The sequence below is a fragment of the Schistocerca gregaria genome, chromosome 1 (genome assembly GCF_023897955.1).
Source record: "Schistocerca gregaria isolate iqSchGreg1 chromosome 1, iqSchGreg1.2, whole genome shotgun sequence".
In the NCBI taxonomy this organism is placed as follows: Eukaryota; Metazoa; Arthropoda; class Insecta; order Orthoptera; family Acrididae; genus Schistocerca; species Schistocerca gregaria.
Window position 1 is genome coordinate 217,590,652 of NC_064920.1, and position 144,179 is coordinate 217,734,830.

At 37.8% G+C, this 144,179-nt stretch overlaps 1 protein-coding gene across 1 annotated transcript; it reads right to left on the bottom strand.

Moving 5' to 3' along the window:
- Nucleotides 1-26,992: 26,992 nt before the first annotated feature.
- LOC126339334 (uncharacterized) lies at nt 26,993-108,119 on the bottom strand. Its single transcript, XM_050001626.1, has 8 exons — nt 107,995-108,119; nt 86,556-86,800; nt 62,449-62,592; nt 56,656-56,772; nt 56,165-56,569; nt 37,399-37,721; nt 33,815-33,979; nt 26,993-27,508 (listed from the first exon to the last, which is right to left on the bottom strand). Exons 2-8 carry the CDS (start codon nt 86,775-86,777, stop codon nt 27,478-27,480), a joined length of 1,407 nt encoding a protein of 468 aa, XP_049857583.1. The 5' UTR covers nt 86,778-86,800; nt 107,995-108,119; the 3' UTR covers nt 26,993-27,477.
- Nucleotides 108,120-144,179: the final 36,060 nt, after the last annotated feature.

Sequence of the window (144,179 nt, forward strand, 5' to 3'; positions counted from 1 at the left end):
TTTTTTATGTCTAATTATTTTTTCTCGTGTAATTTTTCTTATTATTTGTATTATCAACTTTTCGTTTCTCCACATAACTATTTTCATCTTTAATTGTTTTTCTCATGTAATTTTGTTAATTATTACATAAGGTAGTCTCACTTCCATGCTTAATTAGCAACCCACCATCATACTTTAGTTGTAAACCTCATAAGTGAAATTAATATCACACTCTATCGCAACGTGCAGATTACTCCTGTTGTGTTTAGCGAAATTCCTTCCCCGCCAGCCCACGGCTGCTTTCAGAACCGTTGCAGACCTTGCTGACCTTGGCCGCAGATCCTGTTGCCTGCCCGGGGACATACCCCCTCCCCTTCCCTACCGCTTTCACTGCACAGAACTGGGAGGACACTCCCTCACCCCCTTCCTTCACACGCCTTCTGCATTCCTCATGTCAGACCCTCTAGTCACCGCCAACCACAACCCGCAAACATTGGTCGGCAGCCTCCTCGGGCAATCAACACCTGAACGCACCAAGCTGCATATTGTACATGCAAATGTCCAGTCTCTGCCAGCTCACTTCGACGAGTTCAAATATATATTTCAAACTGCTGATATACACGTAATACTTGTGTCACAGACTTGGCTCAAACGAAGTATTCCTACAACTTCCATAAACCTAGATGGCTATGTCTTTCTCAGGCACGACAGATGCAACAGACGAGGGGGCGGAGAAGGGGTGTACATACGCTCTGATTTGTCACCTACAGTACTACACACATGTGACAACAATGTAGATAAACAAGTGGAATATATGTTCATAGAGATCAAATCACTAAACAGAAAGTGCTTAATATGTGTCCTTTACAAACCTCCTAAAGTAGGTGGGTTCGCCTGCTTCGAAACTGCCCTCTCTAGTCTTGAATTGTCATATGAACATGTAATTATAGCAGGTGACACTAACATTAATTTTCTGTGCAATAGTCCTTCCACTGGGAAATTTAAGAGGATGCTTTCTTCCTCAAATATGACGCTACTTCAGCTGGCACCTACTCATCACACAACTACCAGTGACACTTTCATTGATATATTCGCACGAAACCTCCGAACAGAATAATATCTGCGCCTGACATGTCTGCCCATGACATCATTTCCATGACGTATTCACTAGAATGTCCTAGAAAGAAACAAAAACTGTCTACATACCGAGACCTCAAACGCATAAATTTGCCTGAACTCGAAACTGAGGCACAAGAAATAGTTTGGGGGATGACTTCTCTTCCCCTCATGGACATAAACGACAAACTCCAGGATTTCACTAACAAAATTACTCAACTATATGACAAATATACTCCAATAAAGACCAGAAAAGTAAAAAAGGCAACCTGCACCCTGGCTGACTGATAAACTAAAACAGCTCATGAATCTCATAGATGCTGCACATTGAGCATACAAGATACACCCTACACCTGAAAATCATGCTGTATACAAGCAGAAACGAAACAAAGTCAGTCAAGCGGTGAGAAACGCTTAGCTCAGACATGTCCGTACATTAGCTGACAATAGATGTAGACCAGCTATCCTGTGGAAAAATCTTCATAGTCTCGGTTTAGGCAAAATAAAAGTTGCAGAAAATCACATGGTCCCAGTTGAAGAACGAAATCGATTCTTCACGTTACCTACAACCAAAATTGGACCGCAAAAAAAAAAAAACAGAGAATCATTGATTACTTCATGGGGTTGAACGACTGTAGCAAAGAAAAATTCTATCTACAGCACGTCACTTGCAGTACTGTCAAGAAAGCCATAATGCGGATTAGATCAGCATCTACTGGACAGGATGGTATCGTTATCCAGATGGTGAAACTTATTATTGACCAAGTACTGCCCTCTATAACAGACATTTTCAACGATTCATTAATCACAAGTCTTTTCCCTGAGGCCTGGAAACTGGGACAAATTAAGCCACTGCCTAAAAAGGACATCGCCACAGCACCCTCTGACTACCGTCCCATCTGCCTTCTTTCTGCACTATCAAAGGCCTTAGAATATATAGTTCATGACCAGCTCACCATCTACCTAACTACTAACAACCTACTACACGAATACCAATCAGGTTGCTGTAAACATCGAAGCACATCTGCTCTGATAAAGGTGACAGATGACCTGAAACTTGCCATGGACAGACAAGAAGCAACTATCATTTGCTTCTTAGTTTTCAGCAAAGCATTTGATACTGTCGACTTTGACATCTTACTGGCCAAACTTAGCGGTCTAAATTTCTCACCAAGTGCAGTGCAATGGTTTCACTCATACATGACGTCTCGTCAGCAACGCGTCCTATCTGGGAATATAAAATCACAATGGCAGCAGGTAGTGTCAGGTGTTCCCCAAGGCTCAGCATTAGGTCCTATACTCTTCTCTCTGTATGTCAACGATGTGTCATCGGTTCTGATCTATTGCAAATACCTTATGTATGCTGATGACCTTCAGTTGTATCTAAGTGCGAAACCAAGCAATCTCAAGAAAGCTATTGAAAATTTCAATACTGACCTCAATGCACTGTCAAAATGGGCACAGGACATAGGTCTAAAGCTAAACCCATCTAAAACCCAAGCGGTACTTGTTGGTCCCTCTAAGCTCATTAGCCCAAAACATCGGGAATCCGTACCACCTCTTATCCTAAATGTAACAAATATTAACTTCTCTCCCTCAGCAAAGAGTTTGGGAGTAATAATAGATGAAAATCTAAATTGGACAGAGCACGTAACTGCAGTGTGCAAAAAAGCATCAGCATCCCTTAATGTCCTACAAAAATATAAAAAACTTCCCTCACCTCATTACTTTCCCCCTCCTTAAATCTCCATTCCCCAAAACACGCTAAACTAATAAACATCTACTTTACACACCAAGATATTATGTACATCTGCACAAACCTTCATTACTATTGCCAATCTTCCTCATCGTTGTCATTATTATTTGATTTTTTTTACTGTTATTATTATTGCTTATTATTGCTTTTATCATAATCTGTATGTATAGCACCAGTTGTAAAAATACTGCCAGCATTTAATTTATTATGTCTTAGTCATGTTTATCATTACATTTTTTTTTACTTTTATTATTATTGCTTTTATCATAATCTGTATGTATAGCACCTGTTGTAAAAATACTGCCGCATTTACTTTATTAGGTCTTAGTCACTATTCTTTATTCATATTGTCACTAGAGTAAGCTAATATTCTCATTTAAACTATGGTCATGATGTAACTCTGATGTGTGAAATGCTGCATGTGTGGAACACTGGTCCGATGTAAGAGAGGGCCTGATGGCCCTAATCTGATCAGGTTAAATAAATAAATATATTAATTTATTTAAAATACAAAGGAATTGATTAACAGTAATTTACAAGAAAATGTAGAGAGACATCTAAAACAGCAAACACAATGTTGAGCACAAGTACATAATTTTAGTGCAAGTGCCCTAAATTGACATGGTTGAGGTAAGAGCTTTTCATCCCATTTCATAATTACAGAAATAAATGAACAAGTTTTACCATTGTTATGAAGGTCCTTACAAAATTATAGTGATTTCACATGTTAAGGCTGTATTATGAATAGACCCTTCAAGTTGTAAGGAAAAAGGCCTGTATAACACAGATATGATCAAATTATATGTGTCTTAGGAAACATTCCCAAGATAAATTCACGTCTTGTGAGAGTTTAGTGGACTAATGGCCACTGGGTATCAAACTGTCTGTTACATTTCTTGAGCTTTAGATTTCTATATATCAGTCTGTTGCCCTTACATTGGAGGGCAGCGTGGAAGGTAAAAATCGTAGAGGGAGACCAAGAGATGAATACACTAAGCAGATTCAGAAGGATGTAAGTTGCAGTAGGTACTGGGAGATGAAGAAGCTAGCAGAGGACAGAGTAGCATGGAGAGCTGCATCAAACCAGTCTCAGGACTGAAGACAACAACAACAACAACAACAACAACCCTTTTCCCTGTATTCGTTAACATTACTGACTGGGATATTGCAGTGGTTAATGCACCGGACTCACAGTTGGGAGAATGACCATTCAAACATGCGTCCGGCCATCCTGATTTAGGTTTTCTATGATTTCCCTAAATTGCTTCACGAAAGTTCCAGGATGATGCATATAAGATGGTGTAATGGGTCATTCTCCTCTAACATTACCTTTTTTATATACAGAAATAACTGATACCATACATACTATTGATTGTTATATAGATGAACATTATATCAGCTGTGTAACTGAATGAACTTCATATTATTTTGTATAGAATATGTTATGTTTCAGGCTAAAACACGCAAAAAAAGTTAATTTGTTAGTATCCTGTATGTTTAGTTAAAATTACTCTTCTTTTAAAAATATTTGCAATTACAAAATTTCTGGTACACTTAAAATTCCTTTTATTAATTGCACAGTCTGATGATAATTACTACATTTATTTCTGGACATGTTTATAAAATAATGATATAATTTGGTGATGATTCTTCCTCTGCTGAGAAAGCTCGTAAACTGTTTTGTTTTGTAAACTCTTTTGCTTTGTAAACTCTTTGGAATATGGTGAATACCACAGAATGTTAAGTAGTAGTGGGCATGCCTCTAATACAAATGCACGTATTTTGCTAATCTTGTCAACAACAATGTGAATTCATGCTCTGAAGTGGAATTGTAAAGTTGGCGTGATATAAAAGAAAGGGATAAAATAAAAAGATATTAATAGCAACAGGCAAATCTTCATCAGTTATTCAGTTCAACAAGAAGCTACAACATTATAAAAATTACAGCCTCAAGAATGTACCCTAGACCCAATACTTGGAGCCCACAACAAGAAGAGCAAATGAAGATAAGTAAAAAGTTTTTCTTTTGTATACCTTATGTCTCTTGAAGCTTTTGAAAATAAGGAACAGACTAAGAGGAAATTAATGGTGATGTGCGGGAGGATAAGTATACAAGTGGGGACATCATCCATGATCTTTTGACTGATAATGAAGTCTTGTCTGTTTCAGAAGAAGAAAGGATACTTATTTGTGTATTTTACATAAAATGTAAATTAACTTCAATTACTCATTAAAAGAAGACTTGAGAACTGCCCAACAAAGTCAAATCAACAGGGATGAGATTATATCAACAATGACAGACCGTGTGCAGTTACTGATCAGTTAACGGAAATATGAACTAAAAACAATGTTTCAGAGCCAAAAATTGGGTTGTCAGATGGATTAAAAAGTACGAATTAAAAAGTAGATGTATTAGAATATAAATGTATTGTTTTGGAAAGTGGGACACTATCACTGTGAAGAGTTAAATGATAGTTAGAGGTAGTCTTTCTGTGGAAAGAGGTATATCTTGACAGCTGCTATAGAAGACATACTTTTATTTTCAAGGTTCCTCCAAAGTAGCAAAGTAGATGAACTTACCTGAGTTGATAAATCTATGCTATATGCTAACTTAAAGATGAAATAATAAAGATGAATGCATATGAATTTTAGGATCAGAACAACAGGTAATTGATTATAGAATGCCTGACAACAAAGAGTTGCTAATTGTTCAACCCAAGTGATTCCTCTGGTTTGATGGCAGTCTCATAAATCCTGAAAGTATTACTTGCCTCTACATACTCCAATGCTTCTCATAAGTGTCTGATGAGAAAACCAGCCTCATAACAGTGAATGTCATATTTCCTGTAACAACTTACATAGGGCAATATGCCACTAGAACTTAGTAAACTTCATATATTCTTCCCAGAGGAAGCAGGACTCTGGTTTATTAAAAGTTTGTATTAGAGGACTTTCTATCTTTTTTATTAGATATGATAAGTGACATGACTGGATTTATGGGATTTTTTATGGAAGTTTGATTAATTGAGTTCATGGAATTAATATAATTTGACTATTGGGTATACTGATGAAAAGGTGATTACTGTGTCATGTTTCTATCCCCTGTAACAAGACTCAATAGTAAGGTCCAAAATCATTTTTGGGGCTTGATGACAAGAAGCAGATAGAATTGATTCTGTAGAAACGGTGAAGATCTGAACCACTGGTGAAGAACCTCCCAGAAAGAGGACCTTGTGGTACAGGGTGGGATAAGCATCATTCTTTGGGGTCTACCTTCTTTCTATCAAAGGTTCTAATATCCTTAGCTTTCATTTCCATTCTTTTCTTTTCCATCTGGGACACCATGGATATTCTCCCTCTTTTGCATAATCAATAATCTGTATCTCATATCCATTTATCAAAAGATGAAGGAATGGGCTTGCCAAAGGTGTAGCACACGTCCATTAATTTCAAAAGGTGTAATGAGTATGGCTAGTAAAGCACAAGTTCTGCAAGAAATATAGTTGGTTAAATGAAATAGGAACAATTAGGCTGAAAGAGCCACTGGGCTACAAGTCATAGTAATGGATAGTCTCTGTGTATAATATAGAAATACTATAAAACTGTTTAATGATCCATATTGGTAAGAAATATTTGTTATCTAGGGATTCATATTTGTAGTAAGAGAATAATAATCTTGTATAGGTGTCAAGAGACTTAATCAAAGTGCTGTTAGAGACATACATGCAATGATTAATGGCTTATAATTCATTGTCAAGAATTTCACATGTAATAAACATGAGTAAGTATATTTATTACAAATAAGGTGTAATTATAGTTGTGGTGGAGCATAGTAAAGAATGGAACAAAAAGAAAGGAATATCCATAAGTGTTGATAATTGTAGTCAAAAAGTTTAAATTAGTTTTGGACTGCAAACATTCATTGTTTACTTGTGTTATACAGTAATGATGACATCATTTGCCTAAGGGGAGGAATCTGTAGTGCAACATGTCACTTTGGTGATATGATGTTTTGCACAAGCAGTGAATGATGATTCCACTATAAATAGTTTATTGAAGTTATGAATTGGTATTTCCAGCTGTTCATAAGTTTGTTTTCTTTGTATACATGTATTCTGGAGTGGACAGCCACAGCTTATTTGCAAACTGGGGTGATGATAGTAATCATACTACATTCACAGTGCCTGCTGCTTGGTCATTTTATTCCTTGTCATCAGTTCCTGCCTTGAAGATATGATGCATGCCATGGAAGAAGAATGGCTGTGACAATCACAATGACATCACAGAAATATGAGAGAAACTGTTACTGTAATATTCAATTGGAATGGTTAGCCAGAATAGGCAGTTTCAGGCAAAGTCCATATTAATGTTTTTGTGATGTTCCGGATAATGAGAAAACTTTGTTGCCTGGTCATTTCAAATGAAAGTACAATATACAACATATTTCCAGAATGAGATTTTCACTCTGCAGTGGGGTGTGCGCTGATGTGAAACTTCCTGGCAGATTAAAACTGTATGCCCGACCGAGACTCGAACTCGGGAGCTTTGCCTTTCGCGGGCAAGTGCACTACCAAGAGTAGAGCACTTGCCCATGAAAGGCAATGGTCCCGAGTTTGAGTTTCAGTCGGGCACACAGTTTTAATCTGCCAGGAAGTTTCATATCAGTGCACACTCCTCTGCAGTGTGAAAATCTCATTCTGGAAACATAAACCAGGCTGTGGCTAAGACATGTCTCCGCAGTATCCTTTCTTTCAGGAGTGCTAGTTCTGCGAGGTTCGCAGGAGAGCGTCTGTAAAGTTTGGAAGGTAGGAGACGAGGTACTGGCAGAAGTAAAGCTGTGAGGACTGGGCGTGAGTCGTGCTTCGGTAGCTCAGTTGGTAGAGCACTTGCCCCCGATAGGCAAAGGTCCCGAGTTCGAGTCTCAGTTGGGGACACAGTTTTAATCTGCCAGGAAGTTTCATACAACATATTGTTTCTCAGAAGCATCATTTATATTTTGACAGTTTGGATACTGAATTGTACATTTAACTTCCAACAATAAGTGTAGCATCTAGAGAAATGAAATCCAACAAAGAAATTATTAGCAAGTGTGAAGAAATAACAAGGTGTGCAAAAGAATAGGAAATCATAACTCCTGAGCAAATTTTACCTTGCCTCTTAATGTCACAATAACCAGTTGGAACACAACATGATGAAAAACTGCATCCCTATCGTACCTCATTTTGAATAAATACACTCCTTTCTTCATCTTCCATTCTTATTGTCGCCTCTTGATTCTTGCACATAGTGTCATTAGTTAACTCGGAAATGGTTCACAATTGCTAAAAATGTTTGGTAAATGGATATATGTCCTGATCTCCTCCTCTCCCATCCTCCCCCTCCCCCCCCTCCACTGTCCATCTTCACTGCTATCTATCTCTGTCCACCTCCACCTCCCCACTCTCTCTGTCCGTCTCCTCCTTCCCCCTATCTATATTGATTCCACCCACAACTCCCACCCCATCCGTTTTCTCCCCTTCCCCCTCTTGCTGACCTTGGACCTTGTTTATTGTCACATCCAATGGAACCTTGACTGGGAATTGCAGTCGCTTAAAATAAATGGGTAAATTGGCTGAGATCATTGGTATAGAGTATGACAGTCATCTCCCACTACTGGACCTGTGACAATAGTAGCTTCATTGATAGTATTTCACATATTTTTAATCTGAGAATGGGTAGAATTATTAAGTTTCAGATTCCATAGTAGTATTTTAATCATATGCTCATAAACCACAGAAACATCGTTCCTGTTAAAACCAACTGAAAGAAAGAAAACAAAACAGAAACACAGTTGTACATATAATTTTTGTTTGAAACTATATGTAAGGAGAAAGAATATACAAGAGAGACACAATTTGTCTAATAGTTTAAATGGGCTGCCGTCATAATTGACTGCGAGGAAGAAAACAAAAGTGCACATTTTCACAACAAAGCATGTCACGGCATACTCTTTCTTGCAGTTGGTTTTAACAGAAAAGCTTTGGATTGTTGTTTGAAAAATGTATAGCCTATGTCTGTCTGAACGTTTATTAGAGTATTGTGTAAAAAAGTGAAATGAAATAGACAAAAACTTTTGAGATTTTTGTAATGATGTTAAACAAGAATTTGTCTTCATTAAACATCAACTTGTTTTTATACAGTAGTGTAGATTACACTCTTTCCTTATGACTGCACCTAATTTCTTGAGAATTTTTAACATTTTTCACTATATTAAATTCTCAAATGCATTTTCTAAGTCAACAAATCCTATGAAATTTTTTCTTAACTTAAGCCTTGCCTTCACTGTTGTTGTTGTGGTCTTCAGTCCTGAGACTGGTTTGATGCAGCTCTCCATGCTACTCTATCCTGTGCAAGCTTCTTCATCTCCCAGTACCTACTGCAACCTACATCCTTCTGAATCTGTTTAGTGTATTCATTTCTTGGTCTCCCTCTACGATTTTTATCCTTCACACTGCCCTCCAATACCAAATTGGTGATCCCTTGATGCCTCAGAACATGTCCTACCAACCGATCCCTTCTTCTAGTCCAGGCTGTTCCAGCTCGTCAGCTTCATTGTGAACCGCAGAGCGCTCCCTGTTCCAGGGAGCCGTTTCGTTTCCTGTGACCATTCAAGTGGGCTGGCACGCTGGTATGTGGCACGGCTGGCTGAGGCAGGCGGCAAGGCAAGCGTTTTGATGTGCCAGCTGTGTCTTACAAGATCGACAACCTCATACTCTTAGCTGCTAAGGCATGGTGACATGCTACACCAGGAAGCACGATGTTCAGGAAATAAATAAGAAACAACTGTTTTACAAGAAAGTGCATACTACATTTATTGGGCATCTGTAGCTTGACATTTTCTTTTCATTACAAGATCGGAAATACCAGGCGTCAAAGTGTTCACAGCATTAATGTGGAGGATGGTCTTCATTGTTGCATCCTGAAGAAACGATTGTTCCTTACTTTTTACTCTTTTCATTACTGAGAAAAGCTGCTCACAACAATACCTAGATCCAAACTTACACATGATCTGAGCGGCATTCTTGTGAAGCTTGGGAAATGTTTTTTGCTGTAATGAACGATACCATAATGACAAATCCAACAGTACCTCTCTTTCAACAAAGTTGAATTTTGAAATCAATAATCTCCAATTGAAGTGACATGACAGGTCATCGGGGGGAAACTGAAAAAGAGTGCTGAACACCTTAAGTTCCATTTCCAAACTAGTGAGGTCTCAGAATCATGTTTCAAACAACGTGATGAGCTGCTTTAACTTTGCCTGGTAATCACCGAAAGTAGTACCTTCAGGTAGTTTTAAAGAAGCAAGACGATTGAAGAACGTTAAATATCCATTACTCATCTACCTATCAAATAAATGTAAATTTTCCATGAACGCTTTGACCTGGTCGTGCATGTCAATGATTAGCTGCCCTTTGCCCTGCAATGATAGATTTAAATTATTCAGATCCATAGTTGTGTCAGCTAGGAATGCCAGGTCTGATATCCATTTTATATCTTTCAGACAACGCATTTCTTCCCCTTTCATTTTGAGAAAAAGAAATATTTCTTCATGAATGGTAAAGAAAACATCAAGAACTTTTCCCTGATTCAGCCAATGAACTGTACTGTGGTAACGTGTATCCCCATACTCCGCTTCCATATCTTTCAGGAATCCTTTGAATTGGTGATGATTCATACTGTGATGCCGCACAAAATTCACACACCTCACGACATCTTTCATTACGCCACCTAGCTCTACTGTTTCAGAACACAGTGCCTCTTGGTGAATAAAACAATGAAGAGTCAAAATGTCTTTCCCGAATTTGTCCCTGTGTTTATTTTTCAAATGAGAAGCAAAACCTTGGTGACACCCGATCATTCGTGGTGCACCGTCTGTCAATACAGAATGGAGCTTATCCCACAGTAAATTCATATTGTCCACTGATTCACAAACAGCTTCAAAAATGTCATGTCCTGTTGCGGTGTAATTGAGTTGTACCACATCCAAGAGTTCTTCATTTACTTGCAGCTCCATGTCAACACCACACACAAAGACTGAAAGCTGAGCACAGTCTGATATGTTGCTATTTTCAAGTCCTGGCGAAAATGCAACAAAGCTCTCCACCTTTTTCCTGAGCTGTGTCTCTAAATCCATTGCCATGTCTAGGATTCAATGAGACATTGTTTGCTTCGACAGACAAACCGCTTCAATTGCCTGCACCTCCCTTGGAAGCAAACATTCTGCAACTGCTACCATGCACGAAAACTCGCAGGGGAACTCATCGCAATGAAGTGATCGACCCTGTAGCTTGTTCAAATTGATTATTCAGTAGTATTTTCTCCTCTCTCATTCACTTGAAAATTATAAACGCACTACAGAACATGAACTATGTTGCATGTTTTGATACCCTCCAAATTACGAAACCGTTTTTAAACTTACTTCTCCTGGCATGTCATTTTTATGCCTGGCTACCAGTTCTCTGTGTGCAATGCCTTCTACCTGATCATGGTGCGCTGCATGAAGGCGTGTATTATGTTGTTGTATACTATACCTCTTTGCAGAATTAAATACTTCATGACATACAAGAAACTGTAGATGACCATCCATGAATAGAAAGGCATCCTCCAATAGAGGTACGGGGCTCACACAGCTAGTCATAGCTGTCATTGAATGCAGATTATTGTGTCGGTTGCTGCTGCATGAGACCAGAGGGCAGTGAGTTCACATTCCCCCTCCACGCCGGCTCCGAGCTTCCACAGTGAGTGCTCCATAGTGCTCAGGCTCCCTTAAGCTTGATTGGAACAGCCTGTTCTAGTCAAGTTGTGCCACAAACTTCTCTTCTCCCCAACCCTATTCAATACCTCCTCATTAGTTAAATGATCTACGCATCTAATCTTCAGTATTCTTCTGTAGCACCACTTTTCAAAAACTTCTATTCTCTTCTTGTCCAAACTAGTTACCGTCCATGTTTCACTTCCATACATGGCTATGCTCCACACAAATATTCTCAGAAACGACTTCCTGACACTTAAATCTATACTAGATGTTAACAAATTTCTCTTCTTCAGAAACGCTTTCCTTGCCATTGCCAATCTACATTTTATATCCTCTCTACTTCAACCATCATCAGTTATTTTGCTCCCCAAATAGCAAAATTCCTTTACTACTTTAAGTGTCTCATTTCCTAATCTAATTCCCTCAGCATCACCCGATTTAATTTGACTGCGTTCCATTATCCTCGTTTTGCTTTTGTTGATGTTCATCTTATATCCTCCTTTCAAGATACTGTCCATTCCATTCAACTGCTCTTCCACGTCCTTTGCAGTCTCTGACAGAATTACAATGTCATCAGCGAACCTCAAAGTTTTTATTTCTTCTCCATGGATTTTAATACCTACTCCGAACTTTTCTTTTGTTTCCTTCACTGCTTGCTCAATATACAGATTGAATAACATCGGGGAAACGCTACAACCCTGTCTCACTCTCCCAACCACTGCTTCCCTTTCATGTCCCTCAACTCTTATAACTGCCATCTGGTTTCTGTACAATTTGTAAATAGCCTTTCGCTCCCTGTATTTTACCCCTGCCACCTTCAGAATTTGAAAGAGAGTAATCCAGTCAACATTGTCAAAAGCTTTCTCTAAGTCTACAAATGCTAGAAATGAAGGTTTGCCTTTGCTTAATCTTTCTTCTAAGATAAGTCATAGGGTCAGTACTGCCTCATGTGTTCCAACATTTCTACGGAATCCAAACAGATCTTCCCCGAGGTCGGCTTCTACCAGTTTTTCCATCCATCTGTAAAAATTCATATTAGTATTTTGCAGCTGTGACTTATTAAACTGATAGTTTGGTAATTTTCACATCTGACAACACCTGCTTTCTTTGTGATTGGAATTATTAAATTCTTCTTGAAGTCTGAGGGTATTTCACCTGTCTCATACATCTTGCTCACCAGATGGTAGAGTTTTGTCAGGACTAGCTCTCCCAAGGCCGTCAGTAGTTCCAATGGAATGCTGTCTACTCCAGGGGCCTTGTTTGGACTCAGGTCTTTCAGTGCTCTGTCAAACTCTTCAGGCAGTATTGTATCTCCCATTTCATCTTCATCTAGATCCTCTTCCATTTCCATAATATTGTCCTCAAGTACATTGCCCTTGTATAGACCCTCTATATACTCCTTCCACCTTTCTGCTTTCCCTTCTTTGCTTAGAACTGGGTTTCCATCTGAGCTCTTGATGTTCATACAAGTGGTTCTCTTATCTCCAAACGTCTCTTTAATTTTCCTGTAGGCAGTATCTATCTTACCCCTAGTGAGATAAGCCTCTACATCCTTACATTTGTCCTCTAGCCATCCTTGCTTAGCCATTTTGCACTTCCTGTTGATCTCATTTTTGAGACGTCTGTATTCCTTTTTGCCTGCTTCATTTACTGCATTTTTATATTTTCTCCTTTCATCAATTAAATGCAATATTTCTTCTGTTACCCAAGGATTTCTACTAGCCCTTGTCTTTTTACTTACTTGATCCTCTGCTGCCTTCACTACTTCATCCCTCAAAGCTACCCATTCTTCTTCTACTGTATGTCTTTCCCCCATTTTTGTCAATTGCTCCCTTATGCTCTCCATGAAACTCTGTACAACCTCTGGTACTTTTAGTTTATCCAGGTCCCATCTCCTTAAATTCCCACCTTTTTGCAGTTTCTTCAGTTTTAATCTACAGGTCATAACCAATAGATTGTGGTCAGAGTCCACATCTGCCCCTGGAAATGTCTTACAATTTAACACTTGGTTCCTAAATCTCTGTCGTACCATTATATAATCTATCTGAAACCTGTCAGTATCTCCAGGCTTCTTCCATGTATACAGCCTTCTTTTATGATTCTTGAACCAAGTGTTAGCTATGATTAAGTTGTGCTCTGTGCAGAATTCTACCAGGCGGCTTCCTCTTTCATTTCTTTGCCCCAGTCCATATTCACCTACTATGTTTCCTTCTCTCTCTTTTCCTACTACCGAATTCCAGACACCCATGACTATTAAATTTTCATCTCCCTTCACTATCTGAATAATTTCTTTGATTTGATCATACATTTCATCAATTTCTTCATCATCTGCAGAGCTAGTTGGCATATAAACTTGTACTACTGTAGTAGGTGTGGGCTTCACATATATCTTGGCCACAATAATGCATTCACTATGCTGTTTGTAGTAGCTTACCTGCATTCCTATTTTCCTATTCATTATTAAACCTACTCTTGCATTACCCCTATTTGATTTTGTGTTTATAACCCTGTAGTCACCTGACCAGAAGTCTTGTTCCTCCTGCCACCGAACTTCACTAATTCCCACTATATCTAACTGTAACCTATCCATTTCCCTTTTTAAATTTTCTAACCTACCTGCCCGATTAAGGGATCTGACATTCCACGCTCCGATCCGTAGAACACCAGTTTTCTTTCTCCTGATAACGACATCCTCTTGAGTAGTCCTCGCCTGGAGATCCGAATGAGGGACTATTTTACCTCTGGAATATTTTACGCAAGAGGACGCCATCATCATTTAATCATACAGTAAAGCTGCATGCCCTCGGGAAAAATTACGGCCGTAGTTTCCCCTTGCTTTCAGCCGTCTGCAGTACCAGCACAGCAAGGCCGTTTTGGTTATTGTTACAAGGCCAGATCAGTCAATCATCCAGACTGTTGCCCCTGCAACTACTGAAAAGGCTGCTGCCCCTCTTTAGGAACCACATGTTTGTCTGGCCTCTCAACAGATACCCCTCCGTTGTGGTTGAACCTACGGTACGGCTATCTGTATCACTGAGGCACGCAAGCCTCCCCACCAACGGCAAGGTCCATGGTTCATGGGGGGAAGTAACAATCATGCATAAAAATTTCAGTGTAGTTCAGGTGTTTGACGCTTACTTGGGTAGTCGTTGCTCACAGTAGTTAGGTTTCAACCCCTTGATTATTTGGTAGTACTCAACATTAGTTCAGCATCATTATATGTGATGTACTGCAATTGTTTTCTTCTTCACATACTTTCACACTATCATATTCACACGAATCACATACTTATAACTATATTTATCTTGTGGTGCAGACCTTTCTTATGTTTATATGCTAGCTACTACCCTACAAGCATTTATCTTTCTTAACTTTAAGAGGCATCATCCCCTGGGAGAAAAACATTTAAAACTGTATCTTCATAGATAAGTGTATAGTGGCTCAATGGCTACTAATACCTTTTTCTTATATTCAACACTGTATTCATTCAATTCAGTGTGCTGCCATGCTATCACAAAAGTTATTTAATGTCATCTGTGCATCTCTGCTTACCTTAGAAAACTGAAAGATAGTGTGTATTATAGGTGTGGTGCAATCTCTTATTCAGCTTGCCACTTATACTGTATGCACTTGTTTACCTACAGCAAGACTTTTCGGGAATATGGACGTGTCCGATTCCACCTGCCTGCTTTGACCCATGATGTCATCAATATGGTGGAAATGGCTATTCTAAGTGTCTCCAATATGGTGCCTATGATATCACTATGTATATATGGCAACAAACACAAAAGTATGCAAAAATAAGTCAATAACATCTCCCTCCAAAAATACAATCAAACTAAGGGGACAACTGCGGGAAATTGGTGGGTTTTGGGGAGGGACAAACTAGGAAAAAAAAACAACAAAAAAACAAAAAAACACAAGCCCAAAACACATAAGATGACGGACAAAAAAGAATTACAAAAATCTACAGGAATCGGACACTTCCCTTGACCTATATGGGTAAACGGCAGCTGACGATACCAAAGCTGATGGTACCAAAACACCTACACGTACATAAAAAAATACGAAAATTGGAATTGGTAATTTTCCTTAATCTATATAGGTCAACTATAACTAGTGATACAAAAAAACCAATACCTAAAGCTACGAAAAACAAAAACAAAACCACAACACCTCAAAAATTAAAAACTCCTTGTTACAACAACTCGTCTTATCATTTACACATTTGACTATTAATAGCTGAAATTTATTGCTGAATTCTTTCTCCCACATTCTCAAATGACTCTGTCTTCTGTTCCTTCCTGCATAGCAATACTATGTTTTCCACTTCCAGTTCAGACTTGTCTGTCTATTGTTATCTCCCCCTTCATATAACCACTCAATTGATCAAATATTTACAAATGTGCCCTTGCAATATTCAACACAAACCCACAATACAGGTTTTGGGGACCACACAGCCCAAGAAATCAGTATAAGATTGGGAAAACAGTTTGGTTCAAATGAATGTCTGACAACTACATCTAGGAAGTATAATGACCAGAATGTACGATTTTTTTTAACTACCTGAGTGAAGAAACTTGGGAAGACATCTATGAATGTAAAAGTGCAAATGATAAGTTCAACAAACTCCTAAATAGTTTTAGCTATTATTTTGAACTTTGCTTTCCAATCCAAAAAAAGACAGTCACAAAAAAGTATCTGAAAATAAAATGAGTAACAAAAGGGATACAAATATCTGCAAAGAAAAATAGATTATTTCATGAAATATCTAGACAGCACACCACATCTCCAGAATTTGATTCCTATTTTTAGAATTACAAAAAGATTTTAACTGAAGTCATAAAAGAAGCAAAAAGAATGGCAAATAGTTCCTTCATAGCAAATGCACCAAATAAAATGAAAGCCACATGGGATACTTCACATGTATCAGAATGGTTTGCAATGAAAAACTCAATAATAAATGCACATAAAACAAACACTGTGCATTTCCACACAGTGCAGAATAAAGAGCCCTGAACTGCAATCATAGAACTGTTAGGCAAGCAACCATAGAACTGTCAGGCAAAAGACTTGAAATTCTGAGAGTTTGGATCCAAAATGACCTAAGAATGCAGAAACAAACACAACACCTATGTCAGGGCTGGCCAAATGCTGCACAGTGTGCAGACGTGCGGGAGTGCTGCACATGTGCGCACGTGTGCGACAGCAACATCTGTTATTAGACAAGTGTTCTAAATGAACGGCGGCGGCTCCACTTCCATGTGGTGCAAGCAAGAGCGCAACATATCCAGTCTCGTTTACCCCTGGTGACCATAACCTTAACAGAGAAGTACTGAGAAATGGCAAGCACTGTGAAAAATCAAAGGATGGGAATCTATGTTCTCAGTCGTTTAAAAATGACTGGGAACTGCAATTCTTTTTTGTAGCTGTTGGTGAAAACTCACAGTGTCTGCTGTGCCGCCAAATAATATGTGGCCAGTGTAAGTTTTCAATTGAAAGAGATTACAATACATATCACAGAGATGAGTGTAGTGTACTCAACAGTGAAGAATGGCAAGCAAAGTTAAATGTCCTTAAGAAAATGGCTGAGACACATCAACTCAATTTTACTGTACATCAAAGTAACTGATACTTCTTGAACTCTTAGTTTCTTGTGTTGCATTTATGTCTGTTTTACTGTACGCTGTACAATGTACTGTTTTCAATTTTCCAGAATGACAACTACATTAAATCTTCACTGCGAACAAGTTTTAAAATCGCATTAAGAATTGCACATTCTGGGAAACCCTTTTCCGAAGAGGAGTTTGTGAAAGGGTGTCTGACTGATGCTGCAGAACTTGTGTGTCCCACGAACATTAGCAGGTTTCAAGAAATCAGTCTATCCAAACAAACAGTGACAAGACGTTTCAGTGCTATGGCCGGCGATCTGCACAGGCAGCTAATAAATAAGGCTAAATACTTTGTTGCTTTCTCTGTTGTGCTCGATGAAGCAACAGATCATGCAGATACAGCCAAGGTTGTGATATACATATGAGGTGTTGATAACGCACTTTGTGTAACAGATGAGCGACATCTGTGCATAGAAACATGCACTACATGAACGCTGATGACTGCGGCATGCACGCTGTGACCCAGAAGTTGCACATGTGCAGGAGCACCCCACGTGTGCAGAATTTCTGGCCGGCCCTGACCTATGTAGTAAATTAAATACCATTTTTTATAGTATAAAAATTCTTCCTGAGTGCACATCAATGTAAGTCATAAAAAATGTGTACTATATCCAAGTAGGATCACTACTAAGATATGGTTTAATTTGCTGGGGAAATTAAACCACCCAGCAAAAGCTATTTTATTGCACAAAAAAGAAATATTATAGCCATGGAAGGCACAGCATCTCGATCTTCATGCAAACTTTTGTTTAAAAAGCTTCATATTCTGCCATTACTATGCCTATATATCCTAGCAATAATAAAGTTTATAATAAAATAGAAAGAAACTTCCACATGGGAAAAAGGTATTAAAAACAAAGATTCCAAGACTTACCAAGCGGGAAAGCGCCGGCAGACAGGCACATGAACAAAACACACAAACACACACACAGAATTACTAGCTTTCGCAACCGATGGTTGCTTCTTCAGGAAAGAGGGAAGGAAAAGGAAAGATGAAAGGATGTGGGTTTTAAGGGAATATGTCTGCTTGTGTCTGTGTATGTGCGGATGGATATGTGTGTGTGTGTGTGTGTATGCGAGTGTACACCTGTCCTTTTTTTTCCCCTAAGGGAAGTCTTTCCGCTCCCGGGATTGGAATGACTCCTTACCCTCTCCCTTAAAACCCACATCCTTTCGTCTTTCCCTCTCCTTCCTGAAGAAGCAACCATCGGTTGCGAAAGCTAGTAATTCTGTGTGTGTGTTTGTGTGTTTTGTTCATGTGCCTGTCTGCCGGCGCTTTCCCGCTTGGTAAGTCTTGAAAGTTTATAATAAAGTTTATAAGGAAAGTTGTAAATGAAAATAGCAAGATTTCTCCAAAAAACCAAAATATCCATCTATACAACATAAGGAACACTCAAGATTTACATATGCATTTTTCACGTACAACACTAAAACAAAAAGGCAATTAAGGCAACAACTGGTGCATAAATTCAAAACTGCAGTGAGTGACTACTTGCTACAGAATTGCTACTACAGCGTTGATGAATTTTTATCTATAATGTAAATACGTGAAAAATTAAAATAGTTTCTACAATTAAGGTCAAAATAAGAGATGTGTACATGTAGATTTATCTGTGTATTATACGTGGTCTATTACATATATGTGTGTATCTGATAATCAAGCCCAAAAGTAAGAAATGTATATGTGTAAAATTTATTTGTGTTTTTGTGAAATGTTATTCCCATAGATTAGACTTATATTGCTATATACTGGAAACCATACAACAGTTTTCTGTTAAACTTTATTGCAATTATTTGACTTGCCCTATATCATTATGTACCCCTGTACAATGTATGATTCACAGGAGCAATAAATATACAATACAATACAACACTTTATTCTTACCACCTCTTCGTTATTTCACATGGATTGTTTATAGTTCTAGTGTCCTCCATCTCTATCTCTATCCCTCCATCTCATACATAAATCTCATCACTTTTTTATACATTTAGTCATGCCTGCTATCTCTCTCTAATTGTTCAGCATTAAATAATTTTCCCCTATCCACACCAAGTGAGGTGGTGCAGTGGTTTGGTATACATTAGTTTCTCTGACCAAGAGAATGTGTGTGTGTGTGTGTGTGTGTGTGTGTGTGTGTGTGTGTGTGTATTTTCCGAGTAAGGATGCTCATACGTATGTTTACTGCAACAAGGTTCAAGTTCTTGTTTTCATTTTATCTTACTGTTCAACACTTCCACCATATAATGTGTGGTTATCTCTCTCTTATTCACTTGTTAACATTTTACCCAAAAATTTTAAATATTGTTTTAGTTTTAATTACACTGGTTTCTGCCCTGTTAACTTTCTCAGATGTTTTCTACAGCTTTTCTTCATCCTCCTTTCTGTTTACAATTTGCATTGCCATTCCCGACCACTACAGTCGCAGGTTCGAATCCTGCCTCGGGCATGGATGTGTGTGATGTCCTTAGGTTAGTTAGGTTTAATTAGTTCTAAGTGACTGATGACCTCAGAAGTTAAGTCGCATAGTGCTCAGAGCCATTTGATCCATTTTGCATTGCCATTCTATCTCTCCATCAGTATCCCAGTTTATGTTTTATCCATCAAAGTGATTTTTCACTTTGTTTCTGCCCTCATCTAACTACTGTTTCATTTTATGCATTGTGATTTATTTTGAGCTTACCTATCACCACTGTACTCCTTTCCCACATATGTATTTTCAGGAATGCGTTCGGCCCTGACTTCATTTTTATGGATGACAATGAGTAACCACATTGAACTACACTATATGATCAAAAGTATTCGGACACCCCCAAAACATACATTTATCATATTAAGTGCATTGTGCTGCCACCTACAGCAAGGTGCTCCACATCAGCAATCTCAATAGTCATTAGACATTGTGAGAGATCAGAATTGGGTGTGCCATGGAACTCACGGACTTCAAACATAGGCAGGTGATTGGATGTCACTTGTGTCGTACGTCTGTATGCGATATTTTCACACTCCTAAACACCCCTATGTCCACTGTTTCTGATGTGATAGTGAAGTGAAAACATGAAGGGGCATGTACAGCACAAAAATGTAAAGGGTGCCCTCATGTGGACTGACAGAGACTGCTGACAGTTGAAGAGGGTCGTAATGTGTAATAGGCAGACATCTATCCAGACCCTCACACACGAATTCCAAACTGTATTGGGGTCCACTGCAAATACTATGATAGTTAGGCAGGAGGTGAGAAAACTTGTATTTCATTGTTGAGCAGCTACTCACAATCCACACATCATGCTGCTGTTAAATGCCAGTGACGAATCACATGACACAATTTGGTGAACTGATGGCAGGATGTGGGTATGGCGAATGACCAGTGAACATTATCCGTCAGTGTATGTTGTGCCAACAGTAAAATTTGGAGATGTTGGTGTTACGGTGCAGTCATGTTTTTCATGGAGAGGGTTTGCATCCCTCATTGATTTGTGTGGCACTATCACAGTATACGTCTACATGTTTTAGGCACCTTGTTGCTTCCCACTGTTGAAGAGCAATTTGAGGATGGTGATTGCATCTTTCAACACAATAGAGCACCTTTTCGTAATGCACGGCCTGTGGCAATGTGATTACACGACAATAACATCCTGGTAATGGACTGGCCTGTACAGAGTCCTGACTTGAATCCCACAGAACACCCTTGCGGTGTTTCGGAAGGCTGACTTCATGCGAGGCCTCTCCGACCGATATCGATACCTCTTCTCAGTGCAGCACTGAATGAAGAATGAGCTGCCATTCCTCAAGAAACCTTCCAGGTTAACATATGCCTGGAAGCTGTCATCAAGGCTAATGGTCGGCTAGCACCATATTGAAATCCAGCATTACCGATGGTAGGCACTATGAACTTGGTAGTCATTTTCAGCCAGGTGCCCGGATACTTTTGATTGCATAGTGTACATACATAGGTGAAGGAGCCCTTGGAATGAGAAGATATTTGGTGAAAAGGCTGGCCTGCCCACTTCCCTGATTCATATTATATTGTGCATGTGTGGAATGTGTCGGGGAGATGCACTGCAGCATGTGCACATACACCAGTGACCTTTGAGCAGTTGTCAACTACGCTGATGGAGAAATTGAAGGCCCTACAACAAGATCTCTTTACAAACCTTGTGGCCACCATGGGAGCAGGTTGTAAAGCAGGCATTGACATCTCTGTTGATTGCACATGCTATTAAGCACCTGTCCCATCTTTTGTAATGTCCAGGGGACTATTACAAATTGCAGTGACTTCAGTGTAATTATTGCCTTCAAATAAAAATATCATTTCTGTTCATTTTATTGTTTGTTACTTTGAGTTACCTTCTGCACTACACTACAGCAGTTATTTTTACAATGGTCCTAGATCCACTGAACTATGTTTGCTGGTAGTTTATTGTTTGTTACTTTGAGTTACCTTCTGCACTATACTACAGCATTTATTTTTAGAATGGTCCTAGCTCCACTGAACTATGTTAGCTGGTAGTGATACATCATGTGAAAGTTACTTTTATCCTTAAGTTTTGCACTCCAGTGTATATGTTGTACTACTCATACCATAACATATTTTGTTAAGAAGATTCACAAAGATTTAGATGCTGACAATGCTACATATTCTTTGCATCCATCATTAACACACACAATATAGTTCACATTACCATTTTGGGTTCATAAATTATGAAAAAATTATGTCTCATACTATTGTATTCAAGTACATGTATATTCTATAATCAGAATAACATAAATTATTTAAACAACTTACTAAAGAAAGAAAATTGATCATAGTTTTGTAAAATTAATGATATAAATGAATGACTTAACACCTTCATTAATATGTTAAATTGAATCATAACTTTCAGACTACATGTCCACAGAAAACTGTGACCATAAGAGGCAATTCAAGAAAAACAATTGGTCCACAAGGGGAACAAGTGTTTCATGTCAGAAGAAGAGAGTAGTTTCTAAAATGTGTAGCCTGAATAATTTCTCACCTGAATTATATATGTATTATAATTTTATAAAGTATTCCAAAATACTAAGAAAAGAAATAAGAGTAACAACAGTAGTGAACAATAATAAATACATTTATAAAGAAACAAATAAAGTGAAAGCCATGTGGAAAATTATTTTTAAAAATTTGCAAAACCAAACCATCTAGTAAAGGTAAAATAAAAAAAAATTAAAAATAATAAGAAACCCCTTAGAAGTAGTCAATACATTTAATAACATTTTCACAGGTGTTGCAGAGAATATGATAAAATCAAATGCAAATAACAATACCTAATCCAATGCAAAAAAAAAGCATAGCAGTAGGTCAATGTATGTTGCCATTGTCACACAATATGCAGGAGCAAAACTCCAACTCTGTAGGCATTGATAGTGCCCTGCAACATCTACAGACTATTGATGTAGTGCCTCTTCCCCATTATCCTCTCTAACCATGGCATTTTCCCAATTCCCATATGAGTTCAAGTGTTGTGAGCATCTGTACTGAAGTGATCACTGGCTGATATTGCCTTGATTATATACGTGGTGTCTGTCCTTTCAGACATCAATTTGGGTCTTATGGGAGGCATGCTAGATGTAGTTCATGTAGTTGCAATAATCACTGCATCCAGATGGTAGACTGGTCAGGGCATCTGCGTAGTTAGCAGGAGACCTGGTTTCAAATCATGGTCTGGCACAAATTTTCAACTTTCCCCATTAATTTTAATCAATGCTTCTGGCAACTAATGTCATTAATTCCCTTGTGTCTTATGATTATGGCTGCAAGGCAATGTAAAATGGAATAAGCATGTAGAATATCTTAACTCAAAGCTGTGCAAGATCTGCTACCTTCTTTGCTCACTAAAAATCATGCTGTGGTGAGAAAACAGTATAGTGCTGTTTATGTCTACTTTCATTCTCATCTTAAATATGAGATTAATCATTCAAATCTAAAAACTCATGTAAAGCTCTGTTAAAGATTTCTGGTACTCCTCCTTTACCATGTGTTGCAGCACAGCTTTGTTAGGTGTAAGGAATGGCATCTGTTTCATTTCATCAGAATGTCATCATAAGGGTGGAAGAATAATTCAGATTGCTAACTAGGTGACATGGTACAAGAGTGCATATCCAGTACACTGACAATGCAGAAGACACCAGTCAGCATCTCTTAAAGTCAAAGTTGTTACACACTACTGCACTGACAGGGCTTCTGGAGGAGCTGGCAGGAAGGGGAAAGTCAGGGGGGAAATGACATCATGATTTCCCAACAATTACACCTGGCAGCTCCAGCATGTTGTGACTTACAGGCCAGGGGTGTTTCTGTTTCAGAAACACCAACCATGCTGGCAATATATATACCATATAATTCAGATTCTCAGGCTCAGTTATGCCTAGTATGCACAATTATGCACTTGACACCAGCCGCCAGACACAAGAAAATGTGCACTCTAGTCTGAGATAAATGATGTAGCCATCAACATCATACTTTATTGGCAGTAGCTCTGCAGGCCACTGCCTGGACTGAGTCTGATGCTGTCAAATTGGTGCCTTTGCACTGTCGAGATACCTACTGGGTGACTACCTTCCACCAATGGCTGCCCAATTAATGGACCATGGTTTCAAGTCTGATCCATCTAGCTGCCTGCCAAACACTACCCAAGCAATTGTTCTGTCACTGTACATTGCTCCATTCAGACATACTTTGTTGCTCTACATTGCCCAGAGCAAGCACATGTCATCACTAACAGTCATGCCAGAGGCTACAATCTGAGCTTACCTACCCAGTGTGCTTTGTATTTTTTGAAGCGAATAGCTGACACTGTCTTGCTGCCAGCTCTGAAGCTGTGCTAACTGTAGTATGACATTGACAGCTGCCATTATACAACATGCCATCTCCTGGCAGACAGCTGCTGACAGTGTGTGGCCACCTAAGTCAAGGGAACCACTGACTGCCCCTCCATCTCTGACTCCACTACAGCATTTGCTACAGAATAAATGTCTTTCTTAACTAGAATGTTTTCCTGATGGATAAGCATCCAACACCACCACCATCACCACTGCAGACACACGCCAGCAGGAGAATTGCACTTCCTCTTGACATACTAGCAGCCCAATTCACATGATTATATTTGTTACAAAAATAGGAGCAGGCAGCAAAATAAATAAATAAATAAATTTATATTCCTTATCACTTTTCCAGACTAAACAAAAACTTGCATATTGATCAAATTAGCTCATCCCTGTGACAAAACTGTACTTTCCATACAGAAGTTTCACTTTGTGAAAACAACAAAAACAAATTCCCAGGCTGAAGCCTTTCTGAAATGTTTAAGTCACATATGCTGCATCACAAATTTTACTCCCCTGTAGACTATTTTACTGTTTGAAGAGTATTAGTAAATATTTAAAAGTATGAAGTGTATTATTTGTAATTTTCAGCATGTATACATATCACGAATTTTCACTTGTTCACTCTATAACTGACTTGTCTGATGTATAAGCACCTTTTGTAAGCTATGTGGCCAGTAAAAATGTAATACATTAAAATACAATCCTTAACTATGATAATATTATATGCTTTGCCTGCTGTAAATTTTCTCACAAATGAATAATGTTTTCTCATCTTGGACTGATGAAGCTTCTAGTTTCATAACTGAAAAGGACCAGAACCACCACCCTGTAGCAGATGGTGTCAGCTGAGACAGGTCCATGTCCAATGCATTGTTTTATTATTAAGTCAATACTGTGGCTGAAGCTACAATTTCTGGCTAGAAGAATAATATGGGAGTGATTCTGTAGTGTCATCACACTTTGTGATCCAGTACTTACTTGTCTCACATGTCCCAGTTATCTCCATTTGACAAAGAGTGATTACCCTGCCACTCTCATACCGCTTTAGATCTTGTATTGTGACATACAAGATGTATGAGAAAAGTAATGAGACAGATTTTTTTATCCACCAAAAGTTTTTTTTTTTCCAAACAACAATTTTGTACCCTGTAAAGTAATTCTCTTTGGCAGCTATACACAGGTGAAGTCATTTTTCCTGGTCTTGGTTGCAGCACTGAAAGGCTTCAAGTGGTAGGGCCTTTAATATGTCAGTCAAAAATTTTTGAATGTCCTCCAGAGTCCCAAAAGGACACCTTTCTAAGACATTTTTCAGTTTTGAGAAAAGAAAAAAGTGACAAGGACTCAGATGAGGGGAATAGGGGAGCTGTAGAACAACAGAAATGCCATTTGAGTTCAAAAATTCTCTGGCTGTGTGACGTGGGGCATTGTCATGATGCACCATTCACTTAGAACACATGTTACACTTTTTGTTGGTTTTTGAAGTTGAATGTCTCCTTGCATGACATTCATCTCCAGCGTGTTCTCAGCCTTCCAAAAATGAGTTCTGCTACCAAATAAATATTGCCCTTATATGGAATGTCCCTATAAGCTGGTTTCAACTTTTCAAAGGTCGTATTCATGGATTTCCCAAGTTTAATACAAAACGTGATGGCATAATGTTGCTCTAAATTCCAATGGTGCATTTTCATCACATACATAAAAAAACACAACTTCACTGATGGTGCTCTCACAAATCATGTGATGGTTGAATGGAGCTGAAACCTGAACTGAGCAGCTGAAAGGGATGAATATACCAGTCTACACAGGTAGAACAACAAGGCATTGCTAGATTGCTCACAGTGTTGTCAGTCTCATTACTTTTCTCAGACACCTTGTATAACACTTACTTTGTTTTATTTCAGTAATCTGAATGTTACATGAATCATACTCACAAAAATTCACTGTAATGTGAAATGTTTCAGCAGGTTTAATACATTTTCTCTGTCAAAATATAACAACATGTTGGTCATTTACATGACCGATTTTTTTGTTTAATGTTAATCTGCAATAAGATTTAACAAAGGCAGTCCAACTACACAGATGCTTTCTATGTGGAAATTCACATGTGGAGCATAAGGGCTGTCAAGAAGAAAGTATTTAAATGTGCCATTGTCTGCCAGCACTTTTATTTCATGAGGGAAATTTTCAAATATTTTTATGTCTGCAGATTTTGCTTCTTGCTGTTTAAGAGTAAGATTACGTTGTGGATAGTAGAAATAAATTATCTTCAAATTGTTATTAGATTTTTCACAACAAACTTCACAAAAGTCGCAAACATGAGATTAAAGGATTGATATTAGATATTGTCCTTATGGTGCATTTCTGTGCAATGCATACTTTCTGTCTAAGCATGGATTTCAAGTCCGTTTTGTTTGGTCTATTCTTTCTGGAAAATGCAGTTTTCACAAATGTTGGTCAATTACAATCAAAATATTTAAATACACTGGCATTAACACATTATCTATTTCCATATTATCATTATAGAATAGTTGTCATGTCCAAAATGGAGCAATACTTCTTATATGAGTAAATGAAAAGCTTATGTCATGGTAACTGAAAAGATATGGAGAGTCTCTTTTTTTCTTTTTTGATGTTTGTCTAGTTTCATTTTTTTCTCTCTTATTATTGTCACACAAACATGGTCACATGGTGTTCAATATTATTTATGACCCACTGAGAATTCAGCTAATATAGAGAAACAAAATGATTTTAATAGTATATGAAGATAGCAACTGTTTATGAAAGAACAGATACCATTGATGACCGTGCAGCTCCTCTAGAATAAATGATAATTAATTGAAACCCTCAGCTGCCGACAGGTGTTGTTGATATACCTTGATGGGGACAGCTGAAAATGTGTGCCCCAACAGGGACTTGAACCAGGGATCTCCTGCTTATATGGCAGATGCTCTAACCATCTGAGCCAGTGAGGACACAGACGAACAGTGCACCTGCAGAGACTTAACCCTTGCACACCTACTGAGAGACCCACATTCCCAAGGTATATCAACAACACCTGTCAGCAGATGAGGGTTTCAATTAATTAAGATTTTAATAGTGTCTGCATAATAAGGAGGTCATGGAAGTGAAGTGACTGATGATTTGATCCAGAACATGTCTGTATGTCTCAGGTGTTCCAGACATGCCAAAACGAAATGTAACCAAAGGACAAAGAAGGACCTAATACATATGTTATTTCTTTCTCAATGTTTCACAAATGCCACTGAGGGTCCATCTGTCATACTTCATTTTTGTACTGTTTTTACATCCATATTCCATGGATCCACTTGTGTCTGTAATGAATCAATACATATTCAGACAAGTAATAATAATCTCAATGTAAAAAATAAAAAATAAAATGAAAAAATACATAATAACAATAATTCCTGACAGACATCACATTTCCCTTTAAATTATAACAGTTACAAAAAACAGATAGTGAAAACGTAAATACTGTGATATTAATAACTACAGAATAATCTTGTTTATAACTGCTATAGACACAAGAAGACCACTTCTTGACTTCATTTGCTTCTACTAAATAGTTCTATCTAAAACGGAGAGACACATATCAATCAGGATCTTCCTTAACTTTAAATAGAGACTTATTATCTGTCATATACAGAGTGGTCAGAAACAGTCTGAAAAGCTTGTGAAGGTGTTGATGGGTAAGTTGTACTGAGAAATAATTGTTATGAAAAAATTCAATATGTTGCACTATTTCTGAGTTAATTAGCTCTGCACTTAGCCTATCAGGCCATTGGTTGCAGAAATTCAAGTGGCCCATCGGATACAATAAATATCCATTGTTCTCACAGAATAAATGATACCACATGAGACTGTTCAGCCTTTAGCTGAGGTTCAGTCCTTACTACCATCCCATCTCCAACTTTTGTATTTAGGAAACCAAACAAAGAACATGTTTAGTGACACTGTCTCTGACAGGCCACTTGAATTTGCATGCACTATGACCTGGCTGGCTGGTTAACTTCAATGCTAATTAACTTGGAAACAGCCCAACGTACCACAGTTTTTTCTTAGTAATTATTTATCAGCACAACATACTCTGCAACACCCATAAAAGCTTTTTAGTCTGTTTCTGATCACCCTGTGTTTAACATTTTTTGACAGAGAATAGAAAATTTTAGTACTAACGTACTTCATCCCCTTTGCGCTATTGACTAGTGCTTTAGCTCACAGTTAAGATCATCCTTTTGTTGATGCAGTGTTATTGCTTTGGTATAAACTATTTCTTTTGCATGGAAAGGATTGTTTACTGCAAAACACACAAACTAATATATATGGTGTGGTGTAGTCATAATTTCAAATCTTTCTGAAGAGTCCACAGCATGATGTTCTTGGACATACACCACCTGTAGGTCTCAGCTCTTTTTTTGTGCTATGAAGATTTTTTTTGAAATTTTGAAATTGTCATGCTCAGCTAAAAAATTAGGCCACAACACATTATGAAGTGGAAATAATGAAGTATGCTAATTTTGAGACAGTGATGTCACCAAGACAGCTGATAATTTCTAAGATAAATCTCTTCACTCTCTAGAAAATGTATTCTTACCAATTCCCGTTACTGTCTGTATGGTCACTAAAAACTCTGGAAGAGTATGTGCTTTATTGGTTGGTTGCTATGGATAATACCAGTTTCTCTGGGTTCTTACAGTTTGTGTGGAACTGAATGAAACTAGTTTTATTTAAGTTTATCAAGAGACAGTAACAGTGAATCACACTGAAGTTTCTTTGGGCATGTTATAACTGTTGGATTCTAAGTTTTTAGAAGACTATCATGCAACACAATACTTGTATCATCAGCAAACATTGTGAGGATGCATTTTTGCTTACTGATGAAGGTATGACATTGAGGAACTCCAGGGAATATTATCCCCCATTCAGAGGCCACTAGATCTTTTAAAGTTCTGTTTGAAACATCTAGAATTGTCTTCTGCTTCTGATTTCTATCTATGAGGTATGCCTTTAGCAAGTTACCTACTGATACAAATATTCTACAATTATGAGCATTCTCTATGAGTACCTGTTGAGCTACACAGTTGATGGCTTGGCCAATTTACAGAAGATGCTAATCAGTGACATTACTTTCCAATGAATCCAAAATAACATATGTGAATAAGTAAATAGCAATGTGTCTAGTTTGCTTTCTAAAACCAAACTGTCTTCTGTTAATGATGTTTAGATTCATGAGATGCTCCACAATGCTCCATAATGATTGAAACTGTGGTGGAGAGAGAAATAGAAAACAGTTTGTGGTGCATGTTTCATCTTCAGATTTGCAAAGTTATCTGACAACTGCAGTGGTTCCCAACCTTTCTGATACCATTAGCCCTGAATGAGATCATATAGAAACCAGCACCCACCAATAGAGTTAAGTATATAACTACAGTTTAGATGGATCAAAAGCTGTTTTTACATGCTATTTTTTTTTTTAATTACAAGAACATACAGAGTATTTCATTAATGTTCAACAAATAATACTCATATGTTTTGTAGGTGTTATATTAAATCAAGAAATAAAGACAGTCAGTAAGATGGCTGGTACTGCTTATTTCTAACAATATTTTTTATATTCAGTTTCGTTTTGGCCAATGCACATCATAAATTGTGTTCTGAGTTCCTAGCTTTTGTTTTCATTACTACACCTATAATTTGTGATGAATGGAATCAGTATCCTTAATGCTTTTTCTGATAATAATGGATATTCATTCATCACCAAACTTTTTCAAAATGTTGCTGGTTCTATTTTAAAGAAATATCATTTTAATGTGTTGTCTCCAAGAAGCCCAGGAATTTGTTGATGTTAAGGATCACTGTCAGTTACGGAAACCTCAAAATGTGTTGAACTACAGTGCTGCATTGGTAATATTCCAGTCTGTGAAGAAAATTGGTAATTTTAGCATGTGCTATGAAAGCAATATTTCATTGCAAGCTGAGGTTATATGCATTTATTTCTACCAAGAAATCTGCAAAATATACCACTTTCAAAATAAATATATTATGTGTAACTTTAGCAATCTGTTCCTACTGGTGTCAGCTACAAAATCTGTGAAGCGAAGAACAGTATGCAAACTTCATTGACAATTGTTTATATAGTTTTTGTGGTGTCACCGCCAGACACCACACTTGCTAGGTGGTAGCCTTTAAATCAGCCGCGGTCCGTTAGTATATGTCGGACCCGCGTGTCGCCACTATCAGTGATTGCAGACTGAGCGCCGCCACACGGCAGGTCTAGAGACTTCCTAGCACTCACCCCAGTTATACAACCGACTTTGCTAGCGATGGTTCACTGACAAAATACGCTCTGATTTGCCGAGACAATAGTGTAGCATAGCCTTCAGCTGCGTCATTTGCTACGACCTAGCAAGGCGCCATTATCAGTTTCTATTGATATTGTGAATCATGTACCGTCAAGACCGATGTTTGTCATTAATGGATTAAAGCTAAGTATTCCACCAGCTATGTCTGTTTTTCTAACTTCTAATTTCCTTGTCCTGTTCAAGACCTCACACCAGCCTGTGTGAGCTAAAACGCGTGCCTTTCGGCCTCCTCTAGTTACACGGTGTTGGCTCTCCTGCCAACCACAACACTTTTGATATCTTGAATAGAAACACCAAGCTCATAAAGGACTTCAGATGCCAGAAAGCACAAAGTCATTACCAGACTCTTTTTTTTTTTTGAGACATTATGTTTCTATTATCGATGGTTCAGATAGAACAAATATTTTAAGTCTGTGACAGAGATTCAATAAAATTTTTGAACCGTCCATTCTTGCTGGCAAGTGGTTCACTGAAAGGAAAATTTCCACTACAAATTGCACTATTTTTTAACACATGGCTTTTTGCTCTTTTTTAAATGATGGTACAGCACAATAAACATGGCACTTGCAATCTATATTCACTCCAGCTGTGAGTCTGCTTGAGCTCTGTTTGGAACAACTGTGTGCAACGCAGTTAGGTACAGTTCTGTGCTGTGTAATGCAGCCCCTGTCAAAACTGAGCATGCACGAATGTTCTGCTTCTTTTGCTCAGAGTGTGATCCACATTAACATATTAAGATGTTATTTGTTTGGCCACTTTGAAATTATATAGAATTATATAGAATATAGAAGCTTACCAAATATTTCTAGAGGTGGGCGTGGAATGCATTAAAAAAAAAAAAAAAAAAAAAAAAAAATAGACTGCCGATTTCCGCTTCCGTCATATTAGCAATGGTACTTGGTATTCATAATTGTTCCAACAAGGGCAAATATGACCAATAATAGAATTATAGCCACTAAATCATCTAGCTGTAATGAAGTTAGTGACTATAAGCTGCAAAATAACCAAATACTTTTATTGAGTATTTCCCCTAAAATTGTTTGTGATTGATTGCATTGCAAAAAACAGGTTTTTAATTTTCTATTCAAAGAGTAACATGTCTTCTGAAGAGCAGCAGACAGCTTAGCTTTCTGCTTTCCTTGACGCAAAGGTAAATTACGAGATGATCACCTCTGTAGTAGGGCAGTAAAGTATGCTACAATGCGTGCTACAAAGAATTGCGGTAATAGGCCTGAACAATGAGTTACTGCACACTACGCTTACAAGAGGAATGCTGTCATGGGCTACACATCTGGATCAGATTTGTTCAGGAGAAGGATTGTTGAGCATGAGATTTGTGATAAAATGGGATGTGCAAACAGTGGCATGATGCCAAAGTGTGTTTACTATTTTGAGGCATGATCAGATGTTAAATTTGTTGGAGCCTTAATCACAAACAAAGCCACTAAAGACGCTATGATGATAGTGAATATTTTTTTTCTTTTTTTAATAAAGATAATGTTGTAAAACATACGTCTCATAGATTTCTATAAGGATTTTCCTCACACCAGACTTCCTCAATTTCACAAGACAGTGCTACAAATCAACTGTTTCTTAATCAATAGCTGCCATGTAAATAGAAAAAAATTCACTCACTTGCTTCTATTTCCTATCTATCAGTATGAAATATGTTGAAAACATGGTGAAACTGGTGGCAGCAACAGTATTCACTTCATGTACTGCAAATGTGGTTGGCAAGTGAATGACTAACTACAGAAAGAAGAACAATGAGCAATCCAATAACTTCCCAAGCAAGAGGCTGGGTACCTAGTTGTGATTGCTAACTGTGCGCGAATTTCAAATGAAGTCATTAATACATTTCCTCTAGCCTCCGTCAGGTCATGTCATACATTAATGCTCATATATGAAAATTTTCAAAGTAGTTACCCATCTAAAAGTTATTAATCTGATAGGGTAGTCCCACACACACACACACACACACACACACACACAGGATGTTAGCGGTATTAGATATGTAAGTGCAGATATTTTTATTGTTGGGAGTAGTATGTTTGTAGGTTTGTTAATGCCTACAAGTAAATGAAGCAACAGCAAACCACTAATGTTATTTCCCCCTGGACAAAAGATCAGATGTAAAAGTGTGAAAATTTAGACACAAAATGATTAGCCCATACTGACAGATATATTCCACTTAATCATGCAGTTAAGACTGTGCAGAAGACTTTAGGTTGTAAGGTTTGTGATGTGTTTGCAGGAACATTCTTGGATGCAGAGAAAAAATAACTAACACACAGAATTGTGAATATATTAAGGCACCAATGTTCACATTATCTGCACATACACCCCTAAAACACACTGTATATGCCTTCTGCCCCCTCGCCCTCCTTCTCCCTCCGTGATTGAACCGTTATTGAACCCTACCTGTTTTTACCCTCTTCACCTCCTCCCCAGAAAACTTCATTTATCCTCAGGGCACTTACCCAAGGCTGGGAACCACTGAACCATAGTACACTTCATTTTCTCCAGGAACACACCCTGGTGCAAGCATCCATTGCATATATGAGCTCTGCCTTGCTTATTTCATAATAGCCGGCTTTCAATAGTTTATTGGAGATATTATCTATACCTGCAGAATTTTTACACTGCAAAGAACCAATGATTTTTATTATTCCTTTAATGATTATTGGGATTCCACCTACCTGACTGAAGGGTACTGGGAACCCTGTGTCTTCACCTAAGAAACTGCTGTAACCTATTTGAGAGGTGACAGTTAAAAAGCATATATACTTCAAACAATGGAAAATCCAGGACAGAATGTAACAATATTCTCAATATCGTTATACATTTCAGCTACTTTCTTGCTGTCCACTGTATGTCAATTATTAATGTTGAGAACAATGTTTTTGCCACTGTTAGAGAAAGAGCTCCTGTTTCTCTTTTTACCACTTTTCACTGCTTTGATTTCATTATAGGAGACGTTAATTTCAAACTTTATACATTTTTTTTTAATTTCCTGATTATCTAAGATAGAATTTCAGACTAATCCTTAGCTTGTCAGAATAATTTGAAATGTTGAATGCTATGTATAGCTCTCTTCCTCTGACAGTATATTTTGATTCCATTTGTGAGCTGTGGATTTTTATAGGTGTATAAACTGTATTTTGAATTAATACCATCTGCATGATAGACATGCCTTAGTGAAGGGACAGCATCAAAATACCTGAAAATTATTACTGGGACATAACACCAGCAACTAACCTGTTGCGAAAGACATTTGGTCGAGAATTACGCTGTAAACTTTGTACATGCATTAGATTATGGTGATCACTTAGTTCTTCAGAAGTAGAAAATCCTCGGCCACAAAGATCACAAAGCCATAGTGTTGCATGACAAGTTTCCTTGTGTTCGCGCAGACGTTCAGAGCTGGAATTATCATAAGATATCATTTGTCCATATGCTTAGACATCTCACATTAAATTAGCTTTAAGAAATACTTTAACTTTGCACAGGCTATTTGAATTATAAGTAATGAAATGAGAGGTTTTTCAATATTAAAAGTTTATCATAAATTAAGTAGTGAACTAGAAACTACACTCCTGGAAATTGAAATAAGAACACCGTGAATTCATTGTCCCAGGAAGGGGAAACTTTATTGACACATTCCTGGGGTCAGATACATCACATGATCACACTGACAGAACCACAGGCACATAGACACAGGCAACAGAGTATGCACAATGTCGGCACTAGTACAGTGTATATCCACCTTTCGCAGCAATGCAGGCTGCTATTCTCCCATGGAGACGATCGTAGAGATGCTGGATGTAGTCCTGTGGAACGGCTTGCCATGCCATTTCCACCTGGCGCCTCAGCTGGACCAGCGTTCGTGCTGGACGTGCAGACCGCGTGAGACGACGCTTCATCCAGTCCCAAACATGCTCAATGGGGGACGGATCCGGAGATCTTGTTGGCCAGGGTAGTTGACTTACACCTTCTAGAGCATGTTGGGTGGCACGGGATACATGCGGACGTGCAATGTCCTGTTGGAACAGCAAGTTCCCTTGTCGGTCTAGGAATGGTAGAACGATGGGTTTGATGACGGTTTGGATGTACCGTGCACTATTCAGTGTCCCCTCGACGATCACCAGAGGTGTAAGGCCAGTGTAGGAGATCGCTCCCCACACCATGATGCCGGGTGTTGGCCCTGTGTGCCTCGGTCGTATGCAGTCCTGATTGTGGCGCTCACCTGCACAGTGGCAAACACGCATACGACCATCATTGACACCAAGGCAGAAGCGACTCTCATCGCTGAAGATGACACGTCTCCATTCGTCCCTCCATTCACGCCTGTCGTGACACCACTGGAGGCGGGCTGCACGATATTGGGGCGTGAGCGGAAGACGGCCTAACGGTGTGCGGGACCATAGCCCAGCTTCATGGAGACGGTTGTGAATGGTCCTCGCCGATACCCCAGGAGCAACAGTGTCCCTAATTTGCTGGGAAGTGGCGGTGCGGTCCCCTACGGCACTGCGTAGGATCCTACGGTCTTGGCGTGCATCCGTGTGTCGCTGCGGTCCGGTCCCAGGTCGACGGGCACGTGCACCTTCCGCCGACCACTGAAGACAACATCGATGTACTGTGGAGACCTCACGCCCCACGTGTTGAGCAATTTGGCGGTACGTCCACCCGACCTCCCGCATGCCCACTATACGCCCTCGCTCAAAGTCCATCAACTGCACATACGGTTCACGTCCACGCTGTCGCGGCATGCTACCAGTGTTAAAGACTGCGATGGAGCTCCGTATGCCACGGCAAACTGGCTGACACTGACGGCGGCGGTGCACAAATGCTGCGCAGCTAGCGCCATTCGACGGCCAACACCGCGGTTCCTGGTGTGTCCGCTGTGCCGTGCATGTGATCATTGCTTGTACAGCCCTCTCGCAGTGTCCAGAGCAAGTATGGTGGGTCTGACACACCGGTGTCAATGTGTTCTTTTTTCCATTTCCAGGAGTGTAAATCCATACATATCATAAAAATGTATGTGCATATGTTCCACATCTCTTCCTAAACCCCTGGAGCAATTTCAACCATACTTGGTACATACATTCCTTACTGTCATAACAACTGCTTTGGGAGTAAGAACCACTTACATGTCATAGTTGATGTCATAAATAAATATATCTGTGAAAAACTGCCATATCATGCATGATGTTGAAATTTATTATTTCTGTGCTACTAACTCTATTCACAAAAAATTTCACAGACAGTATCCTCATATGTTGCTAAGTGCACCTACAAAATTATATCATTGCACGACTCATAGGTCAAGAGATATGATTTCATAAACATTGAAATGTATGAAATAGTGCTGCATCAAGCAAAATGTTTTAATTTATTACATCTTTACTATTAACACTATTCACAAAAAACTTCACAGACAGTATCCAAATACACCACTGAACATATCTACAAAATTATATCTTTGTACAAAACATTGTTCAAAATATATGACATCATACAGATTGAGCTGTGTGAAAATAGAACTGCAGAGCAATATTCACTATAGATATAGATGAAATGTATGTACAAATAGGTGTGAAATGTGTTAAATATATGTGAAATATGTATTACATGTGCATACTCTGTCAAAGCCATGGTTAAAGAGCTCCTCCTAAACCACTGGGCCGATTTCAAACAATCTTGGTATCTTACTATCTGGAATGAAATACTGTGGGAGTAAAAACCACCAGCGTGTTATTGGGATGGGGGTGATAAGTTGTAGAAAGAAGGTATGAAGGAAGAGATGGGCAAAGAGACAGAAGGAGGAGATGGACTCAGATAGAGGGAGGAGGAGGTGTACAGAAAGAGAAGAGCAGGAAATGGACAGAGAGAGAAAAGAGGATGAGCTGGACAGAGTGAGGGGGGGGGGGGGGGAGATGGATAGAGGGGGAAGGAAGAAATGGACAAACAGTGTTGGAATACATACCCAGGCAATACTGAATACTCAGCTAGTACTATGATAAATCAGAAGTGGGAAAACTGATATTATGTCTACCAGTAGATGTGTCACAAGCCACACCCTCATATTTGTGTGTGTGTCTGTCTGCTCTGAATCTCATCATGTTCAAGTTGTTGTTCATATGCCTTTCTATTGCTCCATGCTCATTATATGGTAACAGTTCTCGACCGAACTGAACTACAGCATTTTGTCAGCCTCATATGACATATGGCTGTTCAGCAGTTGCTGTTTCATCATCTGTCTAAGCATCTGCAGATGGTGAAGGAGTGTGGGTAGGAGAGGGGAGCACACAGTCAGCAAATTGCACTCTTGGTTACTAATGTAAGTTTTAAATATGGAACTACTGCCTCTTCTTCGTGCAGCTCAGTGGTTGTTGTTCCCAAGTCTGTGAATACACCACATGCACAAAACACTTTTACTAAGATAACTGTTTGGCAATACCAAGGATCAAACCTGAGTTACTTGTACAGCAGTCATGCATGGTTGAAATTCAGATATAGAGTCAGATTTTTCACCATTAATATTTTACTGTGCCCATATTAAATGTGTTATTCACTCTGTCATGTAGTGTACTTGAGTGTGAATATCTCAATTTAACTGCTGTTCATGCTTGAACATTATGACTATGGAATTTTACCAGTGTGTTAGTTGTGTAGCCTTCATTTGCAAGAAACTTTTTCTACTGCGTGTTGTAACACAGACAGAAAAGAAGATAATAATTAAAAAAGATATGTTCTTCACACAAACAGATCTCTGATATGATATTGTGATTTTCTCAGAATACGCTCTAAAAGAGGAAAATAAGATTCTAATTATGCCTCACCTTTGAAAATTCAGGTGACATGAGGTACAACTCCAAGAAACCTCAGGATCAAATCCCTGAGAAATGATGTGGCCAAGTCGATGTACCTGATTTGTGTCAACCTTTGTATATATCTTGTCATGCTCAATAATGTCATGGCCTGGCGTTTCTGACACAGAGCTGCTAATGTTACAGCAGGCTACATGGGAGTCCAGCTCATCTTGTGTCTGAGCTGTGTAGCTGCATATAGGGCAGTTCAGACCTCCACCATGTCTGTCAACTTCACACTGATCTGGTGGTTTCAGGGTGCTGGAATCTTGATGTCTAAATGCAGATTCATTAGTCTGAACCAGGAAAAGAATTACAATATTTTATTAATTCCAGCTTCAACAAAAGTGGAATTTCAATAATTAGTTAACAAAGACTCCTTCAAAACGAAACAAAGAAGAAGGGAAACAGAATGTCCAAAGTCATATTACAATAGACTTGTTATTTTTTAAAAAATCTAAACAGGTAACAGTCATCATACAAGATGATAGCAAAGACATGTAACTATTTTCACCAATGAAGTAACAGTATTTTCGTAAATCAGGCCAAAATAAAACTTTGTAATGAGACAATTATGTTACATGTGTACATTTCCTGCCATTTCTACTATTTTTTCATTATGTGCCATACATTATTATTATTATTATTCACAAGAAGCATACCTTATCCTTATATATTAAAAACAAAGATTCCAAGACTTACCAAGCGGGAAAGCGCCGGTAGACAGGCACAGTAAAATAACACACAAACACACACACAAAATTTCAATCTTTCGCAACTGGTGGTTGCTTCATCAGGAAAGAGAGAAGGAAAAGGAAAGATGAAAGGATACATATACAGACACAAGCAGACATATTGGCCTTTAAATATGTCTGCTTGTGTCTGTATATGTATGGATGGATATATGTGTGTGTGTGTGTGTGTGTGTGTGTGTGTGTGTGTGTGTGCGAGTATACACCTATCCTTTTTTCCCCCTAAGGTAAGTCTTTCCGCTACCGGGATTGGAATGACTCCTTACCCTCTCCCTTAAAACCCACATCCTTTCATCTTTCCTTTTCCTTCCCTCTTTCCTGACGAAGCAACCGCCGGTTGTGAAAGTTCGAAATTTTGTGTGTGTGTTTGTGTGTTATTTTATTGTGCCTGTCTACCGGTGCTTTCCCGCTTGGTAGGTCTTGGAATCTTTGTTTTTAATATATTTTTCCCATGTGGAAGTTTCTTTCTATTTTATTTAGATCATTAATTTATACCTTATCCTTACTTGTACTAGGTATGTTATTGCTTTTTCTTGATTTTCTTTTATACAGCTGTACTTCTAATATCCTATTAGCACTTCTGTGAAGTTACCTTTAACTGGATTAAATCATATCTTTCTGGTAGGCAACAGGTGATAAAATTTGTTATGAAAGTAATAGTTACTTTTAAGGATAGAGAAAGTAAGTTATGGAGTAGCTCAATGCTCTGTGTTAGGCCTTATGTTATTGCTTATTTTTATAAATGATTTATGTACCACTTGTTACCAGCACAGGCATTTTTATTTGCATGTTATACTAGAAATCTTATAAGAAGCAGATTTATTGCAGAATGTCTCTCTGACAACATAAGGAGTAGAAAGATTGTTTAGAAATGATTCTGTGATTGTAAATGAGAAGAAAGGGGTGTGAGTGAACTTAGAGAGAACTAAGAATAAAATCCAGATGCAGTACAAACCTAGAATTTGATGCCTGTGGCTTTGAACTATCATCTTAAACAAAGAAGTTTGGTTATATGAACATTTAAGATGGGAAAATTTGTTGAAATACTGATCAAAAAGTTGAGTAAAAACTATTATGATTTTTTAAACAGTATTATGTGCTTACAATGCACAGTGTGGTGTAACATCCTAGGGATTTGCACAGCCCCCTATCTGTTCCCACCCATACAATTATTTCCATTCCTCATGGCTCTTTCTTGCTGTGTGGCATAATCTGACATGTTTTTGCACAATTTTCTCAAATAAAGTACTTGTTGCAACTGTTTTTTGTCACCAGCAATATTTATTATGAAAATAAAGCATCATTTTCCCTCTGTAAAAAGACTTAACTTTACTGAGTTTTGTCTTCCTCAAAGCAGCTGGTATTTTCTTACTATTAGTCATGACTAGAGACTGGATTATATGCATTTGCATGTTGCTTATGCATTTGCTTATTTAGCTCCTCTTCACTGGTTATTGCATATTTTAACTAATATCTAGTGACAATGCATATTTACGCTCTATGTCTAAAATATTTTAAAAATTTAGACGGGTGGTCTCTAACTCAATCTAGTTTTGATGTCTCACAGATCAACCGCAACCTAGAACTGTGTGCAATCGCTAACCAAGAGGGCACTGCCTAGTGAAATCATTACAGAAGAGGAACAGTAATAGGTAGACAGAGTCAATGTTCCTGCACCTAAGCCACCAGTTAATCACCTCTGCTGTCATACTGCACATGTTTGCAACAATTACATTAAACTATGCAAGCTTTTAGTTGTGTGTCCATTGTTTCAGTTTAGCTCTCTATTTACCTGTACACAGTTGAACATGTTTACGACGTGTAGTGTGTAACATGCTGTGTGCCATGCTGCCCAAAAAAAAGAAACATCGTTTCATTGGCAGGTGACCATCCCGGAACATTTACCTATGATGGAATTGTTTTATATTGTCAAGTTTGCAAGAAAAACATTTCATTCAAAAAAAAGTTTCAAACAGTCCATCATGTCAAGACAAGTCTCCATATCACAAGAATGCAGAAGAAAAGACTATGACAACAACTTCAGACAACAGCAAGTTGCAGTAGCAGGTATTTGTCCAAAGGTAACCAAAAAAGTCGATTTAACATGTATCTACATCAAGTGTTCATTGGAAGCAATATTCCTCTTCACAAACATACAAACCCTACCCTCAAAGGCTTTCTGCACAAATATTGCTTAATTCAAAATATACCAGATTAATCAACATTGCATAAAAATTACATACCAAAAATGTTTTGGAAGAAATACACAATGAACTCAAGGAAGCATTATCTGGTTTTGAGTTGATGAAACTACAGACACTTGTGGCTATTACACTGCAAATTTAATTACCAGTGCTTTAAAAGAGGAGCCTTCTTCTTCCTATTTAATGGCCTGCAAAGAACTTGAAAAAGTAAATCATTCCACAATTGCCAGTTTTGTGTTTATTTTAGCTGCTGCTTCCTATATAATCAAAGCAGGAAAAGCCCTCCAAGAATTTTACCCCAATTTTAGTCATGTGATGTGCTTTGCTCATGGAGTACATCGCCTTGCTGAAGAAGTATGTTCCACGTTTGTGAATGTAAATAAACTGATTTCATTCAACAAAGGCTCCTGCTCACATCAAGACCTACAAAGAAAAAATACCAAATGTGCCTTTATCTCCTGAAACAGTGGTAACTTGTTGGGGTATGTTGGTTGAAGATGTGTTATTTTACAATTAACATTTTGAGGCCATTTGAGGGGTGGTAAATAACTTCAATAATGCAGAGGCTTGGGCACTTTGCCAGTGCAAGGAAATTTTAATTGATTCTAGTATTGAAAAAGACAATGCCTTGATTAGCACTCATTTTTCCCATATACCTGTAAGTATTAAAAAGCTTGAAACTCAAGGTTGGGCCTTGAATGAATCTATGCAGTTTATGAATAAAATTGTTCTACTGAACTCCTCATTGCCAGAAGTACTCCCAAGTAAAATGTAAAGAAAAGGTTGAAAACATTTTAAACAATAACCCAGGCTTTGAAACCTTGTGCCAAAATGATAGTCTTATTAATGGGACAGGTGAACTTTTTCCAGAAACAATAAGTACGAACATAGCACCCAAATTCAGATACTGCCCAGCTACCTCAGTTGATGTAGAACCGTGTTTTTCTACTTATAAAATTTTTTTGAGTGATCAAGACACAATCTTACTATGGAACATTTGAAACACTACTTGGTCAGTTATATTTACAATAGCAGAAAAATTAAAAATAAATTGTAAATGATGCTTTGGTCCTATAGTATTAATTAAAAGATTTATGTTGTTGTTTAAATAAAATATTAGAGAGTTTTTGAGCATGCCCCTCTGCTTATGATGTATCTCGAAGTTGGTCCCATACATATCGATTGTATTGCTGCAACTCATTTGCATCACATCCATTTGTTACCAGCAACAATAGCAAAGGAGGAACAATTCTTCAAACATGGGATGCACACCCATTTTGCACATTTTTAGAAAATAATCCCGGAATGGCCCCCTTCGTAACCTCTACTAGAAAGTATTCAAAAAATGACATCAGTGTTCTAAATGTACCGATTTTTCACATGGATGGTGCTCTCCTTCATAACTGATATGCACAGGTTTGACTTTGAGAATTACTGCATGCATTAACTAGCATGTTTTTTTGTTATTTGATCTTGCATATTTTGGCACATTTCATGCATTTTTAAACATTTTTCATGCATATTTGCGTGCATATTTTAAGGTTTTTATGATGCATATAATCTGGTCTCTAGTCATGGCTGTGCCAATGCTGTCAGTGTTTTTGGAGACAGGAAAATCAAAGAACTATGAACTTCTGTAAAATTTGCCAGCAGAAACATTATAAATCTTGGCAAAATAACCTTCAAGATGAAACAACTTTGGATGCAAGAAAATATTCACTATTTTGTGGCTCAGATGCACTGTACTTTCCTGTGTATATTATAAAGTGACATAAATAGCCATTATTTGCTCTGCACAAGCAGAATGATTTGATCCCAAAATGAGCACATTTCATAGATATATACTGTTTCGTAAAGAGTCACCATTAGATCATTAGAAGGGACTTATAAATAAATTATTCTTGTTTGGGGGTACACAACACTTCAAATCTTTTCCTGCAGATGGTCAATAACAGTTTTCATTTTGTATAATTTAACATGGACACCACATTCTTTCAAATAAAAACTGTTGTCATTAAAGTAGAGATTAATGAAGGTCTAAATCTACTTACTGGCATTACTTTCTGATGCCTCAAAAATTTCATTCCTTGAGTAATACATCTCAGAATCAGATTACTGAACTAGACCTTTTAAAAATAACACCGCAAACAAAGAATACAGTTCTTCATTGGTACCCATCTGTGCTCATTTCAGTTGAAGTGTTGCCATATTTACCCAAGCAAATGTGCCGTCCTTAACTGCGACTCTGTCAAATTTGGCTGAAAATTTATTGTCTCAAGTAGGCAATTTTAAATGATGTGGTCTGCGCCAGGTTTTCAGTCCAAATACTTCAACTGCACTGTTTTGTTAATTAACCGACTGTTAATGGCCAGACTGAGCCTCATTTACTACTATTTATGCACAGTTAATGGGTAAGCCAGATACTACTCTTGATTGATGTCCTGTAACAATGACAGTTGTCCAGGTGCAGTAACCTAACACTGAAGTGACAGAAGTTTACATGTGGCAGACATACAGTTAACACAGTAACTGATTAATTATCTTAAACACTGTCATTTCAAGTAGATAGTCATATCAAAACAAAAATTATGTGCCCAGTAAGCATGAATTGGAAATAACAATTCACAGTTCACTACTATTGTCACACTGCACAGATGCATTATTGAAGATTAACACATTTCTTGAGATTAACTGCAAGTTAACTAAGTTTGCAGTCAATCACTGAAAACAATCACTGAGTTACAGGAAGATCTTGTGGATGTAAAATTTACGTAAAACTCTGCACATTTTATGAACTGTAACTAGTGCTAATTTGTCTGCAGTACATTGCACGATAATTTTGGACACAGGTCTTGTTCATGTTATACACTGCTACAAACTATTTCAAATGGCTCCCAGCAGCCTCCCTTTTATAAGATTGTAGTAATTTGCAGCGCATTCAGCCACTGTTGTTTGCTTTTTACAAATAACAATTAAAGACTTCTATTTCTGAATAACTGAATAATGGAATAAGATTTGTTTGACTAAGGACTTTAAAATAAAACAGTAATTATTGTTGGATTTTGCTCTCTAGTTTGCCAAAATATGGGTTTCTACTTCAGTAACAATTTGATAGATAAGAATGCTAATTACTCTGAAAATAAATGAGTGCAAAAGTTGCTAGCATAATTCCAGCAATAGCTACCTTGAAGCTTCACATATTTATAAAAAATTTTAATACACTTTATCTGAAAGGAATGTTGATAAAAAATTTTAAATTACTGGTATTTGTAATTAGCATGGCTTTTAGGTAAACTAGTCACAAGAATGACTCCTAATTAACTAAATGAAAGTACCAGATAATAAAGTAAAGTTGATTATGTCCTGAGTTAATATTGAAAATTTTTCATACTGTGCACTTTGTCATACAAATGTTAAAATCAAAGATATTTACAAAAAATAAATAAGTAAAACTTGTGGGGGACAAAAACATACTGGGGAAAGGATGGTGTGATGGGGGTGGGAGGGGGGCGTTGTCCACTTGCTTTGTTACACAGTATGTCCATATGTCCATATTTTACTTATTAACTGTCCACTTTACTTGTCTGTCTCCTTAGTCACCATTGTTAACAACCTTAAAAAAAACTGTATTTGAAGGCTCTGCAAAAATTTGAAGGTTCTGCAAAATAAATTTGTATGTTTGCTTTCCCTGTAAATGGAAATTCATTGCCATTTGTACTACAGTTAATAGACAAAATTCTTGTAGAAACATCTTCAGTTATTAGCTCTTCTTCTATGTTTCCGTAGACGCTTGAGATTTTTGTATCACTGTCATTAAAGTTCTCGTTATCACTGCCATTAAAATTCTTATTATAACTGTTTTTTCCACTTCTTGAAAAAAGCTGTCACCAAACTATTCATTACCACATTTATTTAATAATCTTCAAAGTCTTCTACATGAAAGGATGAGGATGATGGACAGTTCAACACACTGAACAATGTGTCTACTACCAGACAAAATAATTGTTTCATGCAACAGAAGCATTAGTGACATCCATTAGTGCAACCCTACAGCTGGTACACAACAGTAAATACATTTTATAGAGCCTCCTAGATGTTACCAACTGCAGGATGAAGTGCCATTTGTAGAGCATGCAGTGTAGCATTGCCAGGCAACATGAACTCAGTTTGGAGAGCAGATACGGTGAGGCAATGGCCCTGCACAAGTCCAGCAGTGCCACAATGGATCCTGAGCCCATCTCATACAGCAAGGTCAAGGGGTTAAATCACATAGGATATTTTCAGCCTAACAGCCAATTATGAAACTAGAAGTAGGAATGATTTTCACAGAGAAGTACACAGAAAGCCTTATAATAGGAAGATAGGCTAATATAAATCTCAAATAACCTTTTATCCATTGCTTGGAGAAATTAAGAATATAAAAACATTAGGCATATTTAAGAATGAGATGAAAAATATGCTAATATATGACAGCTTTATAGAATTGAGGAATAGATAAAATATGCACACTGAGCAGGTCCACCACCTTTTTTCAAGGATACACTGATATGTTTTACTGTAACTTTCATGCAACAAGTGTTTCCATTGTTGCATCTCTGGTTTTATTGTTTCAGGCAGTCAGTTATTGCATACTTGTTTAGAATTGACTAGTACATGTCATCAAAAAGAATATTCAGAGTACAAATAAATCTCATTTTTAGTACATGCCACAAAACTGGGTATCTCAGCACACACAAAATGAAATTCCACAAATTAAGCTAAGAGATTAAATCACACCTCTCTAAGAATACTTACCCACTCAACAAAACTGTACAGTGACGGTGTCAAGTGTTTGGGAATAAAATTATATAATCATCTTCCAACTTTTATACAAGAAATCCGAGAAATAAATAAATTCAAACAGACAGTGAAGTCTCTTTTAATAAAAGATTGCTTTTATACCATCCAGGAATATTTGGAATCAAAATTGTCTTAGTGCATGATAATGTATCAAAGCTGAATGTTGTTAAGTCAATTTTGTCACATCATGTAACAATTCTCTGTAAAGCTGTAACTTTAAGTAACATAATTTTGTAAGTAATGTAAAATAATCATTCTTCTGTGTTCTTGTTTACTGTTTTAGACTCCTGTAAACTGTATATTTGTATTGACTTATCCCATATCAGTTGTACAAGCCATTGTACTGATTTGATCTAAGGGACAAATAATAAATAAATAAATAAATAAATAAATAAGTAAAATAATTACACACTACAGCAGCAGAACGAGAGTCATGGAATACCAGTCCACTCAAAATAGTTTTTCAATAATGCCATGCAGAGTAATGATCCAAACATAAAGTTGAATTATCTTTGAGCCTAGAGAATAAGGTGAAAACTTTTTGAAGTTTGTTTGGGACCAGAATGATAATAACATAGATAAATGTGCATTCTGGAAATAGCTAGGTGTGGTTAGTCAAAATTTATGTCCCAATTGATGGAATGAAGTGAAAGAAGATCTAAGCAGGAAGTGTAATTTTGACAGTAATGTGTTTTGTGGTCCTTCAGCAACAAGTAATTTTAGTTGTGCCATAGAATCCATTCATTGTGTTCAATATTTACCCGAGAACATGGGTAACCAAAGTGATTCTATGATACCCATAAAGTTGATAAAACCCAGCAAAGATAGTAAGGATATAGCATTTAATGAAATTGAAAATGATCTTTTGCATGAAGTGTCTGACAAAAGAGAAGATGATTCACATTTTGGGTGTCCTTACATTAAAATTAATATTGATCCACTGTTTGATACAGGTAGCCCAATTTGTAATATATCTGAACAATTTAGGGACAAGATCAAGTACAGTATGAATTTTGTGGAAATTCCCATTGCACATATAACGGTAAGAGGAGCTACAAGTAAGCAAAGCAAATTGGTAAAATCTCAGGTACTTTTAAGTTTTAATATAGAAGATAAAACCTTCGAACATGTATACTTAGTGATCCCTAGTCTGGAAGAAAATATAATTTCCAGTATGGATTGGAAGTGAAAGTTGAGGCTTGTTTTGGATGGAATGCTAAATAATTTTTTATTTGGAACCTAAAAGTAATACTTAAGTGAAAACTAATTTATGTATTTTAAACTGTGAGAAAAGATGTAACTATCTGCAAAACATTGTCAACCAAGATGAATACTGGATGTTTTATGACAATATAAATTTTGATGAAACTGAGGATCAGGAAGTGTAGTAGATTATAAAGTGGGGAAGCTACAACTCTTAGTGACCGACAAAAGGAACAACTTGGAAATTTGTTATTGTAGTTTAGAAATGTGTTTAGTGTAAGGAAAGTGAAAGGCTATCAATGCATGCTTTACCTCAGAGATCATCAACCTTTCTTTCTCAGGCCATATAATAAACCATTTTCAAAAAGGAATTATGTTGAGAAAGAAATTCAGAAAATGGAAACTTGGAGGGTAATTGACAGAAATAGGAATGCTTACAATAATCCTTTAGTTGTGATAAGTAATATAAATGTTGGAGTGAGAATTGTTTTGGACTCTAGGCATCTTAATAAGTTTCTTATTATAGAGAATGACCATCCTGAGAACATGGACAAGCTCTTACACAAACTGGATAATGTAAAATACATGTGTAGTTTGGACTTGAGCTCTGGATTTCACCAGATCCTACTTGAAATTAATTCTAAAAAGTGTATTGCATTTTTGGATGGAGGTAAGTGATTTCATTACTGAGTGGTGCCATTTGGGCTAAATGTATCTGTAGCTGAATTCATAAGAGCTCCGGATTCTGACTTCAGAAGTGAAGTGAGCTTAAAATTAATTGTGTATGTTGATGATATTTTTGTCACAGAAAAGACTTGAGAACAACATTTGGATTTGTTAAGAGATGTTTTTCAAAACTGGGGTCAGGAGGTATGACTTTGTAAATAGGTAAGTGTAAATTTGGTGTGGAAGAAGTTAAATTTTTAGGGAATCTTATATCTGAGAAAGGAATTGCTCCTGATAAAGAGAAACTAGACGCTATTGCTAATTTTCCTACTCCTCACAACAAAAAACAGCTGAAATCATTTTTTGGGTTAACTAGATTCTATGGAAAATTTTGTAGCAGCCAAGCTTTGAATGCTTCATCCTTGTGTGAACTTTTGAAGAAAACTACCATTTGGGATTGGAAACAGAAATGTCAGGATGCTTTCTATGAGATCAAAGGACAGTTGTGTCAAAGGCAGATATTGTTGAGACCAGATTTGTCTTTTCCCTTTTGTATTATGATGGACAGTAGTGATATAGGTTTGGGTGCTCGTTTATTTCAGGAGGTTGAAGTTGATGGTGTTATTGAACACAGATCTCTTGCATTTGCTAGCAGAGTATTGCAGAGGCATGTAAAGACATCACTGTAATTGAGAAAGAACTTTTGGCTGTACATTGGACTTTCAAAAAGTTTAAAAATTATCTACTAGGTCACAGAGTCATGATCTATACTGATCACAAAGCATTATATTATCTCCAGGTGTGTAAGCTGTACCATAACCGAGTTACTTGTTGGGTCTTGTTTTTACAGTAGTTTAATTATGAAATTAGATACATTAAGGGCACAGACAATGTAGTTGATGATGCTTTGTCTAGCCTATCTTTAGAGCGTGAATCATTTAACAACTTTGGAGAAGGAGTGAAAGAGTTTAAAATATGTACTTGAGAGGTATGAAAGAGGAAAAAAGAGACCTTGGAAATTTGCAAAGACAACTGCAGGTATCAAAATCATGATCAAAATAGGAAATTGGTTGAGAGCATGTTTGGTAAAAAAGAAAAAAAAGAGGAGAAAAAACTAAACAATATTATAAGGTACACAAGGATATTTTATTTAGGAGACATAAGACTGAATTGGGTGATTTGAAACTATGTTGGCTGGAACACAGCACTGATTCTTTAATTACTTATACACAGGAAGTTTTGATCATTGTGGATCACCAAATGTACACAAAAGATTCAGGAAAACATCTATTTTTATAACACAGGAAAGAGAGTGACAGATGTCAAAGAGTGAAGGTAAGTAACCAAACAAGTAAATGCAAAATATACCACACAATAGTATCTTTGATCTCATGTCTGTGGGCATTTATAGACCTTTGCCTAAGACTAAGAAGGAATTTTGTTATGTTTCTGTGGTGGTTAATGTACTTTTGGAGTTCATAAACCTGATTCCTCTTAAGAAAGATACCAGAAAGCGAATCATTTCTAAGTTTGAAACACATATTTTCATCAAGTGGGTATTTCTAAAACAATTTTATCTGACAATGGTTCTCAGTTTCCATCACAAGCTTGGAAAGATTTTGTTGATCACACAAATATAAGGCATATTCTAATCTTGGTATACCATCTGTCGAGTAATCCTGCAGACAGATATATGAGAGAAATTTGAATACTGTTTAGAACATATTGTAGTAAGAATCATACCAGTTGGATAGATTATGTCAACAACTCTGAGGATATTATGAGCAGCTTACAATACTCTTCAACAGGTTCTTCACCATTTCAAATCATGTTTAGTCACAGACCAGCTAACTTTATTTCTGAGAATGTTGAGTTTCCTCCATGTAAAATTCTGTCACTGAAAGAGAGAGAAGAGTGTGTCAGGGAGATGGTAAAAAAGCAGGGGGATAGAAGGAAGCAGAGACATGATGGTAAAGACAGATTTTCCAAGTTTGAGGTAGGAGATCTCGTGTTGGTGGAAGCCAAGGAGAATCTGAGATAAAGAAATTGTTTTGTATGTATATAGGACGATTGAAAATTCTTGAAAATCTCCATCCTAATACATACAGACCTGTGTACCCTAAATCTAAGAAATTGTTCAGTTTATGCAGTAAAACTGAACTGAAAGCTTATAGACATAATCCATAAATATCTAATGTTTTTGTTTCCTTTTCTTTCTCCATTGTCAGGAATGTAGTATGGAAGATGTGATTTCTTAAGTTCTGAGTTTAAATCTACGTCACACTACATTTGCAAATTCATACAAATATATAATTATGTTTTGTAATAGATTTGTGCTTTAGAGTTTGATCCATATATGCCATGATTCTAAATGAGTAGATCCTTTTACAGTTTTGAAAATGAACAATGCCATTAAATATCTAGTAATAAATTTTCATATCTTGTACTGTAAAATTAGTAATAGTATCTTAGTATACCTCTGTACATCACCTTACTAGTTCATTTTTTAATTGTATTTAGCTCTGTTTATTAAAGTTTCATATGTGAACACTTTTTAATCCTTTCTGATGTAAACCCTGTGTACTTGTTTTTTCAATATAAGTAGTCAGAGCATATGCCATGTGATGTTAGGGAGGTATTGACTTGCATACATAGTACACAAAATGATGTTGCAGGATTTGATGTGAAAGCTAGACAGGAAGTTATCTGTTAAGTTGGAAGTTGTTAAAGTTATCTGTTGGAGCATGTGATAAGAAATCTATGGAGGAGACTGAAAGATGTGGGTGAATCCATTCCCACACTCCTATATGGCTGCAACCTTGCTGGTCCAGTCAACTTACACGAAATCATAGGTGCTGGGTAATGTACTCAAGTGTCCGTCAACTTTATCAGTGTTGTGATTGAGATTTGTAAATTGTTAGCCAAGAAATTATCCTTTATGAAGAATTCATGGTACTATTTGTTTAGAAATGTCATCACTGTGATGGACAGTGTTATTCCACATAAATGTGTTTATTCAAGTAGGGGGATTAACTTCCCAATATATTATGTATTTTTCATCAGCTGTAAATGAATCTTCTAGGTCCCTATGTACATTGGTTAGCTAGTATAAACGACTAGCAAATAGTGTGAAAGGCATTTACTAGTATAGACAGTATAATAAGATGTATACATTTCTGATATCACACACTCAATTTGGTCCTTAAGTACTCAATTGTGTCATCATTCAAAGCTATTTATGACTCTGATTACCTGTGCTTATCCTGTGTACTGCAATATTGTATCTCATTGGAACTTGAGTTGTGGGAAAACTCATGTATAACTCTGTTATGGGTACCCCTGGTGACTGTGACAGTGTGCTTGAACTCAAGAGGAGCATGTAACTAGTGATTTGAGGACAGCTGCTTCCTTTAATTATTCTTTACTTATGATTGGACTTATTGATGTATAGTTATGAACTTTATTCATTTTGTTGTGTTGAAACATTTCTTCTGGTCTGTACCCAGTGTGGTTTGGATTCATGGGTTGATCCCCGCATCGTAAGCTTAGGCCTTAATATTTTTTCATTATTTTCTCCTTTCATGAGTTAACATATCCTTTAATACTCTGGTTTATGTGTCTGATTGATTTTGTGCAATGTTCCTAGTCATAACTGAGTATATGTTTCTGGTCTATACCTGACACTGTGAGTTTTTAGAGTTGGTTCACTTGTCGTACACTTAGGTTCTGAATTTTTTTCTTCTCTTTTGAAGATTTTTAAGGTGTGAATTTATTGATGTAAGCTTGCAATTTGTAATTCTAGTCATTTTCATTGTCTCTGCACCTATTTCTCTAGTTTAGTGTTGTAATGTTGTAGTTTTGACTGTGTATAATTTGTCTTGTGAAATAAAGTTCCACAGATCTGAAAATCAGAATGCCATGTCCTGATATATGTATAAATTATGACTTGTGTAGTAGAAATTTTTTCTTATATTTTGTGTAATATCTTATGTATCAGATATTTCTATACATCTGTATTCTGTCTTACAGCATCATTTTGTACATTGTTTGGCAAATCTTATAGTAGGTCACAAAATCTGGTAAACACATTGTTCGAAATTTTGTGCGGGAAATATTGTAAAGGGACATCCTCCTCTAGCATTACTTTTTCTAGACAGAAGTAGTCGACACCAGATTAATTTTTATTTTTTTAACATTCAGTATTATCTCAGCTGTTTTTTAAAAAAAACGTCATATGATTTTGTACACAATGTGTTATATTTCAAGCTAAAATCTATGAAAAGAAATTACTTTATTTTCGTTGTTAAAATCAGTATGTACTAGCTCTGAATGTATAGTTAAAATCTTTTTTTAGAAACATTTGGAATTACAAAATATTTTTCACACTTAAAATTTCTATTATTAATTGCACAATCTAGTACTGTTTATTACATTTATTTCTGGATTCATTTATGAAATAATAATAATAAACTAACACATATTCATTTGTCTAGAAAGATTTAAGACCTTTAGAATATTGTTATTACCTGAGAGTGAAGTAGTAGTGGACATGCCCCTGATGTGATGGGATATGTTATTGTATTTTAGATGAACAGTGTAATTTTGGGTTTGTTAATGTGAAAATTCAAAAGACAGTGTGATATAGTAAAATGTGATGCAGCTAAACATCGAAAATACAAAAATTCTGCATAGATATTCCTCATATTCATTTATATCAATTGGACCATGAAAAGCTAAAATGTGAAAATTTCAACTTCAAGAATCAGGCTCCTAGACATGAAGAACTAGAGCCAACTGCTTGAGGAAAGATGATAAGTAAAAAGTTTCTTGTAAATCTTACTCCTCTCAAATCTTCTGAAATTACTTAACCATAAAGACAGTTGTGACAACAAAGGAGGGAGGAGTAGATTACAAATGCTATATCGAACATAATGTTGTGTTGCACAGTTCGTCAATTTTGAGGTGGCAGAGTTAAACAAGAAATGTGTCTACATTAAATTTTGCATGGAACTCAAGAAAATCTTTACAGACACCCACCAAATGACGCAGGGAGCCTACTCTGATGAGCGATTAAGCCATACAAATGAGTGTCTGCATTAAATTTTGCTTGAAACTCGAGAAAATCTTTACAGACACACACCAAACGATGCAGGAAGCCTACTGTGATGAGTTTTATATAGTTTTAAAAAGGCCAGATGGAAGTTAAAGATGACCCTAGTTCAGGATGAAATTGTGCATGCCAATTGAAAATTGACGGTCTGAGAGATTACAGAAGAATGTAACATTACAGTTGGATCATGCCATAAAACCCTAACACAGCATCTTGGAATGCATCATGTTGTCACCAAGTTCATCCCACAGCACATATGTAAGGACCAGAAAGACCTTTGCATCAGAATCTGTGAAGAGATTTTGGATTGTGCCAGTGAGAACGAGATGTTACTTAAGGGAATCAAAACTAGTGATGAGATGTGGGATGTTGACACTGTGGTTCAGTCTTAATAATGGGTTGGGAAAGGTTCTCCATGACCAGAAAAACTCATCAGGACAAGTCAAATGTTAAAGCCATGCTGATACTACTTTTCTGTGACTTTGAGTGATTAGTTCACCATGAATTCATGCCATAAACTGTTAATCAGTGGTACTCTCAGGACATGTTGTGATGCCTGTGAGAAAATGTGAGAAGGAAACAGCCTGAAATGTGGTTAGGCAATTCCTGGCTCTTGCACCATGATAGCGCACATATGCATTCATCCCTTTTAATGTGTTACTATTACACAAAAAATGAAATCAGTGAGCTGCCTCATCCTCTGTACTCTCCAGAGCTGGCCCCTGAAGACTTTTATTGTTTCAAAAATTGAAAACTCCTTTGAAAGGATGAGGATTTGCAACAACAGATGAGATAAAAGAAAATTCAAAGACTGTGCTTTGTGTGAACCAGCAAGAGGCATACCAAGACTGCTTCTGCAAGTGGAAACAGCACTGGGTACATGTATTAATTGTGGAGGAGAGTATTTTAAAGGTGGCCATGCACAATAAGTAAAAGGTAAGCATAGAAAAATTTTATGGACAAGGTTCTGGAACTTTTTGAACAGACCTTATAAATAAATAAAAAAGATATTTTGGCCACATGATGGATTATTCCATTATTATATAATAAATTATAGAATCATAAGTAGAAAAACACAGAGATATAAAAACTTGAGTGCTTGTCATCAAAACAAATATAATTCTGCTGTCTACAATACAACAGATTCTCAATCTAGCTACCAATCATACACGCTGATCACACATTCAGTATTACAAAGGAAAAGAGGAATCAGCTTCCTCATTCAGCGATTCCATTTATACATGTAGTTTTGTATTTTTTTTCCTTTCGCACTCTAAGTTTCTAAACTATTTTAGCCTTTTCTCACTATCTTCAAAGTTAAACAAAGCCATAACAATGAGCTGAAGGTGCTTACTTAGAAGTACAACACTTATTGTAATTTATGTGGTAGTATAACAAGAAATATAATTTTGCTAAATCAGGTAGCAGCAACATTTAGCATAAATAAATTTTATGCTTACTATTGCTGTATACAGTAAGGTCTACATGAGGAACTGTCAACACAAGTTTTTGGTTCACAATAATTGGCCACTATGGCTGTCAGAATGTGGGTTGAATATCCTCTTATTTTGTGTTTGTCACTGATGCATAGTTTTGGCAGTATAGCCATTTTCACGCGTATTTAATAACAAATGACATATTTGTTTTTAACAGGCTGGCCAACCAGTTTTATTTTAACAATGCATGATCAATATAAATTTTTATGGTAACATAACTATGTCTGTTTGATTATTAGTTACTCCATTCATTTGAAAATAGCTACACAGCCAAAACTGTGCAGTAGTCGGAAAGACAAAATAAAGGATACACTGGTCCCAATTATGACTGCCAGAGCAACGGATTCTTGTCATTCAAGAAATTTAACCACAGAAAAAGGCTCCTAAAGACTCTGACAGAAAAATGAGGAACTAGTTGCTTCAATTCTCATTCTACATACCTCACCAAGAAGTTTGACACACAAACTTATTCACACTGTTTTAACACAAAACATTCTAATTCCTTTCACCTAGTCTGTCTCTGTAGCTAAGTATTTATACTCAGCATTTCACTCTCACTGCTTCTGACTATATATGTCTCTCTCCCACTGTCTCCTTTTTTCTCCCATTGATTTACCGTGCATCCCACTGCTGTTGTCTCCTACCTCACTTACACTTTCTCTGTTTGTATTTCTTTTCCATTGCCACTGCCTCCATCATACCACAGCAGTTCAAAAATTCTTGGTAGTCCTACTTCTTTTTCCCTTATACCTATGTGTTGCTCACAGGCCTAGGTGAGTCCCCCCACAATCACCACCCTTCCCCCAAAGCCTATGTATCTGTATTTTTCATTTAAACAACTGTCCCTTCTCTCTTTTGCTGCTTCTATCTCTATCCATTGCTCTTTTGCTTTTACTGCCACTGTCTTTCACTGACCATCAATGTCTCCTCTCTTTGGTTTCCACAGCTATTGTCTTCCTCCATCTTTCTTTATCTTTCACTGCCACTTTCACTCCCTCACCATCACTGTTTGTCTCTCTTTCTTTCCCACTGACTCTGTCTGCTCTCTGCCAGCATCACTGTCTCTCTGGCACTCTTTTTCAGCACTTAAACAGTGCTAACACATTTGCATGACAAAATTTTAGCTGAAGAAGGCAGCATGAGGATTGAGGCAGCAGATTCTCAATTTTTTTGTCAGTCTTTTAAAGAGGAGCATGTTAACCTTTTTTGTACTCTAACAGGAGCATTTTTCTGTTGGTTCTCTTCATATATAAAATGGGTTCTATAGGTCAGTAAAGTTTTGACAGCTTATTTATGTACTTTAACAAATTTATATAGTTTGACTCATATTAACAACAAATAAATATTCATAATATAAGGTTAACACAAAATTTTTAGCTTTACATTTTTGTTCTGAATACCTTTTTCATCGATTGTAATTGATCAAAAAGTCCAGCTTATGATTTGGATCTCAAAAGAATAAATATCCTAGAGAAAGTACTTTACTGAATTTGTAGTCTTTCCAGTTTTACATAATTTTTGGAATTTTTCCTTTCAAGCACATCAAGATCCATCTTAGTCCATGTTTTGTCACTGCAGTACCACTTTGTGCTTATTTGTATATACAGAGACTGCATGACATCAAATGTCATTGAAGAAAAAGTTCTGACTAAAAACAGTTTGGTGATTTCAGAACCCTTGTGATGACCCTATGACACTTGAGATGTGTTCATTACACCAGTTAAAACTACATTTAGGCCTCAGACTGCATATTATGCACATATTTTATATGCATAAGTATGGTAACTTTGAATCTCTGGATCTCAGTAATGCATAATAATACTGAAAAATGTCTTAACGTACTTTTGACACCAAAAATCGTCAACGTTTAGGTGTTTCTTGAAAATAAATACAGATTATCAAAAACAGGAAAATGGTCTTTCTAATTGAATTTCTAAAAAATGTACATTTAATATTTGAGCCATTTTCCATTGATCAGTTATTAGATAACTGTGGTCCATAGTTCAAAAATTGTGCATACCTAAAAATCACGGTTTTTTCACATTTTCTCAGGAACACTTTTACAAGCTACCTAAGGTCTAACCTACACCACAACTAATTCAAAAGAAAGAAGTGGTTTTCTTGGTATACCCAGGTTGGAGAAAGTGTGTAATGTTTAAATTTTGACCTTCTACTGTAGGATAGCTACAGTATATCTGTGCTTCTGATGGGTATAGAAATGTTCTCTGGACCAAAGGATATCCAAAACACTTGACCCATTATATCTGCCATCAATAGAACCTGAGATATAATCCCTTAAAAAAACTCATTTTCTTGCACAGCTATTTGGAACATATTGCTACCATGCATGGATTGATTTCAGCTGTAGTTGTAACTAAAATACTGTCAACAAAATTGAGATGAAAACCACTGCAGTGGCACCAAAACAAAAAGCATGCAATACAGAAATCCATAAAATTATTTCCATACCTTAGGTAGCTTGGTTTTCGTGAAGTCTTGAAATGATGTAAAATCATCTTCGCAATGCACAAATCCATCTTCATGTAACTTGAGAGACACTACTTTCTCCATTGTGTTTATGTTGGATGACTTACAATCAAAACTTTGCATATCAGAGAACGTGTTATGTAAAGGGACAGGAACAAGGGTTGTCATATTTTCCATTGAATTAAGAACTTCATTGTCAACTTCCTTTATCATATCTGCATTTGAAAACTGAAAGGATGGGAAAGTATCTTCATATGACAACACATATTCTTGTTCTTGATGCATCTCTCCTTGCAAGCTGCCATTTTTATGGATTCCACAAGAACTAATACCCTCTTTTTCTAAAAATTTCAGCATTGACATATCTGTAGTTCTATTCTCTTCTTTCTGAAATGTAATAAAATAGTGCAGTACTACAGTAGCAAATGCAATACATTTGAAACAGATGAATAGACGACAAATTTTGGGCTTACCATATTTACTGAATTGTGTGCTTTCTTTAGGGACTCTTGCTTTTCTTCGACCATACCTTCAGTTTCATATATTTTGTTTTCACTTTCTGCAACATCTCTTCTCACAGAGTTATCAGGCTGTGAAACAGATATAAAATAACTCAAAATTTATGTAATAATAATCAGCCCATATAGAATTAAAATTACACCTTGAAGGAGAGAATTTTTGTATTCAATGGTAACACAGCACAAAATACCAAATTATAAACTAAGTATACTAAAAAAGTTTAGTTATATACAACTCTCTCATATTTGTCATTTGCTTTAGCATCTGCAGTGTCATTAAAGAGCTAAAGAGAAATGAAGTCCACAACTATAATACAATGGAGCAAAAATAATTTCTATAACATAGGTTTTGCATTCTTGTCTAGGGTTCAGAATGGTATTTAATATTATCTTGCAAAAGCCTTTAACAGGTTTCCAGCAGACATTAGGTAAAAACTGCAAATTCCCAGATACTGAAAAATTATATAAAAGAGTATCTTAGTAGATACTGATTCTATAATTTATCAGAATATTTGGACTCAGGAACATAAATCCCATATAACATTACTGCTCATATTAAACAGGTTTTAACTTGGCAGTTCATAGACAGCTGACACACGTGTCTCATAGGCAAATTGCTAGACTGTGGAAGCAGAGGTGTTGGGGGTTAGTTCCCTGGTCAGCCCCAGCATTTTTATCTGTCACTTATCACTTCCTTCACATATTTGGTAATGTTTGTTAATGTTAAAACTGCACAGCTGCACCCTGGTCCTCATGTAACTGTTTGGGTAAGCCAGTTCAGTGGTTGGAGGAAGGCAATGACAAAACACCTCCGATAACACCAAGTACTATTGAGTAATATACTACAGCCCCCTATGTATAGCTCCCGGAGGAACAAAAAGACAAGATTAGATTAATCACAATATGCACTGAAGCATTCTTCCTGAACTCCATACATGACTATAAAGGAATAAACCTCAATACATGCATGTAAGTGGTTTGCAGAGTATAAATGAAGATGTAGACGTAGTAATATAAAATTAACATGATTTTATGATTATCTTTATTTTCAGCTCAGTTAAGGCTTTTGTGTCCTGCAACTGCAATATAAATAAACCACAATATGATTGCCCCTGGGAGTGATAACACTTTGGTCATCTCTTTGTGAGTCAGTGCATAATTGGGGTTGATAGTATTTGCATAACTTACCTTTAAGCACTGATAGTCCAGTACCCTTCTATCAAAATCAAAAAACAAAAAATTGTATCTTTTCTATGAATGAGAACAGAAGTCTCTTTTTGGAACAGTTGTTCTGGTTTTTTGATTTACGACTGTTACATAGCAGAAGCATGGAATTTCTCACTGTCATTAACAATCATAACATTTTTCTGCTCACTGAAAAAACCTTTTTCAATAAAAAAAATGCAATTGTTCCTGTGGTTTTCATATAGCAAACATTGTGCTACACACAGAAAATTTGGGAAAGGTAAATAAATAAAAGAACAAGAAAGTGACACAGATGAGTCCTGAGGGACCCTTCAGATGATTGTAGTTTCATCAAGAGAGCCCTGTTTCCTTACTATGTAGTGCTGTACTCAGCTGTTCCTTTTACTCAGACATTCTCAGCTCAACAAGAAGACAAAGTTGTTTATTTTACCCAAAAACCTTCTTCGATCAGGAAGTATCATGTGAGGGCATGTTAATTACTTAGTGAAAGGGGAAAATGATTGGTACGAGATAAATACCATTTTTGAAAAGTTCCTCCCAGTAGCAGAAAGATAATTGAAGATTCAGTGGCATCACTGACCACAGAATTCAGTGAGGTAGCTAAGAGTATTATTGGATGAAAATACAAACAATAAAATACAGATGTACTAGATTTAGTCAGGATAACAATGTGTCTCTCAGTGATGTAAGTTTCAGTGACTCATCCATTAAACACATACCAAAAATTATTGTTATTTTGCTCAAAAATGGTTCAGAAGAAAGAAAGGTTGGAGTTTAGATGGGGAAAGGAGTCAGCCATGGCCTAATTGAGGGAAAAGTCCCAGATTGCTTGAAGTAATTTAGATAAAGAAGGAATACCAAAAACTGGTTGGCCAGGCACTTTGAACTCTGTTCCTCTCTTAATACAGTTCTGGACTCTTAACAAAATTACTCAATGAAGGAAAGCAGTAATTCTCATCCCTGCATCAAGTGAGCAGTGAAGTATTTAAAACTTATGATTCATTAGTGGGTTGGTCTTACGGTACATGCTGGGCAAACAGTCATGCCAGGAGACATCACATCAGTACCATGTAACACCATTTGTAGCCTAGATAATGGCCACAGTACCATGGGGAAGAGACTCTATCAATTTCTTCAGGTATGCCATACCCAGCTGATAATATACACTCTAAGAAAAGAAAGAAAAATGATGCACAACAAGTGAATTATCCAAATGGGATGGAAATTAGTAGATGTGATGTACATGTACAGACAAACAAATTACTACAACTTCAGCAAAATTGGATGATTTAGTCAAGGGAAAGATCTTCATAAATTTGGCAAGTAAATAATGTATTGGTCCACCTGGCCCATATGCAAGCAGTTATTCAACATGGCATTGATTGGTTAATTAAGATCAAATACCCTTGTTGGACAAGGTAGGGTTTAGCAAACATGATGACAGACAGTACAAACACTCGTTGAGTGTAGGCGGGCATTATCATGCTGAAATGTAAGCTCAGTATGGCTTGCCATGTAGAGCAACAAAATGGGGCATAGAATATTGTTGACATACCACTGGACAGTAATGATGCCACAGATGACAACCAAAGGGGTGCTGTTATAAAAACAGATAGTACTTAAAACCATCACTCCTGGCTGTTTGGCTTATGGCAGTGATAGTCAGGTTGGTGTCCCACCACCATCTGAGGCATCTCAAAACATGTCTTCGACCTGGAATATCATTGACTGGAAAAGAATTATCTTCGGTGATGAGTCCCACTTTGAATTAAGCACCAGTGATAAATAAAGACATATCTAGTCACAACCCAGACAGTGATGGGTTACCAACCAGACCATCACCTTGGACCATTATGGCCAGGGCCCTCCAACCATTTTGGGATTTTGATGATCCAACCTGCCAAGTGGACAGAACTGGGAATGATACCCCTCAGGAGGGAATCCAACAACTTTTATCAGCCAATGCCAAGCTGAATAACTGCTTCCATAACGGCCAGAGGTCGAACAACATGTTACTGACTTTCTCCATTTGTGAAGCTCTTTCTCTTGAATAAATCATACATTTTAATTGGAACTGTGTCATCTGTACCTCTGTACCTATACAATGCACCTACTGATTTGTGTCCTATTAACTCCTTTGTGGTGTGTTGTTTTTCTTGTCTTAAGAGTACATTACATCCCACAGATCTACCCAAGTGCACAGATACTGATTGCTATGTTTCACCTGCTTTTCCAGATAGTCCCCAACATTTTCTATAGGACAGAGCCTGGGTGATTTTGCAAGTCATTCAAGATGCAATCAAGTTCCTGAGTGTTTGTCACATGAAGAAGATACACATGCCACCCTGCAAATGTGGCTGTTGTCATACTGGAATATGGTGGTGCCCACAACATACTCATCATGAAGATTTAGAAGAAATGGCAACAGTCAGTCACCAAGAATGTCAAAATAAACATCCCAGTTCCTGGTCAGTAATCTGGATGAGTTGGCCCAAGCAAAGGTACAAAGATATCCCCAAAACATCACAGAACCACCTCCACCCTGAATTGCACCCTGCACACTCTGTGACTTCAATGTCCCATTGGGCCGTAGAAGAACTTGACACCTCGCATCATTTGAAAAGAGACAAAATTATTACTCACTGGACCACACTACATGCCTTCAGTCATCGACTGCCCAGTTTCTATGTTGCTTGGTCCAATGAAGACATGTAACTTTATTTTCCACAGTGAGTAATGGCCTTTTGCAATGTACCTGCTCTACAATTTCCTCTGCATGCAGTTCCTTACAACTGGCTGAGATGGATCTGCGTTCACTGACAGCAGCAGTTCCAGTCAGGTTCAAAACCAATTGCCACTGACAAGTCATGAAACCTGTCTTTGGTCCCTGTTAGTTAGAATCATTTTATGAGCACTGGTATTACATGACTGAAAGTGGTGCACCATTTGTTGCAGACACACTGGACAGCCCACACTGACACATCCGTAAATTTGATGATTTATTCACTGTGAGGTAAGAGGAACATACAAGGACAGTAACTCCTTTCTGCCATTCTATTATGTCTCCATGCTGAGCCATCTTACTATGCTAAGGTCATGTAACCAACTGCACGTACACAGATCACTTCACTAACAACATTTGTAGCAGTGGAGGATCATATGACTGGATGGTATCAGCTCTACAACATTTAATTTGCTTTAAAGTACCAATGTGCTCCTTTAAGAAGGTGGCTAATATTTCATCCAGTAAACTTAGCTTTGCAACTAGTAAATGACCGAAAGTATTTTACCTGGAAAACTGAAATACTAGCAACATTCATTACTAACTTATCAACCTTGAGCCTCAGGCAAATATCACTCCTAGTATTTTCAAGAATTTTTGAGAAAGCAGCATGAGCTAGAAGGAAGACTAATTTTTTGGAGATTATCTCATTAACTATCTCTTAATCAGACCTCAGTTTATTACATACCCACCTCCACAGGCATGTTGTCTGACACATTCCTGAGCAATGGCACTCAAATTGGGGGTAAGCAGAATCAAATTCTTGTGGAGGATGAAATTTTTGCTGTCAGTATTTGGCAAGAAAGGGGATGTGATGTGGTGGTGTAAAGTTCCGGATCACCAGTCTTTGTGTCAGTGATCTGGATTCAGTCCCAAACCTCCCCACAGTGTCTCATAAAGTGAGGGCATGTGCCACTGTTGACGGTGATCATAGTTATCCATAATATTCAGCTACACAAAGTTTATTGTCTGACACCAGACTTCAAAATGATATTCTCAAAGACTTTGCAGACTTATTTGTATTTTAGTGAGGCATCATTTAGTTGTAACCAAGTCTTCGAGAAGTTCCCCATTGGTAAATGATAATAAAAATTATATGGAACTTTGGAACAGAGGTTCTTATTAAAACTGTAGGGAATAAAGCACACAGGGGATGTTTTCTGTTAATATATATTGAAGTTAATTAAATAGAAATAGAAGATATGCTTTTAAAGCTGCACCTTTTCTCAAAGCAGTACTTTTTAAGCTGTCTCATATATTTTTTGCCTATGGCCTTGTACAGTGATCACACTAATTCCCATCACATCACCTAAATTAAGCACTATCAGGCTTGGCTAGCACTTGGGTGGATGATTGTCTAGATCAGTCAAGCACTGTTGGCAAGTGGGGTATACTCAGCCCTTGTGAGGCCAATTTAGAAACAATTTAATTCAAAAGTTGTGGTTCCAGTCACAAAAACGGACAGTGGCTGGAATAGCAATGAGCTAACCACATGCCCTCCATATCTGCATCCATTGATATCTATGGGCTGAGAATAACACACTGGTCAGTCAGTAATATAACACCTTCAAGACCTGTTCAAATTGAATTTGTATGTTTGTTTACAGTAAGGATGAGTTTATACAAAGAACAGATGAGGCCCTTTATTTAAGGTGCATTTTTCTCAGTTTTGCAAAGTAGTTTTCAAATCTGTTACATATTAGTTCTAAGAAAAAAACTACATATAATGTCTAAATACTATAAAGTGACATGGTTATTACCTTTGTTTTTTCCTCTTTTGATTTTAAGTACTCATTGAACTTGTTGTTAGATTCAATGCACATAACAACAAGCTCATGAGTAGTGTTCAGTTTATCAACACAATCTGAGCAGACAAACACTGGAAAATCATCTTCTGCAGCCACCTGGGAGAAGAATAAATGAGCATTTAAAATAAATAATAAACTAATTTCAATTATGTATGCATGAAATATATGCCCTAAGAGGGAAAAAAAGGAATGTAGTCATTCCAGCTTTCAGAGAGAAATAAAAGGATTACGGACAATCAGGAAACACTGCTTATATGTCACATAAAACTCAGATGGCACTAATAACACAATGGTTTGGTAGGTTAGGCTTATGATACTAAAGCAAATATATGAAATTCTAATCGTTTCTGTTATCGTGTGATGATAAGACCACAGTAATACTGAATAACAAAGAAGGTGTGGCACAAATTCATTTATTTTTCCTCTTAAATTTAGCCTATCCTGATGTGATCAAAGTTAGACCTCAGTATGATGATAAATGAATGAAGAAAATAGAATAGAACAAGTCCATTTTAAACAGTTTTGCATTTAATCAATTTCATCACAAAAAGTTTATCAGAAGATGCTTTACATTATTCCTAGTTACAGTAAAATTATGTTACAATAAGTTATTTTCATGATATATTCTCTTGGGTGTCTGCATAAATTTTTCTAAGGTGAGGCAAATTTCTGAAAACACTTTTTTTATCTAATTGATACCAAGAAATAGAAAATGGATGTGCCTCAGGAACTAAAATTGACAAGAAGTCAACTCATAGTTATGGAATTATTATTTTTAAGATAGACTACTTTGATGCCTTAATGGTAAGAATATTGATAATTGGATTGGTCCCTTTCTGCAGCTCAAAAGCAGCTGGACAAGGAAGAGGCAGACAACAGATTTCTTACATTATTTCAGCACCACTCTGTACAGGTTCGCACCCATGTTAACTCAGAACAGCATCAAGGGATTAGCATAATTTCTTGTGAATGGTGTGAAAACCAAGAAATCTCAATACAGTTAGTTGTTAAACTCACAGTACCTTCTGTCTTGCCAGTCAATGTTAAGCTGCTATTTAGTAGTGTCATAAACAATCGTTGTTAGAAATTCAATAAAATTCTGTAATGAGAAAAATCCTGTACCCAGATTTCAGGAGGGGGACACCCTCCCCCTCACAATCACCTATGTATATTTTGTCATATGCATTGTAGGAATCAGTACTTCTGGCAACAGACTTAATGCTGCATGGAATGTAGTGAAATGAAAGACATGACAACCAGCTACAGAACAAAGTAACAGCACTACTGAACTGAATGGAAGAGCTATAACTGGTGAGTCACAGGTAACAAACATATTTAATAATCATTTATTAAATATAGCAGAAAGCATAGGGAGAAACAGCTCAAGAGAAAAATCACAACAGTATGATGGAAAATTAGCTTTCACAAAATTCAGTCATATGAATGTCTCACCAACTTCTCCTTCTGAAATTAAGGAAATTATAAATTCTTTCAAAAACAAAATCTCAGCTGGTTTTGATAGTGCTACCACTAGAGTGCTAAATATGTGTTCCCATGTAATAAGCCCAGTCTTACCCAAAATATTTAATGAATCAGTAAACCAAGGCATTTCTCCAGGGAGACTGAAATATGACATTATTAAACCCCTCTTTAAGAAAAGTGATAAAAAAGGTGTCAATAACCACTGACCTGTTCCACTGCTATCATTTTCCAAAACTTTTGAGAAGGTGTTATCCACTGTCGTTTCTAATATATGTAAATGAACGTCTGTCTAATATACAATAAGAACAATTAGTTCTTTTTGGAGGTGATAGTTGTATTGTGATCAGTCCAACCATACATACAGAAACAGATGAAATAGTAAACAAAGTTCGTAAGAGTATCATTGGCTAGTTTTCTGTAAATGGTCCCATCCTAAATTTTAAAAAGACACAACATATTCAGTTCTGCACATCTAGAGGTACTGCACCAATGATAAGTGGAACGCAAGGTGAGGAAACAATGAATAGGGCGGAAACTTCACAATTCTAAGGTATCCATATTGACCAGAATTTAAATTGGTAAAAGCACTTTTTGGAACTCCTTAACCAACTTAGTTCAGCCACATTTGCACTTTGAATCATTGCAAATTTTGGGGAGAGACAACTCAGTATCCTGACATACAATGGCATCCAAAATTAAAGCAACAAAAGGAAATTTGCAAGGCTGCACTTATTTTGCCACAAAACAGTGTAAACAGATGATAGTAAAGTATGAACAATGTAAAGAATACAGAATGCAAATGACTGCAACATTCAGAATGGTAGACAAAAATGTTTTTAGTTTTTTCCAACTTAACAGATTTGCACACATTCTATGACAAATGGCTAATGTGCTCAGTATGGGATGTGACCACCTCTGGCAACAGGCTTGACAATGATGGGCACGATGTGAATGATGTCATCATTCTCATATTGAGGCAGTAATGCCCATTCTTCCTGTAGAGCTGCTCACAGTCTTGCAGAGTGGTTGATGAATGCTGACATGATGCAACCCATCTCCCTACTGCATCCCAGACATGCTCTATGCGATTCAAATCAGGAAAGCAAGCAAACCATGGGATGCGTGCAATATCTTCTATTTCCAAGAAAACATCAACCACCCTTGTTCTATGAGATCATGTATTATCAACCATCAATACAATGTCTGCCAACTGTGGTGGCCAAGCAGTTCTAGGCGCTTCAGTCCGGAACCGTGTGACCGCTACGGTTGCAGGTTCGAATCCTGCCTCGGGCATGGATGTGTGTGATGTCCTTAGGTTAGTTAGGTTTAAGTAGTTCTAAGTTCTAGGTGATTGATGACCTCAGACGTTAAGTCCCAAAGTGCTCAGAGCCATTTGAACCATTTTTGAATACAATGTCTGGACCCAAAACACCTTACAACAACCACAGATGGGATCCCTAGATCTCATCACCATACCTGATAGCAGTTAAACATTGCCGATTCACCTGTACAATTTCATGAAGAAGAGTTCGAGTGTTACACATAATCCCTGCACACACCATTAGGTATCCTCCACAATCTCAGTCACTTTCCACAATTTTTTGGTCCCAAAATTATTTTCCAAGCTCCCTCCAGATGGGAATCCATTGAGAACCACTCTCCAGACTAAATCAGGACTCATCTGTGAAAACAACATTGACCCACCATTGGACAATCCAGGTGGCATGTTGATGACTCCACTCTAGACGTTCCTTTATGTGAAGACACATCAGAGGTAGATATACAGCATGTCTCTGATAATAAAGGGCACTATGCCAAACCTTTCTGCATGCCATTTCCCTCAATACGACATGTCCAGTGAATGCTGTGAGCTCACGTGTCAGTTGCCATGCAGCTCTAAGGTGGTAACATCGTGCCCTTACAGCCTAATAATGGTCCTCTATTATGAAGTCACATATGGTTGCCCCTGCCCTGGTCTTTGGGATACAGTTTCAATCTCTATAAACCATTGTCACACCCAAAAAACAACACAATGATTCACATTAAGCTGTTGGGCCAAATCAGTTTGCAACTGTCCTGCTTCCTTTATTTCTATGGCCCTCCACTGCAGAGAATCTGTAGGCATTTTCTCTATGGCATACTACACTGTTTGTGACTGTGTACACAATAATTGTGGTAGTGGGGATACCTGGCAGCACTATCTCATTTCATAGGTGACCTGACATCATCATTGGCACGATTCACTGTTCATTGGAATCCCATCTTCCATGCTGAATACAATCATATGGACATCTGGTTGACCGTTTGTATGATCGAATTAGAAACAGGAAGGAAAAACAGTGGTATGTTGCTTTAATTTTGGAGATCAGTGTAGTTTCCATATTTCGATCCAATAATTTCATTTGGAATAATGTCTGGGGAATATGTGGTGCTCACCAGTGATCATCTTGTAGACATCTGTTTAAGGAATTGGGTATTCTGACTACTGTATCACAATATATTTATTTCCTCATGAAGAGTGTTGTAAATTGATTGAGTGACTGGTTGATTTATTCATCCATAGAACAACATACATTGTATTGATGTTTTCAAATATTTGTGCAGTTCAAAAGGAACAATGATGTATATAATTACAATAACAGAAAGAAAAATTAGACTCATTACCCCATATTAAGGTTGTTTTTAGCACACAAAGGGGTGCAAAATGCTGCAACAAAAATTTTTGATCATTTATGCAGTGACATATAATTTCTGACAGACAGAAAAGTAAAATTTGGTAACAAACTGAGAAAGTTTCTCCTTGACAACTCCCTCCATTCCATAGAAGAATTTCTATTACTGTAATGTGTGAAAGGTAGCAGGTAGATATTAATAATTCACATCTGTATATCTTTTTTCTTTCACACAGAAATGTTCAAAATGTAACCACATGTACAAATTAACTGCCATGTGAATGTAAAATGAGTTGTTCCATTTATTTATGACCTAATGTGCAAAATGATCCATGGAACATGTTAACTAACTAGCTGTAAGATAATTCACATATGAAACAGATGTAGTATGTGTGTGTAGGTTTAACATACCATATTTCAAAATATTGTACAATACAAGATATTTGAAAAACTTTCATACATTCTTGCAAGACTTTACCTGCATGGAAGAAGACAGAAACTTGGGGAATTTTAACTTATATGTAGGACTAAAAATGTTTTAACTATAATGGAAATTCTTGGATGGAGCAACAAGTAAAATGACAGAAAGACAACCACTCACCTACAAGAGATCACTCCACAGAGCACAGAAACACATAAAGAAAAACAGCATTCTCACTAACTTTGGAGATCTAGCTCTATTTATAGCAACAATACACACATTCACACACACAACCACCAAATACCCAAACACACCTATATTTAGTGTGTATGGTGAACTGCCAATTACCTTCAGTTCTTGAAACCTCCTCAATCATTTCCACTGTGGGGTCTCAATAAACATAGCACTGATGACCTAACACAACTTCAAACAGTTCCATGAATGATAGTGTGTTTCCTAGATCGTACCTGATCATGTTGTGCTAAAGGAGAGCATCCCCCAAGATTCTGTTCAAGATGTAAGCAATTTTGCTCTACTTATCACGTACAGCACTAAGTTCTGTTCAATGTTCAGCTTTCGTGAAATAATTCTGATATATTCCACACCTCCTCCAGCCTAATAACCACAAGTTGTCTTCAGCTGACATGGACCAAGTTAGGAAATGAACTGAATGTTGTGGTTTCAAATTCTTTTCAGAATTACATCATTCTCATGGTGTTTTTGGCCAAGCTAAATTGTGCACAAGTGATGCTGCCCTCAGTTTCCAGAATTCACTAACTAAATGGCCTTAATTTTAGGTGAAAAATTAATACAATTTTCGCATCTGCAACACTCTTAAAAGAAATGCCATAAGGTACTTAAACCCTCACCCTTCCTAGTATTGCTTGAGTCAACATAACCACATAAACACATCTGAAATTTATACTTTCCTTGTTTTTAAAACCATTATTTTCAAAATATATGACTTTCTGCTCCTTATTCATTTGTATCAATTGATGTTTTGTTTAGCTTTATATTTACGACACATTAAAATTTATTCATGATTTTTGCACTGAGTGCCACTGGGATCACTGTGACACCAATCTATTTATCTATACTTGAATGTGATACTATGATAATAGAACAATAACTGATGAAAATACATTTCCTAGATGCTTTCGTAATCACTGTTATGGTTTCTTGACTCAGCTGTGTCTTACCTCAATATGTCACAGAATTACCTTGTGAGTAGAAAGTGTTAGAGTAGTCCTGAAATATTAGCAGTTTTGGATGAAAAACAGGTATTAAGTGAAATATCGTGTAATGATAATGGAGAGATTGGTACTACTTTTTCTGAAGGGAGTGAATCAGCTGAAGATTCTGATGATGATGTTTGATATTTGGGTACTATGGTTCCTGGAGATGATACATCACAAATCATAATGTTTTCAAGCAACTACATTTTATCTATTAAGTGTAGAACCATGGACCTTGCCGTTGGTGGGGAGGCTTGTGAGCCTCAACGATACAGATAGCCGTACCGTAGGTGCAACTACAATGGAGAGATATCTGTTGAGAGGCCATAAAAACGTGTGTTTCCTGAAGAGGGGCAGCAGCCTTTTCAGTAGTTGCAGGGGTAACAGTCTGGATGATTGACTGATCTGGCCTTGTAACACTAACTAAAACGACCTTTCTGTGCCGGTACATCAAACGGCTAAAAGCAAGGGGAAACTACAGCCAAAATTTTTCCCGAGGGCATGCAGCTTTACTGTATGGTTAAATGATGATGACGTCCTCTTGGGTAAAATATTCCGGAGGTAAAATAGTCCCCCATTGGATCTCCGCGTGGGGACTACACAGGAGGATGTTGTTATGATAAAGAAAACTGTTGTTCTACAGACTGGAGCGTGGAATGTCAGATCCCTTAATCAGGCAGGTAGGTTAGAAAATTTAAAAATGGAAATGGATAGGTTAAAGTTAGCTATAGTGGGAATAAGTGAAGTTTGGTGGTAGGAGGAAGAAGACTTCTGGTCAGCTGAATACAGGGTTATAAATGCAAAATCGAATAGGGGTAATGTAGGAGTACGTTTAATAATGAATAGGAAAATAGGAATGTGGATAAGTGACTACAAACAGCATAGTGAACGCATTATTGTGGCCAAGATAGATACAAAGCCCATGCCTAAGACAGTAGTACAAGTTTACATGTCAACTACCTCTGCAGATGACGAAGAGATTGATGAAATGTATGATGAGATAAAAGAAATTATTCAGATAGTGAAGGGAGACGAAAATTTAAGTCATTATATAATGGTAAGACAAAGATTCAGGAGCCAGGTTTTAAATTGTAAGACATTTCCAGGGGCAGATGTGGACTCTGACCACAACTATTGGTAATGAACTGTAAATTAAAACTGAAGAAACTGCAAAAAAGTGAGAATTTAAGGAGATGAGACCTGGATAAACTGAAAGAACCAGAGGTTGTAGAGAGCTTAAGGGAGAGCATTAGGGAACGATTGATAAGAATGGGGGAAATAAATACAGTGAAAGAAGAATGGGTAGCTTTGTGAGATGAAATAGTGAAGGTAGCAGATGATCAAGTAGGTAAAAAGACGAGGGCTAATAGAAATCTTTGGGGAACAGAATAAATATTGAATTTAACTGATGAAAGGAGAAAATTTAAAAATTCAGTAAATGAAGCAGGCAAAAAGGAATACAAATGTCTCAAAAATAAGATGGACAGGAAGTGCAAAATGGCTAAGCAGGGATGGCTAGCGGACAAATGAAAGGATGTAGAGACACATATCAATAGGGGTAAGATAGATACTGCCTACAGGAAAATTAAAGAGACCTTTGCAGAAAAGAGAACAACTTGCATGAATATCAACAGCTCAGATGGAAACCCAGTTCTAAGCAAAGAAGGGAAAGCAGAAAGGTGGAAGGAGTATATAGAGGGTCGATACAGGAGCGATGTTCTTGAGGACAATATTGTGGTAGTGGAAGAGGATGTAGATGAAGATGAAATGGGAGATATGATACTGTGTGAAGAGTTTGACAGAGCACTGAAAGATCTAAGTTGAAACAAGGCACAGGGAGTAGACATCATTTCATTAGAACTACTGACAGCCTTGGGAGAGCCAGGCCTAACAAAACTCTACCATCTAGTGAGCAAGATGTATGGGACAGGCGAAATACCCTCAGATTTCGAGGAGAATATAATAATTCCAATCCCAAAGAAAATATGTGTTGACAGATGTGAAAATTACTGAACTATCAGTTTAATAAGCCATGGCTGCAAAATACTAAAACGAATTCTTTACAGGTGAATGGAAAAAGTGGTAGAAGCCGACCTTGGAGAAGATCAGTTCGGATTCTGTAGAAATTTTGGAACACATGAGGCACATGTGGCAACCCTACGACTTATCTTAGAAAATAGGTTGAGAAAAAGCAAACCTACATTTCTAGCATTTGTAGACTTAGAGAAAGCTTTTGACAATGTTGACTGATTCCAGCAGATGGCACTTATAAGAGTTGAGGGGCATGAAAGGGAAGCAGTGGTTGGGAAGGGAGTGAGACAGGGTTGTAGCCTGTCCCCAATGTTCTTCAGTCTGTATATTGAGCAAGCTGGAAACAAAAGAAAAATTCGGAATAGGTATTAAAATCCATGGAGAAGAAATAAAAATTTTAAGGTTCGCCGATGACATTGTAATTCTGTCAAACAGACCAAAGGACCTGGAAGAGCACCTGAATGGAATGGATAGTGTCTTGAAAGGAGGATATAAGATGAACATCAACAAAAGCAAAATGAGGATAATGGAATGTAGTTGAATTAAATTTAGTGATGCTGCAGGAATTATATTAGGAAATGAGACACTTAAAGTAGTAAATGAGTTTGATCTTTGCGAAGCAAAATAACTGATGATGGACAAAGTAGATAGGATGTAAAATGTGACGCAATGGCAAGGAAAGCATTTCTGAAGAAGAGAAATTTGTTAACATCCAGTACAGATTTATATGTTAGGAAGTCATTTCTGAAAGTTTTTGTATGGAGTGTAGACATGTATTGAAGTGAAACGTGGATGATAAATAGTTTAGACAAGAAGAGAATAGAAGCTTTCAAAATGTGGTGCATCAGAAGAATGCTGAAGACTAGATGGATAGATCACATAAATAATGTGGAGGTATTGAACAGAACTGGAGAGAAGAGAAATATGTGGCACAACTTGACAAGAAGAAGGGATCGGTTGGTAGCGTATATTCTGAGGCATCAAGGGATCACCAATTTAGTATTGGAGGGCAGTGTGGAGGGTAAAAATCATAGAGGAGACCAAGAGATGAATACACTAAAGAGATTCAGAAGGATGTAGGTTGCAGTAGGTACTGGGAGATGAAGAAGCTTGCACAGGATAGAGTAGCATGGAGAGTTGCATCAAATCAGTCTCTGAACTGAAGACCACAACAACAACAACAATTAAAAAAACAGTCTTGATCGCAAATTTCTTTTAATCGAAGTGACTGGTTTCAATCCTTAAGGATCATCTTCAGACTCTGAAATAAGTAATGTACAGATAGAGGGATCCTTACGGTAACATATACAGGGTGGTCCGTTGATAGTGACCAGGCCAAATATCTCACGAAATAAGCATCAAACAAAAAAATTACAAAAAACAAAACTTGTCTAACTTGAAGGGGAAACCCAGATGGCACTATGGTTGGCCCGGTAGATGGCACTGGCGAAGGTCAAACAGATATCAACTGCATTTTTTAAAATAGGAACCCCCATTTTTATTACATATTTTTGTAGTAAATAAAGAAATATGAATGTTTTAGTTAGACCACTTTTTTCGCTTTGTGGTACATGGTGCTGTAATAGTCACAAGCACATGGCTCACAATTTTAGATGAACAGTTCGTAACAGGTTGGTTTTTTTAAATTAAAATACAGAACATAGGTACGTTTGAACATTTTATTTCGGTTGTTTCAATGTGAATCATGTACCTTTGTGAACTTATCGTTTCTGAGAACACATGCTGTTACAGTGTGATTACCTGTAAATACCACATTAATGCAATAAAAGCTGAAATTGATGTCCGTCAACCTCAATGCATTTGGCAATATGTGTAATGACATTCCTCTCAACAGCAAGTAGTTTGCCTTCCGTAATGTTCACACATGCATTGACAATGCGCTGACGCATGTTGACAGGCATTGTTGGTGGATCACGATAGCAAATATCCTTCAACTTTCCCCGCAGAAAGAAATACGGGGATATCAGATCCAGTGAACGTGTGGGCCATGGTATGGTGCTTTGACGACCAATCCACCTGTCATGAAATATGCTATTCAGTACCTCTTCAACCGCACATGAGCTATGTACCAGACATCCATCATCTTGGAAGTACATCGCCATTATTCTACCATGCAGTGAAACATCTTGTAGTAACATTGGTAGAAATTTACATAGGAAAGCACCATTTAGATTGCCATCAATAAAATGGGAGCCAATTATCCGTACTCTCATAATGCCGCACCATACATTAACCCACAAAGGTCGTTGATGTTTCACTTGTAGCAGCCATCATGGATTTTCCATTGCCCAATAGTGCATATTATGCTGGTTTATGTTACTGCTGTTGGTGAATGACGCTTCGTCTCTAAATAGAATGCGTGGAAAAAATCTGTCATCGTCCCGTAATTTCACTTGTGCCCAGTAGCAGAACTGTACATGACATTCAAAGTCATCGCCATGAAATTCCTGGTGCATAGAAATATGGTACAGGTGCAATCAATGTTGATGTACCATTCTTGACACCAACGATTTTGAGATTCACAATTCTCGTGGAGTTTGTATGCCACTGATGTGCAGATTAGCCACGACAGCAACTAAAACACCTACTTGGGCATCATCATTTGTTGCACGTCATGGTTGACATTCCACATGTGGCTGAACACTTCCTGTTTCCTTAAATAACATAAGTATCTGGTGAACGGTCCAGACAGTTGGATGATGTTGTACAGTATACCGAACAGCATACATAGCGCATGCCGTTTGGGCATTTTGATCACAATAGCGATACATCGACATGATATCAACCTTTTCTGCAGTTGTTAAATGGTCCATTTTAACACAGGTAATGTATCACAAAGCAAATAGCATCCACACTGGTGGAATGTTATGTGATACCACATACTTATACGTTCGTGACTATTACAGCGCCATCTATCACAAAGTGAAAAAAGTGGTCCAGATAAAACATTCATATTTCTTTACGTACAACATGAATACGTAATAAAAAACGGGGGTTCCTATTTTAAAAAATGTTGTTGATATCCGTTTGACCTACAACAGCACCATCTAGCGGGCCAACCATAGCGCCATGTGGTTTCCCCCTTCAAGCTAGACAAGTTTCGTTCTTTGTAGTTTTTTTCGTTTGATGCTTATTTCGTGAGATATTTGGTCTGGTCACTATCAATGGACCACCCTGTATACACTGAAATAAGATTACAAACTACATATAGCCAGAATGGCAGGTGGACTTCCATGGAGCAGGCTGTGCCGATCTATGATGAACTGATAGGCAGTTCAGTGTTGTGGTTTGGTGCAGCCTGCTCCATGGAAGTCACCTGCTGTTCTGGGTATATGTAGTTTGTAATCTTATTTCTGTGTATATACGTTACTGTGAGGATCCCTCTATCTTCACATGTGTTATTACAGAGTTTGAAGATCATCCTTATGGACTAAAACCAGTCATTCTGATTAAAAGAAATTTACGATCAAGACCAATTTTTTTTTTTTTTTTTTAATTATCAGTGGTACATGTAGTTTTGGTGATCCTGGGGGGAGAGATTATAGTGGCCTGTAAATTATATGTCTAAAGAATGCTTATGAGATTTTGTTTTTCATTTGAGTTTTTCTGGAAATTTATCTTGAAGTCACCACATCATTTTTTTTTCTTGTTATCTTTAAGTTTATTGAGTGCGCTGTCTATTTTCTGTAGGAAAATATGGGAGTTCCCATCTGGGCTCCGGTACAAGCAAATTATTATTGTTTTTAGTGATGTTATTTCTGTAGCTGAAATATCAAAGTCTTTGTCTTTTCCCAGTATCTCAAAGGATTTTAAGCAGTGATGTTCAGTGTTACTTCTAACAAAAATGCATGTCCCACTATGGGTGGAGGATGTCCTGCAGAATGATGCAGATAATGTTAATCCTGGTAATTTTTGTGATTGCTAACATATCAGTACTCAACCAATGTTCCCTTGAGATCATCTGACAAGAGTATTTTGAATTTATGGATTTTATTCAGAATTATAGAGGGCCTATACAAGGGCGATGTACTTGAGGACAATATTTTGGAAATGGAAGAGGATGTAGATGAAGATGAAATGGGAGACACGATACTGCGTGAAGAGTTTGACAGAGCACTGAAAGACCTGAGTCAAAACAAAGCCCCGGGGGTAGACAACATTCCATTAGAACTACTGACAACCTTGGGAGAGCCAGTCCTGACAAAACTCTACCATCTGGTGAGCAAGATGTATGAGACAGGCGAAATACCATATTTACTCAAATCTAAGCTGTACATTTTTCCGGGTTTGGTAATTCATATAACCGCACACGGCCTAGTAATGAGTGAAAAGTAATCGGAGTTTCAACCACTCCATTTTCATACATTATCCAACTAAGTAAATACAAATCCATATTGTTCATCTGCGAATGTAGCAGCATTACAATGTACAGCGAAAATCCAACTGGCAAGACTGTTTGGGATGTTTGTCACTATGGCCAACTCTGCATTCTGAATTTTTTCCTACCTGTGAGATGAGATGGTTGCTAATAGGAACTTTTATGAATTGTGAATCACATGCAGTATTCTCTTCACTATAAGAATAATACGAATATAAACATTCTGCCATGTATTCTTTCGTGTTGCTGCTATCTCATTTAAATCCTGTCTGCCTAATAAATAACGAAACTAGAGTGAGACAACAGCAAACATGGAAGAATATACATATCATGATATGTTTCTATTCATATTATTCCTATTGCCTAATAGTGATACAGTCAGAAATAAAGCATGGCAATTGACTAGATATTAAAATCTTATATGACTCTAATTACTGTGCAGAATGTAATGTACTGAAGAGGCGTCTGCAAAGATTTTCAAACGGAGAAAATTTTTCGCTAAACTCTCGTTCACAACATCTTCTACCATACGCAGTCTACTATTTGATTCTTGTTGATCATTATCAAAGGAAGCAGCAGTGTAAGTAACAACAAATAGCAGTCTCTTGCCATTGTTTCGCCAGTGAGATGATTCTCCCCCCCCCCCCCCCCCCCCTCTCTCTCTCTCTCTCTCTCTCTCTCTCTCTTTTTAATTGTAAGTGGCGGTAGCGCACACAAAAGCAAGCCATGCCGCGAGTGGCGACAGGCTGTAAACACTCATTATCAAAATGCAACAAACAATGCATGACACAGTACAGTAATGCATTTTCAGCTTTGAGTGACGTAAATGCCTATAACAAAGAGAACGGCACTTATCAGATTAAGGAAAAATAAGCAATCAATTCAAACCAGACGAAGCACGTGAAAAAGGAAGGGTACCCATATAAATACGGACAGAGCACCTGACGCATAGCAACGGCTACCTGGTATAGCTTAACTGCTAAGCTTACGACTCGAACCAAACTACTGTAGCTGTATTGTCATTCATTCAACCTAAATTGTGTCTCATATTACAATGGACCAACTTTGTTTCGATTTGGAGGAGCAGCCTAAAACTTTTCTCTTCCCTTGAATTTCGAGTCTCAAATTTCAGGTGTGGCTTAGATTCGGGAATTTTTTTTTTCCTCGATTTCGAGTCTCATTTATCAGGTGCGGCTTAGATTCGAGTAAATATGGTACCCTCAGACTTGTTGAAGAATATAATAATTCCAATCCCAAAGAAAGCAGGTGTTGACAGATGTGAAAATTACCGAACTATCAGTTTAATAAGTCACGGCTTCAAAATACTAACACGAATTCTTTACAGACGAATGGAAAAACTAGTAGCAGCCGACCTCAGGGAAGATCAGTTTGGATTCCGTAGAAATATCGGAACACATGAGGCAATACTGACCCTACGACTTATCTTAGAAGCTAGATTAAGGAAAGGCAAATCTACATTTCTAGCATTTGTAGACTTAGAGAAAGCTTTTGACAATGTTGACTGGAATACACTCTTTCAAATTCTGAAGGCGGCAGAGGTAAAATACAGGGAGCGAAAAGCTGTTTACAATTTGTACAGAAACCAGATTGCAGTTATAAGAGTCAAGGGACATGAAAGGGAAGCAGTGGTTGGGGAGGGAGTGAGACAGGGTTGCAGCCTCTCCCCGATGTTATTCAATCTGTATATTGAGCAAGCAGTGAAGGAAACAAAAGAAAAATTCAGAGTAGGTATTAAAATCCATGGAGAAGAAATAAACCTTTGAGGTTCGCCGATGACATTGTAATTCTGTCAGAGACAGCAAAGGAGTTGGAAGAGCAGTTGAATGGAATGGATAGTGTCTTGAAAGGAGGATATAAGATGAACATCAACAAAAGCAAAATGAGGATAATGGAATGTAGTCGAATTAAGTCAGGTGATGCTGAGGGAATTGGATTAGGAAATGAGACACTTAAAGTAGTAAAGGAGTTTTGCTATTTGGGAAGCAAAATAACTGATGATGGTCGAAGTAGAGAGGATATAAAATGTAGACTGGCAATGGCAAGGAAAGCATTTCTGAAGAAGAGAAATTTGTTAACATCGAGTATAGATTTAAGTGTCAGGAAGTCGTTTCTGAAAGTATTTGTATGGAGTGTAGACATGTATGGAAGTGAAACATGGACAATAAATATTTTGGACAAGAAGAGAGTAGAATCTTTCAAAATGTGGGGCTACAGAAGAATGCTGAAGATTAGATGGGTAGATCACATAACTAATGAGGAAGTGTTGAATAGGATTGGGGAGGAGAGAAATTTGTGGCACAACTTGACTAGAAGAAGGGATCGGTTGTTAGGACATATTCTGAGGCATCAAGGGATCACCAGTTTAGTATTGGAGGGCAGTCTGGAGGGTAAAAATCTGAGAGGGAGACCAAGAGATGAATACACTAAGCAGATTCATAAGGATGTAGGTTGCAGTAGGTACTGGGAGATGAAGAATCTTGCACAGGATACAGTAGCATGGAGAGCTGCATCAAACCAGTCTCTGGACTGAAGACCACAACGACAACAACATTCAAAAAAGACTGAACATTCTGATGGAACAGCATGAATTTTGTACTTTTGTCAAGTTCAGGTGTATGTAATTGACCACTTACCTTCTTTTTCGCCTGTTTGTTGTCACCACTGGTGCCTTGTTGGTCTTCTTTTTCTGGTGAGGCCATAAAAATCCTTATTCTTTGTTCCTAAATTTGATATTTTAGGTTTACTCAAACAAAACATAGTTTGGCACAAATAAAAATCTTGTAAATGTACAGCATTTTGCCATATTTTTCACTGAGAAAATGCACTATAATTGTAGGAACCAACTATGGGTAAGCTCCAGGAAACTGTGTTAGGACCCTTGCTGTTTATGTTACGAGTTAATGATCTGACAAACAATATTAGCAGTAACATCAACCTTTTTACAGATGATTCAGGTATCTGTAATAAAATTCTAAGTGAACGGGATGCACAAATGTCCAGTCATATCTTTCTACTCTTTCAAAGTGATGCAAGGATTGGCAACTTGTTTCAAATTTGTTTATTCACTCATTCACCTTCACACTTAAGGACAGTTCAGATGGTCACAGGTATGTTTAACTCTCAGAAGGGCATCACAGAAGTGATGAAAAACCTGAAGTGGCATTGCTTCATTATGAAACAAAAACCTACTTACAAAGTTTCAAGAACCATTGTTAACCAAGGAATTTTGGAATATAGTACAGCCTCTCACCTGTCATTCACACAGGGACCATTTAATACAAGATTAGACTAATTACAGCACACACAGAAGCAATTCCCATCTTAGAATAGTTAACAACCTCTTCTCGCAGCTAACAGTAACCTGTTTCGTCAAATATGGCTTCACATGGTTTAGCAGGTCATAAAAGTATTTCATGTTCATACTTATTTAATTTTTAAAACATTTTGATTCTAGTACTTCAGTAATAAAGCTTTGATTTTTTCTTTCTTTGGAAAGGCCATTCCCCTACCATCACATTTCTCTCTCGTTTTTCTGCCCTTGACACATCTAAAAGTTTTCTACCTCTGTTACATCAAATGGCACTTCAGTGAACCTAACACAAGAAACTGCAGCAAGGCAGTGATTGGACACCTAAGTGCTGTTGACTAAGCAGAGTGGAGGCTGCCATCAAGTTGTCGCTAGCTCAGTTTCCCATTAAATCAGTACACATGTAAGACTGTCATGTGCCTAATGCTCACAGGGAGACATCAAACCTAGTAGTTACATATGTCCTCCTGAAATAGCGCACAACTTTGGTAGATTCTATTTGTTGGCTAATGTCTTCTGGATACAACAGTCACCTATAAATTTACCCTATAGAGCTCTTCCTGCTTTGGGTCCCAGCTAATACTTTTCACTGTGCTCGGATACTCTTCCCAAAAGATTTCATGAATTAGATGGAAAAAGAGTTAATTTCTCTCTGCAAACTAACCATTAATATGAATATAATAGAGGGAAACACTCCACGTGGGAAAAATATATCTAAAAACAAAGATTAATATGATGTACTTTACAATGAGCACCAGGCTCCTCCTTCTCTCTGGCCTGTGTACAAGAGAGTAAGTCAATTACTTTACATTTTACAAAATGTTCATTGCTAATAGGGCTCTCTGGTTATTCCTTAGTGGACCACCATAACACCTCCAGTGGCTGCTCGGAATAACATGTCCACAACAGCAAGCGAGGGCATGTGTTCACCCCTTACGCCCACGAGAGGTGCAACTCTTGCATATATTCTTGGCTCTGCATTTTGTGTTGGTTCCATTGAAGACTTTTACCAGGGAACTTAGAAATGTGACTGCAGGTTGCTGAGGCACATTCATCAGTGATTTACAACCACCTCATACGCACATCAGGTTTGTGTTGAATCTTGTGGGGTTTTACATGTTAATATGATCCAATGTGTATTATTCTGTTGGAGACCAATTTATTGTACTGTCCCTACCATGCTTTGGAAGTATTAGAAGGATTCCTGATGAACTCTGTTTTAAACAAACTTTCTTGTGGTGAAACCTGTTTGTATTCTGGCTAGTTCAAAAATCTTTTAATGTAAAGTACGAGGACAAGTAAGCATTGAGGTTACATAAACTCATGATATTTGTGGCTCTGAATTACCAAATCCAGTCAGTGTACTGCCAAGTACAGCTTTACTATTAATAAATGCAATATAGAAGATGAGTTGGGAAGTCATTCTACACCCACTTTATTCACTTGATCTTGGTCCCTCAGGTTTTCACCTTTTTATGTTCTCTATCAAACAACCTTTAAGAACTTCACTTACAGATGAAAATGCACTTTTAACATGGCTTGATGAGTTCTTCACCTCAAAACCATATGATTCTCTAGCAGGAAACAACCACTAGTATTATTGTTTAACACTAAAAGGTCTATTTTCCTGTTTTGATCCATCAGAGATGCTGGTGGCTCATAATGTCCCTACTTTTACATCTAGAAAGTTTCACAATTTTGTTTTGGCAATGTGATAACCCATGTGAACCAAAATTTACAATCAGCCCTGATCATGTTCCATGGCAAACTGCAAACTACTTGGGACAGATCCCTGGGTGGCTCAATTTTGCCCTGAATCTGGCAGTCCATGAGACCCATAAGACCACGCTAGCCAAGTTTATGTTCATGTATCTGCTTAATTCACCATTAGCAAATTTTCATAACTGATGTCATGTATTAGGAACCATGACCGTTTTGTTATAATAAATCAACAAATACTGTCCAGATTACAACTTTTTATTTACTGAAAACTGGTTTCATGGCACTGCAGATCATCTTCACGTCTGACACTGCTAAGTGCAGTTTGTTAGCATTGACTGAAACTGGTTGTCAGTAAGTAAAAAGTTGTGATCCAGACAGTGTTTGTTTGTTTATTTGCAAATTTGTAGAATACCAGAGAAAACTGATGCCAAAATCATTAAAAACAACTGGTTTAGCACACTCAGAAATATTTGGCTTATGCACCAGAGAGAGGCTCTGCTCTATAACCAGGGAGGTGCCCTGGCTCAGGGAAAGTCAGGGATTTAGTTTGTTACAAAAATTTTCATGCTGCCCAATGTGAGGCTGCCTAAAAAGCTTCTGTAACCTATTGATATGTTTCATGGGATCCTATGAAGTTGCAGAGGTGCTGAGCCAGATTAAAGACAGAAGAAGCTCAGGCCTAGAAGGAGCCAATACTGATATCCTCTCCCAGGTGTCAGATTACAGCTGCGAGGGTTAGTATTGAGCCAGCCCCTACTCATTCTTCATGGGAGTGATCGAAGGCTATACTGATGCACCACAGCAGCAATGTCTTTGTCACAGCCCAAAATGTGGTGTGTAGGGAGGAAAAGTGAGGATTTAATGTTGCACAGCAGTGGGAGGGAGAGAGAGGTCTTGTTCACCAGCTCTTGCACTGGAGCTCTTGTTTGGTACACCGCCTGGTGTGGACAAAAGCCGAGGTGCTGCATTTGCTGATGGAGGGGTTGTTCCAGCCGTTTATTGATGTACAGTGCCCTGTGAGGAACAGTGTTATTGAGAGCAGTGTTGTCTGGTAGCATTGAAGCTTTCTGCCAGGCAAGGTTTAAATGTGGCTACAGCTTGCTGAGGCACATCTCATCTGTGCAGCAGAAATTGTGCTGAATCTGGTGAGGCTTTATCTGTTATCTGAACCAATGTGTATCACTCTGTTTCTGAATTTCTTTCTAAATTTCATATGCAGTACAATTAATGCTGCCCCTAGCTGCACTTTGATACGATTAGAAGGATTCCTGTTGGACATTCTTTTAAATGGCTTTTCTTACGGTGAAAACAGTTTGAATTCTGGTAATTCCAAAAGTCTGTTAATGTAAAGAATGAGGATAGGTAGGCATTGAGGTTACATACACTGATGATATTGGTGGCTCCAAATTATCAAATCCAGTTTACTGCCAAGTACAATTTGACTATCCATTATTCTTGGCAATCCATTCATGTTTTGAAGTCAATTTCTTATGTATTCAAGTGTATGGCATATGTGCAACTTTTTCTCTATGTAGTCAATTGGTCCACTGACAGTAGTGGTATTCATAACGTATAAGGCAAGCACACTACCTGCAGAGAGCAAAGCTTATTTGGCATGTTGATTGGGTGCTCTTGGGACAGAGGAGCTGAGTATGAGTTGTTACTGCTTTTCAATCCCATCCACCTATTATTCTTGATAGTAACCAAGTTTCTAAAGCTGTAACTGAAGTGTGTTACCTTTTTTCTTTATTCATTTTAAAACTGCTTTGGTAATTGTAGTTACTTAGTTCAAGCTGTAACTTTAGTGGTCGAGATCTCAAAAATAATTTTTTATTTAATTTCAACTGATGATTGATTCAGAGAGCATTTTTTAAACTGTATTAATTGTAAGAGAGTGCCAAATTTTCTTTGTAGAGACCTCTGGGAAATAAGAAGCTATTATCATATTACAAACTCTACTGGAGCCCAGTACCTACGATTCCTCTGCTCCACATGATTTCTACCATGGTAAATATACATTCCCAGATTGTGCTTTTTAGGTAACATGATCACTTCTCACAAATACCATGTTAACAGTTTACCTTGAAACCAACATAATGATGCACTCAAGTTAGTTTCCCTGCCATGATTAAGGTAAAATTGAGCACATTACTGGCATGCTTTGGAAACGATCACATTGGGCACAGAATATGTATGAAGATACTTTCACTGTGAAGAGAACGGGGTTTAATATTCATGAGTATACATTTCATAACACAGATCTTTTTTATTCATGCTATGAAGTCATATTATAGAAAAGAAAAGCCATTTAACAACAAAATGTGAAATGGTTATTCCATTGCAATAAACAGTAAAACAAAACAATCTTACATTACAGACTTAATATCACATAATTGAACTCCAATATTACTACATATGGCTTGCAGTGCCCAGCTTCTTAATCTAGTAAAAACAGTTTCCTAATTTTTACATTGAGCATCATATGCTCACAATGCCACTTGGTGGGCATTTAAAAAAAATAAAAAAATAAATAAAAACCTCCACGAGCTGTATGAGGACAATAGCAAAAGTAGGGTCCCCTAAATTTTTAAATGTACAAACAATAATTTATTTTCTATTACTGTCCTATAATAGTTGTGTCATTTATGTGTTAAAGAATGCTTTATTGTTCTATGCATAATTGCCACTTTTGTAAATCCTGTGGCAGTTTACAATGCCCATGTCATACCAGCTCACTGCCATGTACTTCATGAAACATTGAAACTCATCTGTCACCTCATTGTTGAAGGAGAACTGCAATCCAAACAGATGTTCCTTCAGCTAAGGCTTGGTAGTTGCTCGGTGCCAAGTCAGGACTATATGGTGGGTGGGTGATGTCATTCCAGCCAATGTTTTGCAGGAGATAGATGGTTTGAAAAGTGAGTAAGCTTTATCATGGATAATGCTTACGAATTGGCTCAGCATTCCTCTTCTCCAGTTACGAATTGCCCTTCTGATGTTTTCAATGTTTCATCATACTTGTCACTGTTTGTTGTCCCAGCAGGCAGAAAGTCAACTAACAGTACCATCTGGTCCTAAAACACAGTTGCCATGACTTTACTGGCAGATTGTGTTTGAGTTTTCATGGCTTGGACAAAGAGGGATGCCGTCACTTATGTGACTCTTGTTTTGTCTCAGGTGTAAAGCAGAATGTTCAGGTTTTGTCTCCCCTGACAGCTGAGTCCTTTTCACCTGCATAGTGAGGAAAATATTCATGGTAAGAGTCAAGTCATTGTCATTTGCAATCTTCTATCAGCATACACAATACCTATCTTGTACACACCTTCTGATACAGCAACTTTTCCATTAAAATTCTGTAGAGATCCTCTGATCTTTAGACATAATTTTCTCAACCTTCATGACTGTTGCATAGGAAATTTATGACCTACCAGTCATTTCTTCACTGTGAATTTCAAAACAGGCACCTGTAAATGCTATGTTATATTTGTGGATGGTTTTGACATCCATGCACAACAGTCCATACACTTCATTCAATTAGCGATGAATTTCAATCAGTTGAACATTTTTAGCATTTAAAAATTGAATAATTTTGCACACTTCACACTTGGCAGTAGCATTCAGCAGGAGCTCTGTTTTGAATGGCTACCAAACAAAGACTAAGCATCCAAGTGATGCATATGTGCCCTTATTTGGGGGTGGGGGGAAGCGCCAGTCACAAAACAGCCACACAAACAGTTTCGCTGCATCCCTAATACTTTGGAACCCTTCTATTGTGATTGCCCTGATAAACTGAGAAATATTTTCCACATTATGAGATTCTTTAATTACATAAACTTATCTCATTCAGAAAATACGGAAACCCAAAACTGTTTCAAATGCCAGAAAGGATATTTAAGATGACTAAAATGTGTCATGTTACACCACTCTGAAATGAGTATTTTTTCCTTAAGCAGTGACAGGTTTAGTTCAAGAGTAAACATCAAAACTGAGTGAATTATATTAACAAAAGAACACACTTTTTACTGTAATTTATTTGGAATCATATAAAAAAATATATTCACCTAACTCTTTTGTTTATGGAAATTTTTAATATCACATACTTAGAACATACGTTCTGAGCAGGAGAATACCATCAGAGAGTTGGCATGAATCACAAAGTTTCCTAACCATAATGTTTTTCAAATTTGGCTGTTTGACCAACTGTTGGATTGGTGTAAAAAGGATATGTAAAGGATGCTTGGCTGCACCTCCCACATGGTGTTTATCAGTTTGAAGATGAGATTGTTTCTAGTGTATGCTTTCCATATTGTACCTGCACAGAGTTGTTTGTAAGTAAAGGCACAATCCAATTTTAACCCTGGGTATTAGGGGTTGTAATCTTACACTCCCTCACATTACCTGTTGATAGTCACTCACTTCATAAGTAATTCCTTTAATAAGCTTCAAGAGGAGTAAGATTTACAAATAACTTTTCTTTTACTTGTCTTCTTTTCTCATAGTTGGCTCCAGTTCTTCATGTCTAGGGATTGATTCCTGAGGCTGAAATCTTTGACTCTGTAGGTTCCAAATGACATGATAATGTTGAAGTAAGCCGGCTCTGTAATTTCTGTTTCTGTATTTTTTATTATATCACATTTTTCTATATCACACTGTGTTTAAAATCTCCACTTTTAAATTGAAGATTACATTGTTATTGCCAAAATTAAAAACATGTCCGATCACATCAAAGTCATGCTGACAACCACTTCATTTTGCGGTACTAACAATATTCCAAAGAGTTTACAATTTTTTTTGACAAATGAATATCAACCAGATTATGTCATTATTTTATAAATAAATCCAAAAATAAATTTAATGATGAGTGCCAGATTGTGCAATTAATAATAGAAACTTTAAGTATGCCTAATAGTTTGTAATTTCAAATGTTTCTAAAAGAAACGTAATTTTAACTGTACATACAGAATTAGCACATATTGATTGTAACAAAGCAAAAAGCAATTTATTCTTACATACATCATATACAAAATCATATTAAATTGTTTTAGTTAAACAGCTGAGATAACATTAACCTGTTTAAAAAGTAGAAAGTATTTTTGGTATCGGTAACTTCTGTTGAAGATAAGTAGGGGAAGATGTTCCTTTACAGGACTAACACAGTGATGTTCAGCTTTATTTTTGTCTTCTTATTGTGTAAATGGAGCCTGCACACTTAAGTAGTACTTGGATTAGCTTCCAAGTGTTATCATCATAGTAGACAGTAAGTTTTTCAAAAGCAAATGTTATCTTGGCTTCTGCTTCTTCAAATGTCACTCCCCAAGTACTGACAGCTGTGTCAAAGGCATTAATGAAAGACTGGGTTCCAGTGTTGCGTGGCTGATCATTGGTATATATGTCATAAAATATCAGAGCCAGCACATTTCCATGAGGAAGACCATTTTTCCACATTTTCCATCAACACTTTTTGTCATTTATAGTGATAAAAAATCATCTTTTCTGTAGCAAACACTGAGCAAATTGCATCATTTGGCTCTCTTAAGTTGCTGTGTACAGCTTCTTTGTCAGTTTCTTATGATACATAGTTACATACACAATACTGATAAAGGCAACTTTTGCATCTTCTCTCTTTCATACTCTTTCTTGATCTGCTGGGTTAAATTAAGTACCTGAGTAGCACATGACTTTCCTGGTGTAAAATCTGACTGTTCTTTAGGTCTCAACTTCTAGAATTATTCAGTTCTTTGCCTGATTTAAGTAAAGAAACTGTAAACAAGAAGACCTATATGTGGCACACAAGAAGTAAATCAATGTTACTTTCAGCAGTAAGGCTACACGCCTATACATAAGGGGAAGTAAGTAAATAAGTAAGTAATTCAGTAGTAAGTTGTAGTTATGCAGAGACCTACTGCAGCAATAATGTTTTTATTTAAATTTTATACTACCATTAAGTAATAGCAAATATAACAATTAAATTACTTCTTTTAAAGATACTGAAATGTTGATCACCTTGTACATTCAGAAATCTCAGTTTCTTGTTATTAACTGTGGCTCTTGCTTAACCATACTAGATTGCTATTATATATCTTCAACAGTGGAAATAATACTAGCAGCAGTGGTATTGTAAATTTTGACAGCAATCTCAGAAATTAAAACTTCTATATGTCACCACAAAAATTATAGTAAAGCCATAATATCTGACATTCAGACTGAGAATAGAAGGCCACCACTGAACAGCCACATTTGCTTCTTAACTCTTCATTAATGTGTTTCCAAATATTAATTTAAGCTGGTTGAGAGCAAAATGCGAGTAAAATATAAGTCATTTGAAAAAAAGGTAAGTTCAGTATCCTCTTACGACATTTAACATGTCATCTATTTGGGAACCTCCTAAGTACATAAAACTACTTTTTATATATTAAAAACAAAGATTCCAAGACTTACCAAGCAGGAAAGCGCCGGTAGATAGGCACAATGAATAAAACACACAAACACACACACAGAATTTCGAGCTTTTGCAACCGGCGGCTGCTTCGTCAGGAAAGAGGGAAGGAAAAGGAAAGATGAAAGGATGTGGGCTTTAAGGGAGAGGGTAAGGAGTCATTCCAATCCCGGGAGCGGAAAGACTTACCTTAGGGGGAAAAAAGGATAGGTATATACTCGCGCACACACACACACATATCCATCCATACATACACAGACAGCATATAGGTATAACACAGTGTTATCCACTAAAAGAATGTTCATATACCAATAAATTGCTCTTGGACAGTACCGTAATAGGAAGGTAATTATTAATTTTTTCTTCAAGTTGAAGTTCAATTCCTGTCTGATCATATATAGATACCATGTCATCTTTAACATCACCACATATTCTACATGAGTGCCAAAAGTTAAGTTCTTCTGTAATATCTCCAAACTGATCAGATCCATCACTTTCTGTTTTGTACAGTCCAAATTCTGCTTCGTTATCAATGTTACTGCTCTCAAGATTCATCTCTCACACTTCAATAACTCAACCTAATGAAAACAGTGTGAAAATCTATTAATGATTTGGTGCTGTACAAGAATAAAGTGACAGTTTCCAAAATAATCCATAAACTAATAGTATCATTTGAGATAATGAACAGGATGAGAAAATTCATTATCACTCTGTCACAAGCATAAAAAGGAATACAAAAATGAATTTAGTAAAACAAATAATTAATGCAATGCCACAAAAATGAACAGTGTTTAGAATACAGAACAACTTTCAATTTAGAAATAACTTTTTCTTAGTTGGTAAACACTAGACTGTACAGTTAGATACCATACCCTCCCTACGAATTTAGGAATCAGTTGGGTACTTACACACATATTTAAAACCTTCAGATACTGTAGCATCATTCAGATCAAAATGGAAGTCAATAACCAAACCACAGACATTTAATTGAGGTGAGCATGTTGTCATACACAAAGCCCACAACCCCCACCATATGTTTAATATTTGGAAAGATTTCCCTAATTTGAAAGACAGTTGGCCAAGAACAGTTGATATTTATGCACACCTCTCTTCGTAAAATCTCAATAAAAAACTTTCTGACCATTTCCCAAACCTGATCATGACTAATTACTGCCATGCTCATGTTCGAGATTTTGAAGGGGTGTAATACATAGTCAATTAAGAAGGCACATTCCACTAGGTAACTAATTGTGGAAGTAATGTTACTAATGACAACAGCAAAGATGGTGATTATTTATTCACTACCATGATGGATCTGGTATTCCAGTTCAAATTAATATGATAATAATAATCCATAAACTAATAGTATCATTTGAGATAATGAACAGGATGAGAAAATTCATTATCACTCTGTCACAAGCATAAAAAGGAATACAAAAATGAATTTAGTAAAACAAATAATTAATGCAATGCCACAAAAATGAACAGTGTTTAGAATACAGAACAACTTTCAATTTAGAAATAACTTTTTCTTAGTTGGTAAACACTAGACTGTACAGTTAGATACCATACCCTCCCTACGAATTTAGGAATCAGTTGGGTACTTACACACATATTTAAAACCTTCAGATACTGTAGCATCATTCAGATCAAAATGGAAGTCAATAACCAAACCACAGACATTTAATTGAGGTGAGCATGTTGTCATACACAAAGCCCACAACCCCCACCATATGTTTAATATTTGGAAAGATTTCCCTAATTTGAAAGACAGTTGGCCAAGAACAGTTGATATTTATGCACACCTCTCTTCGTAAAATCTCAATAAAAAACTTTCTGACCATTTCCCAAACCTGATCATGACTAATTACTGCCATGCTCATGTTCGAGATTTTGAAGGGGTGTAATACATAGTCAATTAAGAAGGCACATTCCACTAGGTAACTAATTGTGGAAGTAATGTTACTAATGACAACAGCAAAGATGGTGATTATTTATTCACTACCATGATGGATCTGGTATTCCAGTTCAAATTAATATGATAAGACTTCAATGACTTTCCAATTAAAATGAATTTTGAAAAAGCAATGCTATCTAACTGTGGAAAATATTCATTCATGCATTCATGAATATTATACCTCCATTTACTATTTTTATCTTCTGATGACAGGAAAAATAACTATGTTCTGCAGCAGAATCCAATACCCCTTTTAATAAAATGGAAAATAATGTTGTAAGACTGAACCCACTCATCCAGTTGGTAACACCCATGTTTAAAATAATCTGAAAACAGGTGCTGATCTGGTGGTGGGGAGTCATGACCATTCCCCCAAAAAAGTTTTTAGTAGAAGTGTTTATATTTTTACATATGTGGTGTGTTCCAAAACAGACAGGAAATTTTTTTGGAAACAACTTTATTTATTTGACTATATCAGTGTTATCCCCTTCAAAATGCTGCCCATTAGATATACATTTACACCAGTGCTTTTTCCAGTCCCTGTAACCTGAAGCGTATCCAGGTGGAGGGAGGGGGGTGATCGGTATATACCTCAGTGCCCTCCACTCAAGAACTACACTTGATTCTTCTTAATCTGGAGAGAGAGAGAGAGAGACAGAGAGAGAGAGAGAGAGAGAGAGAGAGAGAGAGAGAGAGAGAGAGAGAGAGAGAGAGAGAGAGAGAGGGGGGGGGGGGGGGGGGGGGGGGAGGGATGGAGAGAGAGGGGGAGAGGGAGAGAGCGAGAGACTGTCTGCAATTTACCTTTCAAACTTAGCAATCATGAAAATTTTATCTCTATAATAGCTGGGCATTATAATAGATTAAGAAAATACATTTGTTTACTCTAGAGAAATTAGAGATGGCACGGTGATATAAAATTGCTATGAGCTCAGGCCAGCCCAGACCAAAATAATGGATTCAGCTCTGCTTGTAACACTGCTGAGACTTGATCATTGGAAAGTTTTTAGCTCTCCCCGCAATGCATCTCTGTTCTCATCTATGCCTATAAAATGACGACCCTTCAAGGTTTTCTTTATTTTTGTAAACAGAAAAAAGTCAAATGGGGTCTTCCCTAGGAATATCAATTTTGGGTTTCATTATGGTATATTTTAGCCAAAAATTCACTACAAGCAACAAAGTGTGAGCATGTGCATTATTATGAAGCAAAAACCATGGCTTATTACAACAAAAATCTGGGTGTTGTACTGTGTTTAAAATAAGAACTGATACCAAGGATCTCTTTGACAGGTACTCCTTATTGGCCATTTGACCTTGTGGGAATAATTATGTTGATAACATTGACAACGCAATGTGCATAACATCCACTTAAACCGGGCTCACACACATAACAAAAGTGTTGCCACAGGTAGTAGCATACTGAAGCTGCAATGCAGTTGGATGTGTGACCTCCCAGTTTTTAGTGGCACAACTAAAAAGACACAACTTTTGTCATGCCACAAAAAGTTCAACTTGGTCGTACTTTGTTGCGCTACTTTCCTTCCAACGGTGCTCCCTGGTGGCAGTATTTCAAAACCTGAGCATTCTATCACAGGGATTGTGGAGTGATTACTGTTGTGTTCCATTCAATTTCAATGTGTTTTCATTTTCTTATTTGAAAAAAGTGAAAACAGTGGTTGGCAGGCACACTTTCGCAGCTTCTGAAACTACAAGAACAGCAACCTATGTTTGATTTTCTGTGGCAGTGTGTGCATGTGGGTAAGGGGGGGGGGCAGTTCATTGTTTGCAAACCAGTGACAAAATCCACAGTCATAAAAGATTTTTGGATGACTAAGTAAACAAACTTAATATACATAACAAAAAAAGGCAAGTCATATGAACTCTGTGATTTATTTGTGAGACCAAGCATTGTATACATTGTGGATTATATGCAGAAAGTAGCCCCCATGTGTAATGTGACAGCTCTTAAACTAAAAGTTAGTTATTTGAAATGCTTGTATCAAGGAATACACTAAGACTTTAAAATCTTGGAGGAGTGGTGTGTCTGCAGACGATATTTACATTCCAGCTGTTGATTAGTTTGCCATTGCAGACTATATTTCCATTGTTAAGTGTTAGTTTTTTTATAATGTGTTTGTGGCTGCTGATTTATCCCTGTATGAAATTTATTTTCACACCCCACTTTTGGAGTATATCTTCCTTGTATTTTACTCTTGTAACAGCTCTAATGCCATAACCTGCACCTGTACTATAGCCTTCACACTTGTGCATATGATTTCAACTGATGCCACGCTGAAAGCAGGGCACCCACACACAATTTGTGGCAACCTGAGTGAATAATATTAATAATAATAATAATAATAATAATAATAATAATAATTTTATTGTCATTCAGCTGATTACAGCAATAGACAAAGTCAAGAGCATATATTTCTACATAAACTACTATATCGATGTAAATTGGTTTACATAAAATAGGTACACGTTAGATTACAGTATTTTCATCTTCAAAGAATTCATCAATGGTGTAAAACGGTTTGTTCAGTAGTAGCTTGTATAATTAAGCTTTAAAGATATTTACAGGCAGTTCTTTAAAGTCAGCACTTAGTCTATTAAACATCCTTAGTCCAAGGACTAGGTAAGAGTAATGCGATTTTGATAATCTATGATATGGTACACCTACAGATGTTCTGTTTCTAGATTATGGCTATGAATATCACTTCTCAATACAAAACTAGACACATTGTCTCTAATGTACATCAAAACATTGTAGATGAATAAGTTTACTACTGTAAGACACTGCAATTTAATAAACAGAGTTTTACAATGTTTTGTTTTATGAGAATCCATTATTATTCTTATTACTTTCTTCTGTAAAAGTAAAATGTCATTTACATGACAGCTACTACCCCACAGTAAAATTCCATAAGAGATTATGCTTCGGAAGAAGGCAAAATATGCTGATCTCGCATAGTCATTGGGAACATGTCTTTTTAAATTTCTAATTAGATAAATAACTCTTGAAAGCCAGGCCAATATATTTTTAATGTGTGGTTCCCACGTCAATTTATTGTCAATAGTAACAACTAAAAATTTAACAGTTTCTCATTCCTGGCTGTTAGGAATCTCTTTGAGGCTAAAGTAAAGTGTCTGGGTTTTGTTTTCATTTAGCAAGGAGCCATTAGCTTTGAACCATAATGAGGACTGAGCAAGGGTATTTTCTGTCAGTGTTTTCAGTGTACCTAGATCAGAGCTTTTAGGTAGAAAAGTTGTGTCATCAGGATACAATATTGTATGAGAATTTATGAATAAGGGCAGGTCATTAATCATTAGTATAAACAGTAAAGGTCCAAGCACCGACTCTTGAGGCACTTCGTACCTAACATTAACCACATTTGATTTCTCCCTACCAATGCACACAACTTGTTGACGGTTCTCTAGAAAAGACCTGAACATATTTTTTCTGTTGTCATCAAAACCATAGTAAACTAGCTTATTCAGCACAGTGTCACACTCTACACAGTCAAAGGCTCTGCTCAGGTCACAAAATGTAGCCTGGGCATAGTCCCTAGCCTCGAACACATCTAGGACTAATTTTATGAGGGAGTCCATTGCATCCGTTGTGGATTTACCTTTCCTAAATCCAAACTGTCTATCACTAATTATATTTAGTTTACCCAAGTAGGCGCTAACTTGCTCATACATAATCATTTCTAAAATTTTTGAAAAAACTGGAGTTATGGATATAGATCTGTAACTAGCGGGACAGTTCTTTTCCCCTTCTTTGTATATGGGCACAACTCTAGAAATTTTTAGTATGTCGGGGAACTTACTTTCAACTAGGCATTTGTTAACACAAAAGGTTAAAGGATAAATCACACAATCAATAACATCTTTCAACAAATTACATGACATATCGTAGTAATCAACACTAACTGAAGGTTTGAAATTTTTCACTATTTTTAGGGTGTTATTTGGGCTCACTTCTGTGAAAGTGAAGGTACTTGGGGGAAGCTTTTCAAAGCAGCTGTCCACAATACTAAGTGCATTTTCAGGTGGTTTGATTATTGAACTACTAATTTCTTCAATGGACTGAATGCAAGAATGGAAGCTCATGATGCCACTACAGAAAGCCACAAATTGTAGCACCATGTTAGTCACTTGTGTGAACCCAGCTTTACTTGTCAAGCTTTTAAATTGTTGGCAATCGATAATGTTTCTCTGCTGGGACCAATGAGCCTTAGTTTTAACATCATACACATGTACCCATTTCTAACACCTGTTATCACATGTTTAAGTAGTTCTGTGTTACTGTTGATATCGTAGTGTCTCCTGAGAAACTGGCATTCACCTCTGTTTTGGTCCATAATTCACCATTTTTGTAATAAATTTAGTCAACACAAGTGTTAATATTAAAACATCAAAAAAATGTTATAGCACAAGTCAGTTGATACACTAACATCATCAGCGAGTTTTCTGATTGTGATTCAGTGATCCTTCTACAACTACACCTACGTCTATACTCTGCAACCTACCATGAGGGTATGTCCCTTTGTACCAGTTATTATGGTTTCTTCCTGTTCCATTCATACATGGAGAGTATTGTTTGAATGCCTCTGTCTGTGCAGTAATTAATCTAATCTTATCTTCATGAAACCTATGTGAGCGATATGTAGGGGGCCATAGTGTTTTCCTAGAGTCATCATTTTAAAGTTGATTCTTGAAACAGTGTTAATAGATTTTCTCAACATCTGTTTTCAAGAGTCTGCCAGTTCAGTCGCTGCAGTATCTCCGTGACACTCCCCCATGGATTAAACAAACCTGTAACCATATGAGCTGCCCTTCTCTGTATATGTTCAGTATCCCTTGTTAGTTCTGTCTGGTATGAGTCACACACACTTGAGCAATATTCTAGAACCAGTCACACAAGTGATTTGTAAGCAATCTGCTTTGTAGACTGATTGCACCTCCAAGTATTCTACCAATAAACCGAAGTCTACCACCTACTTTACCAATGACTGAACTCATGTGATCATTCCATTTCATATCCCTACAAAGTGTTACAGCCAGGTATTTGTATTAGTTGGTCGATTCCAACAATGACTCATTTTGTGAAGTATAAAATTTTACATTTCTAAACATTTAAAGCAAGTTGGAGATGTCTGCATGACTTTGAAATCTTATTAAGATATGACTGAATATTAATGCAGCTTTTCTCAGATAGTCCCAATGGCTATACTGCAATGGTAACAGCAGTTCCCATCAGATCACCAAAGTCAAGTGATGTCAGGCTGGGCTAGGACTTGGGTGGGTGATCATCCGAGCTGCCAAGCACTGTTGGCAAGCTGTGTGCATTAAGCCCTTGTGATGCAAACTGAGGAGCTACTTGACTTAGAAGTAGTGGATCCAGTCTTGTAAACTGACATATGGCCAGGAAAGTGGTGTGCTGACATTATGCCACTAGGTATCCACATCCAGTGATGCCTGTGAGTTGAGGATGACACAGTGGCCAATAGATACCGTTGGGCCCTCATGGCTAGTTTAATAACATGTTGCCTCCTCCCTACCAAAAAACCCTCAACCTGTCACAAATTTCACTTGATACATCATATGATCATACTTTTGAAGATAAGCGTAAGTGTGGTACTGAGTCAAATTGAGTCAAATGCCTTTTGGAAATCATAAAATACTGGAACTACCTGACTGTTTCGATCCAAAGCTTTCAGTATGTCATGTGAGAAAAGTGCGAGTTGGGTTCCACTTGATTGATGTTTTTGAAATGCTGGTTGGCATTGAGGAGGTCATTCTGTTCAAGATACACGAAGGAACTTGCCCCCCTTCTTGCTGCGGTGTACCATAGGTCTCTAGAAGAGCAAAGCATTCCAAAGGATTGGAAAAGGGCACAGGTCATCCTCGTTTTCAAGAAGGGACATTGAACAGATGTGCAGAACTATAGACCTATATCTCTAACATCGATCAGCTGTAGAATTTTGGAACACGTATTATGTTTGAGTATAATGGCTTTTCTGGAGACTAGAAATCTACTCTGTAGGAATCAGCATGGGTTTCAAAAAAGACGGTCGTGTGAAACCCAGCTCGCGCTATTCGTCCACGAGACTCAGAGGGACATAGAGACGGGTTCACAGGTAGATGCCGTGTTTCTTGACTTCTGCAAGGCGTTCGATACAGTTCCCCACAGTTGTTTAATGAACAAAGTAAGAGCAGATGGACTACCAGACCAATTGTGTTATTGGATTGAGGAGTTCCTAGATAAAAGAACACAGCATGTCATTTTCAATGGAGAGAAGTCTTCCAAAGTAAGAGTGATTTCAGGTGTGCCGCAGGGGAGTGTCATAGGACCGTTGCAATTCACAATATACATAAATGACCTGGTGGATGACATCGGAAGTTCACTGAGGCTTTTTAAAGATGATGCTGTGGTGTATCGAGAGGTTGTAACAATAGAAAATTGTACTGAAATGCAGGAGGATCTGCAGCAAATTGACGCATGGTGCAGGGAATGGCAATTGAATCTCAATGTAGACAAGTGTAATGTGCTGCGAATACATAGAAAGATAGATCCCTTATCATTTAGCTACAAAATAGCAGGTCAGCAACTGGAAGCAGTTAATTTCATAAATTATCTGGGAGTAAGCATTAGGAGTGATTTAAAATGGAATGATCAAATAAAGTTGATCGTCGGTAAAGCAGATGCCTGACTGAGACTCATTGGAAGAATTCTAAGGAAATGCAATCCGAAAACAAAAGAAGTAGGTTACAGTACACTTGTTCGCCCACTGCTTGAATACTGTTCAGCAGTGTGGGATCTGTACCAGATAGGGTTGATAGAAGAGATAGAGAAGATCCAACGGAGAGCAGCGCGCTTCGTTACAGGATCATTTAGTAATCACAAAAGTGTTACGGAGATGATAGATAAACTCCAGTGGAAGACTCTGCAGGAGAGACACTCAGTAGCTCGGTACGGGCTTTTGTTAAAGTTTCGAGAACATACCTTCACCGAAGAGTCAAGCAGTATATTGCTCCCTCCTATGTATATTTCACAAAAGGACCATGAGGATAAACTCAGAGAGATTAGAGCCCACTTAGAAGCATACCGACAATCCTTCTTTCCACGAACAATACGAGACTGGAATAGAAGGGAGAACTGATAGAGGTACTCAGGGTACCCTCCGCCACACACCGTCAGGTGGCTTGCGGAGTATGGATGTAGATGTAGATGTAGATGATGGATCTTAGAATATGTTCTATGATTCTACAACAAATCGATGTCTACGATATTGGATGGTAGTTCTGTGGCTCACTCCTACTACCCTTCTTGTAGACAGGTGTGACCTGTGCCTTTTTCCAAGAACTGTGCATGGATTTTCTTCAAGTGGTCTACAATAGGTTATAGTTAGAAGAGAGGCTAACCCAGTCACAAATTCAGTATAGAATCTGATAGGAATTACATAGTGTCTTGGAGCTTTGTTCAGTTTTAATGAGTTCAGCTGTTTCTTGACACCACTGACACTAATACTTATTTCATTCATCTTTTTACTGGTACAAGGATTAAACTAGGGCAATTGGAATGACTCCTTAGCCTCTCCCTTAAAACCCACATACTTTCATCTTTCCCTCTCCTTCCCTCTTTCCTAATGTAGCAACCTTGAGTTTCAAAAGCTTGAAATTTGTGTGGGTGTTTGTGTGTTTTTTATTGTCTCTATCAACATATCAACGCTTTCTCATTTGGTAAGTTACTGCATTTTTGTTTAGATATTTGTACTCTGGTAATAATTGTTGCCACAACCTCATCATGGTCACTGATACCACTATTGATGTGGTCATTGTCAAAGAGGTCAGGTCTATTTGTTGAAGTTAGATCCAATATATTTCCATCATGATTGATGTCCATAACAATTTTTCAGAGAAGGCATTTAGTGAAGTTTCAGAGGATGTCTTATCACACCCACTGTAACGGAACATCCTCATCTAGCATTACTTTCCCTCAACAGTTGTTATCGATATCAACATTATTTTAAGAATTTTGGACAGGTCAGTATTATCTCAGCTGCTTTTCTGAAAACTTCCATATAATTTTATACATAATATGTTATATGTCAAGCTAAAATTTATAAAAAGGAATTAAGTACTAGCTCATAATGTGCAGTCCACTTGCATGGGGTTGATTACTACATAATGAATGACAGATACTACTTGTTTGAGATGGAAAGAGTCTTTGTGGGTGTAACACAACACATTCCAGGGATGGCCAGCACTGAAACAGTGGTTACATACATGGCTGGAAGAGAAGAAATCAATGCCCTTGGTCACTCTGAAACAGAACACTAAGACATTTGCTACCTTCTCACTGTGAAAGATGAGATTAAATGTAGAGGTAGTGCAGCTGTTTGGAAATGCTCCAAAATACTGAAAACTCTTACAGTTTCCATATGTGGCCGTGTCTTCAACATTTTTGTCAATAAGAAACACCACCATTGTCTTTCATTTAAACCATCCTGAGTCTTGTGGGAGCAGCATAGTTTATACCACATGATGTCCAGCTTTCTGTGAGAGCCAATGGATCAACCTCAAAGGTGTGGTGGAAAAACAAAATGTATGGCAGTGTACAAAGCTGTAGTCATACACTGCTTGGATGTGTTACAGCAGAAAAACAATGTATCAGACTGCTAATGAAAGAAAAACACTGGGACCCTCTCTTGCTATTGATAATCTGTGGGATATGGCCCTCCTACAGTACAGGTGATGAAACTTTGCACTGGTGTGTGCAAGTGACTTCAGTCACTGGCCACCTGCTCCAGTGGACCAATGCCTGAATATTTAATATGATCACCTCATATGCTCGACAGCAGCACATGGGCAGTATTTGTCTTTGATATATTGGAAGACAGGGACACTGTAATACCTTATCAAATTCTCTATTAGGTGGCATTAGTGGAGTTTTTATATATAATAGTTTTTCTCTGTTGGATGACACAAAATGTAGAGAATTGAGAAAAGACATCAATCTGCCCGGAGGGATGCAGATCCTGTTCGGACTGCAGTACCTGTATGTAGTTTGGAAATGCAATTAAATATAATAGCAAAATCCTCATCCTGCTTCCAGTTCCTTTATGATGTGAAGTTCTCCTAATTTCCGCAATAAGAAACACCACTGTAACTGCTCATACTGTCATTTATACTACCTTGCTTTGCAGGAGAATGCTTTGTTTGGTGCTGGCCTTACACATTGTACACAGTTGGCTGAGTTATGGCAACATGTTCCCATTTCCACCCAGTGGTCAAAACATGGTCCTGTTGCATTAACTCAGCTCACCCTGTTTCTCGATGGGATGCAGAAGGTGGCTCATTTTGAGATATGAGAGTATGAGAGTGCTACAAATATGATTCACTAGTGGTTATAATCATTAAAAGACATCTCCATACAATTCAATGCAAGTTTGTGGTTGAATGGGGAGACCTGTTTCCAAATCACAGACAGCATTTCTATGAGAAAGCTTAACTCTACAGATCTGAGAAGCCAGTTTATTGGTCATTGGATTTTGTATGTTTCTTATTACTTCAATCTAGCATTGCATTTTTGAACTGATTCCTCACATAGCAACCCTTCTACTCTTAGTGATCATTCTCAATTAACCATCATTCTCCCTCACCTAGAACCCTGTGGATGTATCATAGAAATTCTGTTACACTGTCTACATGGTATGGAGAAAGAATGTGTTACAAATACTTTATATTATTGCAGGAAATTTCTAGCAGTGGCATGAGGAAGTTGCAAATGTCACCTTAATTCCTTAGCCGAATCACTTTGAAAATTTTATGATAAGGGTAATTTTATTACGAGCTTACACCACTGCCGAGGTGCACCTGCACTTTTGGTCTGTTAATATACAGTCCTCAATCACCATGTATAGTCAGTGTCATGGTACTTATGTAGAGGACAACTTAGTTCACAAGCAATACTATACCACAATTGATAAAGCATGTATAGTTTAACATGGATATCATTAGAAATACTTGAGCATGCCTGTAGAACCAAGAAAGCATTTTATGCAGGATGACAGTAGCATGGTTGTTGCGGTCATGTGTTTAACAGCATGTTACTTATAAGACGATTACATACCTCTTCCTAAAACACACTGGTACCACTTGCAAGAAAAACAAATGAGACATGCCCATCCATTGCGGAGTTTTGCTCAATATTGATTGGTGTCACCAGCATTCAATTATTGGAGAAATGCTATACTTAGTAGAGGATGTGTGGTAGATTCACTGTGATTGGCAGGAAAATCAAGTTTGTGTTGGGATGCTAATTTACTGTGGTCACTGTTCTGCCATGTTCTAAGAAAAGACTATGTCCATTTATGGGAGGGATGGGGGCGAGAAGGGGGGGGGGGTGCAATTTTGATGCACCAATATCCGTAAGGGGGAGGAAGGATTTTTCTTGAAAAATTATCTCCAGTTACAAGAAGGGTACAGATATTGATATTTTCAGAGCCACAGCTGTCAGGAGGAGATATTTCTTATACTTTTCAGACTGTCAAATGTGAAAAGATTGGGGCCGCAATTGTAAAATTTAATTGTAATTACAATGATGAATATGTGGCTGTTGTGGCCTTGTGGTTTGAGGTGCCATGTCACAGAGTGCAAGGCCCCTCCTGCTGGCAGTTTGAGTCCTCCCAAGGGCATGGGTGTGTGTTGTTCTTAATAAGTTAGTTTAAGATAGTTTAAGTATTTTGTGTGGCTGGTTTCCTAGACAACTCTGTTTAGCATATGGGGCACATGGTAGAGGTGGCCTGTAGTGGGAATGAATAGGTATTTCTGGCTTAAGGTTCTTGCAGTTGGCAGGTACGAAGAAAAGTTCTAGCATCTCAGCTAGCCAGTTCTTGTGCCCTCCGTGGCCAGTGTTGTGTGTGGACATCAGGACATGAGTGCACGGGATGTACAAGTGTTTAAGCAATCTCCGACATCTAGCCATGTCAACTACTACTACAGAATGAAATGAAGTTGAAATTGTGGTGTTTTCTGCTTCTCAGCACTGTACAGTAGTCCACATCTTGCATTGAAAAGGTGGCAATAGTAATCATTGTTGCTTTTATTTATTTATTTATTTATTGTTCCGTGGGACCAAATTAAGGAGAAGTCTCCATGGTCATGGAACGAGTCAATACATGAAATTATAACACAATATTAGAAACAGATAAAATGAAATATAAAAAAACATATTCAGGTGACAAAGTCATAAGTTTAAATAAAGAAAATGAACAATGTAACACTGGAATTTGCTTAATTTTTTAGCTCTTTCAGGAGCTCCTCGACAGAATAGAAGGAGTGAGCCATGAGGAAATTCTTCAGTTTAGACTTAAAAGAGTTTGGACTACTGCTAAGATTTTTGAGTTCTTGTGGTAGCTTATTGAAAATGGATGCAGCAGAATACTGCACTCCTTTCTGTACAAGAGTCAAGGAAGTGCATTCCACATGCCGATTGGATTTCTGCCTAGTATTAACTGAGTGAAAGCTGCTAACTCTTGGGAATAGGTTAATATTGCTAACAACAAACGACATTAAAGAAAATATATACTGTGAGGGCAATGTCAGAATTCCCAGACTATTGAACAGGGGTCAACAAGAGGTTCTCGAACTTACAACACATATAGCTCGAACAGCCTATTTTTGAGCCAAAAATACCCTTTTTGAATGAGAAGAATTACCCCAAAAAATAATACCATATGACATAAGCATATGAAAATATGTGAAGTAGACTACTTTTCGTGTTGAAGTGTCACTTATTTCAGATACTGTTCTAATGGTAAATGAAGCAGTATTTAGTTTCTGAACGAGATCCTGGACATGGGCTTTCCACAACAGCTTACTATCTATCCAAACGCCTAGGAACTTGAACTGTTCTCTCTCGCTTATAATATGCCCATTCTGTCTGATCAAAATATCGGTTCTTGTTGAATTGTGAGTTAGAAACTGTAAAAACTGAGTCTTACTGTGATTTAGCATCAAATTATTTTCCACAAGCCATGAACTTATTTCATGAACTACATTATTTGATACTGTTTGAATATGACACACAAGATCCTTCACTATCAAGCTGGTGTCATCAGCAAACAGAAATATTTTTGAATCACCTGTAATACTAGAAGGCTATCATTTATATAAATAAGAAACAGCTGTGGCCCCAACACCAACCTTTGGGGAACGCCCCACTTAACAGTGCCCCATTGGGACTGAACATCACTACCACTCTCAATATTGCGGAGAATTACCTTCTGCTTTCTGTTCTTAAAGTAAGAGGTGAACCAATTGTAAGCTACTCCCCTTACTCCATAATGGTCCAACTTCTGCAGTAATATTTTGTGGTCAACACAGTCAAAAGCCATCGTTAAATGAAAGAAAACACATAGCATTCGAAACCTTTTATTTAATCCGTCCAAATCCTCACAGAGAAAAGAGAATATAGCATTTTCAGTTGTTAAACCATTTCTAAAACCAAAATGAACATTTGACAGCAAATTATGTGAATTTAAATGCTCCAGTAACCTTGTATATACAACCTTCTCGATAACTTTAGCAAACACCGATGTCATAGAAGTAGGTCTAAAATTGTCAACATTATCAATGTCTCCCTTTTTATAAAGTGGCTTCACTACCGAGTACTTTAATCGGTCAGGAAACCAACCACTCCTAAAGGAAAAGTTATAGATATGGCTAAGTACTGGGCTAACATACATAGAACAATACTTCAGTATTCTACTAGATACCCCGTCATATCCATGAGAGTTCTTGGTCTTTAGTGATTTAATTATTAACTCAATCTCCCTCTTGTCAGTATCATGGAGGAACATTTCAGGTAACAGTCTCGGAACATTTTTTCCTCTGCTCTGTTCCATCATGAGGTAAACACTTCCTCCTCCTCCTCCTGTTCCTCCTCCCACCCCCCACCCTCTGCTCATTCTTCCTCCTGGTGTAGCTGAGAGAACCAACTTAGGGATTACGTAGTGTTTTGAAAATGTCAATTGCAACATCAAATTCCAAACTGATCAATTTATTGTTTCAATACTGATATAGTGAGCACACACACCAGTCAAACCCCTCTACAGATTGTTTAAGGATTGGCATACAACTGAGCTGATATTTGATATTTTCAGCTACCTCCAATGTAATGGATTTCCTACCAAAAGACCTAAATGTGCCAGTATACATCAGTAGGAGGCAACAGAAAAAAACTGGGCCTTTGTGGAATCGAATGAAATCTACATCCATACTCCGCAATCCACCTGATGGTATGTGAAGAAGGTTACCTTGAGTACCTGTATCGGTTGTCCCTTCTATTCCAGTCTCATATTGTTCATGGAAAGAAAGATCGTCGGTATGGTTCTGTATAGGTTCTAATCTCTCTGATTTTATCCTCATGGTCTCTTCACGAGATATACGTAGGAAGGAGCAATATACTGCTTGACTCCTCAGTGAAGGTACGTTCTCAAAACTTCAACAAAAACCCATACCGAGCTACTGAGCGTCTCACTTGCAGAGTCTTCCACTGGAGTTTGTCTATCATCTCCATAATGCTTTCGTGATTACTAAATGATCTTGTAACAAAGTGTACTGTTCTCTGTTGGATCTTCTCTGTCTCTTCTACCAACGCTATCTGGTATGGATCCCACGCCAATGAGAAGTATTCAAGCAGTGGGTGAACAAGTGTACAGTAACCTACTTCCTTTGTTTTCGGACTGCATTCCCTTAGGATTCTTCCAATGAATCTCAGTCGGGCATCTGCTTTACTGACGATTAATTTTATATGGTCATTCCATTTAAATCATTCCTAATGCCTAATAATTTATGGAATAATTTATGGAAGTAACTGCTGCCAGTTGCTGACCTGCTATATTGTAGCAAATGATAAAGGATCTTTCTTTCTATGTATTCGCAGCACATTACACTTGTCTACATTGAGATTCAATTGCCATTCCCTGCAACATGCGTCAATTCATTGCAGATCCTACATCATTTCAGCACAATTTTCCATTGTTACAACCTGTCAATATACTACAGCATCAGCCGCAAAAAGCCTCAGTGAACTTCCGATGTCATCCACCAGGTCATTTATATATATTGTGAATAGCAACGGCCCTACAACACTCCCCTGCAGCACACCTGAAATTACTCTTACTCTGGAAGACTTCTCTCCAATGAGAATGGCATGCTGCATTCTGCTATCTAGGAATTCTTCACTCCAATCACACAATTGGTCTGATAGTCTATACGCTCTTACTTTGTTCATTAAAAGACTGTGGGGAACTGTATCAAATGCCTTGCGGAAGTCAAGAAACACAGCATTTACCTAGGAACCCATGTCTATGGCTCTCTGAGTCTCGTGGACGAATACTGCGAGCTGGGTTTCACACGATCGTCTTTTTCGAAACCCATGTTGATTCCTACAGAGTAGATTTCTAGTCTCCAGAAAAGTCATTATACTCAAACATAATACATGTTCCAAAATTCTACAACTGATCGACATTAGAGATATAGGTCTATAGTTCTTCACATCTGTTTGACATCCCTTCTTGAAAATGGGGATGACCTGTGCCCTTTTCCAATATTTTGGAACTCTACACTCTTCTAGAGACCTACGGTATACAACTGCAAGAAGGGGGGAAAGTTCCTTCGCGTACTCTGTGTAAAATCGAACTGGTATCCAATCAGGTCCAGCGGCCTTTCCTCCTTTGAGCAATTTTAATTGTTTTTCTATCCCTCTATCATCCATTTCAATATATACCATTTTGTCATATGTGTGACAATCTAGAGAAGGAACTACAATGCAGTCTTCCTCTGTGAAACAGCTTTGGAAAAAGACATTTAGTATTTTGACCTTTACTCTGTCACCCTGTTTCGGTACCATTTTGGTCACAGAGTGTCTGGGGATTTCGTTTTGATCCACCTACCACTTTGATATAAGACGAAAATTTCTTAGGATTTCTGCCAAGTCAGTACATTGAACTTTACTTTCGAATTCGTTGAATGCCTCTTGCATAGCTCTCCTCACAATACATTTCGCTTCATGTAATTTTTGTTTGTCTGCAAGGCCTTGCCTATCTTTAAGTTTGCTGTGAAGCTCCCTTTGCTTCTGTAGCAGTTTTCTAACTTGGTTGTTGTACCATGGTGGTTCTTTTCTATCTCTTACGATCTTGCTTGGCACATACTCATCTAATGCATATTGTCCGATGGTTTTGAACTTTGTCCACTGATCCTCAATACTATCTGTACTTGAGATAAAACTTTTGTGTTGAGCCTTCAAGTACTCTGAAATCTGCTTTTTGTCACTTTTGCTAAACAGAAAAACCTTCCTACCTTTTTCAATATTTCTATATCATTCTGAAATCACTGATTCTGTAACCACTTTATGATCGCTGATTCCCTGCTCTGTGTTAACTATTTCAAATAGTTATCGTCTGTTTGCCACCAGAAGCACTCTGTCCAGGCCAAGAGTGGCCTACCGGGACCATCCGACCGCCGTGTCATCCTCAGATGAGGATGCAGATAGGAGGAGCATGGGGTCAGCACACTGCTCTCCCGGTCATACGATGGTATTTGTGACTGAAGTCACTACCATTCGGTCAAGTAGCTCTTCAATTGGTATCATGAGGCTGAGTGCACCCCATTAAATGGCAACAGTGCATGGCGGCTGGATGGTCACCCATCCAAGCGCTGGCCATGCCCAACAGCGCTTAACTTCAAGAAATCTCATGGGAACCGGTGAATCCACTGCACCAAGGCCGTTGCCCCTTGTCACCAAAAGGTGTAATATGTTATCATCATGAGTCAGTTCTCTGTCTAACTGCTCAAGGTAGTTTTCATATAATGCACTTACAAAAATTTCATTGGATTCTTTGTCCCTGCCACCCAAATAAACGTTTGGGTCTCTCAGTCTATATATGGTAAATTAAGATCTCCACCCAAAACTATAACATAGTCGGGAAATCTACTCGAAATATTTTCCAAATTTTGCTTCAGGTGTTCTGCCACAACAGGTGCTGAGCCAGGGGGCCTGTAGAGACGTCCAATTACTATGTTTGGGCCTGCTTTAACCATGACCTTCACCCAAATTATTTCACATTTCAGATCTTCTTTAATTTCCTTCATTGCGAAAGATGGTTAACAGTGTAATTACATGTGGTGATTATGTTCACCGCATTCCATGCATGATCAGAAAAAAAACGATCGATTTAAAAGACATATAAAAAAAAGTTTTGCATCACCCCAGTACCCAGAACTCCTGAAGATAGATGTTGACTGTGGATATCGTATCATGGACACAGTCCATTTGACTGTTCAGAGATGTCACTAATCCCACCCAAAGATGTAAACAACCAATCATGGGCAGCGCCCAAGAGATGGAGGGGGTCCGACAGCTGATGAATTCCAGTCATTCCACCAGGAAGGAGGTACACGGCCCATGTTGTCTGTAGTTCAAACATGCTTAGACGGTCTACACCGCAGTTCGATCACATCTGCATTGTTACTTTGTGCCTGGAAGGTCTCTCAACAAGGGAAGTGTCCAGGTGTCTCGGGGTGAACCAAAGCAATGTTGTTCAGACATGGAAGAGATACACAGAGATAGGAACTGTCAATGACATGCCTTGCTCAGGTGACCCAAGGGCTACTACTGCAGTGGATGACCGCTACCTACGGATTATGGCTCAGGGGTACCCTGACAGCAACGCCACCATGTTGAATAATGCTTTTTGTGCAGCCACAGGACATCGTGTTATGACTCAATAGGTGCAATAGGCTGCATGATGTGTGACTTGACTCCCAGCATCCATAGTGAGGTCCATCTTTGCAACCTCGACACTATGCAGCGAGATACAGATATGCCCAACAACATGCCAAATGGACCACTCAGGATTGACACCACGTTCTCTTCACCAATTAGTGTTGCTTATGCCTTCAACGAGACAATTGTCGTGTTTTGAGGCAACCCTGTCAGTCTGAACGCCTTACACACACTGTCCAGCGAGTGCAACAAGGTAGAGGTTTCCTGCTGTTTTGGGGTGGCATTATGTGGGGCAGATGTATGCTGCTGGTGGTCATGGAAGGCGCCATAATGGTTGCACGATACGTGAATGCCAGCCTCAGAGCAATAGTGCAATCATATTGGCAGCATATTTGTGAGGCATTTGTCTTAATGGATGACAATTCACGCCCCCATCATGAACATCTTGTGAATGAATTCCTTCAGGATAATGACATTGCTTGACTAGAGTGTCCAACATGTTCTCCAGACATGAACTCTATCGAACACGCCTGGCATAGATTGAAAAGGGCTGTATGACGTGACACACCAACCACTCTGAGGGATCTACGCTAAAGCACAGTTGAGGAGTGGGACAATCTGGACAAACAGTGCCTTGATGAACTTGCGGATAGTATGACATGATGAATATAGGCATGCACCAATGCAAGAGGATGTGCTACTGGGTATTAGAGGTAAGGCACGTACGGCAATCTGGACCACCACCTCTGAAGGTCTCCCTGTATGGTGGTACAACATGCAATATGTATTTACATGAGCAACTAAAAAGGGCAGAAATGATGTTTATGTTTATCTCTGTTCCAATTTTCTGTATAGGTTCTGGAACTGAGGTGATGGAAAACTTTTTTTGGTGTATGTAGCTTCTTTTCAATTTATTTTACAAGATCTGCCTCTTCCCAAACAGCAGAGAATGATGAGCAAGAGAAATCCAACCCCCTGAGAAGTGAATTTTATGAATAAACAGTATATCCTTTGTTATGTAACTGAATTTCCTGTTGTCAGATCTTTCCTCTCCAACTAAGACTCACCAATTCCAAGATGGGGAGGGGGGGCTAGGGGATTTGAAGACGGGGAGGGATCAGTTTAATTAATTAGTTAAGCAAACTGATAGAGTGGAAGGGGGATATTCGAATAACTCAGGCCTGAAAGTTGACTTGTATTGGTGTGGGGGAGGGGGAGGGATGTAAGTTTCCTGAAGGGGAGGAGAAGGTGGAGGGGGAGAGGTAGAGGGTTTCTCAGAAAGACACATTACCCCACAGGGTCATAATCCACTTAGAAGAACAATAGATGAAGGGGAGGGGGAGGGGGCACAAATCTATCAAGTTTACCCATGAATGTATGCAACCCGCAGTAACGAAATGCAATACAACCAGCTTTATGCAACTGCTAACGTGTGCTTGGGTGTAGGAGCAGGTAACCCACTCTGGGTTACCTGTCAGGTATAAATCTTGAAATAGCCTAGTAAATTATCGGCAATGTTTGTTTTTGTTAATTGTTCTGCTCCAATATTTCTTATGTTGAGAAGTAGAAAACTTCAGCAACTGCAGTTATTTTGTTGTGATGGTAATCTCAATTAGGACTTTATAATTAAATGTTTCCCTGAGACATTTAAGTCTCTTTTTATTACCAACGATACGATTGAAGCAGACAAAATGAATTACAATTTGTGCTACGGCCGGGACTCAAACCCGGGTCTTCTTGCTTGCTTGGCGCTGTTTGAAAATCAATTAAAATAGCTTTTAAATCTACGAAACTTGGACATATTTCTGCATTGAGGGCAGTGTTTGCTCTTTGTTCATTTCTTCATGACACAGTCTGCTCGGAATTTTTAGGAGGAATATGTTTTCATTTATTTCCATTGTAAGGCACTAGTCATCTCTACAGCTTCTGCTAACACTGTATTTGTTAGTGTGGAATGTATAGTTGCTAGGCAAGTCCTCATGCAGCTAAACTGGGCTTTTTTCTAGTTCCTACATTGATTTCCTTTCGCTTCTGCAGATCAACATGTTTCCATAGTCATCTTAGATCTTACTAGATCTGTGTATGAATAGTATAATATTATGACGTGCTCCTCATCATACTCTCATAAACAACTGCAACAAGTTGAAACGAAACTGGAACTTCTCTATGAGATATGCACTATGTCCTATCTATGAGACAAGTGAGTCCATTATCTTTCCTAAAAATTTAGTTTGACTCTCGCTGGGAAAATCTGGTTATTTAATCTTATGTGTGTTAGTACCTGTGGAATACTTGGCCTACCAAAGTTAACAATGGTCACTTTAAGGTCTGAGTGCTGTAAGCCTTTAGATGCCAACCAGTTTCATTACTGGGAGATTGCTGAACTCATTACTCTCCTTGTTTCTTCAAGGCTGGTATCAGAAGTATGGAGTGCGAGAAGAATGGTTGTTAAAACACCTCTGCACATTATGATCAGACTATTATTTGTCTCACAATCACTACAGGAAGGATATGTAGGGAATTGTTGGATATTTTTAGATTCATCATTTAATGCTGGTTCATTAAACTTTATAAGTAAGAGTTGAAGCATGTGTAGGGGCATTACATGTTGCGAACTGCTATCGACTGTCGTTAGCATTCTGTGATTGGTGCTTGTGAAACAACCTATTGGATTCCGTAATTTCATATGGTAACATGTGTGTTATAAAACTATGTCGTTTCAAGGAAATGGCATATTGCTGATTTAAAAAGACAGTTCATTCTTGGTACGATTAGTCATAATTAAACGTCACACAATGACGAACTGGCGGTTAAAGCCTTCATGAGATTGAAATTACAGTACGAAAGGTAAGCTGTTGCTAGTTCATCGTGACGCTTAACATTGCTGCTATACAACGTGTTAAATTCCCGTTACAAATTTCTAACTTGTAGAGGGGGATGACTACATAATATTTTGAATAGGAATGCATGTTGAAATGTACCATATATGTTCTCCGATTGTTTCAATTCAGACTCACCCATTTCCGCTTGAGGAATTGAATTAGGTATGATGCAGAGCAATTATTAGGTAACAATTCGAAAGGAAACATAACTAAACATGTATTCATCACTTGAACACATTTATTTGCACTATACCAAAACAACCCGGCATACTGTGTGTACAGAACAGTACTGATGCATTGCAACAGCGGCTCAACGTAGCTACCACCAGCCTTATTACAGAAATTGCACCTACGAAACGTGTTCTGATATACCCTTTCACACCTGACGTCTCTTCAGTTGCTAGTGTAGGCGGCCTGAACTCGTACCACCCAATATTCCTCAACAGGAGTCTTGTAAATTTAATTTTGCATGCGACCTCAAAAGAAGTACTACACACCATCGTGTCTACCCTAACGAATACTGGGCCAAACATCTCTAAGCTCTTTCCCTCAGTAGATGTGGACGCGTTACACATCTGAACTGAAACCGTCGTAGAGCCGAAATGGTACGCTTCTGGACATGGGTTCGTATTGAAAATATTAGATACTCACTCCCTTCTACAAGTTCCAGAAGTTTGTAACGGGATTTACGAACACCCTGTATAAAAGGTTCACGTCCTGCTGAACCTGATTTTTTTTTTTCCTCACCTTCACGTTTCTACACAGTTATTAAGTTAATAGAAGTATGTCCTGTAATATTCGATGGTACGTAAATACAAAAATGTTCTCTCTCTCTCTCTTTTCTCTCTCAGGAGTGAATTGGCGTTGTCAACAACTAAGCATGAAACGCGCAAAAACGAATAAATATTCAAAACACATTGAACATCTAGTAAAACCAATTACCACCCAGAGTAAAAGCATATGAAAGACTGACACACTTGCAAAATAAGTAAAAGGCAATTTAGTCTCAGCTATGTGTAAAGCGGAAAAGAAAATTTGGGAGCTAGTTCTTTTAGGATACTGTACATCTTTACCAAAAAAAGGTATTCCGTTAAAGAATATCTTTAACTACCATTATGAAGTTTTACGTAATTTATTACAACAAATTTTACCAATACCAAAGAGTTTTCGTAAGATCCTCTTGTGTTGGTGTTTTGGAACATCGTTTATTATTGTGCATAAGATAAATGAGCTGCTGCTGTAATTCGCCTGCTGGAATGGCTACCCATCCTTTGTAATTAAAGGCCAACTCCTGAAACTATTTTCCAGCGTTTCTGCAAATAAACTGGCTTTGTTGAGACAGCTTAATGAACACTGTTGAACTCACTTTCAGGGCTGATAAAGTCATAATAGGAAAAATAGTTCAACTTTTCAGTAAATTTAGGAGTTAACTCCTGCTAACACTTTCATTTGTCGTTTATCCAGAGGCCAGTCCATATGAAAGAAGAACTTTAAATATTTATAAACGATGTACATTCGAGGATAACATACCGCCAGTAAAGAAAAAGCGTAACCTTCAGTTCTCTCTACTTCAGGTGAATATTATAAATGTTAGACTGTGGACATATTGTTTTGAAATTCATGTTCGTCACGCCTGTTGTGAGTCGAAAGATCATGAAAATCAATAGGCAGCTCTTTTGGTCTTCGATAGAGCGTGTGACATCAAATTGACATCACGTTTGCATGAAGTTTCGTGAATGTGAATTGCAGGTTACCTGCTATTTTTTTTACGGACCATGGTTACCTGTAGTACAGCAAGCTTTTCAAGTGAACTGTGGAGTTGTCATGTTCCTTTAATTGTTTACAAAGCTAGCAGCCCTATTTTTTGGTGCTTTTAGTTGTTGTAATTGCCTATTGGGAAACATGCAGTTTAAGTGATAAACCCCATTAAAGATGTCAACAAAATGCTTCGTTTTTAGCATAGTTTGTTTTGCTAAAGTATTGATAGCTGAACATGATGTAGATCTTGGAATTATCTCTTGGTATGATTTAATAGCTGACTGTGAAAAGGAAACTAGATACAGACTATAAACATTTTTGAAAGACTTGGTATAAATCGGTAAATGTCGCAGCCTTCCTAAATATGACAACCACAATCCTTGCCTGTTCAAACATGAAATTGTGTCAGAACTTTCATGAAGTATATCAAATATAACTCCCCCCATGAACCATGGACCTTGCCGTTGGTGGGGAGGCTTGCGTGCCTCAGCGATACAGATGGCCGTACCGTAGGTGCAACCACAACGGAGGGGTATCTGTTGAGAGGCCAGACAAACGTGTGGTTCCTGAAGAGGGGCAGCAGCCTTTTCAGTAGTTGCAGGGGCAACAGTCTGGATGATTGACTGATCTGGCCTTGCAACATTAACCAAAACGGCCTTGCTGTGCTGGTACTGCGAACGGCTGAAAGCAAGGGGAAACTACAGCCGTAATTTTTCCCGAGGACATGCAGCTTTACTGTATGATTAAATGATGATGGCATCCTCTTGGGTAAAATATTCCGGAGGTAAAATAGTCCCCCATTCGGATCTCCGGGCGGGGACTACTCAGGAGGATGTCGTTATCAGGAGAAAGAAAACTGGCGTTCTACGGATCGGAGCGTGGAATGTCAGATCCCTTAATCGGGCAGGTAGGTTAGAAAATTTAAAAAGGGAAATGGATAGGTTAAAGTTAGATATAGTGGCAATTAGTGAAGTTCGGTGGCAGGAGGAACAAGATTTCTGGTCAGGTGACTACAGGGTTATAAACACAAAATCAAATAGGGGTAATGCAGGAGTAGGTTTAATAATGAATAGGAAAATAGGAATGCGGGTAAGCTACTACAAACAGCATAGTGAACGCATTATTGTGGCCAAGATAGATACGAAGCCCACACCTACTACAGTAGTACAAGTTTATATGCCAACTAGCTCTGCAGATGATGAAGAAATTGAAGAAATGTACGATGAAATAAAAGAAATTATTCAGATAGTGAAGGGAGACGAAAATTTAATAGTAATGGGTGACTGGAATTCGAGTGTAGGAAAAGGGAGAGAAGGAAACATAGTAGGTGAATATGGATTGGGGCTAAGAAATGAAAGAGGAAGCCGCCTAGTAGAATTTTGCACGGAGCACAACTTAATCATAGCTAACACTTGGTTTAAGAATCATGAAAGAAGGTTGTATACGTGGAAGAACCCTGGAGATACTAAAAGGTATCAGATAGATTATATAATGGTAAGACAGAGATTTAGGAACCAGGTTTTAAGTTGTAAGACATTTCCAGGGGCAGATGTGGACTCTGACCACAATCTATTGGTTATGACCTGTAGATTAAAACTGAAGAAACTGCAAAAATGTGGGAAATTAAGGAGATGGGACCTGGGTAAACTGAAAGAACCAGAGGTTGTACAGAGTTTCAGAGAGAGCATAAGGGAACAATTGACTGGAATAGGGGAAAGAAGTACAGTAGAAGAAGAATGGGTAGCTCTGAGGGATGTAGTAGTGAAGGCAGCAGAGGATAAAGTAGGTACAAAGACGAGGGCTGCTAGAAATCCTTGGGTAACAGAAGAAATATTGAATTTAATTGATGAAAGGAGAAAATATAAAAATGCAGTAAATGAAGCAGGCAAAAAGGAATACAAACGTCTCAAAAATGCGATCGACAGGAAGTGCAAAGTGGCTAAACAGGGATGGCTAGAGGACAAATGTAAGGATGTAGAAGATTATCTCACTAGGGGTAAGATAGATACTGCCTACAGGAAAATTAAAGAGACCTTTGGAGAGAAGAGAACCATGTGTATGAATATCAAGAGCTCAGATGGCAGCCCAGTTCTAAGCAAAGAAGGGAAGGCAGAAAGGTGGACGGAGTATATAGAAGGTTTATACAAGGGCGATGTACTTGAGGACAATATTATGGAAATAGAAGAGGATGTAGATGAAGACGAAATGGGAGATACGATACTGCGTGAAGAGTTTGACAGAGCACTGAAAGACCTGAGTCGAAACAAGGCCCCCGGAGTAGACAACATTCCATTAGAACTACTGACGGCCTTGGGAGAGCCAGTCATGACAAAACTCTACCAGCTGGTGAGCAAGATGTATGAGACAGGCGAAATACCCTCAGACTTCAAGAAGAATATAATAATTCCAATCCCAAAGAAAGCAGGTGCTGACAGATGTGAAAATTACCGAACTGTCAGTTTAATAAGCCACGGCTGCAAAATACTAACGCGAATTCTTTACAGACGAATGGAAAAACTGGTAGATGCAGACCTCGGGGAGGATCAGTTTGGATTCCGTCGAAATGTTGGAACACATGAGGCAATACTGACCTTACGACTTATCTTAGAAGAAAGATTAAGAAAAGGCAAACCAACGTTTCTAGCATTTGTAGACTTAGAGAAAGCTTTTGACAATGTTGACTGGAATACTCTTTTTCAAATTCTAAAGGTGGCAGGGGTAAAATACAGGGAGCGAAAGGCTATTTACAATTTGTACAGAAACCAGGTGGCAGTCATAAAAGTCGAGGGGCATGAAAGGGAAGCAGTGGTGGGGAAAGGAGTGAGACAGGGTTGTAGCCTCTCCCCGATGTTATTCAATCTGTATATTGAGCAAGCAGTAAAGGAAACAAAAGAAAAATTTGGAGTAGGTATTAAAGTCCATGGAGACGAAGTAAAAACTTTGAGGTTCGCCGATGACATTGTAATTCTGTCAGAGACGGCAAAGGACTTGGAAGAGCAGTTGAACGGAATGGACAGTGTCTTGAAAGGAGGATATAAGATGAACATTAACAAAAGTAAAACGAGGATAATGGAATGTAGTCAAATTAAATCGGGTGATGCTGAGGGAATTAGATTAGGAAATGAGACACTTAAAGTAGTAAAGGAGTTTTGCTATTTAGGAAGTAAAATAACTGATGATGGTCGAAGTAGAGAGGATATAAAATGTAGACTGGCAATGGCAAGGAAAGCGTTTCTGAAGAAGAGAAATTTGTTAACATCGAATATAGATTTATGTATCAGGAAGTCGTTTCTGAAAGTATTTGTTTGGAGTGTAGCCATGTATGGAAGTGAAACATGGACGATAACTAGTTTGGACAAGAAGAGAATAGAAGCTTTCGAAATGTGGTGCTACAGAAGAATACTGAAGATAAGGTGGATAGATCACGTAACTAATGAGGAGGTATTGAATAGGATTGGGGAGAAGAGAAGTTTGTGGCACAACTTGACTAGAAGAAGGGATCGGTTGGTAGGACATGTTTTGAGGCATCAAGGGATCACAAATTTAGCATTGGAGGGCAGCGTGGAGGGTAAAAATCGTAGAGGGAGACCAAGAGATGAGTACACTAAGCAGATTCAGAAGGATGTAGGTTGCAGTAGGTACTGGGAGATGAAGCAGCTTGCACAGGATAGAGTAGCATGGAGAGCTGCATCAAACCAGTCTCAGGACTGATGACAACAACAACAACAATCAAATATAAAGTCAGTCAGTAACTTCAATTATATTTTTCAGGTTTAGATGTTGCATCATTTTCCAAAATGTTACTTGGTAAGCAATGAGAGCTAAACTCAAAAAAATAAAAAGATATGTTAGCCAGTCACTTATATGTTTCTAATGTAAAGTGTGATGCCTCATCTTTTCTCCCTAAAATGATGCTTGATAAGGTGAACTATTACTGATAACGTCAGGTGATGAAAGTTCGATCTTTGAACACCAGTAACATATCCTCAAGTAGGCCTAAGATCGAAATGTCAATATCTTTATATATTTTGATAAATATTACAGCCAATTTAGGTGTCAGAGTGACATTGTAGTACCTAATCCAAGTGTCTACACAGTGGCTGATTTATATGTAGGTCCACTAGGTACGGGCCTAGGGTTGGCATCTTAAGGGGGGGTGGCATCTTTTGCTCTGTACTCATTTTAACCTTTTACGTTTTAAAATAACTGTGCTTGCAATTGACAAAAACTTTTAATATTGTTAATCAACTTGCTAGTTTAAATAAGCTTTAAGAACGAAATTCGACAATACAAGCTTGTAAATATACATAGTTTACTTGGTGACTGAATGCAAATTTAACATTGGGTTTCTGTCTGGCATCATCTTCATGATTGTTCAAAATATTTTGAAGTAAGTTGTCAGTATGGCAATCTACAATACAATGTTTGAAACGTTATTATTTTGGGAATGTTGTTGGCTTCTGCTTAATCCTACCATATTTCCCCGTGAAAATACCGGGACCACTGAAAAGCTGTGATAATCTAATCAGCAGTTTCTTGAATAATGTAACATGTAAAACCTGACTGTACTTAAATTTCACGTAGAAATCATGCGGCAGTATCAAGTCAACCCTCCATTAATGTGTAAAATATACTTCACAACAGTTTAAAAATTATATCTGTTAATGTAGTAGTAACTTTTTTGGCGAAAAAGGAAGAAGAAACCTACTTTCGTTTGTCTCATTTATTGTGCTGCAGCCTGCACGATATAAAAAGTTCCCACTCTGTGTAATCGAATAGTATGTGGCATTGCAAATTTTGTATTAAACTCTTTAACTAAGCTTTTTTCTTCGAGGAAAGGTTATTTTTATTTTATGTTGCAACAAAAGGTGCTTTTGCGTGTAGACCAGGCAGCAGTGTTCACATAAATGACGACACACCACATTAACTGCCAACAAGACTACTTAAACTTTGTAGTCTGTCTTCTCTGCCTAGAGAATACGCTAAAATGTTATAAGAATTAGTGGGATAAGAGTCGGTCCGGCACATAAATGCAAGAAACTGTAAAAATTGTTTGCTTTTTAAATTAGAAAGACAGTGTCAATAATATTCAGAAAATATTTGCGTCCCAGCTAAAATTCCGGCGACGAGGGAAACAGAAGCCAAAAAAGGGACTGTCCCGTTTTTTTTACGAGACGAATTCCAGCTGGCAGGTGTGCTTCTATTGTTCACTTACAGCAGGCGAATAGACGACAATTAAATGAAATCATTATGTATTGTTGTTCTTTCATAGCACAGTTACGTTGAGAAATCCGAGTTGGTCAGCTCATCGCTCTGTGTTTAAAGGGAACATCTTTGTGCTCGTGCGCCATGTTTAAAGTAAAAAGCTTTGTGCTCATATGCGGCGAAGTACTATTGGAACTGGATATAGTCTAACTTTCTTTCCTTTTACAATTTTTTTCTTTTGTTTTGACCGTTGGTTGACAATTTGTAAGTGTCTTAACATGAATAACAGCGAAAAAGCAAACGTGCAAAATTAAGTGGGGCAGCATTTCGGAAATTATCAATGGAAAGGCGAGAACGAGAAGCCAATGTTCTAAAAACGCTTGGCAGAGTAGATAAATTTTTGGCAGAAAATGTTGCTGGTTCGACTTAAAGTTCAAGTAGTACAACTGATATTTGTGGCACTGCAGCTGTTGTAAAAGAAGTAAACACAAATGAAACAAAAGTTATAATCGAGACAAGCAAATTGTTACTGATTTCGAACTTCACGAAAGCCAGACGTTACAAAAAGAAATAACCTTGTTAGTGATGATCTTGCAGAATGGTGTGTCAATGAATCAACAATCGACATTCTCTTATGACGTTGCATTAATCAGAATTGTAACGGTGATTTTTCTAATTCAAGAAGATCAATAGACGATAAAACCAGATATTTGAACAAAAATGTATTTTACCATAATCTTTTGAATGGTGAATCAACTTTGCATGATTTTCTAGTAAACTCCAATAGCACCGGTGCTGTTTTTTGTGCACTATGTACATTGTTTGGAGGTAAGGCCGCGATTGATACTATTGGTATTGCAGATTGGAAAAATATTTCTATTATTTTATCTCATCATGAGAATTCATTTGAAAACAAAAATTCTGTGTACTCCTAACAAGAAAAAAGTTACATGGAACAACTGATAACTGTTTCGAGTCATATGTGGAGACAGAAAAAATGTACTAGCCCAGTGAGTTGAAAAGGGTGTTTGCAATAGTGAAGAAGCTAACAAGTCGTGGACTTCCCCTACGTGAACACATTGAAAGACTCCATTCATTAAATCATGGTCAGTTTACGATGTCTCTTGAACTTATAGCCGAGTGTCATCCTTTTCTCGCACGGCACACTGAACGATATGGAAATCCAGGTCAGAAACATACAAGTTATCTTTCTTCAACAATATGTGATGAAATAATAGAGCTTTTTTTAACTAATAAAAAGAATTATCATAAGTGAAATAAAACAGGCCAAATATTTCTCTACAATAGTAAATTCTATTGTAAACATTTCACATACTGGTCACTAAGATATGTGAACGAGAATGGTGAATCTGTTGAACGTTTATCTCTGTTTTTGCCAAACCCCGGGACACATGTCCGAAAACTTAGCTGAGGGCATACTAAAAGTCCTGTCTACAAATTCCATTGATATTACTGACTGTAGAGGACAGTCATATGACAACACAAGCAATCTGTCAGGAATGTACAATGGTTTGCAGGCAAGCATTAAAGAACGAAATCCGAAAGAGCATTATGTGCCTTGTACAGTACATTATTTGAATTTATTTGGCACGAGTGCTGCGAGATGTTGTCGGGAAGCATGCTCATTTTTCAGTTTAGTGCAAAACCTTTATAATAATTTCTCTGCTTCTACACAGCACTGTGATAAACTTCTTTCTTTCATGAAACGTTGAAGCAAAACGGTAAGAAGTTTATCAAAAACACATTGATCAGCAAGAGAGGAAGTGTGTGTAAGTCTATATGAAAACCGGGAGGGCGTTATCAGTGCCCTCACCCATATTGCCAATAATAGGTTTGAAAAACCTCTTGTGCAAAATGAGGCTTCAGCTTTATTGAATCAACTCAGCAGACTAGAACCAGTATTCATGATGACTGTTTGGAAGGACATACTTCAGAGATTTAATAGTGTAAATCTAAAATTTGAAAATGTAAATATTGATACTAAAATAGTGCATGAATTACATGAATCACTTGTAGGATTTATTGCATCTATTCGTGGCATGTTTGACTATTATGAAAATAGATCCAGGGAGATTGTGACTGGTATAGCCTATGAATGTACATTCAAAAAACCACGAATACGCAAACTTCATGATGACAAACAAGTTAGCTTGGAAGAAGTTTTTCTGACTGGAAGGGAAAAATTTAGAGTCAAAACATTTCTCCCAGTACTCGACAACTTGTACACCGAATTAGTGACGAGGAAGGACAGCTATAGAACACTGTTGGACTCCTTCACAGTTTTCAGAAACCTTAACAACGGTTCACCTGACGATATTGCTGAACGTGCAGCGAAACTCCAATGGTCATAGGACACAGATTTAGAGCGTTCCTTTCCTAGTGAATATGTGTACATTTCGCAAAACTTTTGAAATCTTCTGAGATTAGTGATATACCAGTCGAAATGAGTAAATTTTTGCGAAACGAGAGGTTACAGTCCGTGTTTCCGAATGTTGACATTGCTATTAGAATATTTCTATGTATGGCACATACAAATTGTTCAGCAGAACGCTCGTTTTCGGCTCTTAAAAAACTGAAATCGTACCTACGTTCTACGTTGTCTGAGAAGAGATTGAAGGCCTTGTCCATTCTTCACATCAAAACCGACCTCCTAGCTGATAACCGTCTGAACTATGAAGACCCGATCAACGAGTTTTCGACCGTCAAAGCCAGACGCAAACTTTGCTGACTGGTGAGTTTGTTTATTTATTCATATTAGTTTTAAAAATTTAAGATTATAGTGTGATTTTTATTACAACTTAGAGTACATTCACTGGATTTACAAATTACGTATTACCTGATTATTTTACAATTGCCGATGGCAGAAAGCGGAACTCAACCTCATGTACATGCAGACGTGACGGAAGGCGCCCGACAGTACTAAACAATACCCAAATGACGCAGGCCGCTCGGCGCTATACAGTCAAGTCATACTGATACTGTAGTGTACTACAACTGATATTGTATTCTTGGCGTCTGCTGAAATATATAATTATCACGGAAATATACGTTATCGGAGAGTACGCCCAAATGAAAAAGTGTTAATAAATAACGTAGTTGATTCCTGTCGATAAATACGTAAAAGCTTTGCTAATGCCGTTAGAAAGAGCTATGGTGAGAGCAGTAGCTGCAGTACAAAACTGTTCTGCCCTTACATTGATTAAAGATATTGTGTACACTTATTATGCAGCATCTAGCTACACAGACCCTAATGCTTTACATATTATAAAAAAATTTGATTTTTCCACACTAGTCTGTAAAATTATGAAATAGCAAATCCAGTTCTGTTTCTTTGTTGGTATTTAGTTATTAGTTAGTGAACCGAAATCTCTATTTCATTTTCATTTCTTATGCTTTTCTATAGATTCAGATATTAATACCGAATGTGTTTTTTTATTTGCTGCACATTCAAGTTATTAGATCGTAAAACGACAGTTTAATTTTAATCTTGAACTCTCCTCTGTAAAAGTACGTATTAATTTCTAATGTAAGACACATTCGCTTCAATATTTAGATGGTAACACAACTTTTTCATTTTTATTTTCAACGGTTTCGTCTAAAAGAAGATATTAAAAATGAATGTGTAACAAAAATCCGTTGTCTCCTAGACTTTCTGCTGAATTTTTAGGCCATAAAATAAAAGTTATTCTCCTTGTGTTTGTTGCTGTTGTCTTTCTACAGAAGTATGTGATAATACAATGCAGTTTTAAGTTTGTTTTATCCGCCGCCTCACACCAAGTACAGTTCAGGAACCACATTACATTTTACTTGAGCGCAACTATTGACAGCTGACGCGTCCTTTACAACAATGAATGGCAGAATACGGAAACAGCTCATGGCGCTTCCACCCAAAATGGTAATTGTGAAGTGATCGGAGAATAGTTATTATTTAAACATTTTTTTTGGGGGGGGTGCATAGAATATAGTGTGCCTAGGGGTGCAAAATTTTTAAATCCGGAATTGGGTCTACAATTGTCTTTTAGGCACCAAGTGCACATTAATGTGTAAGTTAGACCATTAGTGGCAATAAGGAAGCCATTTTTTCGTTTCTTTTTTTTCACAGAACAAATCTTAACATTAACATATTTTGACAAATCTTACATAAAACTTTCCAGTCTCTTCGACGCGCTATTTTTATTTAGTATGATGATGAAACTGTAGTCATCACAAAGTGCACCTTTAAGCTGTAAATTATGTCAGCAGTGCCAATAAGGAGCCCAGTGTATTATGCATTGTCGTAGAATATTAACAGACAATTTAGATGTGGAAATTATGATACAGTGGAGCCTCGTTTAACAATCAAATCCCATAATGCGCAATTCGCATAACGAGCAAAAGAAGTTGTAAAAAATAACTCGAAACATTGATCAATATTAACACCTTTAACTGTTGGCAGCGGCAGATGAACAATGTCTGTTACATGTACAGCAGTCTGGGTTTTGCGCTCTTTCTGCTACCATCTTAGTGCAGGCTGAGATCACACATTTTTCTGAACTTGTGTTCACACGGTGATTTTTGTGTGTAAATTTTAATAACTTTTGTAGAATTGTCCCCGAAGATAAAGACGCAAGAAGGCAATCATAAGAGAAAGAAAATGACCTTAGAAATGTAAAATCATTGAAAAACGCGAAGGTGGTGTGAGCCTTGCTGATTTAACACACAGATTTAGTTGGTCTACATCAACTAATTGCACTATGCTCAAGAACATGGACGAGATTAAGGAGCTGGATGCTTCAAAGGAAGTGACAAGGGTAACTAAATAACGGTTTCGTATTATTCTGGAGGATGTCGAAAGGTTTCTCCTTATATGGACAAATGAAAGAAATTGAAAGGCAACACTATTAACGAGAACCTCATTTGTGAGAAGGCGAGAATGATTTTCGCGGACCTCGTTAAGAAGATGCCAGGATCATCAACGCCTGAAGAAGTGTTTAAGGAAAGTCGTCGGTGGTTTGATAAGTTTAAGAGAAAAACCGGCATCCACAGCATTGTGAGTCCTGTAGAAGCAGCCAGCTCCAACACAAAGGCAGCAAAGAACTTCATCAGCAAATTCAAGATGACCATAGAGTTTGATAGTTATCTGCCGCAACAGGTTTTTAACTGTGTCGAGTCGGGTATATTCTGGAAAAAGATGCCAAAGTGTACCTTTACAACAGCAGAGGGGAATGTATTACAAGGTCACAAGCCAATGAAATGAAATGATCCTGCGAGATTGTTAGCCAGGAGACCTCGTCCAGGGAAGTTTGGCTGCAAGGTGCAAGTCTTATTTTAGGTGACACCACATTGGGCAACTTGCGTGTTGGTGATAATGACGACGACAACACAACACGCAGTCCACAGGCGGAGACAATCTGCACCCTTGCTGGGAGTTGAATCTGGGCCCACTGCATGGTAGAAAAGCACATTACCGCTCAGCTAATCAGGCGGACACAAGCCAATGAAAGACAGTCTCACACTGTTATTCTGTGCCAATGCAAGTGGCGATGAGAAAATTATACTGCTTCTTGTTTACTATACAAAGACTCCAATAGCAAAGTCCAGAAGAGCAAGTTAAATGAGATGTGGAAGTCCAACAAGGCTTGGGTAATACACGATCTTTTTTGTGAAGTGTTTGGTCCTTTAGTGAAAAAACATTTGCTTGAGACGAATCTGCCACTCCATGTCTTATTTGTTACGGACAACACTCATGCCCTTTCTCCATTCCTACAAGACCACCTACTTGAAGAGTTTCAATTCATTAAAATCCAATTTCTGTCTCTCAACACCACACCGTTACTCCAGCCTATGGACCAGTAAATTATTCCCAATTTTAAGAAGCTCTACACTAAAGCACTCTTCGAGCATTGCCTTGAGCTGGCTGAAGCTACCAGCCTCACTCTCATAGAGTTTTGGAAATATCACTTCAGCATTACTGCTTGCGTCAAGATGATAGAAAAGGTGTGGGAAAGGGTTACCAAGAGAACTCTCACTTCTGCTTGGAAGAAGCTTTCACCAGAATGCATTGTGGAATGTGACTCTGAGACATCTGAGTCACTACCTGTGCATCCTGTAGTATGTCTTTGGCCAAGAGCATGGGCCTGGGAGTGGATAACAATGATATAGATTAGCTTGTGGAAGATCACAGCTAAGAAATGACCGCCAAAGAGCTTATGGCATTGCAGTGTGTTTCACTGCAGGAATTTGTCGTAAGGAGTTCTTCAGAGGGAGAGGAGGAGAAAGCAGCAACAGCAAAGCAGCGATCTTATGACTCAATGAGAGAAATGCTGGAAGCATGGGAATTTATTACATCATACACTGAAATTCATCACCCCAATAAAGCAGTGGTTACGCGAACCACAAATTTATTTGACGATAATGTTGCGTGGCATTTTCGCCAAGTGTTGAAGCATCGGGAGAAACAAATGACTATAAATAGCTTCCGAGTAAAACAGAAATAGTTATGTATCATGAAGAACAAAGTACTTAATGCTCTAAGCATAATTTTCTTTGAATAAACGGCATGAATGACATAAAACTATTAGTACTTTTTATGCATTGGATCCTATTATCATACTTTACATTAATTTATATGAGAACAATTCTTTCTCTTAACGAGTGTTTCGCACTATGAGTAAGATTCTGAAAAGCATTGTACTCGCTACGTAAAGTTCCAATGCATTTAATTGGCAGGTCTATTGAGCCTTTGAACAAGAGGTATACATAGATCGAGTCACCTGGTTGGGATGGAATCCCAAATCGGTTTTCCAAAGAACATTCTATAGCATTGGCCCCTTACCTATCTTGCATTTATTGTGAATCTCTTTCCCAACACAAATTTCCAAGAGAGTTGAAAAAAGTGCAGATGACTCATGTATATAAGAAAGACAAAAGAACAGACCAACAAAATTACAGACCAATATCCCTAACTTCAATTTGCTGCAGGATCCTTGGACATATTCTCTGTTCGAATATAATAAATTTTCTTGAGACTGAGAAGCTTATGTCCACGAATGAGCATTATTCTAGACAGCATCGCTTGTGCGAAACTCCACTTGCACTTTTATCACACGATATACAGTGAACTATGGATGAAGAGTAACAGGCAGATCCATATTTCTAGAGCCTTTGACACAGTTCCCCACTGCAGGCTGTTAATGAAAGGTACGAGCATATGGAATGGCTTCACAGACATGTGAGTGGTTTGAAGACTTCTTAACTTATAGAACCCAGCACGTTGACTTCGACAGCGAGAGTTCGCCAGAGACAAGAGTATCATCAGGAGTGTCAGAGGAAAGTATGATAGGACCACTGTTCTTCTATGTATATATAAATCCTTCGGCGGACAGGGTGGGCAGCGATCTGTGGTTGTCCTGTTTCTTAATTGCTTGATTGCCTTCCTTTAATCTTATGGGAAGGTGTCGAAGTTGAGTGATTGTAGGAGTATACAAGATCACTTAGACAAAATTTCTAGTTGATGGGATGATTGACAGCCAGCTCTAAATGTAGAAAAATGAAAGTTAGTGTGGATGAGTACAAAAATCAAACCTGTGATGTTTGGACTGGGCATTAGTAGTGTCCTGCTTTAAACTGTCAGATCATTTAAATATCTGGACAGAGCGCTGCAAAGCGATGTGAAATGGAAGGAGCATGTGAGGATTGTGGTAGGGAAGACGAATGTTCGACTTCCGTTGATTGAGACTATTCTAAGAAAATGCGGTTCGTCTGTAAAGGAGAGCATATATAGGACGTTAGTGCAAGATATTCCTGAGTACTGCCGAAGCGTTTGGTTTCCAAATCAGATAAGATTAAAGGAAGACAATCAAGCAATTAAGAGATGGGTAATAGGTGTGTTACTGGTAGGCTCAAACAACACATAAATTTTATAGAGATGCTTTGGGAAATGAAATGGGAATCCCTGGGTGGAAGGCGTCGTTTTTTTCAAGCAACACTATTGAGAAAATTTAGAGAACGAGCATTTGAAGTTGGCCACAGAACAATTCTGTTGCCTCCAACATACATTGCATATGAGAATCACAAAGATAAGATATGAGCACTTAGGGTTCATATTGAGGAATATAGATAGTCGTTTTTTCTCCTCTAGTTGCGAGTGGCACAGGAAAGGAAAAGACTAGTAGTGGTACTGCTTACCCTCGGCGATGCACCGGAAGGCGGATTCCAGAGTATCGATGTAGATCTAGATGTGCTGGGGCACATCGCAGGTTGCAAATATATCACACAGCATCATCTTTGATCTACATGATGTTATTCTTCCTGTTGTAAGACATTATCAATTGTAACCATTCTGTGGTGTTATTTTTAAAATTCTCTTTGGATACACTGACTGAAACATAATTTCAAATACAATGATTGTAGCTTCCTACAGGACATAAACAGTAAATGTGGCTTCACAATTTTAATAATTTTCTTGTACTGTTTGTAGGAACAATGCCACAAGGCATATTGCAAAAGTATTCATGCATGTATGGGAAAAAATATTCTGGCTGTGTAGGAGCCACTTAATTAAGCATAGCAACATTACATTGGTTTGATGTTACCTTTCTTCAAGTACTGTTACAGTCATTGGCATAAGGTTAATAACCAAAAATAAGTAAAGAATCCTTACTCTTTTAAGGATAGTCGAAAGTTATGCCTAACTACAATATGGTGGACGATACAGGTGACAGGAACCTACAAGCATGCTGAATTTCAGTTCTCAAAGACAAAATTTCATAATCCAGACAGGCTAGAGATCTAGAGATCTTTTGTTCTTAGAGGTGCACACTGCAAAATACGTTTTTAAATGTCATGATTATTATGAATAATAGCCAGCTACAGTGCTCTGTAAATTGTTTTCATTTTATATCATTCACGATGGGCGCATTTTGATATATTACCATCACCAGGTGTCTTACGTATAACATCATTGCTGTCATCTCCTGGCTTTTTTATAATTATTACTTTCTCCAAGGGGGAATATGGGTGATGCTGAGGGAATTAGATTAGGAAATGAGACACGTAAAGTAGTGAAGGAGTTTTGCTATTTAGGAAGTAAAATAACTGATGATGGTCGAAGTAGAGAGGATATAAAATGTAGACTGGCAATGGCAAGGAAAGCGTTTCTGAAGAAGAGAAATTTGTTAACATCGAATATAGATTTATGTATCAGGAAGTCGTTTCTGAAAGTATTTGTTTGGAGTATAGCCATGTATGGAAGTGAAACATGGACGATAACTAGCTTGGACAAGAAGAGAATAGAAGCTTTCGAAATGTGGTGCTACAGAAGAATACTGAAGATAAGGTGGATAGATCACGTAACTAATGAGGAGGTATTGAATAGGATTGGGGAGAAGATAAGTTTGTGGCACAACTTGACTAGAAGAAGGGATCGGTTGGTAGGACATGTTTTGAGGCATCAAGGGATCACAAATTTAGCATTGGAGGGCAGCGTGGAGGGTAAAAATCGTAGAGGGAGACCGAGAGATGAGTACACTAAGCAGATTCAGAAGGATGTAGGTTGCAGTAGGTACTGGGAGATGAAGCAGCTTGCACAGGATAGAGTAGCATGGAGAGCTGCGTCAAACCAGTCTCAGGACTGAAGACAACAACAACAGGTGTATATGGGAGATGTATATCTAATTTTAGTAGGTTTCCATGTAAGTTACTTGTCTGACCACTTGACTCAGATCAATATAGTAACATACACAAATATTACGAAGACAATTCGAAAACTAAAAAACATTATTAGATGTCTGAAGAGTTTCATCCTTGAAATTTTTAAGAGCTTCAATAAGTTGCTGAATCTGAATTTCTCAGTTCCTGCTTCCTGCTATTGTGGGTTCTTTATAAGTGAATCTTGATGGCATTAAGAATTCCAGCAATTTTAACAGTTATATTACTTATACAACAGATCGTATTGGGAACATTAAATGAAAACATAACTCCCTTAAAAGGAACTCTGACAGGCAGTGACTCCATCTTAAATGTATCATATCCGCGGCGACTTCTATTTCATGATAGTACAAAACGAACTGCCCTTCTTTGAACGTTTTCGATGTCCACTCTCGATTCTATCCTATATGGATCTCACACAGATTAGATTAGTACTTGTTCCATAGATCACGAATACGACACGTTGTAATGATGTGGAAAATGTCTGGTTAATAAAAGGTGCCTATAATAGATATTACGTTACACAAAAGATTACATGACACTTAATATTAATTTTTGTGGGGGTTGGGGAATTACCCACTTAATATATCCAAAAATTCATCTAATGAGTAGAAGGAGATGTCACTAAGAAATTCTTTTAATTTCCTTTTAAATGCTATATGGCTATCTGTCAGACTTTTGATGCTATTGGGTAAGTGACCAAAGACTTTTGTGGCAGCATAATTTACCACCTTCTGAGCCAAAGTTAGATTTAACCTTGAGTAGTGAAGATCATTCTTTCTCCTAGTGTTGTAGCCATGTACACTGCTATTACTTTTGAATTCATTTGTACTGTTAATAACAAATTTCATAAGTGAATGTATATATTGTGAGGCTACAGTGAAGATCTCTAGCTCTTTAAATAAGTATCTGCAGGATGATCTTGGATTAGCTCCAGAAATTATTCTGATTATACGCTTTTGTGCAATGAACACTCTTTTACTCAATGATGAGTTACCCCAGAATATAATGCCATATGAAAGCAGAGAATGAAAACAGGCGTGGTTAGCTAATTTACTGATATGTATGTCGTCAAAATTAGCAATGACCCTAATAGCACAAGTAGCTGAACTCAAATGCTTCAGCAGATCTTCAGTGTGTTTTTTCCATCTCAACCCCTCATCAATGCATACATCTAGAATTTTGAATGTTCTACCTTAGCTACTGATTTCTGATCGATGTCTATATTTATTAATGGTGTCATTCCATTTACAGTGTGGAACTGTATGTACTGTGTTTTGTCAAAGTTTAATGGGAGCCCATTTGCAGAGAACCACTTAATGATTTTCTGAAAAACATCGTTTACAATTTCACCAATTAATTCTTGTTGTTGGGTGTGATAGCTATACTTGTATCATGGGCAAAAAGTAGCAGCTTTGCATCTTCGTGAATGTAGAATGGCAAGTCATTAATATATATTAAGAACAGCAGAGGACCCACGACCGAACCTTGTGGCAACCCATTCTTGATTGTTTCCCAAATTTGAAAAATCACCAGTTTTTTGCATGTTATGTGAACTGCTTATTTCAACTTTCTGCACTCTTCCAGTTAGCTATGACTTAAACTATTTGAGCACTGTCCCATTCATACCACAGTACTTGAGCTTATCCAGAAGTATTCCATGATTTACACAATCAAAAGCCTTTGAGAGATCGCAAAAAAAATCCCAATGGGTGACTTCTGGTTACTGAGAGCATTTAATATTTCATTAGTGAAAGTATAAATAGCATTTTCCATTGAAAAACCTTTCTCTAAACCGAATTGACATTTTGTTAAAACTTTATTTTTACAGAGGTGTGAAGCTACTATACAATACATTACTTTTTCAAGAATTTTGGATAAGGCAGACAGAACAGAGATTGGACAGTAGTGGTTGACATTAGATGTATCCCCTTTTTTATGTAGTGGTTTAACAATGTATACTTCAGTCTATCTGGGAAAATACCCTGCTTCTGAGAGCTATTACATATATAACTAAGAATCCCACTTTTCTCTTGGGAACAAGCTTTTATTATGCTCCTGGAAATGCCATCAATTCCATGGGAGCTTTTATTCTTAAAAGAGTTTATTACCTTCCTAATTTCAGAAGGAGAGGTGGGTGGAATTTCTATTGCATCAAATGGTGTGGATAAGACCTCTTCCATTAACTGCCTTGCTTCTTCTAATGAACATTTAGATCCTATTTTCTCTACAATATTTAAAAATGATTATTCAAAATGTTTTCGACTTCCAGCTTGTTGTTTGTCAAGTTTACATTCACTTTGATGGTAATGCTGTCATCCAGTACTCTTGGTTGTCCTGTCTCCCTAGTAATAATATTTCAAATTTTTTTGGTTTTTTTTATCAGAGGTATTAATCTCAGACATGATGCACATGCTTAGGAACTTTGTAATAACCTTTCTTAATGTAACACAGTAGTTTTTATAATATTTAGCTGTTTATGGGTCATTACTCTTTCTTGTTGTTAGATACAGTTCCCTTTTGTGGTTACAAGATATTTTTATTCTTTTAGTTAGCAATTTTTTTGCATGGTTTCTTACAATTAGATTTAACTACTACCTTGGGAAAACAGTTTTCAAATTCTCTTACAAGTATATCTTGAAATAAGTTATATTTTAAATTAGCATTGGGTTCCTTGTACACCTCATCCCAGTCTAACTACTGAAGATTTTCTCTGAAATTTCTAATTGTTGAGTCATTAAGTGAATTCAAAACTTTGGAGGGTAGTTTTGAATTACTGAATGGAGCTGTGTCATATACTGAAACTAGCTGAGCACCATGATCAGAAAGGCCATTCTCAACAGGAGAAGAATTTATGTTTTTAAGCTTATCTTGGTCTATAAAAGTGTTATCTATCAATGTGCTGCTGTCCTTTACTACCCGAGTAGGAAAATTAATGACAGATGTCAAATTGAAAGAACTGAGCAAGACTTCCAGGTCATTCTTCCTATTACACTCTTTCACTGAATCAACACTGAAGTCACCACAAATAATAATTTGCTTTCCCCTATCTAACAGATGGCACAACAAGGCATCCAAGTTTTCCAGGAATAAATGAAAGTTTTCTGAAGGGGACCTATAAACTGTTACAATTATAAAAGAGCCCTTCTTCAGTTTAAGTTGACAGGCAAATGCTTCTATGTGTTGCTCTAGTCAAAATTTTTTGTATTTAAGCTTTTTACACAGATAACTTTCGACATATATAGCACCTCCTCCAATCACCTTATTCTCTCTACTCATATGTTCAGCTAGTTTACAACCACTGATTTCTACCTTTTCCATATCAGACACAATGTGACGCTCAGACAGGCATAGTATATCTATTACATAATCAGATTCAATGTCATCTAAACAAACTAGGAGCTCATCTACTTTATTTTTCAATCCCGGAATATTTTGGCGAAAAATGGTAACATTCTTTTTTACTTTACTTTCGTGAGAATCTACTTTTTTCTTTAATCCACCAATATTTTGGTTAAATATGGTAACATTATTATTTACTTCCCTGTTGCAAGAATCTTGCGAGTTTTGGACCTCTTTAGCATCTGCCTGCCTGAACTTCTCATTGGACACTGATATTCTAAAAAAGAGGTACATCTATGAGTACTAGTGTCTTCCCTTATGAACTTCGCTAACAACCCTGCCAGTTTACCCTTCTCTTTCCTATTGAGGTGTAGACCATACCTAGTGAAATCCCCCCTATCAATAGCCTCGACAGGAACCAATCCAACGTCTGAGAGAGTGGCCGCCAAACACTCTTGACAGAGCAGTTCAACTGGGGCTGATCATGCCGCACAAAAGCAGGCACCAGCCCAACATTGGTATGGGTCATTGCAGAGGCTATTTTCACCAGGTCATACTCTATACTGAAGCCCTGATCCCTACCAATACTGTTTCCTACTCCACCCACTATCATCACATGATCCTGCTTTGAGAAACCCTTGCACAAGGAATCTTTATCCTCTACCACCTGGCTAAGACATGCACTTCGCTTGAGAAAGTTTTCTGTTGCACCTGTTCCCAGCTACCACTTCCCAACAGTGTTTACTCTTCTCCCCCCTTAACCTCTTCAGTTCCTCCCTCGCTCTGCCGAAATGAGCGTGAAGGGCTCTAATTTTCTCCTCCTGTTCAGCTATAATCCTATCTCTTGAGCAACGATGCTAAAGAATGGCAGAATCTCGTTTGCTTCCCCAATTCCCACGCCGCTACAATTTCCCCAATGAAACCACCTGTCACAACAGCTGCACAAAAATATTAAACACAGATGCATCAGGACAATAAATATGTTTTTGAAACTAATATGTAAGTAAACTATTACCAAATGCACTTAAATTTGTGGTATAACACTAAACATGCACGATCAAAAATTAGGCCTAAACAGTCAAATGTAACCAAAACGAACTTTTTTGCGATTACTGGAAGAATACGCAAATAAAAGAAATGGCAAGTTTGAAGAGCACACTAATGAACGTATTTAATTAGTTAATATATACCAAATGCACTTAAGATTTCGGTATAACGCTAGCTAAATATGCACACTCGAAAAATTAGGCCTAAGAATCAGTAAGTAAACAAACGAACTTTTCGCGATTCCTAGAACACTACGCAAATAAAAGAAAAACTTTTATTGGTGAGCTTGAAGAGTACACTAAAGAACGTATTTAATCACACTGCATAGCAATACTCCAAAAAAGGACGTACAAGCATAATTAGGCAGTCTCTGTAGAAGACATGTTGCATTTTCTCAGTGTTCTGCCAATATATCATAGCTACGAAATTAACTGAGTAAATAAGACACAAAAGCAAAAAAATGTTGCTATTTGTGCAGCAAAGTAACTGACGATGGCTCAAGTAGAAAGCAACACTCAAAAATTCAAGAGAAAATCGACTTTAAAGTTTTCAAAGACCCTTTAATACCCTGATGTAAGGTCGCTTTTTCAAGAGGGAACATAGCTCTGTGATATAATTCTCGCCTGCCATGCAGGGAGCCTGGGTTTGATTCGCAACTGTGTCAAATTTTTAAACAAAGCTGGATGTCCTATGAACATTTCTGCAGAGCAGAAAATACATAGAGCTGAAAAACAATTCAATTTGTAATGTTTCTTTTAATTGAAACAATCTTGATAAACAATATTTTATAGCACATCAGCAATTAAGAATTTATAGTCACAATGAAGACTGAATGTTTGCAAGCAGTACATAATCAGAAATAAGAAAAAAAAGATTCCATAAAAATGAAATTTGGTAGATACTACCGATTTTTTCACTCTTTATATATTTTACACTTCACTGAAGTGCTCTTTCAACATGCATCTTAATCTAAAACTTTTCAATGGCCAACAATCGAGGACAGCATAGGGCCATTGACACTTTTTTTGTGAAGTTATTGTGCAGTAGTCGTTATTTCATTGGAAGTTTCTTTACATGTGCTGTATGCCACGGAGAGTTCCTACCATGGACTGATCTACTAGCAGCATAATTTATGTATCTAGTGCACTGTCAACTACCCTTCTAAACAATGGTGATAGTTTCTATAAGTGCTCCTGCCCACAGCTAAATATTTCACGCTATTCTTTGAGATGTGAGACTATTCCCTCTGCCGGCAGGTATTGGACAAGGGGTTCTAGGAGCTACAGTCTGGAACCGCGCGCCGCTACAGACGCAGGCTCGAATCCTGCCTCGGGCATGAATGTGTGTGATGTTCTTAGGTTAGTTAGGTTTAAGCAGTTCTACGTTCTATGGGACTGATGACCTCAGAAGGTAAGTCCCATAGTGCTCAGAGCCATTTGAACCAGTTTTGAACTATTCCCTCTATCTAGATTACTGAACATGTACATGTTTTTACTTCTTTTGCCAACAGCCTTGTCGCACTGGTAATACCAGATTCTATCAGATCGCCGAATTTAAATGCTATTGGGTTTGGCTAGCACTTGGATGGGTGACCCCCAGGTCTGCTGAGTGCTGTCAGCAAGCAGGGTACACTCATCCCTTTTTAGACCAATTGAGAAGGAAATTGACTGAGAAATAGTGACTCCAATTATGAAAACTGACAACAGCTGGGAGAACATGGTTGTGACCACATGTGCCTCCATATCTGCATCCAGTGACAACTATCACCTGAGGCTAACACAATGGTAAGTGGATGCCATTGGGCTTCTGAGGTTGTTCCCATAGAAACTTTTGTCTTGTTTTAATGACCATTGCTGTTTAGTAATAGTTATTACTATAATCAAGTCATGCTCACTGATACCTGTCTCTACAGGGACATCCTCAGAGAGGTCAGTCCTATTTGTTGCCATTAGACCTTACATATATCTGTCATGAGGGTGCCTCTGAACCTGACTGATGACCCAAAACATGATCACCGCCCACTGTGGGATGGAATGCCATCTTGTGACAATGCGGTCATGTGACGACATAATGAAAGCATATAAGTGGATCAGAGACTCGTATAAGTGGATCAGAGACTAATGGTAATCATTCTAGCAACAGTACTGCCACAAATGAGAATATCCACTCATATAATCAACTTGGTCAAAGAACAAATTGTTATAACCCACCACCTGGAAATGGGCCTTTTTGAAACGACGACGTTGGTTGAACATTTGTGTGCTACCATCCTGAATATCTATGGAAAGTGCCTGAAAGTCAGTGGAGATATGAGAAGGCGACAAGACGTTGGACGTCCACACTTCATTCCAGAACTTCGTATTTCGAAGTTAACTTGCTCTTTAAAGCAGGATACGCAGCAATTTGTGGCAGATATGACAGAGTACAGTGCAGACACAAGTGTGCCGATTCACACTGTTCAGTGCATACTGTTGAATATAGGTCTGAATAGCAGACAATTCCTAAGTGTTAGAATGTTGAGCCAACAACATCGTCAATGAAGACTACAGTGGGCATGAGATCATCGAGATTGGACTGGTGATCCATGGAAAGGTGATACCTTATTGGATTACTCATGCTTATTGTTACATCAAGTTGATGATCGTATCTATAAATGTCTGTTGCATGAAAGCTTGTAAAGGCCAGCAGACAGTTCAAAATGTTCAAATGTGTGTGAAATCTTATGGGACTTAACTGCTAAGGTCCCTAAGCTTATATATTACTTAACCTAAATTTTCCTAAGGACAAACACACACACGCATGCCCGAGGGAGGACTCGAACCTCCGCCGGGATCAGCCGCACAGCCCATAACTGCAGGGCCTTAGACCGCTCAGCTAATCCCTCATGGCCAGCAGACAGGTACAATTTTCTACGTCCCACAGCAAAGCTACCTCACTTACATTATGACGGTGTCAACACAAAGTGGAAATGTAGTAGACAGAACAGCTAGACAGGATCACATCATCTTTGTTATCTGATGAAAGAAACTGTATTGTTAATGCAATGACACTTACCAAGATCTTTTACAAACCAGTCCTATACTATAAGAAACTTGTTAAGGAAGATGGCAGAGTGAGAATCTCTGACTGTGTCATAATAGTGAGGCCCAAGTGGTCATGGCAAATGTCATTGGGTGAACATTACCCACTACTCCACCCCATAAATACCACTGCATTTTAGCTCGTAAGGTGGTCGATCGGACAGATCAATGGCATGTATAATGTTCGCATTCAATTCACTGATTGCAGTAAAGTGACGCCTGATAGCAGTCCACTGAAGATTTCCTGCACACTACTGAGGAACGACAGCCAACTGAGAGAGATGGCTGCCTCACCGTAATCACCAGTTCCAACATTCAACACTAAAGTCTGCCATTGTTGCAGATGGCTGGACCTGGGCGCCTTCTCCATCATCCCAGTTCAGGACACCAGCATTCCTGGTACTTTGGCAGGCGGACCAGGGCCTACATGAATGTCAGGCCAGGTCATCGTAATGCACAGCTACATGTAACTGTCATCATGGTTGAAGAGATAAGGAAGAACAATGGGGGTGGTAGGGGACAGAGCACCCTCCAGATCGGCGTGTAAATGTCCAACACAGCGCCGCCTTCACTCACAGCTGCAAAATAAGGGTGCAGCCAGTTTCAAGGTCACTGCAGGCGGCAACCAACATAGCAGCAACAGGCAAGGAATGGGTGTGTGGTGTCAGCTACCTTGAGCGGACTGAAGGCCACTTACAACGCGGCATCGACAGCTGATGTCGACATCAAGTCAAGACACAACTTGCAACCTACGGAAATAAATAACTAAATCTGAATCTCTTTCCACTGCACCTACTGGCGACAACAGGTCACTACCATACTTCTGAAGAAAACTGGCAAGGAACGCATTGGGAGAGTGCCTCTTGTTTCAGAACCATCTCAATTTCCGCCCTCCCAACAGTCGCCTCTTGCACACCGTTATCCAGGCGAAAAGTTGCTCAAAACTTGCATTGTTCCATGGACACAATTCAGTGGCAGTATTATGCTATGGGGAAATTTACCTATGCCTTCATGGGACCTGTGGCAGTAGTCGAAAGCACTATGACAGCTGTAAACTATGTAAACATTACTGCAGGCCACTTGTATCCCTATTGACACACAGTCAACATGGGTTTAAAAAATATCATTCCTGTGAAACACGACTAGCTCTTTATTCACATGAAGTGCTGAGTGCTACTGACAAGGGATTTCAAATCGATTAAGTATTTATGGATTTACAGAAGGCTTTTGACACTGTACCACACAAGTGGCTCGTAGTGAAACTGCGTGCTTATGGAATATCATCTCAGTTATGTGACTGCATCTGTTATTTCCTGTCAGAGAGCTCACAGTTCGTTGTAATTGACGGAAAGTCATCGAGTAAAACAGAAGTGATTTCTGGCGCTCCCCAAGGTAGTGTTATAGGCCCTTTGCTGTTCCTTATCTATATAAACTATTTGAGAGACAATCTGACCAGCCGTCATCGGTTGTTCGCAGATGACACTGTCATCAGAAGATCAAAACAAATTGCAAAACGATTTAGAAGAAATATCGGAATGGTGATAAAAGTGGCAGTTGATCTTAAATAACGAAAAGTGTGAGTTCATCCACGTAAGTGCTAAAAGGGACGCGTTAAACTTCGGTTACATGATAAATCAGTCTAATCTAAAAGCTGTAAATTCAACTAAATACCTAGGTATTACAATTACGAACAATTTAAATTGGAAGGAACACAGAAAATGTTGTGGGGAAGGCTAACCAAAGACTGCATTTTATTGGCAGGACACTTAGAAAATGTAACAGACCTACTAGGGAGACTGCCTACACTACGCTTGTCCATCCACTTTTAGAATAGTGTTGCATAGTGTGGGATCCTTACCAGATAGGATTGACTGAGTACATCGAAAAAGTTCAAAGAAAGGCAGCACGTTTTGTATTATCGCGAAATATGGGAGAGAGTGTCACAGAAATGATACAGGATTTGGGATGGACATCATTAAAAGAAAGGCGTCATTCGTTGCGACAGAATCTTCTCACGAAATTCAAATCACCAACTTTCTCCTCCAAATGCGTAAATATTTGGTTGACACCGACCTACATAGGGCGGAACGATCACCACGATAAAATAAGGGAAATCAGAGCTCGTACAAAAAGATATAGGTGTTCATTCTTTCTGTGCGTAATACGAGATTGGAATAATAGAGAATTGTGAAGGAGGTTCGATGAACCCCCTGCCATGAACTTAAATGTGATTTGCAGTGTATAAATGTAGATGATGATGTAGATACTTTATGTCTGCCCTAACAGTGATAGCTCCTTCCAGCAGAACATCTACCTATTAATATGAATCGTGCTACACTAGTTGAGGAATATCACAGCGAACTGTCATTTATGTCCGGGCCATCAAATTTACCTGATGTGAACTGACGGAAAACATCTCGCCCCGGCTCCATATCCACAAACTATCAGCTCTTAATTTATAGACTTGTCTGATCTGAGCATATATGTATGGTGCCACATCAATCCAGAAACCTACCAAGGACTTTTCGAATCCAAGCCATGCTGAATCACTGCTGTATTGCATTCCAAAGGTGGAACAACTTACCACAAAGCATATATACATGATGTTTTCATGCATCATTTATCTGTTCTAGGCCGTTTTCTGAGGATTTCATTGTTCCACTGGATTTCTTTCCATACCTAACACTTATAAAATTATAGTTATCCCACTCGAGTTTTGTATGATTACTGTCTCCTTGAATGCTGATATAATGATTTAGGAATATACAAGTTGGGATGAATCTGGTCGTCGATAGAAAGATTTATACTGAGATTTATACTGAGTCTTGCCCAGAGAGTTTCACATGTTGCTTCTCTATCTACCACAGTGGACTTGAACTTCGTTTCTATTATGACAATAACATGACGTCCATTTCAGAATAGCCTTTTAATACAGACTTAAATTTATCACAAAGCTTTCACTTTTGTCAAATTTGGGTTTAAGCCAGAGATCTATGTTTAGTACTATGTGTGCTCCTTTGCCTTTTATGACTGCTCCAAACTCTGGCACTTTGTGCAAATGGTTGAGCAGTTGATATCCAGATGTTTGATAGTCTTGTCTATGGTTGGCACAGAGAGAGGCGGGGTTGTGTGTTTCTTTGTCTCTTATTAACACTTTGGGGTCTCATACAGATATAATTGTGTGGAGTTGATGAACATTCGTCTAATATAGAAAAATCTTTGTATGCACCCCAGATCTTTAATATACTGCATTTCTGGGGCATTTAGGTGAACCCCACACTTCTCAACCCTATGAAGTCTATGATGTCACAACTTAACTTATCACAGGTTCTTCTAAATTTTTGCTTCTAGCATTACATTTGACTCATAACCATCAGGCCACGCTCATTTCTGACAACAGTTCTGGAGATTGGGTGCTTTGCTGATTTCTATGAACAAGGCAGGTCTCCTCAACTTTATGTGCCAGTCGCCCTAGAAGATCAGTTTATAACCTCAAAGATCAAGTAACAGACATACTTCGTTCGAACTTGTATAACAATATGCAGCTGATTGCAACATGCTCACTCAATGGTCTCCAGAACAATCACTTCAGCATATTAACAGAGGTATACAGGCATACACACTCAGTTCATAATGTGATCTTCCCCATAACTTGCTCAAATCACAGACAAAAAGACAACAGAAGTTCTGGAAATGTGGTGCTACAGAAGAATGTTCAAGGTTAGATTGATAGGTGGGCAATGAATGAAGAAGCACAGAATAAGTTATTTGACTGTTTACTGTAAATTGTCTTAAATGATTAATTATGTGATAATATGCGCCTAACATGCACTTTTTCATTTGAATTTCAGCATTCTTCTGTAATAACGAAAATGAAATTCAAATAATTTGAAAGCCTGCTAAAAGGCTCCATTCGAATCATGTGATGTCACGGGCTAGCTCACTGCTCCTACTGTCATAATGTTAATTCACAGTGATGTCTTGTTTTGGAATTTACGGTTAGAAATGGTTTCAGTGCCATACCGTAGAATTACATTTACAAAAACTCCTGAAAAGCTATTTTTGACTATTCCATGGAATGAGAAGATGTGTAAAATGTGGAAGCACTATTTCAGCAAACTGCCTTCACATCAACGCACAAGTTCACTAACTTAATTCAAAATATGTAGCACTGTGAAGTTAACATTAATTTAATTCCGAGATATGCTCTCCCATTGTTACCACAAAAGATAGCATCATCCAACAAAATTAAACTCATAGCGAAATTTGTCGTGGATCGCCCTCTGTAATAAAATAAACTGAGTAAAGGAATTAACAATCAACTTCATCCACCCAGACCAAATGCAACGAAGAATACCGAACAAAATGCAAAAAAAAAGAGTTGTTAGAGTGGGAGACTATCGAATTTTACAAGATAATATCTATGGAACGCTAGTTAGAATCTATTCCGAATGAACATTTAACCTTATTAGTAAAACGACTCGACAGTCCTCTCATATGAAAAGCAAATAATATTTACAAAATTTCACCACACCACTCAGAAACAGAATATTATTGCATTTTTCCTGCTGTTAATATGCGCTTGTATTTGCAATCGCTGTTTACTCACATTTTATTCAAAAAATGTTTTCTAGTTAATGTGACCATGCACTCTTTACTTTACTAGAAACACTGTTTTTATATTCACTGTCCAGATACGTTCCTTAGTGTTTAAACTTTTGCAGTTTCACCATCTTACATAATGATGAAGTAAGTTGTTTCAGACGCTAAAATTAGTTTGCATTCACAAACATCACAGGCCTTACATTTGTGTCCCCTACATATTGGACATGCTTCAAATCTCTCTGCATAACATCATTGTCCTACTACTCGGTGTACTTCGGCGTTTGTTATATCTCCAGTACAAGGAATGCTTTCCAAAAAAGTGAATTGTTTGTTCGCAAAGTAAACGCCATTTATCTTTTGTTGACCGGTTCTCAGAGTAAGACTAAAGTGAAGCTTTAAATAAGACATTCCACAATAGAAACAATAACTACAGTCAGTTCTTGCTAACAATATTTTCGTATTTCGTGTAAAAGTTTTAAAAATGTATTAACCTTCCAGGGTTGGAACATGTGAACTTATCCTCTGTAGTTATAGAGGCTATCCGTGGCATTCCCGAATCCCTGCTGGCCGACATGTTCGTGCTGGGTGTCTTCTACAGACGAAATCAGCACTAAGTTTTGCTAAGAATAATTTTATTGGGCTATGAACCGTATTGATAGTCGACAATCTAGTTATAAGAAGGGATTCATTGCAAAAGTTCTACAATTACTTTCTCTTGAGCGAGTTTAACGATGTTGCTGGGAGGTGGGAAAACAATGTCTGTTGTTGCACATATCGCCTCTCTAAATGGGGGAGCATAAACGCATCAACTTTTGCATGGCTTCAACTGTCAGTGTTCACAAAATTCCTTTTTTTTTACTTAAAAGTTGTAATTGCGTTTTCCAGCACTGAACAGGGATACTTTGCAGAGTAAGTACATAAAAACTTCGTAACTTCGGCTAATGCTCCTGCAACATTTGTATAGCTTCATCTTACTTCTGGCTTCAGACATTACCAGAGAATCTACCGATAACAGTATGTTTTCGACTACATGATCAGATCTTGACATTTCATGATTTTTAAGCTTTAATTGCTTAAGAGTGACACATATTTTGTGGAAATATTGACCATAAATGATTTTTAAATGTTATAATCAATCAGAATAACAAAACCCCAAGCCATATTTTTAACATAGGCAAATAGCCTATTGAACAGGGGGGAAAATAAATTTATTGCCTATCTTGACTACAAGAAGGGATCAGCTGATAGGACATATCTTGAGGCATCAACGAATAATTAATTTGTTTATAGAGAGAACTGTGAAGGATGGTTAAAATTGTAAAGCGGGAGGGAAATGGTTGACAACATTCAGTAGCTTCTAGTAGATGTACAATCCCATAGTTACACACAGATGAAGAGTCTTGAACAGTACAGACTAATGTTTAGAGCTAACCATAGATCTTTTGACTGAATACGACAACTGCAACAAGCAAGTTACAAATATTAACAGGAATACACAACGATTTAGAAAAGAAGTCATAGACAAAAAAACATTGCGATGTTGTGTGAGATGTATTTTCTGGGAATTCCTTAGCGCAGTTAGTGAATTAGCCAATATGTAATGGAAAGTAAATCGGTCTGATTGCAATGAGCAGTCACAAAATTTTTGATTGGGTGAAACCAAACACACAAATAGTGACCACTAGGTTATCATGGCATCATGAAGCACTTCTACTGAATTAAACGTTGATAATGGTAGAAAGATATTTCTGCTTAACAAGATATGCAGGGAGATCATTAGAGTCTTCTCGAACACTTAGATTTTGAGATGTGAATGTGGAGGTTCAGTGGCTGATACTCACATATGTTGTAGATCAAGTGCTACATAACTTGGTTCTTTGGAAAACAGTGAGGTTTGGGAAGAATCAAACAATGTCCAATAATATTATTACGAAAATCCGGCGAAAACAGAGAGTACTACACAACAAACTGAAATGAACCTGAACCCTTTCTGCAAACAGAAGCTAACTTATGTCAAAACAAGCCAAAAACCATATACCGGAATTATTCAGTGAATTCTAAAGCAAGATTTTACCTACTTAGTTGTCAAAAATAGTGTACACAATTTTGAAGCTATAAATAATTTATCCATAGAATTGAGTTGTTGCTAAGATTGCAGAAGGCAACTTTCAGAGGTAATGTGTGGATCAAAACAAGAAAAAAATGTCTGGTAAACATGGGTTCTAAAATACATGCTTTAAGAGCTGTGAGCATTTGCTCCTCTACGCTACTGTGGAATAGATCTCTCCTATTGAAGAAGTGACTATCACTCTTAAGGTATCTATTTTAGAGCGTATATTTACTGGCCATTTTTTCTTGTTTAGGTTCACATAACCTGCTCCAAAATCATGGAAGAAAGAAAACGTAGAGATATCAACTATTCTCAGGATCGAGTTTGTAAATATTCTACAATGGAAGAAACTCGAGTTCTTTTTGGTGCACTGTTTTTAATCAGCATAAATACAGGGAATCGTGCAAACTGCAGTGTACTGTCAGCATCCAGTGGCACTGGTATGGCTATCTTCTGATAATTTTTCAGTTTCAAACGTTTCCATTTTCATTTTAGAGCCAGTAGGTTTGACAATATAGAAACAAAAACAGAAAAAAATCTACAGATAAATTGACACCTTACCAGCTAATTTGTAAATAACTATTGCTCACAATAATGTCAGCAAATTTGTTACAATTGATGGAGTGCTGCAGGTCTTTAGAGACCATTGTAGATTTGTGTATTATATTCCAAATAAGCTTACAAAGTATGGTATGCCCATAGCAATACAATGATATACCCTAAATTTAAAATTGCACTGTAGCAGATAGCTGGGCCATACCATAAACCAAATAAACACAAGGATGTCGAAAGGCTCATAACTTCCACTGAGATCACAAATAGAAATGTTGCGACTAGTAACAAGTACACCAGTCAAAGACTAGCACAGAATCTGCTGGATAAAAAGGTGGCCACAACTGATACTTTGAAAACAAATTAGAAGAAAATCCCACATGAATTTCAGGCAAGTGATGCAAAGGAACTCAAATCGAGATTCAATGGCTTTCAACCTGTTTTCTTCTAATCACTGGTGTGCAGCTCATATAGGAACTTCCAGTAACACAACCTCGAGTCGCTATCGCCACTTGGAACACGGCAAGTTTATCAGTCTATCATCTTCCTTACTTACTGGCTGATTATTAGTTTTCCATATTTGTTTTTGTATAGTAGTGACAGAAGCTGTTTTTAATACATTGTGCTTCCGATTACGTCTTTTCGCGTGTACTGAACGCTTTGTATTGCATTGTAAATATATTGTTCATATTGTGATTGTGTTCTGCTCATACCGGTAATTTTGGGTTGGGTAAATGATTCCATGACTGCTTTTGTTTCATATCAAATTGCTTTCGAAGCATAGTCTTCTGTGGTCTTGTGTGTATGTGTTGTTGCTCACAAACCTGTGTTTGAACTGCTAGATTTAAGTCTATTGTTAGTATATTGCTTTTATTCTATTTTGGATTTGCTGGGCTCTGTTTTCCATGCTTTCTCGCATCTAACGGATAACTCCACGTTTGTAGGTTTTGAGAGTATTGGTATTAAACTTTATTTCGCCTTGTTACGAAATGAATATATATTTCTGCTTTGGGTGGTGTCAAGGCAGCCCATATCAGTGACAAAGGGAAAGGGGGAGGCAGCCCCCTCGTAGCTCATAGGGAAAGGCAAAAATATGTGTTTTTCGTTGAGGAAAATGGTTGAAACGTCGGTATTATGCAGGTTTTTAATATGGTCTGAAGTAGAGCTTTCTTATAGCTACCTGCAAATCGCCATTCATCTTCCAAAATATTAAAAATACTCCATACCTCTTGGTCCACCCTCTCCCTATAAACTACCGTATACTTCCCTTAAATGATGTTGCTTCATGCCACTGAATGCCATGCATTTCACAGTGGTTTGTAGTGTATAGATGTAGTTGCAGCTGAGTATGCTTTGTAGCCTTGGTGGCTGGAGTATTCTTCCTTGTAAATGCTAAAAATGTGACAGTAGTTATGCAAATGTTTTCGCAGGTACTGCAAACAGTACAATTTAGCAGAAGCCAATGAAAATTTCGGTGGTCTCTATTAAATGCGAGAGTACTGAAGACGGATAAAACAAAAATAACGTAGAATACTAGCAATATACTTGCAATGTACTTAAATCAAGCAGTTCACAAATGGATTGATAAGTAATAATAAACAGGCATCTGTCCACAGAATACCATGTGATGAACCCAGCTTCTGTTTGATATGAAACAAAAACGAATATGGAATCATTTACCTCACCCAATATGAGCCCAACATTAAGCAGAATTCCAGCAAGATACCTACAATGCAATTCAAAGAGTCCAATACACACAAAACGGTCATAGTCAGGAACATAATTCCCAATTGTAACAGCCACATATTCGAAATTTACAATACTTAGTTTTACAAATAAATGGACATTACTGCCAGACACACATATGCAGTATGAATAGAAAAATATTATCATCAAGTATTCATATTTAGCAAAGCAAGAATACAGATTATCTTGCCACGTTTTCTCGATTTCGAAGTTCACTGACAGGCCACTTGGGTCGCCCCTGTCCGTCTCTGTTTCCTTATCATAACACGGACCTTGCAATTTGAGAAAAAAAGGAAGTATGTTGCTCCCTTCTACAGTGCTTGGTACAGATTAAACTGACGTTGAAGGTGGAAAATCCGTAGTCAGTTTAGACTACAACCAAGGGAGGAGTGGATACTTTGAATCAGATGTTTGTGTCATGTATAACAGCCAGAATAACAAGATCATGGGTGCTCCCGTTATTCTATCAACATCTTTGTATCGTAGGACTTAATTCGATCGTCATCTTTGGGCACAACAGGCCAGATAATAAAGGCAGGCAATGGCTGTTTCAAAAAAATAGCCATGGACCTTGCCGTTGGTGGGGAGGCTTGTGTGCCTCAATGATACAAAAAACTGTACCCTAGCTGCAACCACAACAGAGTGGTATCTGTTGAGAGGCCAGACAAATGTGTGGTTCCTGAAGAGGGGCAGCAAACTTTGCAGTAGTTGCAGGGGCAACAGTCTGGGTGATTGACTGATCTGGCCTTGTAACACTAACCAAAACAGCCTTCCTGTTGTGGTACTGCGAACGGCTGAAAGCAAGCGGAAACTACAGCCGTAATTTTTCTCGAGGATATGCAGCTCTACTGTAAGATCAAATGATGATGGCATTCTCTTGGGTAAAATATTCCGGAGGTAAAATAGTCCCCCATTCCGAGCTCCGGGAGGGGACTACTCAAGAGGATGTCGTTATCAGGAGAAAGAAAACGTGTTCTAGGGATTGGACAGTGGAATGTCAGATCCCTTAATCGGGCAGGTAGGTTAGAAAATTAAAAAAGGGAAATGGATAAGTTAAAGTTAGATATAGTGGGAATTAGTGAAGTTCGGTGGCAGGAGGAACAAGACTTTTGGTCAGGTGAATACAGGGTTATAAATACAAAATCAAATAGGGGTAATGCAGGAGTAGGTTTAGGCATGAATCCCACACCTACTACAGTAGCACAAGTTTATATGCCAACTAGCTCTGCAGATGATGAAGAAATTGATGAAATGTATGATGAGATAAAAGAAATTATTCAGGTAGTGAAGGGAGACGAAAATTTAATAGTCATAGGTGACTGGAATTCAACAGTAGGAAAAGGGAGAGAAGGAAACATAGTAGGAGAATATGGATTAGGGCATAACTTAATCATAGCTAATACTTGGTCCAAGAATCACGAAAGAAGGTTGTATACATGGAAGAACCCTGGAGATACTAGAAGGTTTCAGATAGATTATATAATGGTAAGACAGAGATTTAGGAACCAGTTTTAAATTGTAAGACATTTCCAGGGGCAGATGTGGAGTCTGAGCTCAATCTATTGGTTATGAACTATAGATTAAAACTGAAGAAACTGCAGAAAGGAGGGAATTTAAGGAAATAGGACCTGGATAAACTGAAAGAACCAGAGGTTGTACAGAGTTTCAAGGAGAGCATAAGGGAACAATTGACAGGAATTGGGGAAAGAAATACAGTAGAAGAAGAATGGGTAGCTTTGAGGGATGAAATAGTGAAGGCAGCAGAGGATCCAGTTAGTAAAAAGACGAAGGCTAGTAGAAATCCTGAGAGATACTGAATGTAATTCATGAAAGGAAAAAATACAAAAATGCAGAAAATGGAGCAGGCAAAAAGGAATAAAAACGTCTCAAAAATGAGATCCACAGGAAGTGCAAAATGGCTAAGCAGGGACGCCAGCGGACAAATGTAAGGATGTAGAAGCTTATCTCACTAGGGCTAAGATACTGCCTACAGGAAAATTAATCAGAACTTTGGAGAAAAAAGAACCACTTGCATGAATATCAAGAGCTCAGATGGAAACCCAGTTCTAAGCAAAGAAGGGAAAGCAAGAAGGTGGAAGGAGTATATAGAGGGTCTATACAGGGTAGATGTTCTTGAGGACAATATTATGGAAATGGAAGAGGATGTAGATGAAGATGAAATGGAAGATATGATACTGTGTGAAGAGTTTGACAGAGAACTGAAAGACCTAAGTCGAAAGAAGGGCCCGAGAGTAGAGAATATTCCATTAGAACTACTGACAGCCTTGGGAGAGCCAGCCCGGACAAAACTCTACCATCTGGTGAGCAAGATGTATGACACAGGCGAAATACCCTCATACTTCTAGAATAATATAATAATTCCAATCCCAAAGAAAGCAAGTGTTGACAGATTGAAAATTATCGAACTATCAGTTTAGTAAGTCACAGCTGCAAAATACTAACACGAATTACTTACAGACGAATGGAAAAAATAGTAGAAGCCGACCTCGGGGAAGATCAGTTTGGATTCCGTAGAAATGTTGGAACACGTGAGCCAATACTGACACTGCGACTTGTCTTAGAAGAAAGATTAAGGAAAGGCAAACGTACGTTTCTAGCATTTGTAGACTTAGAGAAAGCTTTTGACAATGTTGACTGGAATACTCTCTTTCAAATTCTGAAGGTGGCAGGGGTAAAATACAGGGAGCGAAAGGCTTTTTACAATTTGTACAGAAAGCAGATGGCAGTTATAAGAGCTGAGGGACCTGAAAGGGAAGCAGTGGTTGAGAAGGGAGTGAGACAGGGTTGTAGCCTATCCCTGATGCTATTCAATCTGTATATTGAGCAAGCAGTACAGGAAACTAAAGAAAGTTCGGAGTAGGCATTAAAATCCATGGAGAAGAAGTAAGAACTTTGAGGTTCGCCGATGACATTGTAATTCTGTCAGAGACAGCAAAGGATTTGCAAGAGCAGTTGAACGGAATGGACAGTGTCTTGAAAGGAGGGTAGAAGATGAACGTCAATAAAAGCAAAACGAGGATAATGGAATGTAGTCGAGTTAAGTCAGGTGATGCTGAGGCAATCGGATTCGGAAATAAGACACTTAAAGTAGTAAAGGAGTTTTGCTATTTGGGGAGCAGAATAACATGTTGGTCGAAGTAGAGAGG

What these genes read in the sequence shown, in the direction of transcription:
- LOC126339334 (XM_050001626.1), bottom strand. Translation starts at nt 86,777, where the DNA reads ATGAATCTTGAGAGCAGTAACATTGATAACGAAGCAGAATTTGGACTG. An exon ending in CAAAAGAGGAAAAAACAAAG is followed by an intron (nt 56,773 to 62,448) that starts GTAATAACCATG and finishes TCTGTTTCACAG; the next exon opens with CCTGATAACTCTGTGAGAAG. An exon ending in CGAAAACCAAGCTACCTAAG is followed by an intron (nt 37,722 to 56,164) that starts GTATGGAAATAA and finishes TTCCTGGTTCAG; the next exon opens with ACTAATGAATCTGCATTTAG.